This window comes from Leptodactylus fuscus, chromosome 6 (genome assembly GCF_031893055.1).
Source record: "Leptodactylus fuscus isolate aLepFus1 chromosome 6, aLepFus1.hap2, whole genome shotgun sequence".
In the NCBI taxonomy this organism is placed as follows: Eukaryota; Metazoa; Chordata; class Amphibia; order Anura; family Leptodactylidae; genus Leptodactylus; species Leptodactylus fuscus.
The window spans coordinates 137,420,480-137,563,167 of record NC_134270.1 but is presented as its reverse complement, the minus strand read 5'-3'; the positions used below and the strand labels follow the sequence as shown (position 1 = coordinate 137,563,167).

The 142,688-nt window shown below is 43.0% G+C and overlaps 2 protein-coding genes across 3 annotated transcripts; one reads left to right on the top strand and one right to left on the bottom strand.

The window, feature by feature from the left end:
* Positions 1 to 42,065: 42,065 nt before the first annotated feature.
* Positions 42,066 to 98,648, bottom strand: MTCL2 (microtubule crosslinking factor 2). The gene is made up of 15 exons (XM_075277333.1): positions 97,962 to 98,648; positions 89,603 to 89,827; positions 83,817 to 83,975; positions 76,965 to 77,018; positions 70,108 to 71,355; positions 64,690 to 64,821; positions 60,970 to 61,095; positions 59,976 to 60,206; positions 56,495 to 56,584; positions 53,497 to 53,649; positions 50,769 to 51,014; positions 47,390 to 47,449; positions 45,287 to 45,357; positions 43,407 to 44,850; positions 42,066 to 43,244 (listed from the first exon to the last, which is right to left on the bottom strand). The coding sequence occupies exons 1-15, from the start codon at positions 98,430 to 98,432 to the stop codon at positions 43,098 to 43,100; spliced, it is 4,857 nt and encodes a 1,618-aa protein (XP_075133434.1). The 5' UTR covers positions 98,433 to 98,648; the 3' UTR covers positions 42,066 to 43,097.
* A 23,656-nt stretch (positions 98,649 to 122,304) lies between these two features.
* Positions 122,305 to 136,217, top strand: LOC142208683 (TLD domain-containing protein 2-like). Of its 2 annotated transcripts, XM_075277330.1 has the most exons (6): positions 122,305 to 122,404; positions 132,745 to 132,915; positions 134,437 to 134,589; positions 135,233 to 135,328; positions 135,579 to 135,655; positions 135,763 to 136,217. In XM_075277330.1, exons 1-6 carry the CDS (start codon positions 122,372 to 122,374, stop codon positions 135,896 to 135,898), a joined length of 666 nt encoding a protein of 221 aa, XP_075133431.1. In that variant the 5' UTR covers positions 122,305 to 122,371; the 3' UTR covers positions 135,899 to 136,217. The 2 variants fall into 2 exon arrangements, with proteins under 2 accessions (XP_075133431.1, XP_075133432.1); XM_075277331.1 differs by lacking the exon at positions 135,233 to 135,328.
* The last annotated feature ends 6,471 nt before the right edge of the window (positions 136,218 to 142,688 follow it).

Sequence of the window (142,688 nt, the reverse complement as noted above, 5' to 3'; positions counted from 1 at the left end):
TATATCTAATAACTGATGGACACAGTAATATTTCAGGATTGAAATGAGGTTTATTGTACTAACAGAAAATGTGCAATATGCATTAAACCAAAATTTGACCGGTGCAAAAATATGGGCACCTCAACAGAAAAGTGACATTAATATTTAGTAGATCCTCCTTTTGAAAGATAACAGCCTCTAGTCGCTTCCTGTAGCTTTTAATCAGTTCCTGGATCCTGGATGAAGGTATTTTGGACCATTTCTTTCTACAAAACAATTCAAGTTCAGTTAAGTTTGATGGTCGCCGAACATGGACAGCCCGCTCTCAAATGATCTGAAAACAAAGATTGTTCAACATAGTTGTTCAGGGGAAGGATACAAAATGTTGTCTCAGAGATTTAACCTGTCAGTTTCCACTGTGAGGAACATAGTAAGGAAATGGAAGACCACAGGGACAGTTCTTGTTAAGCCCAGAAGTGGCAGGCCAAGAAAAATATCAGAAAGGCAGAGAAGAAGAATGGTGAGAACAGTCAAGGACAATCCACAGACCACCTCCAAAGAGCTGCAGCATCATCTTGCTGCAGATGGTGTCACTGTGCATCAGTCAGCAATACAGCACACTTTGCACAAATAGAAGCTGTATGGGAGAGTGATGTGAAAGAAGCCGTTTCTGCACGTACGCCACAAATAGAGTTGCCTGAGGTATGTAAAAGCACATTTGGACAAGGCAGCTTCATTTTGGAAACAAAAATTGAGTTGTTTGGTTATAAAAAAAAAAAAGGTGTTATGCATGGCATCCAAAAAGAAACAGCATTCCAAGAAAAACACATGCTACCCACTGTAAAATTTGGTGGAGGTTCCATCATGCTTTGGGGCTGTGTGCACAATGCCGGCATCGGGAATCTTGTTAAAGTTGAGAGTCGCATGGATTCCACTCAGTATCAGCAGATTCTTGAGAATAATGTTCAAGAATCAGTGACGAAGTTGAAGTTACGCCGGGGATGGATATTTCAGCAACACAATGATCCAAAACACCGCTCCAAATCCTCAGGCATTCATGCAGAGGAACAATTACAATGTTCTGGAATGGCCATCCCAGTCCCCAGACCTGAATATCATTGAACATCTGTGGGATGATTTGAAGCGGGCTGTCCATGCTCGGCGACCATCTAACTTAACTGAACTTGAATTGTTTGTCCAAAATACCTTCATCCAGGATCCAGGAACTGATTAAAAGCTACAGGAAGCGACTAGAGGCTGTTATCTTTGCAAAAGGAGGATCTACTAAATATTAATGTCACTTTTCTGTTGAGGTGCCCATACTTTTGCACCGGTCAAATTTTGGTTTAATGCATATTGCACATTTTCTGTTAGTACAATAAACCTCATTTCAATCCTGAAATATTACTGTGTCCATCAGTTATTAGATATATCAAACTGAAATGGCTGTTATAAACACCAAAATATTTAGAACTAAAAATGATTAAGATTAATAGGGGTGCCCAAACTTTTTCATAGGACTGTAACTATATAGGCCATTTGTAATACAGCTGCTATTGAATTATAAGTCTCAAGAGTTATAAGGTTTTAGTTAAACATTGTGGGGAAGGTCGCTCGATAGAAGCAGTGCCTCCATGTACTCAGATACTCCAGGAAAAAAACAAAACATCAAAATAAACAAACCTTCATATCAGGTACAAAAATGAACAAAATAAAATACATCCTTAGCTTCAAGCAAAACAGTATAAAATAAAATCCTGCTCGTCTGAGCACTAACTAAACAATAAATACTGACTGTACGTGGGGCTTACTACCAGCCACACGAATCAACCAAAAAAACACAATATTGTCTCGCAGTGTCAGACCCAGGCTTTTCCTCTCGCTCCCAGGATCTGCCCTGAAGTGCAGGCTCTGCAGCCTTTTATGGGCCAGTAATGAGCCTAGGACCCACACCTGGGGCTGGGCCTACTCAAGACCCGCCCTGGACCACTCATAAGTTAGAAATCTGGGAGAGATACACTGGGACTCCAGCACTCTGCCTGTCACCTTCTCACAACATATACACTGTCTACCAATAAGTATTTGGAGACCCATGCAAATGAAGACACAGTATCTGGGGTCGTGATGTACGTCACACCTTCCGCTGTTAAATAGGAAACCGCATTGGCATTAGTCGCATGCAAGATGCCACGTAGTGCAGAGTCGTCAGATTTTGAGAAAAGGGGTAATTGTGGGTAGCACAGAAATGGTTGATCCTTAAGGGACATAGCAAGTGAACTGAATTACCCAAAATCGACAGTGACCTATGTGATTATGAAGTGGAAGGTGAACGGTGATTGTCGGAATGTTCCCCGAGTCAGCAGACCCCCGAAACTGGGAGATAGAGACCGACGAGTGCTGGCCAGAGAAACCGCACCCAACCGATGGCTCACATACACCAGGAGTGTCACCAGGCATCCAGGAGTATTGTGTCGCTCAATACCATCTGTAAGGAAGCATCTGCTGGGGTCTGCCAACTATTGGATAGGAAGAAATGTTTTTCTATTCTACCACCATTAGGTGTCCTAATACTTATTGGTAGACAGTACAATGTTATACCTTATCAATATAAGCTTACACAAGGAGAGCCTAAAATTATTAACAGATAATTGGAAGGAAATGTGAAAACCCCCCGTCAAAATACTTCCAAAGCTTTACTTACAGCTGTGTGAAAACAAGTGTGAATAGATACAAATTCAGTTTTATTTCGGCTAGACTGGATGTGCTCTCATAGAACAGAAGATTAATATTTAATTTCTTATTGTTGTAATCAATAACTGCTTCAGAATCTGGTGGCACTTTGACACAGATGTGTCCTGGTACACAAGTACAATAACCCGAATGGTCATTTTGTGTCCAGATACATTCCAGACTAGATTGTCATGAATTGTTAAGTAAATAAACCTAGGGCCATTCACCATTAATGGGTAATAATAATAATAATAATATCAAATGTCTAATACTAGGTTGTTACTTCTTGCACCATGAGGTTTCAGATAAGGCATGGTTCACATCTGCATTCGGGTTTCTGTTTGGGGATTCCGCTTGTGGACCCCCCAAATGGAAACCTCTTTGCATAAAAAAGCGGTTACCTAAGGAAACCTGCAGACCCCATAGACTATCATGGAGTTCATGTGGCTTTTGCTCGGTTTCAGCAGGAAAAATATGGAGAGAAAAATGCATATTTTATGCGGATAGGGAAACAGAATGGCCCAAGCGCAGATGTGAACCAAACCTAAGGGCATAGCTGCAGACAACTTAAAGAAGCAGTTCAGTGAAAACCTTTATTTCTATCACTGCACTCCTGACCTGTTTGTATTTTACACCCTGCACTTATTTTATGTATGTTTCACTCATTTCCATGCTGTGCAGTCTCCTCTCTGCAAGGATCAGACAAGTTTTAATTTTTTTTTCTGTGTTTGCCGTCACAAGTTCCAAAATGACTTAAAGGGGTTGTCCAGGCTAAAATTTTAATTAGGCCAGGGAAACTAAAAAAAAAAAAAGCATACTCACTTGTCCCTGATGCTCTGGTGCCTCATGACTCGGTCCAGTCCTGAAGTTTTCTTCTGGCAGAAGTGTCCGTGGCACGTGACTATTGAGGTCAATAATCAACCTCAGCAAAAGGGAACCAGGACGCCACAGCCGGTGATGGATTCCACTGCAAGAATACAGTCGAGCAGTAGGATCGAACTGCTCTGGGAGAACACCCGGGGCCAATGAGTACGTTTAAAAAAAACAACATTTTTTGTACTTACTTCTGTCTCTTTACTGATTGCACTTGCTAAACTTCCTCCAGCCTGTCCCTGTGTCTCTGTAGGTCTCTGTGCCGCTCTATGCACCCTGTAATAAAACTGCTAGTATTTTAGAATGCATTGTATTAGTGATCAGAACACCTGGGGTTCAAAATAAAAGTAGAAAAAAAAAATTAAAAATTAAAATTTTCCCTAGAACACATAAAAATACACATACACATAAGGTATTCCTATGTCCGTAAACTCACATTCTACAAACCTATATTTCCATATGGTGAACGGCATAGCAGAAAAAAATAAATAATCAAAAGAATCGAACCGTTTAAACTTTGAATAAAAAGATATCAAAGCAATAGACATTCCCCAAAATACTATAAATAAAAAGTGCATCTGTCCCCGCAAAAAAAAAAAAAAAAGACGCTTTATGCATCCACATACACGGAAATATAAAAAAGTTAAAGGAGTCAAAATATGGCGACTCCATGTATTTTTTATTTTATTTTTTTAAGTGGTAAAAACCACTTAACGCTTGCACAGTATTGTAAGCGGCCATTTTCTCGTGGCCTGTGGGCATGCGCAGTCTGTTCTGCCGAAGGCCTGAGGCCTAAAAGTTACAAGTCATCGCCGGAAGAAGAGGCTGAAGAGGACGCTCCTGACAACAATGGAGGCAGCACTGGAGAGAGTTCTCTCGCAGCATTGGGGACGCCCCCAGTGCTGTTTGACCGTTGGGGCCCTCCCACAGTGCTGCGAGAGAGCTAATTTGCATACCGACAAGAACCGGGATTGTAGGCGAACGGCGTCACGGAGAAGACAATGAAAGGTAGGAGACGAATAGCCTTTCTTAAAGCTATTCCGACATGGTACCTAGAAAAAAATAGTGTGTGAATGATAAGATCCCTTTAATGTCACAAATCACTGTACCGTATATGACATCAGACTGTTTAGGCTCTGTATACAGTAAAACATTACCTATTGATTTGTATATAGAGAGCTCAGTATAATATGATTATTGTGCTACTAGGCTGCTTACACATCATGTCCCTCCCATTTGCTTAACATAGGTGCCAGAAAAGTTCCCGACACACAACAGATTCTTATTTTGGCATCAATGCTCTGGGTTCATCCCACAGTTATCTAATGTGTATGGCCACCTTTCTGGTTATAGCTGCTCTGCTCAGATTTATGGTCCCAGTTACAACTATACCTTCTGTGCCCAGGAATAACATTTCCTTGGGTTAAGGATGGTTCTATTCTGTTCCTTTGCATAGTATACATTAGTCATGCTGCTCTAGAAATCGAGAATTTTGGGATTTTGCATGCACTCTCTGAATACATTTGGAATAACCAGAGGCACAAAAACTTAAGACTTTCAAGAATGCACTATAGAAGTCCTCCTAATCTTATAAAGGGACATGATACAGGATGTGACTGGCTCGGTTCCCGCAGCCTTGTATTACTCATTCCTATCTGCATCGAAATGTTACTGTCATTTGAAGGCTATCCTTATATTTATTACTCCGAGCCATTACCAAAATGAAATGTTCCTGAAATAGAAACCTGTATTGATTTTATTTTAATCAGTCCGCGTTCTCTGGCGTGTATGTGCGCTTTCAATTACTGTAAGGGCTTTATATTCATTACATATCAGATTAATGTAGACTGTTCCCAGGGCCCGGCAGTCTTTGGCTGCTTTATAAGAGGACAAATGATGGGAGTGTAGGAGAACGGGGGGAAGGATGTACAAAGGTATGTTCATACGTAGCAGATTTGGTGCAGACATTTCTGCAGATAACGTTTGCAGAAATCTATGCTGCATAAAAAAACCCATTAATAAACCATTCATACGCTTGTAGCATTCGTTTTGCAGATCCATTTAATATATGCAAATTATATGGCCATCCCTTTGCTCTTGGAGGCAGTCATTCCTATGTTGCTGTGTCATTCTGTGTAAACAGGAGCGGCATTTGCTCTGGGCTTTCTAGAAATTAAGAGGAATTAGCTGGTAGAGAACTCCAGGGCCCTCAGGCAGTTTGGGCCTCTTAACTACAGTCAGTGTGTAGCTGCAGTGTAGGGTAGACCTGTGTAATCCAGGGATGTAGACATGCCGCCATCGGTGTTGGGGCAGGGTGACAAAATGATACTTATGTGGTTAGCACCACCAATCATTCCCCCATTGTTATGTCTGGCCCTTAAGGAGCTGCTGCCCAGAAACTGCACCCCCTGCAACTGGGATGTCTAGACCCATCAGTGGAATTGATTCTAGGGGTTAAACATCTCTGCCTGTTCGGGTCACTGCACCACCCTCTGCTCGCGTGCTGCAGCGCAGGAGTCCAGTGCAGTTTGGTTCTTGGCTTAAAGTTCTTGGTCGCACTGTGTGAACTCGGCTCTAGTTCTGTGATTGTATTTGCACCACACCCGTCTTCTGACCTTGTTGCCTCTGTCCATTTAGTGGTTAATTTTGTCTTGCCTGTGATTGACAGCCTTTCCTTCCTGTCAACTCCAGGGGCGGGTTCTTCCTCCCTATTTAGCCTTGGCTCTCATTCATACCAGTGCTTGCTATTGCCTTGTGCATACTTGCTCCTTGCTGTCACTATTTTTGCTTGCACTCTTATTCTTGACCTCTGGTTTTCCCTACTGACTATTCTTTGGACTCCGATATGGAACTGCATTGCTCAACTGTTTACTAACCCCCAGCTAGGTGACCTCCCTTTGTTGTTGTCCGTCTTGTCTGCGTTTTGTGTCTCACATATCCAGGAAGGGACTATCCTCGTGGTTGCCGCCTATTACGTAGGATAGGGCCTGGCAATAGGAAGGGACAGTGGGGGGCTTCAGCTTAGGGCTCACTGTCTCTTGTGTCCCATCCCAGGGTTCTAACAGTTACTGGGGGGATTGCTGTCCTAGCAATTCCCTTACAAGGGGCCCATTCTTCTATTATTGGTGTACAAGCCAAGTCACATCACTTTCCTGGCCCCATCAGATTTATAATCTCCAACGCCATGGTATAGGAGGGATTAATGTCTGCAGGAAAAATTGTTCTTCATATTGGTGCCATTTATTATTCTGTACAATGTACTGGGAAGCTGGAAACAATTCAGAATGGGGTAAATTGGAGAAAAACTGCATTTGTGTGACTTCATTTTTACAGTGTTCACTGTGTAGCCAACATGACATGTCACCTGTATTCTATTTTTCGGTACAATTCCAGGAATACCAAATTTTAAAATTTTATTTACCAAAAATCCCAAACTTTGCAAAACAATATTTTCTTAATGTCACCCAGCCATAATTTTTTTTTTTTTTTTTTGGGCGGGGGGGGGGGGGGGAAGGTATCCTTTTTAGTTATACCATCTTGGGGAATGTGTATTGCCCTGTTGCCTTTTTATTCAAATTTTTATCAGAGGCGAAACAGTAAAAAAAAAAAACAGTTCAGAGTTCACCATACGGAAATTTTTTTTTATATGTTTGAGCGTTTTCAGACAAGGGGATGCTTAATGTGTATGTGTTTCACAGTAATTTTTCTACGTATTCTAGGGTTGGCGGAGTGATTTGAATTTTTAATGGTTTTTCATTTTATTTATGTTAATATTGTATTTATTAGACCTCCTAGGGGTCTTAAACCTAAGGGGGTCTGATCACTAATGCAATGCATTACAATTCTGATGTATTATAATGCATTGCATAATACCAGCATTTGTATGACAGGCTGTATAAAACATAAAACTGCTGGAAAAATGGCACCTTAGATGGGTTTGACCAAGATGCTGGGGCCTTAAAGGGGAATTCCCATGACGCTTGTTCACTAACCTGCAGGCTGTTGTGCTCTCTTTACTTCCTGCTTTTCTCGGCACATAGGTGGGCGGGGTTTCACTTGTATGGGATTGGTTGCAAATGAATTACCACAGTGTGAAGCTGATGTAGCAGAGCTGGATTTGAGTCAGCTTGCATTACATACAGAGGTAATGGACTCCCTATCTCAGCCCTTATCAGCCAAATTCAATTAAACCGACTGATAAGAGCTCAGAAATCCCGGAGCTCTCACCTCCCCTATCTGAGACGCTCCGCTACTTAAAAGACACAAAACAGCCCCTCCCTCCCGCTCTGAGAGCAGGCAGCTACAATGCACTGGTAAACTTTATTATTCCCTTATTTTAGGCCCCTCGCTCACGAAGGAGTGTGCATCCAAGTTGGGACCGACTTTTCAGCGGAGAGCAAACAGCAAACACTGAGTGAGATCCAAGTGTCATCCGAGTGCATTCTGTTACGTATTCACGTCTATGGGGATTCTGGATCCATTCTGTTCCGATCACATGTATAATTATAGGGCAGGTCCTATTCTGCTCCATGTTATTGGAACGGAATGGATCTGGAAGCCCCATAGATGTGAATACATAACACAATACACTCGGATGTCACATCAAGTGTCGGCTGACTGCATTCGGCTGCAAACTCAGATGCACACTCAGTTGTGTGTATGGGGTCTAAATGTGCAGTGGACACATACACATACTGTACATACAGTATATGTAAGAGCAGGGCCGGCGTCAGCGCACGGCATAGTCGGGCAAGTGCCGGGGCCCACAGAGCCTCTGGGGGCCCCCCGGCACTTGTCCGTCCTAGCACTTGCCTGTCCCGATTTCAGCTCGTCGGACACCGATGAGCTGATTAGGCGATTAAAGCAGGAGCTGTGAGCTCAGCTCCTGCTTAGCTGCGGTCCAGCTTGCGTGTGTAGGCGCGATGACGTCATCACATCACGCTTACACACGCAAGCCGGGCCGCAGCTTTAAAGCAGGAGCTGAGCTGTCACAGCTCCTGCTTTAATCACCTATGTGAATGGAGTGAGAGCGGAGAGAGGAGCGATGGAAGGTGAGTGTAAGTGTTTGTTTTGTATTATATTAAGGTGGAACATAATGAAGGGGGCCCATGAAACTGGGGGGAAAATGAAGGGGAGGGAACGGCATGATACTGGGGAAGATGAAGGGGGTGGGGAGAGAACGGCATGAAACTGGGGACAGAGATGGAGGGGGCCCAATGAAACTGGGGGGCAAATGAAGGGGAGGGGGGGAACGGCATGACACTGGGGAAGATGGGGGGGTGGAACAGCATGACACTAGGACAGAGACGGGGGACATGAAACTGTGGGCAGATGAAGGGGGAGAAAGTGATGAAACTGGGGACAGAGATGGAGGGGGGGACATGAAACTGGGGGCAGAGGAAGGGTGTATAATAAACTGGGGGAGAGATGGAGGGGGGGCATATAATTTACGGGTGACTGTAGGAGGATTATACTGTGTGGGAGCACATGAAAAATGAATGAGAATGGGCGGAGTCAACATAAAAGTGGGTGGAGCTAAATTTGCTGCGGCGCGCAGAGCACATTTTGCCCCCTCTTTCTACTCTTTAAAAGTTGGGAGGTATGGCGTTGGTGACCCCACACTCCTGGCTTCATCTGCGACGCACAGTGTCTCGACTCCCCCGCCTCCTTTACAAGGGGGCCCACTGAGGCTCTGTCGCCCAAGGGCCCATAAAAACCTGGAGCCGGCCCTGTGTAAGAGGCAGTTATAATAAATATCTCAATGTACACTTAAAGAAACCGTACAGCCAAAACGTAACCACAGAGAATGGTGAAAAAAAGTCATAATATTTTCCTCACCACATTGTAATGTACAATTCTATAACATCTGAAATAGCTGGGACAAACGGCAGGTAGGATTGTGATCTGTTTTCTCAGTGTACACAGATCAGTTTTGGCTAAAAGCTTTTACTGGGTCAAGTTGCTCGAAGTCCCAATTAGATCTCAATGTCACAGATAGGACAACCAGCATTTACAAGTAGGTTGTTCCTCCCCATACAGCCGGGCTTCAGGCGCACATAGACATTGCTTAGCACTGGCAGAGACAGGGAAATGCAACGACAGACTGCCAACACCAAAGTCCTAGGCAGAAAGCTGTTGGACAGGTCTTTCTGGTGTTACATAACTTAGTATGGTTGAAAAAAACAACCATATGTCCATCAAATTCAACCAAAACAAGTGAAAGGACTAGCTAAAGGGAATAGTGAAAAATAATCATGCTAAACATTTCCATAAGCATCAGTGCTGCTTTGCTGTACAATGTGTGAGCCTACCCATACATGTACGGTACTGTGAGCCCTGGTTGGATGTATACACCAATACAATTACCTTACATAGAAAACATTCATTGTAGTCTTAATACACTTTTTAACAAACCTTTAACCAAAAAAGTACAACATGGCATGTGCAAAGCACGACAAGGTGTCAGTTTAATCTCATGGCAGACACCACCCTTACCCAATAGATCCTACAATGGGGTCCATAGACATTTATCATTTCATGCTGTTACACTGGACATTTGTTGGAATGATACCTGACACACCTTTACTAACAATACAGGTACTACAAGTCCTAGAGCAGAACAAATACACAGTGGACTGACTTAGAAACCTTAATAAATTAACATAATAAAAACGTTCCTGCTTATCTGCGGCCGCTCACATATCAGCTGGCACAGAAGTACTATATATTACTTGGAGTAGACAGCAGCTACAGATAGTTAATAAAACAGAGGATTTCAGTTCTCAGCTGAGCAGTGGGCCCCCTTGAGTCCAGTGGGCCCTGATATCTGCTCAGGTTTGTCAGGTACTGACCGCTGATATCCTGAGCATATTCTGAGTAGCCCAGTTTGTTGAAATCTTGAAGTGATTTTACCTAATGGTCTATTGCCACCTTGTGGCAACTCTGTAGATCTATCTATCCATCTATCATCTAATATCTATCTATCTATCTATCTACCTATCTATCATTCTTCAACAGTTGAGAATGTAAAATAGATGACACAATGGAGGGGTGGGGGGTGGCGGCAAGCACATCCTAGTAAAGTTGCCCCAGTAAAGTTTGCAGCACAGACATCTTTGTTTTTTTCTTTTCCAGCCCCCCCTTATGTACATAATGCCCCCTAATGACCCCTTATATAAGTAACTCCTCCTTGTATTCATAATGCCTCCTAATAGCTCTTATATAAATGACCCCCCCCCCCTTCCCCCATGGTCATAATGCCCCCTAACAACCCCTTATACCATTAAAAAAAAACTACAACTGCCCTAAAAAGGAATTAATAAAAGTTATACTTACCTGCTACGCACATGATGAACCTTATGTCATTCTCTATGCGCTCAAGAAGAATGTGGCTTGTTTCAACCAAAGAAGAAGACGTGGCATGGGTTGAGTGAGCCGTGATCTGAAGAGGGGATTGTTGGCCCGATAGTTGATGTTTTTGAATGGTTGATCTAACCCACCTGGCCAATGTGGCTCTGCTGGCATTTTTGCCTTTGTTGGGACCCAAAACCGAAGCAAACAGATTCTCTGCTAACCAGAACAATGATGTTCTTTGGATATAATGAAGTACAGTTCTTTTGACATCTAGAGTATGCCATTACTTTTTTTTTCCCCCACCCCTTGTGGATGGGGAAAGAAAACTCCTGAATAATATTCTTGAATGACTGAATTTTAGGCAGAAAAGGTCTGGTTCATAACAGCAGGCAATCCCCTAAGATCCCAAAAGTGAGGATCTTTACAGGGCAGGGCTTGCAGCTCACTCACACGCTATACAGAAATTGTTGCTACTAAGAAGAAAAGACTTATAGAGAGAGATTGGTATATCAAATGGTAGCAGCATTGAAGCAGAGTAGACCACAGAGAGCTCCAAAGAGGGAGATGGCTTCTGTGGAACTGGGTTCAGGTTCCTCAGAACCTTAAAGAAGGAATTAATTAAATGCTGATCAGATAATCTGTTCTGTAATTGTGCATTCAGCGCTGTGAACTGCACTTTCAGGGTATTTATCTGGCAACCCTCTTTAAGTAACTGATGAATAGAGTTTATTGAAACCAGCTGTGTGTCATGTTTGGAGCACCAGGAGTTAAAAACTGACCATATCTTGTTATAAACATTCACAGTGGATGGTTTTCTGGCACGCAGATTGTTGGCAACCTCCGATTAGAGACCCAGGTTGATCAGATCTCCCAGTCAGTCTCCATGGCACACTCCATTCTGGGAAAGAAGATTCTTCATCATTGGAAGTTTCAAGAGCTTGCCTCTAAATGACTCAATGTGATAGCGAATCAAGTCCTCCAGGACCTGAATGAAAGAATTTCCACCTACTCAATACGGCTCTTCTCCAGAACTCTGAGGATCAGAGGTTCAGAGCAGAGACAGATCAGTCTCCCTGACTAAGGAATTGATATGTCATCCAGGGCTTGGCCACAGCAATTCAGAGAATAGAATAGAGGCAGCTTGGCATTCTGGCGAGTTGCCATTACATCTATTGATGGAACCCCTGATGTTGTTGTTATACTATAGAACAGGGGTGCTCACACTTTTTCAGCATGCGAGCTACTTATAAAATGACCAAGTCAAAATGATCTACTACCCACTTCAAAAATGCAAAACAGAAATGTATTTAGAAAAAAAAACAAGGATTCTTTATACATGTACAATATACAATATGCTGGTGTACTTTACATAACTGAGTTAACCCATTTTGTTACCTCACTCTGATGACTTGCACTGAATGGAATCAGCCAAGGATGCATAGTCTGGACAGTAGCTGCTGATAGCCAGCCTCAAGCATACTTCCAAATGATTATCAGTCATGGTGGAACGGTATTTGGACTTAATAATCTGCATGTGGGAAAAGGCTGACTCACATAAATAAGTGGAGCCGCATAATGCAGTCAAGAAGGTAGCACATTTCCTCAAGTTGGGGTACTTTTCCTCAGTGAGTAAATTCCAGAACTGCCCACATGCCCTGGACTTAAGCTGAATGTCAGCTTGTAGTGTCAGAATCTCTTCCTCCACTCCAGAAGAGTTCAGGGGAAACAATGTTGCAATTTTTGATGCAAGTGAATCAACCTCAGCATCTTCCTGATAAGGGTAGCACATGAATGTAGTGACTGGCTCTAGTAAAACAAAGTCTTGAAAACGTTTGTGAAACTCAGACAGACAGTTCTCAATCTGCTGTGTGTAGCGTGCACTGTCCAGCTGCGCACACATCTTCCCTTGCACCTCCAGCTCCGACGCAAGGTTCTAGAAGTTTGCCAAATCATGGCGCTGCAGCTTTGAGGAGAGATGTTGCATTTTTCGTTTGAAAGCATTTACTGAGCTGATCATATTGATCACAGTTTTGTCTTTTCCTTGCAGCTCTACATTAAGGTCATTCAACATGTTGGTCAGAACGGTTAAAAATGCTAAGTCCAGCAGCGACTGATCGTCATTTATTTGGCTGTATTCTGCAGGTTTAGCTACATGGAAAAACTCCTTTATCTCCGGACAGAGCTCTCAAAGTCTCTGCAGGAATTTCCCTCGACTAAGCCATCTCACGTCAGTGTGTAGCAACAACTCAGAGTGGTCACAGTCAGCATTCTCCAGATGCGCATGGAAAAGCCGTCTTTGCAGAGATCTGGCGCGAATAGAACAGGCAATCTTCATGGCATTATCTCTTTCATGTTGAGCATTTTTGTGCATAAACCTTGTTGGTGTATTATGCAGTAGTAATTGAGGAAGTCTGGGAACGCTTCGTCCTCCCTGCATTTGGCAATAAATCCATTTCAGCGGTCAAGCATTGCGGGCGCTCCATCCGTGGTGATGGACACCAATTTGCACACCGGGAACTGGGTTTTCTCAATAAAGTTTTTAAAAGACTGCAATATGTCCTCTCCTCGCATGCGTTCTTTCATCGGCAGTAGTGTTAACAGCTCCTCTTTTGCTGTCATATCGGTAAACACCATCCAAATAAAAATGCACAGCTGGGTTGTGTCACTCACATCTGTAGACTCGTCCAGCTGCAGTGAGAAACACTCGCAATCCGTGATATCCTTCCAAAGTTGCTGGGTCACATCCTCGGCCATGGCTTCACTGCGCCGTGTAACTGTACTTCTTGATATCTGGAGAGCTTTGATGGAAGACAGTATTTCTGGTTTGTTTTTGAAGTCTCGGAATAATGAACCAGCTGCTTCAAGGAATGCCTCTTTTACCATCTCTCCGTCTTGGAAGAATTTTTTGTTTTTAACGATTGAGTGACTCACCCGGAATGATGCTTCGGTGCCTGCCTTCGCTTTTGAAGTTTTGAAAAAAGACTGCTGTCCGGACAACTGTGATTTTAGTTCATTCACTTTTCTCTTTCTCAGCTCGCTTTGTGGAGGGAAGTCCGTGTTGTAGTTTTTATGCACAGTCCGAAAATGCCGCTCCACATTTCCCTTCTTCAGAATAGCAATGGTAGACTGGCAGATGAGGCAAACACACTTCGAATATGACATTGTGAAAAAAATATGGAAGTGGTAGGTTTTTGTTTTTTTACTTGGTCCAGCTCCCCCACTCATTTTTATATCTGTTCTTAAGTGGAGAAGAAATATATTGGAGGCTAACCTGGCAACTCGGTAGCTTGCAAGAGTTTTGCAGCGGTTTTACACGCATGCGTGGTCACCCATGTGTCAGAAAAGGTCAGGTGTCAGACTGGCTGTCCTATACGTCAATCAAGTGACAAATCTAATAGTGAGGATGTCTGATAAGCCAGACAGAAAAAATTGATGTCAGCCTAAGAATGTGAAATCTATCACCAGCCTCCAACTGCCCCCTGGTTTGTGTAGCAGGAACACCCTGGAACAGACACGGTGCCCTCTTTATATAGATGGGACCCCTTCTATGGCCGCTTTGCTCTACAACTCTTAATATTAACTGAAGAATCACTCGATCTTTCTGTGAGTACAGCACAAAATGATTGGAGGGGGAAAATCTTCCAGAATTTGAGGAGTATTCATTTTTGATAGATGATGTGACCCAATGTATCTAAAGAGCTCTGTGACCAAAGAGAAGCAAAACTTCTAATCTTGTGCCTACAGTCATAGGCCTGGCATTAGCAGTTAGAAGTCTTGGGATATGAGGACTTCTTTTTGAAGGAAGATTCTGTTCCTGATGACTGAGTCTACCAGAGTACCTATTGGATGGTCTTCTATGATTTTTTTTTTTGATTTTTTTTGCCCCGTTACTCAAGGATTCCAGGATCTTACAAGAGTTGAGGACCCAATATGGACCCTGGCTGGAATAGTAAATTGCAAAAGTTGTTGTTAGACAGATTATCACCTGACCCCAACGTGAGACACACAACTCTTCTGGGCTGCATTTGAGAGAGCCAGAGACCTGGAAGAAAATTTTCTGACATCTAATTGTGAGTCACATAAAAACTCTGCAGCAGCTTTCAAGAGGGGAAAAGAATGGAATATTTCTTCCCTAGGAGCATCTTCTTCTAGCTCTCTAGTTAAGTGGTTGACCCAAACTCTGAGAGCCCTGGCCACTGGGACAGAGGGTAATGGGGGTATTACAAGGCCAGAGTCAGAGCCCTGGCCACTGGATACAGGTTAATGTTGTTTCACAAGCCCCCACTGCAGAAGTAGTATATATATATATTTATATGAGAATGAGCTTTATGGTGCATTGGCTCTTTCTGGAGCGCTCAGTCTCCAGATAGGAATACAACCTTTCTGGATAACATGGCCACTTGAGGACGGAGTCCCAGCTTTTTGTCACAGAATCATCCAGTTTGTAAATAGTTTTGATCTGGACTCTGGGTCAGTTTTCTTATCTGGTTTATCCCAGTCTCTCCTCATCCATTCCTCCACCACTGGGTGACTTGGGAATGGTCTGTACTTGGAAGCCAGAAAATAAAACAACCTTTGCCTCTTAGGCTTATACTGCAAAATTTTGTCTGGCTCCACCATAACTTTAACACTTGTAATTTATTAAGGCCGTCTATAGACATGAAATAATATTCTTCAGACTGATCTAATTTAGAGGCCACAGAAGAGGAATCTACTTCAGAGTCTAAAGGAGCAGCTGACTCCTGTATGCTCTCATCAGGAGAGGAGGACTCTCTGGCCCTTGTAGTTCCTTGTGCAGATTTAACCCCTGCACTACCTCTGATATTTGCTGTTTAACCATTTTAAGAAACCACCTGGACCATGGAGCTGCAGGACATACACAGGCTTCACATGTGTCAGAGTAAGTCATTAGGCAATGGCTGTCACACTTATTACAAACTCTGTGTGTTGCTTTATGGAACCTTTTCCTGGAGCTTTCTTGAGAAGATGACATCTAAGACACAGAAAACACATTCTTAGTAGCTGCACAGCAAGCAGAAAGCATTAGGTATACATATGCAAACATACATGAGGCAAAACAGCAAATATAGCATAATAAACAGAGGCTAGAGGACACAGGACAAAAACCTCCAAACTCTTCTGGTAGATATACAGGGATGGCTGCAGACATATGCCATACTTACAGTAGCAAGTAGAGGGCAGAGTAGTTGGCTGAGTGTGACATGGCTGAGGAAGCCGCCAGCATTATGGGGTGCAGGGAGCATGGTGATGTCACTTCTGCCCTTACTCAGCCTCGGCTGAAGGGAAAACATCACTTCCTGGAGAACCACAAGTTCCATGTGCAAAGCAACCACAGACTAGTGCCATAATATGTAAGATTATGAGCAACACTGCTATCAGCCACCTGCCTGAATATGTCCTGCCGGCATAAGGGGGATATAGCACCCCTACATATGAGCTCCTGCTCGTGTACCAAGATTGTTTGTGCGCCACCGTAATAGTACACCTTCACCACTGAGGGACAGAGATCAACCCTGTATACTGTGCGGAAAAGCCATCCCATCTGCCTCGATGGTAGCGGATACACCATTATTCTGGGGATACATCCTGTCTTCATGTCTGTTACCTATGAGAGAAAAGAAAAATATGCTGTGTCCTATTTATGCCTGGGGTCTGATTGGTTAATTGTTTAAAGGGGCTCTATCAGCAAAACTTTAAAACTTTAAAAAGGCTATTCAGGCACCGCTAATCTTATTTTAAACCCCCGTCCCGTTTTTAAAATAAAACTATAAAAACATATATGTAAATCATACTTGACTGTGCACCCTGGGCGGTGATGCACGATCCGACGTCATCTTCTGGCATGCCTACCTCTTCTTTCTTCTTCTTTCGGCGACGCCCTCCGGTCCTGGCTCTTCCCCGGCTTCATCTTCATCCTCTTCCGGTGGTTCAAAGCCGATTGGTTGAAATCTGGCCCGTGTGCAGTAGCGCTCCTTCCGGAGCTACTGCGCACACTCCGGCGCCATTTTTCTCAATGGCAGTGCCATCAGAATATGATGACTACAAGAAAAAAAATTTTTTGCATCCCAATACATGGAAATATTTAAAATATGTGTCAGAATATGGTGACTCTAAGAAATTTTTTTTTTGCAAAGTTGGATTTTTTTAAATTTTTTACAGCGTAAATAAAACTATATAAATTTGGTAACCCTGTGAGCATGCTGACCCATAGAATACAGGTGACATGTCATTTTGGCTGTATAGTGAACGCACCCCTTTCCACGGAGGACACTTTCCTCTGCTGCTCACCCAGAGTTAGTTTGTGGTCCCAGGGGGTTCAGTCATGTGATCAGCTGCTCAGGACCCCTGCAGTGAACCAGCTCTGACAGACTCATCTCATTGTCCAACCTCAGCTTCACCCTGCACTGGCTGCGATCTGATCTGATCTGACGAAACAACCCGTTTAATCTACAAGATGGATTGACAGGCTTTAAAGTCCCCAATGCAACTCCCTACCTATTTCATGTGCTGAAATTTTTTCAATACTTCTTAAATATCTTTATACATTATAAACACTAGATAGTATTAGCATTTTCTTCCTTTTTGTCTGTAATACTAGCAACCATCCAGTAAGGGGCGCACCTACATTACCGTATAACATTACACTGAGCACTCTTCAGTTTTCAGTGACGAAGGAATGAAAAAATAACTAACGCACATAATATCGAGAAAAAAAAACGTCTGCAGTTGTGAACAGAGTAACAGCAACTAGAAAGGGTGTATATAATGTACAATAGGATTAATATGGGGTGCTACACTGGAAAAGAAAAGAAAAGCGAGGAAATGGTAAAAAAAAAGTTCTATAATTTGACATCCATAGAAATTGCATAAAAGGGCGGCGGTTGAAGGAGAAGAAAATATATTTAAGGCTGAGGCCCCACGTTGTGGAAAGGCAGCTTTTTTGTTGTTGCAGATTTTGTTGCAGTTTTTTGAGCCAAAGCCACAAGTGGGTTGAGCAGAAGGGAGAAGTACTGTATAAGAACTTTCTAGATATTTCCCATTCCTTTTGTAGACATTCTTGGCTTTGGCTCAAAAAAACCGCAACAAAAACAAACAAAAAAAGCTGTCATTCCGCAACGTGTGTCTCACCCTAAGGCTAAGGCCCCATGTTGCGGAAATACAGCTTTTTTTGTTGCAGCTTTTTCTTTGAGCCAAAGCCAAGAATGGCTACAAAAGGATTTGGAAATCTATAGGAAGTTCTTATATTGCTACCTTCTGCTCAATCCACTCCTGGCTTTGGCTGAAAAAACCGCTGCAAAATCTGCAACAAAAAAAGCTGCGTGTCCACAATGTGTGTCTCAGCCTTAATGGGGTTTTTTAGGAATGTTTGTACCGTGGGGTCCGCTTTCATAAAGGGCACTTTACCTGGTACTGTGGCTTGTCTTATTTACATGGCTGATCAGATGTCCTCTCATCAAACATTATCCAGTAGAGTTCAGTGTTAAAGTACTCGAATTCCCCATCCAGTACCCAGAGCTACCATGGTTTAAAGTGACCATCTTTTCTTTTTTCTCCTTGTGATCAGGAGAATGAGGGACCTAAAGTACCCCCAATGCTACCTGGAGCACTAGTGTGCTTGCATGACTGGCTCTCCATAGAACTTGGTTCTCAGGCTATTGCTGGACACTTCCTGCTTGGCCTGAAGATGACACCCGCCCGGTGTCGAAACACGTAGCCGTTTTAAGCTGTTGTTCATGTCTTTGGAGCAATAAAACAGAACCAATTCATCTTAATCTTGCATATCGTCATTTTTATTTTTCAAGTCTATTACGGATTTTGCTGCCTTTAGCACTCTATCAGTTCCCGGTTTTTCTATATATCCTTTACGTAGGTATAAGTGACATACTGCGATTAATACCGCTTTTCGGCAGCAGATTTTTTACTGCAATGTTTGGATGGGATTAGCCAGAATCTCTTTCACTTTCCAGGTACAGCACATGGTGTTTCCGCAACCAGAGGCCTTTGCCTCAAGGTAATATGAAGTTACGCAAAAGTAGAGCTATAAAACAAATGCCATAAGGCCTGTTGTTACAAGGCTCATCCTACAAGAAATAAAAGCAGACATGTAAGGAGTATCACTATATCACATATTGGTGGTCATCCAGATTTAGTTTGTCAGTCATAAGAAGTCCTACAAAGGGCTGACAACTCTGGTATAGCTTTAATATCATTTAAAAAATGTGTTATGTACTTGCATCAGTAATGGGCAACTTCAGATGGTGGTCTCTGAAAAAAGCTGAAAATGCTTAAAGGGGTTGTCTGGGATAAAATGATATTTCTACTAAACACCCTACACCGCCTACCTTCTAACTTACTTAGTTAATAAAAAGTGTATATTTACCTAGATTGTTGCGGCAGGCACATTTTCAGATAACATTCTGTTTCCCCATTTCTGGAAGCAAAACATCATCTATACTAACTCCCTGCCCAGCCCATCATACTTACCTGTCTTCCTGTCCATATCTTCAGTGCGGCATATGCTGCAATCCAGCTCTACTGCGCAGGTGTAGGTGGCCGGCAGATGTCAAGAAGAGCTAGGAGCCGGCCCCTCTGAAGGAAGTGATGTCCTGTGCCCGGAAGATCCGGACAGGAAGACAGGTAAGTATAATTGGGTGCAGGGGTGGGTTAGTTAGTTGGTAAGGGCTAATAGTGGGTGGGCTAGCTAGGTAAACAGGGAGGGGGAGTGAGAGAGGGAAGGAGTGAGAGGGAGGCAGTGTGAGTCAGCTCATGCAATCTGTCATGGTAGTTGTAGCAATGGAAGTCAATGGTCACATGATGTCATTTCTCAGAATTGCATTGTTACGTGTTGTGTTCATATACCATCTTTTTTATACAACTGTTACGATCATTGCACTGACGTCCTCCCATTCGAGCAATGCTTATTACAACGCCAGGAACTTCAATCCCATAAAAAGAGCTGATCGGCGGGGGTCCAGACAATCCGACACCAACCATAGGGACAGGCCATCACTTCTAATCTAATTTCAGACAAACCTTATACGAGATCATGAGCGTTACATTAAACCCTCAATAAATGAATAAAGAAAAAAACTAATATATAAAAACCACGTTTATTTTTTTTTACAGTAAATTCGCCTTGTTCGTACTGCAGATACAGTCACACGTGTATATACAGATGTAGATTTTTCTTTGTCTCTGGTTGTGGCGGGAGATGTATGATAACTCTTACTGTCAGTGTGACCTGTATTAACCTGCAATTCGCGTATACGTAAACGGCTGAGCTCCTGGAGAGTTCCCTCTTTTCCCAGAACATCCTTTATCCTGCGCGCTTATTGGCCGCCCTTGTATCTAGTCGCCTCTACGGTTCCGTGATGTATGGTCGCTGTCTGCAGTCTCCATAGTAACTACTTCATCTGTTTCCATAGCAACTAGCGCTCTCTCTGGGTAGCAGTCTGAACTGGGTGTTAGCTTCTTCCTGTAGCGTTAACCTGGCGGCTCGTCTCACCTCATCCCTCCGAACAAAGGCTGAAAATAAGATTTCAGGGAACGTTCTGAATTATAGGTTCTGCCTTCCTGAAATCAAAGGCTACTGACGGGGGGTCCTCAGGGCGACGCGGGTATAAATAGGGCGCGTTAACTCTGTAATTACTGCTACACAAAAGAGAATGAACGTTAGTGAGTGCAGGTCATTCATGGCTTGCTATCCATTTCACATAATTGTCGCACCTCATTTTTTGTCCGTGTTTTTTGTTAAAAGGTTTTTCCAGCAATTTTTCAATTATAACCCAAGTAACAGAATAAATGGGATTAGTAATTTCCTGATATATTACGAAAATATTATGAGTGGCTGAGGCACGGTTTGCTAACTTGTCCATACAAGACGTACTTAGATTCCTATAGATCTAATCAAGAGCCTTTTTAAGGCTAGGTTCACACCTGTGCAAGGCTGACAGACCCAATAAAACAGAGGCTACCCGCAGACACCCACAAACCCCATAGAATATAATCAGGTATTTGAGCTGTAAAGTAATGTATGCAGCCATAGCTGAGAACAAAATGTAACAGAGAGAGAAACTGAGCTCTTTGATATATAGGATTATATGATAGAGAGAGAAGCTGAGCTCTGTGATATATAGGGATATATGATAGAGGAGAGAAGCTGAGCTCTGTGATATATAGGTTTATATGATAGAGGAGAGAAGCTGAGCTCTGTGATATATAGGATTATATGATAGAGGAGAGAAGCTGAGCTCTGTGATATATAGGGATATATGATAGAGGAGAGAAGCTGAGCTCTGTGATATATAGGTTTATATGATAGAGGAGAGAAGCTGAGCTCTGTGATATATAGGATTATATGATAGAGGAGAGAAGCTGAGCTCTGTGATATATAGGTTTATATGATAGAGGAGAGAAGCTGAGCTCTGTGATATATAGGGTTATATGATAGAGGAGAGAAGTTGAGCTCTGTGATATATAGGGTTATATGATAGATGGAGAGAGGCTGAGCTCTGTGATATATAGGATTATATGATAGAGGGAGAGAAGCTGAGCTCTTTGATATATAGGATTATATGATAGAGAGAGAAGCTGAGCTCTGTGATATATAGGGATATATGATAGAGGAGAGAAGCTGAGCTCTGTGATATATAGGTTTATATGATAGAGGAGAGAAGCTGAGCTCTGTGATATATAGGATTATATGATAGAGGAGAGAAGCTGAGCTCTGTGATATATAGGGATATATGATAGAGGAGAGAAGCTGAGCTCTGTGATATATAGGTTTATATGATAGAGGAGAGAAGCTGAGCTCTGTGATATATAGGATTATATGATAGAGGAGAGAAGCTGAGCTCTGTGATATATAGGTTTATATGATAGAGGAGAGAAGCTGAGCTCTGTGATATATAGGGTTATATGATAGAGGAGAGAAGTTGAGCTCTGTGATATATAGGGTTATATGATAGATGGAGAGAGGCTGAGCTCTGTGATATATAGGATTATATGATAGAGGGAGAGAAGCTGAGCTCTTTGATATATAGGATTATATGATAGAGAGAGAAGCTGAGCTCTGTGATATATAGGGATATATGATAGAGGAGAGAAGCTGAGCTCTGTGATATATAGGTTTATATGATAGAGGAGAGAAGCTGAGCTCTGTGATATATAGGATTATATGATAGAGGAGAGAAGCTGAGCTCTGTGATATATAGGGATATATGATAGAGGAGAGAAGCTGAGCTCTGTGATATATAGGTTTATATGATAGAGGAGAGAAGCTGAGCTCTGTGATATATAGGATTATATGATAGAGGAGAGAAGCTGAGCTCTGTGATATATAGGTTTATATGATAGAGGAGAGAAGCTGAGCTCTGTGATATATAGGGTTATATGATAGAGGAGAGAAGTTGAGCTCTGTGATATATAGGGTTATATGATAGATGGAGAGAGGCTGAGCTCTGTGATATATAGGATTATATGATAGAGGGAGAGAAGCTGAGCTCTGTGATATATAGGATTATATGATAGAGGGAGAGAAGCTGAGCTCTGTGATATATAGGATTATATGATAGAGGGAGAGAAGATGAGCTCTGTGATATATAGGATTATATGATAGAAGAGAGAAGCTGAGCTCTGTGCAGGGGCGGATCTAGGGCCGGGCGAGCCGGGCAACCGCCCGGGGCCCCGCGCTTGGCAGGGCCCCGCGGCGCGGCCGGGACCTAACAAAATGGTCCCGGTCGGCATGTCCCGACTCCAACTGAGCTGAGGGTTAAAGCAGGAGCTGAGCTCACAGCTCCTGCTTTAAACGCCTATGTATTAAATATTTATACCGCCGATGAGCCGAATGCATAGGCGTTTAAAGCCGGAGCTGTCACAGCTCAGCTCCTGCTTTAACGCTGAGCTCCGGCCTCCGGCATTTGTAGCCGCGATGTAATGACGTCATCACATCACGGCTACAATATGTGTATGAGGGAGAGAGCTGCGAGGGAAGGAGGAATGGTGAGTGTGTGTGTGTGAGTGTGTGTGAGTGAGAACGGCATGGCACTGGGGCAGATGAAGAGGGGGAGAGAACAGCATGACACTGGGGCAGATGAGGGGGAGAATGGCATGACACTGGGGCAGATGAAGGGGGGAAGAACAGAATGACACTAGGGCAGATGGAGGGGGGAGAATGGCATGACACTGGGGCAGATGAAGGGGGGAAGAACGGCATGACACTGGGGCAGATGGAGGGGGGAGAATGGCATGACACTGGGGCAGATGGAGGGGGGAGAATGGCATGACACTGGGGCAGATGGAGGGGGAGAGAACAGCATGACACTGGGGCAGATGGAGGGGGGAGAACGGCATGACACTGGGGCAGATGGAGGGGGGAGAACGGCATGACACTGGGGTAGATGGAGGGGGGGAGAACAGCATGACACTGGGGCAGATGAAGGGGGGGAGAACAGCATGACACTGGGGCAGATGGAGGGGGAGAACAGCATGACACTAGGGCAGATGAAGGGGGGGGGAATGGCATGACACTGGGGCAGATGAAGGGGGGAGAACGGCATGACACTGGGGCAGATGAAGGGGGGAGAACGACATGACACTGGGGCAGAGACGGGGGGGAAATGAAACTGTGGGCAGATAAAGGGGGAGAATGGCATGAAACTGGGGACAGAGATAGAGGGGGGGGGACATGAAACTAGGGGTAGATGAAGGGTGTATATGAAAATGGGGGGGAGATATAACGGGTGACTGTAGGAGGATTATACTGTGTGGAATCACATGAAAATTGAATGAGAATGGATGGAGTCAACATAAAAGTGTGCGGGGCCTAATTTGCTGCGCGCGCCGCACATTTTATTCCCTCTTTCTAGTCTTCAACAGTTGGGAAGTACAGGTTAGAAGTGCGAGACCCCCAGTAAGTAGGGCCCCGCCAAAGTCAATTGCCCAGGGCCCCGCAAACCCTGGATCCGCCACTAGCTCTGTGATATATAGGGTTATATGATAGAGGAGAGAAGCTGAGCTCTGTGATATATAGGGTTATATGATAGAGGAGAGAAGCTGAGCTCTGTGATATATAGGGTTATATGATAGAGGAGAGAAGCTGAGCTCTGTGATATATAGGGTTATATGATAGAGGGAGAGAAGCTGAGCTCTGTGATATATAGGATTATATGATAGAGGGAGAGAAGCTGAGCTCTATGATGTATAGTGTTATATGATAGAGGAGAGAAGCTGAGCTCTGTGATATATAGGGTTATATGATAGAGGAGAGAAGCTGAGCTCTATGATGTATAGGGTTATATGGTAGAGGAGAGAAGCTGAGCTCTGTGATATATAGGGTTACATGATCTTGAGAAGGATTTCTGAGTATTCCCCATAAACTAATAGGGACAACTGGGGCTCTGTTTTGTCTTGCATCATAACAGTTGGGAGAAAGGTTAAACTTGATGGATTATGTAGATTATGTATATTTTTGTAAAACATTTAAGAAAATCCCATCATAGAAAACTATAAAAAAAAACAAAAAAAAACCTTACCTTTAGATCTGCTCCTACATCTGGTAGAACATATACAGATCCTACACAGATGGGAAATGTGTCCCATGTCTGTGCAGTATAAAATCAATTTGCAGCGTGGCCTTAATGGTCACATGTTAGTGGAGGCCAAGACATCATCGGTGGTGCAGATTTGCATACAGAGACCAGTGATTGGTCACAGAAGCCTCCCCACTTCTAGTTTGTTTGGGACCAACAGAGGAGGAAAAGGTAGACTTTTATGCTAGAATGGAGCACCAAAGGTAGATAAGTATTGCACGACTTCTTTATTTTATTTTACATTTCCTGCATCCACCAGAGGGTTTTCCGATATGCCTAGAAAACCCCTTTAAGCCCGGGGCCCCACAGAGCTTTGAACGGAAAGTTCACAGTTTTCCTCCATGGACTTTCTGTCTATGGGAAACTGCTGGTGTTTCCATAGATATAATTGACATGCTGCGATTTTCAAAACTGCAACGGTTTTGGAAATCGCAGCTTGTCCACGTTGCGATTTTTTCCGCAAAGTGGGCATGGGATTCGCATGAATCCCATCAACTTTGCAAGTACTGTAAAACGCTGCAAATTTCCTGCGGCGTTTCCGCCGCAGCCAAATCGTGGTGTATTCAGCCAGTGGGGCCCCAACCTAAAGCATCGTAGATTCCTATAATTCTACTACTTTGGGGCATTTGGTCCGCAGCCAGGAAAAGATTTACAGCTGTCATAGGGTCCATAATATAATACCTGTTAAGTGTTGCAGAATATGATGGCGCTATATCAGTAAGCGAAATAAAATAAGTAACCTAAATATAATATGGACAAATGATCGCCACGTGAATGTATCTTATATAATATTTGTATTCACTGTATTACGCTGCAGAACTGAATCCCTCTATGCCTAGAACTACATGGGGAGTATTACTGTCTTACATAATGCAGGAAGTTTCCTCCTTTCCTATTGTCGGCGCCGGGATTGCTGTGTAAAGTGACACCAGCACTTGATAGACAAAAACAGAACCCTTCCTGCAGTGATGGCAGAGATACTGAACCAGAGGTATTTTAGGAAATTTTATTATAGGAGGAATAAATCTACTTCCTCCACTTGTTTTCCATTGGCTGATTTTTTGTTTAAACTGGCAAAGTAACATCAAAGGAAAAGTGAAGGTTAATACAGGGCCATATAGAAAGTGAAGGTTAATACAGAGCCATATAGAAAGTGAAGGTTAATACAGAGCCGTATAGAAAGTGAAGGTAGATCCATATAGAAAGTGAAGGTTAATACAGAGCCATATAGAAAGTGAAGGTTAATACAGAGCCGTATAGAAAGTGAAGGTTATTACAGAGCCGTATAGAAAGTGAAAGTTAATACAGGGCCATATAGAAAGTGAAGGTTAATACAGATCCGTATAGAAAGTGGAGGTTAATACAGAGCCGTATAGAAAGTGAAGGTAAATACAGAACCATATACTGTAGAAAGTGAAGGTAAATCCAGATCCGTATAGAAAGTGAAGGTTAATATAGAAACATGTAGAAAGTGAAGGTAAATCCAGAGCTGTATAGAAAGTGAAGGTTAATACAGGGCCATATAGAAAGTAAAGGTTAATACAGATCCGTATAGAAAGTGAAGGTTAATACAGAACCATATAGAAAGTGAAGGTAAATCCACAGCCGTATAGAAAGTAAAGGTTAATACAGAACCATATAGAAAGTGAAGGTCAATACAGAGATATATAGAAAGTGAAGGTTAATACAGAACCATATAGAAAGTGAAGGTCAATACAGAGATATATAGAAAGTGAAGGGTAATACAAAGTCATATAGAATGTGAAGGTTCGTCACGTTGTCCCATATATCTTTCGGCCCATTAGAGGTTCTTTTTAAGTGTCGGTTCTTCTCTAAAGTTTGTTACTAGTAATATCTACATGCCTATCCTGCCTAGTTATTATGCTAATCTTCCTACATCAGAATATTGCACCAGGTCTAGTATAAGAAGTACAGATACAGTACAGAAATGGAAACACACTAAACAAGCACAATGTAATGGGAGACTTTGGTCTTTATGTCCTGGGTATGCTGATGTGCCTTACCAGCTTGGTTACTCGTCTCCTTCTTACTGACAGGATGCTATTTGATCCTGGTGGCCTATTCATGTCCGTGTTTGTTGCAGAGGCACAACATGAAGCTCCAGGCTCCTAACTATAATGCATCGCATATATTACTGGTCTCCTCATATTGAGACATTTTAAGAGCCCCCTAAGGCTCTTGGTCCTGAGTGTAACTACCCTCTGCACCCCCAGTTTGTAGTTATGATTTACTCCTGTGTTGTTACATTGCCTTTACATATGACTACACAGCAAAGCAATGTATAATGTTCCCTAATGGGTTCACCTAGACCTGTTATACATACCGGGTAATTTCCTTCATTTATATGCCAGAAGGACAATGTACAAGAAGGGTCTATCTGGTACTTTGTTCCTGTGACTCCTGCCTCAAGCCACCTTGTTCTAGATCTGTCCCAGGCCATTGCTGGCATTTTTATTATTATATGCATATTGGTTATTCCAGGCTACACTTCAGACATGGTTAATACATTTGGTTGTTGAGCTGATGACAGTAAGTTCTAACCGTGGTCAAATACTGCTCCAATGGCCATACTCCTGGTTTCAGCTTCTGGCCTGTCCTGCTCCACAATCCCTAAGTGTACAATATAAGTATACAATGTTCAGTTATAGATATAATTTCAATAGCAAAGTGTGGACTGGATCTTAATGATCATCAGACATATGCACTCACAGAGGTCACCTTTCAACTGGATTACACATTTGCCTGCAAATTCTGATTGATTTCCATTTGTATGGATTAGTATTGGCATACTGTGATATAAAGACTGTTTCTATATATATATGTGAGTAGCATAAATAATTCTAACTGTATACAGCAGACACGATGCTGACTCTGCAGCCTTTCTCCAAGGAGTTGTTCAGCCTTTAGATATTGATGACCTATCTTCATGGTAGATCATCAGCATCAGATTGGTGGGGGTCAAGTGGATGAGAACTGAGCTACAGTAATCCACTGCAGCCAGGGCCGGCATCAGCACCTGGCTTACCTGGGCAAGCGCCCCAAGCTCCATTAGAGGGCCCACTCGTCAGTGTCGTAGGGTACGGGTCCCGTTGCCAGCTGGAAATGGCCGGGGCCCTGGACCGCCATGATAGTGTTCAGGGAAAGCTTGGTTCTCGGACCACTATACATACTGCTAATGGAAAGGGGTCTGGCGATTCAGGCACTTCATGGGAGGTCTTGTGTACCACTGAAATCTCTGCCAGAGACAAATTGCTACAGATTTCAGATATAAATCACGTTGATTATCTGGTGTGAGTTATAGTAAATTTGTTTGGCCCAGGCATCACCCACTGCGGCAGAATGAATAATGTGGCACAGCCATGTGCCTAGCATGTGCCATACATGCCCATTGACATAGATGGATTAGTAAAATCCCCCAATAGTGTTTTTCCTTGGAAAACTAAATCTGACTGTCACTTACAAATGAGCATTTAGCCAGTACTTACTTACTTTTCATATTATAGAGATGTATTTTAGCGGTCTATAACATGATACCAAAAACTGGTATGGGTGGGAAGGGTTCTCCATCTTGCACTCTTGGGTGCTCCCAATTTAAGATTTCCTTAAGCAGCTCCCAAACAACTGTACCTATAACTTGGGCCAGTTGGGACTTTGTCCATGCACACGGCTTTGTTGTATCAGCAGGGGCAGAGCCTTAGGGGGTGCAGAGGAAGCCGTCACTTACAGCTCCTTGTGGCTCAGTTGGCCACATTATAGGTGCGGGGCCTGGTTTCCGATTTTGCCTTGGGGTCCAGGAATTTCAGTTTACATCTTTGTGTATGAGCAGTAAATGATCTATGGGGGCGGTTTTGGAAAAATAAATGACAACCAATATGGTTGTCCTAACAACTCCCTCGCAAGTTGTCACTTAGTTGTCAGAGTTCTACATCACAAATCTTCTAAGTCATATAGCAATATGGAAGCTCGGGAGGAAATGTAGTATTTTTTTATTTTAAGGAAGGTGGATTTTTATTGTAATGTTGATAAATACAAACACAGAAGTAGGAATGAACATATGGCAGCAATGGCCAGCTGGGATAAGCATTCTGTCATCTGCATTCTACAAGGTGACACTATCCCATGGCTACATCCCAGCTTCTTCTTGTTGATATACAAATACCGCCTGGATATGTTTTATAAGCGACGCAGCAGGAGACTTGACTATAAAACACTATGCAGAGGATTTAGCGCATGGCTTGGGTAGCTCTGGCATCTTACTAGCTGAATGGGAGTCTTAGAGAGATCTGCACTGGTTTCAGAGGGTCACGGACAAGGCTATTCCATTAATTCTGAGGATAAACAGCAGCTGTTTGGATTACAGGCAAATCTCACACTCTGACACATGTGGGAATCGGATCCAGAGACCTGCACAGCGGGGTGCTTTCCAGCACCACAGAGCCCACGGGAATACAGACACTCAAGTCCAAATAAAGCAATGCCAAGTGATTCCATCAGGGATACAGGAGATATAGCAATACATTAAATCCACCATTTAATCCAGTACAGAAATATCTCAGCGTCAGCTAATTATTACTTATCCATAGTGAATCCAACTACATGTACAGGGGTCTCGCATAACAGACCTTTACCACCTATCCACAGGATGGTCGCTGAGGGTCCGACTGCTGGAACCCAATGTATCAGTGGCGTAACTACCGCAGAGGCAGCGGAGGTGGCTGCCACAGGGCCTGGGCCATTAGGGGGCCCGGTGACAGCCGCTACCGCTGCGGGTTTTTTTCAATAGGCTGTTACGGTCCCTATTCACTTGCCGATCCTGGCTGGGCCGGGATCGGCAAGTGACACCGCGGGCCCCACAAAGGCTATCATTATACTCGGGGGTCTTTGAAGACACCCGAGTATAATGATCGGCGGACCGGAGAGGTAAGGGTATACATAAAAAAAACTGTTACTTACCTCTCCGCGATCCTGCCAGGCTTCCGTCTTACTTTTCTGACGTCTCTGACGTCACATGAACCCGGCATGCTTCCCGGGTCATGTGACGTCCGACGTCATTAAAGAAGGACGTGAGCGCGGGCGACAGCCTAGGAGCCGGGGAACAGGTAAGCAACAGTGTTTTATTTTAATGTTAATGTTCCGATTATTATACTCTGGGGTCTGTGCAGGGGCCACTATTGGGGTTAATACTGTGTGCAGGGGCCACTATTGGGGTTAATACTGTGTGCAGGGGCCACTATTGGGGTTAATACTGTGTGCAGGGGCCACTATTGGGGTTAATACTGTGTGCAGGGACCACTATTGGGGTTAATACTGTGTGCAGGGGCCACTATTGGGGTTAATACTGTGTGCAGGGGCCAATATTGGGGTTAATACTGTGTGCAGGGGCCAATATTGGGGTTAATACTGTGTGCAGGGGACACTACTGGGGATAATACTGTGTGCAGGGGCCACTATGGGGGATAATACTGTGTGCAGGGGCCAGTAAGGGACATAATACTGTGTGCTGGGCTTACTAAGGGACATAATAGAGTGCGAAGGAGGGAGTCGTTCGAGGTCTTCGGCGTCAGTTGGGATGGGGGGGGGGGGGGGCCCCATATCAAAAGTTCGCCACCGGGCCCCACCATTCCTAATTACGCCACTGCAATGTATCATGACTATAGCAGTCCCTGAGTCACCTGTGTAGTGCGCATGTGTGACCACTCCTCCATTCACTTCTATGGGACTGGCAAGTAGACAAGTACAAAGCTCCCTCAGTCCCATAAATGTGAATTGAGTAACGGTCACACGTGCACTACTACTCACATAAAGGACTCAGTTACTCCTAATCGGTGGGGATCCCAGTGGTCAGATCTAGAGATGAGCGAGTACTGTTCGGATCAGCCGATCCGAACAGCACGCTCGCATAGAAATGAATGGACGTAGCCGGCACGTGGGGGGTTAAGCGGCCGGCCGCTGTCAAAGCGGAAGTACCAGGTGCATCCATTCATTTCTATGGAGCGTGCTGTTCGGATCGGCTGATCCGAACAGTACTCGCTCGTCTCTAGTCAGATCCAGAGGTAGCAGTCACTACCTGGGGCCCTGGATCGTGAGGGGAACCTCAGAGGTCCCATTGCCACATAAAATATACTACTATTCTAAATCATACATAGCATTACAGATTTTGCAATGGGGCCTAGCAACTCCAAGTTATGCTTAGGTCAGATCAAAAATCACACATTTATCACCGATCCTCTGGATATGTGATGATTGTTATGGAAAAACCCCTTTAAAGATGTCCAACAATCCATATTTATCATAGGATAGCGAGTACAGTAAAAGGCTTATTGCCGGGCACTCACTATTATTGTCACCCTGATGGGCACCACAAGCACCCTCACTCCCAGTGCATGAATGCAGAGAGGAAGACTAAACAGTGGGGGGCTACTGGGCCCATGGGGGGATTCACCTGCTCCCCTATGGGCTATCCCACAATATATAAGCTGCAGTTTTCAGGGGAGTTTCTGTAAAGTTAAGGGCTGACTATAGTCCAGCAGCTATTGCTAGTTGCCTAAGCTTGGATGTACTGGCCCCCTGAGGATACAGCATTGTGTACATTGCACGGCTTGGAGTTTAGTGAATAGAGGCCAATGTTACTATGGTTACTACATAAAGCATCATTCATTTTCTTAGGCCTGTATTCTCTTCTCCAATAGAACTGACCCAACTATCCTGCGACTCAGTGGATTGTTAATGAGGGCGCTGAAAGCCTGGTCTGCAGCTGAACTAAAACATGAAGGAACAGGTTAACCGAAATATTACAGATTTGGGGAGCTTGTCATCAATATCAGGGACGCTCATAGACTGAAGAACTATATGGACTCCTTGCATCAAGAATGAGTACCAGACCAGTATAAGCAATAATAAAAAAAAACTCTTAAAGGGAATCTGTTGGGAGATTCATGTTGTCCAAAAGACAGATAGCATGCAATTCCAACAACATTCATAGGGCGAGGCCTGCAAATAAAGCTAAACGGGATGGGTAATAGTCAGCAGAGGGCCAATGGACACATCTCCCTGCTCCTGGTACCCTAGCACAGAGTAAATAATCTGCTGGGATTACATGGCTCAGGCGGCATAAATCTCCTCCATAGGTTCCCTTTAAATAAGGTTTGCCAGTAGAAGGCGCGGACGGCAAACACACGTACTCAGCACCTATTTAATAAGAGCTGTATACATTGTATCTAATGAGCTCCCCCTAGTGGAGAATGTTTGATGTTTTTTTGTATTAACTTTATGGCAGTGTGCAAGGAGATGGGTACATCATATTAGAAAATAGGGACTGCAACCCTTATAATTCAACATATTATTTAATGAATCATTAGATAAATATGGAACAAGCTGATTACATTAAAGGGGTTGTTTGCTTTCAGACCTATATTGAGAGACCAATGTTATGGTTTGTATAATGGTGATCCAGGTAACCTGCAAGTCTTGGAGTGTCTGGATGGAGCAGTGTGTTGGGTGCAGTAGAAAGAAATGGTTGCGAGTCTCATAAGTGCCATATTGACACCCCATCCCAGTAACTGCCCATTGGTGACCCCAGATTACAACCTCATATTTTATTAACACATAAACGGTTTATTTCAGTGCTGCTCATATGCGGTCTAGGTGAAGGCTAGTATCAGGGCTGCTGAATATAAATACACGATGGAGAGTTTTCAGTGAATATCTGTCTTTTATTATTTTGCAGGTCTGTGTAAGAGCTCCAGGTTGTGATTTCTCCTTCAATAGTAAAAGACCACCAAGTCTGTCAATGATATTTCTCAGCTCTGGGATTTTTCTATTATGCAGGCAGATTAAGACTAATTCTTTTCTACAATACAAGGGAGTTTGGGGATATTTGAGGACAGATCCACTTACATAATATTCTAGCACAACTTTTCTCAATATCACATGTTTTTTTGTGTTCTTGACTGACGTCATACTATATAGAACAGAACAGACACGATTAAAGGGACTCAAGTAAAATCCACTATATCTACATGTAATGTGCAGGTCATACATAGTTACATAGTAGATGAGGTTGGATAAAGACATTAGTCCATCAAGTCCAACCTATAACCCTACAATCCCTACAGTGTTGATCCAGGGGAAGACAAAAAAAACCCCATGAGGCTCATGCCAATTGCCCTATTTCAGGGGAAAAAATTCCTTCCCGACTCCAAATCTGGCAGTCAGTATAAAAATGGATCATTAAAGTAGATCTGCAGACATTTTATTAATAACTGTTTAGGATTTGTGTTGATGATGTGCAACACAAGTGTTCCATGAGATGGTGTTGCAAATTGTCCCTCCTTGGTTTCATGCATTCATGTCTCAGGCTACCATCTATCTTAATAGATATTGAAAATAGGGTGAGAAGCTACTTCCTCCAGAATACCACCTCTCATCTTCTATTGAAAAGTATGATGAGAAGCTAGCTACTTCCTTTAAGACATCATCTATCATCAATCTTAACTTCTATTAAAAGACGAGAAGCTAGCTATTTCCTCCATGACATCATCTAACTTAAAGGGACATTCCTATTCATTTTCTTCACCCCGGAGGATGAAAATAGTGAACAATGCATACTTACCTGTACATTTGGAAGAGAATCCAGGACAGAACATCCATTCAGATCCCAATCTTTATTTACCTTGTACCCGTGCCTGGCATAACATCACTACTCACCAAATGCTGTTCAAGCCAAAGGTCAGGGAGACCAGAATGGAGACTCTCCATTGGATCCCAAACCAAATGGATGATAGGCGAGTATGCACACTTATTTTAAGCCTCCCCTGAGGTTAAAAAATTAACTGGAACACTCCTTTTATTTCTAGGAAGAAAGCTAGCTACTTCCTCCTGGCCATGATGTATCAACGCCTAGGACAAAAAGCTACCTACTTCTAGGCCACCAAATAATATTATATTCAATCAAGGTAAAGGACGGTTTTTATACTTGGAGTGACTACAAGAAATAGTTATAAAAAAAATGGGAGGGTTCTAAAATACAGATGTATCCATCATATTTCTCAGCTGGATACAATTGCAACAGACTATTTGTTCTATATGGGTTTTTGGTCTCTTGAGCTTATTTAGAGGAAATAATAATGTAGAAATATCATATATTAGAAATAAGCATGAAGTGCACTATATAGTGATGTATATAATACAGGAGATTCCTATAGTAAGGACACAGCACTATGCTCATAACAGAAGTATATAGTAACAGGAATGTATCACTGGTTATCATATGGATCATACTCCAGTTCTATGGTATAAAAACCTGAATTAAACATTCAATAAAACATTTAGGATGTCGTATAAAAGGAAAAGGCTAAAGAAATTGGCACCCACACCACAATAGCTCATAGGCTTAATAGCAGATTGGGACCACATCTATTAGTCTGAAACTTGTGATGTAGTGAGATCTTCATGGTCCGTCCACACCAATATTGCAGATCATGTCCTCAACCAAGGACCAAATTGTACTGACCTTGGAAACTGGAGCGGTAGATCAGTATCTTCCATCTTACGTATCACTGCAGCCAAGATAACTTCCCCTACAGTACTATTCATGTGGTTGCACATCCTAATAATACAGATACATATATGTGTTATACTCTAAATGGAGTGAACAATAGTGATGGACAGAAAGAAGAATAAAATCCAGTTTTGCCACCATTTCTCCCAATATAAAAGGGGGTTTTCCAGTACTTCAAAATTCTGTTTAATAGATCTTAGAGAATCTAAGACAGCAGAGTTTGTTTGTCAGCATCTCTATTTTTAGGACCCAGGATGTCCCAGGTCCTTTCCTTAGGCCGCAGATTGGCTCACATGTGGCGGAGAAAAAGCCCCGGGGCGCTGTGGTACCAGCCAGCAGCCTGGGACACTGAGGCATCAGGACAGGTATGTTTTAAAAAATTTGTCACCTTCCTAGGCCTGCAGAGAAAAAAACGGTTTTCCTTTGACTCTGATGGCGGGCATTAGCGCTGGGTCTCCGCTGTACATTACAGCGGCTATGGCGGCCACCATCTTTAAGACCATAACAGTACGGTGGATATTGGGAAGGGGTTAATAAAGGGAATCTGTCACAAGCAAACCTGATATTAAACCAGACCCAATGCATTGTTGGGGACATTACACTGAGCACCATCATACCTTTAGTCCAGTAGTAGATCCACAATTGTTTCCTGTCCTCAGAGATGTGCAGTATTACATACCACTAAGGGCGGGTTCACAACGGCGCCCAGTCTCTGCTTTGCAGGTTTCTGTCTTCTGCCTAAGAAACTGGACAGGAGACGGAAACCGGCAGCCAGTTTTGGAGCGTTTTGTGCCTGTCCGTGGTGAAACAGTTTACTTTAACTGGACACAAAGTCGGACATGCAAGAGTTTGTGTCTGGTTAAAAAAAAACGGTTTCGCCGCAGAGAGGCACAAGACGCTCACGGGTAGACACAGACTGCCGGGTTTCCTTCTCCTGTCCAGTTTCTCGGGCAGAAGACGGAAACCCGCAAAACAGACCGGACACAGGTGTGAACCCAGCCTTAGCAGTACGTAATACTGCACATCTCTGAGGACAGGGTGGGGCATTCAGTTTGTACAATGAGTGAGCTGCCTCTGTCCTGCCATGTAAATATTATTGGGAGCTGAACTGTTCTTCAAAAGCTGATCTGCTGGGGTCCCAACTGACCTAATATTAGAAAGTGAATAACCCCTTCAACACCCCCCAACCCCACTTGTAAGTGAAATTCCTATAGAGCCAAATAGGCAAAATCAAAACAATAGACAAAGTAGATTTCAATAGTTTAATTTATGGACATGTGACAGTTAGTTGACACAGTTACAAAGACACAACTGCAATGTAAAAGGCATGAAAGATAGCAAATCCAAAAAGGGTAGTTTTTTTAATTTTTTTTTTACATCATAAGACAATTCTATTAAACATAAAAAAGAACAAAAATCTTTGTAACCCCCTCAGCGCCAGTGGCGCACGGGGCGAACATTTATTTCTTACATATCTGGGTCTTCATTTTATCAAGGTGCAGCTCTCAAAAGGCAAACACGTTGTAAGAAACGCCAACTCTTATGTCAACAAACGGACGGAGCCTTTGAAATCTTCCAATTTTTAAAACGTCTTGAGCTTGATCTAAGCTTACTAAATACAACACGGAGTTAGAAACGTATTTACAAAAAACACTTGAGAAATTTTTACGTTAAAAACTTTAAAAGTCATTGGTATAAAGTAGGGATAAAATCTAAAAAATTGTAAAAAAAAAAAAAAAAAGAAAAAAAGAAACAAAAAGCTGAAAAATCGATGAGAAATGTTCTAAGAAAGCCATACAAATATTTACATCCTAAATAGTAGCCGTCTAATCTATTGGTGTCCGATTTCATGCATAAATAGTAGGCATGCGGATATATTATATTTACATATCACATATCCACATACGCTCTTTATTTACGTCACTAAACCGCCCCGAAACATTGCACTTTATGCGTCTTCTAGGTGAAATCTAATGAAATAGAATGTGCTTAATAAGAAAAAAAACACAACTAAATAAAATAAATAAATATTATATATATATACATACACATAGGGTGGGTCCAAAAACAACAAAAAAAGCTTCTAATGGTATACAAAAATGTGGGAGACGTTTATAGTCACATCAATACAGAAAGGTGGCCACTAGCCACCGCTCTGTACGGTACAGTCACCTCCTATGACCGCCCATATGGCTGAGTGCAATGTCTGCTGGCTAAAATCTTACTGGTCAAGGTTTGCTCCATCTGGATTCCTAAATATGCAAAAATAATCCAAAAAAAGTCCAGAAAATATCACTAAGGCCTTATTCACACAACCGTGTGTCGAATATGGATATTAAATGTGTATTGTTTTAGCAACTTTTTCATAGGGGGATCATCTCATGAAGTCAACCAGTCTTGGAAACAGAAGCCGGCCCAGTGATCTGACTCCGGCAATATTAGAATAAATGGCGGCCATGTAATACAGGCCATGTAATAGTGATATTTTGTCTGGCTGCGCCTTGTTGCACACTGACCCATTATATTGAAGTGGCCCCATGCACATGCCAATGTATTATCAGGGGCCCTTGTGGGACCGTGAGCTCAGAGGTCAAGGCAAGAAAGAGCGGGCTATATATTTAATATATTTGCAGCCATGTTTCTGGACATCATGGACTAAAGCTGGCCATACATTTCAGACACTTGTTTGTCCAACTGTCCCATACACATGCATGCCTGGTTGAACCGGCATTCGAAATGGGCGAGGGGGTACAAAACTGCCAGATGGTTTATTTACGCAAAAACATAAGGATCAGGCATGCCGAAAATCCAACTGCCTGATCTTTAACTCTTCCACCATCTGCCATCCAGGTAGGGCATGAAGGCTACCATACACATTAAGATGATAGATCTAAAAATAAAAAAGTCCTAAATTGTGTGACCAGCTTAAAACGGACTGTATTCAGGTCAAAATTAAGTTCAGTTGTGTGAACAAGGCCTATAGTAAAAGTACATGATGATATCAGCCTGTTCCTCTATATAATGTAAGACCAAACTATCTGCCCCTCTGTGTTTAGCATGGCTTCCCTATAGGAACGCATCGATAGAATCATTACAGGCCATACGCAAACATTAACAAAAGCCAAGAATGGTCTATTTTGGTTTTCTAGGTTTAGAAAAGGACACAAATATTCGGATACAAAATATGTGCTACGTGATGAGAACCATGACGTATAGACGACCAGTTCTATTCTACATATGACGTGGCAGTGTCAACGATAAAGATATACAAAAAATCTACAGTGTGGAATATAGTATTATATACGTGTCTACAATATAGGGTGCACTTTAATACAAGAGTGTGTGTGTGTGTGTGTGTGTGTGTGTGTTGCGAGCCTGTATGTATGAAATGGTGAAAAGTCAACGTGGATGTGAATTATTTACATGCCCATAAATGAGTGACGAGTAGTCATGTAGTCTTATCTGGCCGGATCTTATAGCACTGGCGGATATTCCAGGTCTACCCGCAGCCACCACTAGAGGGAGCCGACTAGATACTTACAGCATACAGTTTTATTATGGAGTAATATACAGCAATGAACTGTATGCAGTATGGACTCCCCCTGGTGGTGACTGCAGGCAGTCAGGAATTTAAGGCGTACCTCCAAATAGAAAACTACTGTTCACAAATGAATATAAGAAACTTTGCAATATATCTTTATTAAAGAAATACATTTCCTTCTCCACTTATTAGGCTGCTTCCCTCTTTCTTCACTCAGACTATTTGCATAAAGTCAGTCTCCATACTCCCCTTACACATAGAAGTCTATGGAGGGGGAAGGTATTAATTGATTTATTGTCCTATCTTGAAAGATAGCACTGCTCCCTTCACTTACAGTAAAGCGAGTCTTTTTCAGCAGTCTCCTCTCTCCATAGACTTCTATATATAAAGTCACTTAACCTGATAAATGGAGAAGGAATTTTCACGTTTCTCATATTCACCTGCACTATTCATTTATGACTGGAGTTATGATTTAAAGGGGTTATCCAGCTTTTCAAGTAAACAGATCAGAGCTGCAATACTTAGAACATGAACTACAAAAAGTATGGCGCACAGAGTAGTAACCAGTCTCCTACCACTGAGTAGGCTGCGGCGCTTGTACAAGTTCCAAAACTCTGTTACGCAGGTGACTGAGGGGTACAAGAGTCAGACCCCATCAATCTGATATGGATGACCTATCCTAAGAATTGGCTTTATAAGAGTGTACCAAGATTTAGAGCACTGCGGGGGTAAAACCGACGGTCTCGTCACTATAAGAGTATATCGAGATTTTAATATAGACAGAATTTTGGACTTAGGGTCAGTTCACACGTGAAAACCGCCTAGCTTATTTGTGCGAGGTAAAAAACCTCGAGGAGTTTTTTTGACGCTGTTTTTTGCATTCCACGCGGTTTTTGACGCGGTTTTCGCTAGCGGTTTTCGCTAGGTTTTTTTTTTCCTATATGTGCTATAGAAACTGCAGGCGAAAACCGCACGGTTTTTTGCAAAAAACCGCGCGGTTTTGTGTGCAAAAAACCGCGCGGTTTTTTACCGCGCGGTTTTCGCCTCCCATTCACTTCTATGCAATTCTTCAGGCGTTTTCCGCCTGAAGAAAGGTCATGTCGCTTCTTCAGGCGGAAAACGCTAGGAGGAAAAAAAAAGCTAGTGGTCTACATGGTCTACAAGCTAGTGGACCACCATGTTAAAGGAGAGGATTTTGAAGCGAATTCCGCTGTCAAAAACCTCCCCTTTGCCCACGTGTGAACTAGCCCTTAGAATCCACTGTGTGTTATAAGGCGACTTCTTGTAAACAAGCGGAGTGAATAAAGTTATCCAAGGGCATTAATGTAGGTGTATATATGGGTGTGTAAGTAAATTATAAAATTGTAGTTGGAACCCGGCCATAGGGTGAGGGTATATCCTGGGATATAAGGCCGCTACCCTCAGCAGTTTTTAACCAGACCCTTGCAAGATTGCGCAACTTTGCAGGAAAGCAGTAAAACGGTGTAACCAAGTGCATTGGTTTATATGGCCACCTAGTTAAAAACTGCACTGACGGCGGCTGCGACTGTCGCCAACCTCTGTCCCTACCCTCAGATCTCAGGATATGCTGTGTTGTAGTACATGGAAATAATATTGTAAAGGGGCACTCCAGACGTGTAATGTGAGCCTATATACATGGTCAGGGATAAGCCGGGCATTATACAAGACGGTTCAGCCTAGGCTTAGTAAACTAAAAAATATTTCATCTTTATTATTGTACTGGGTACATTTACATATTCCCATCTATAGGGGAATACTCTGCTTATTGCTGCATTGCTTATTAAAGCGCCATCATCATTCATTATGCTGTACAATCTACCTTTACATATCTCTAGCTGCAGACATTATACATACACTTTTATATTGCTATGGTCATGTAAATGAAGCAGAGGAGTAGCATTAAAGGGCCTGGACGAGAAGACACAAACATGGTCACAACAGCGCCACTCTAGTCCATGGACTGTGTCTGGTATTGCAGTTCAGTTTAAGAAAAATTAAAAGAGGGCAACCTTGTAACTAAATTTACGGTTCTCTACTAAAATTTGGGTGAGCGTGTTATGCTACGTACAAGGCCTGAGCGGGTCGAGAATTGGTAAAGTGAAAAGAGAATCGTTTTTTCCAGAAGTGTGCTGCTTTGTTCTGAAACAGCGCCACGCCTGTTCAAAGGTTATTTGTGGTATTACACATCTGCCACAATCTTTTCAATGGCACTGGCTGCAATATCAGACAACACGAAGAAATGTGTCATATTTTATAGGAAAAAGCAATGTGTTCTAGTCCTGTACAACCCCTTTAATGGTTTCAAAATAAACAGATGAAGAGTATAGAATATATGAGATACCAGATGATATGGGTTCAGGGGCAATATATCAATGTGCATACCAGAGGTAGGAGTGAACATGGTGGTATCTACACTTAAGCCATGTGCATCCCCAAGTGAAGTCATATTAGAGGTCTTCTCAAGATCCCCTCACCCCAAATGAAACAAAAAAAACCTCCCAAAACATGGCAGGCAACAAAATTACAGGAGCTACAGTGGCCAAGCGTACTGGTCATTTCCAAAATGGGTCTCAATGTGGGCAGGAAGAAGTGGTATAGTCAGACAATGTTATCAAAAGCACCCCACCAAAAAATGAGTCCAATGAGAGGTAGTGTAAACTTGTTTCAGAGTAGTGTGGCGCTAAGAAAGGGAAGCAACCGTGGCAGTGGCGTCCAGAGACGTATCTAGACTGGCATCATGGAAGGGTATATGTGGCAGTAACTAGCCAGAAATATCAGTATAAATGAGCAGAATGGGGAACGGCAGTGTAATATTACCCAGTAAAGGGGGAAACGCTAACACCGCGCAAGAGAGGCGCTCGCTAAAAGGCAGTTCTGCAAATTTTACCAAGAGGAATGTACAGAGTGGTGTTAGGGGAGCAATGGGCAAAGATCATTCCCTATACTTGTGCCATCTTCGTGATCTAAGATTGTATTGAGTGTATTGGTATACATAGTCCTAAGATTTCAGGTGTCTTCCCTCCAATATGGTTTCGAGCTAAGGGTATGATTTTAGCTAACAGTATATAAAGCAATAAAAATCCATTATGGCCTATACAAAATGCCATTTAGTGGTTGAACTAAAAAATAAAAATCCACAAGTGGTGACATAACCCACAAGTACCTCATAAACCATTCATAGTGATGGGGTAAGGCGAAGCCAATAAAATAACGGCATCTGCTTTAAATGTAGTGTTCCCAACTATGCCCAAAATGTAGAAGTCACAACTGAAGACCCCAACATAAGGTGAGGCAAAACAGCCGATGCAAATCAGAGGCGACCACAGCGGAACATAGCCTTAAGAGCGTATTCACACGGCTGACCATGAGCGGTCAACGATTCATGAAAAAAAATAGACACAGCTCTTGGTCCATTTTCACTGACCCAATTCGCCCACAGAGCTGATAAAAACTACAGCCAAAACTTGGCTCAGTCATGTGAAAAGGCTCTTAAGAAACGCTAGCTTAAGGACGACCACACTGACCTATTTTTTATTTATTATGGCACCAGCCCATGTATTATGGGGTTTTTCCTCTGGAGCTGTAGATCCACACGTCCATGTGCACGTACCCTTAGGGTGGATTCACAGGTCACGTACTTGGTACAGAATTTCTATGGAATCTACAAAATACAGTACAAGTTTAATAAACGGAATTTTAAGAAACCCGTTACCTTACAACTGAAGAGAAAATGTGGATTCTAGGCTTACTGTGGATCTACAGGCCTAGAGGAAATTCTGCTGGTTTTGGTGACTTCTATTGAGCCCTGTAGAGGAATGTACAATACCCAGAGCATTACTGAAGTTCCTGTGTTCAGGCCATCTATACCTTTATTATAGGATGGCGGAGAATGTGGATATAACAATCCTCTATGAATGCTTTCATTCAGGAAATACCAACGCTACATACGGAGGGAATAACATATATAAAGAAGCAGAAAAAAAACAGTATTAAAAAGCTAAAAAGACACAAAAAAATAAAAACAGTGCATTTCAGAATGACAAGGAGAATGGAGATGTATATACACGCTATATACACATGGCAAATATGTTCACGTCCTTAAATATTCCTATCTACAGAATATTCCTATTAACAGGGCAGGTTCTGTTATCTGATATTATGCAAGTATTTTGTTCCCCCAGTGAATGTGCCGACCACAATATCCATCTTTATCAAATTATACAGGTTTTCCAGCAGGTACATTGATCACCAAACTGTTCAGAATGGCATAAATTAGAAGATGTACTATTCATCTCATCAATACCTTCCACTGCGGTTTCATTGCTGCCTGGGTGTATGGTTGATGTGGATCCAGTAGGTGGCGCTGCCTCGACAACCCTCCACCTGGACATAAGGGGTGGTGCCTACTGTTCATAATGACAGGAGGTCACATGGACAAGGTACCTGAAGATCCTAGGCGACCCATCTCAGCCAGTGACAAGAGGGACAGGAAGTAGAAACCAGCAGAGACCCAGTAAGTGGAAGGATCGAGAGGAAAGTACCGCCTTTATTATTATGGCATTCTGAACCTCTTCTTTAATAAAACTTGTTTTATTTTGGCTGGACAACCCCTTTAAGAGGTTTCTCTACCTATATAACTTGAGCGCGATATTGGCCCAAAATCACTGGCGTACTGCTAATCCCGTAATACAGTTTGACAACAAAATACTTTTTGTTTCAAGAGCTACAGTCATTTTGTAGTCTTTTTTTATTATTATTTTACCATCTACATCACCTTTTTTATTTTTAATAAATTATTCTGATCACTTAAGAGCATTGTCCTATAGTTTGATTTGTGGAGACTGTAAAAAAAAAAAAAAAACATTTTTAAAAATTGTACAATTCTACTTTTGCAGCCAAACTGCGCTACAGATGGGTCACCGTGACCCATTGTCAAGTCTACATTATATTGCTGATGCTGCTAAGGTATGCCAAAACGTAAGGACTAGCTACCCAAATTGTGCAAGAAACGGAATGACTAAGAGTTTGGCGTAAACGATGGACATCAACGTAGCCATCTATGGTTAAGACCAAACATGGTGTATTACCAAAACATACGGGGTGGGTCCTTATGGCAGAAGAGTAGTTTTTTAGTAATCTTGGCATTTCTATATAAACTTTACAGTATCCAGAGTACAGTGTATGCATACATACCTAGTCATGGTACATATGTTACTAAGGATTTCAAGGGTTAAGTGCTATACTAGCATCCAGCAGGACAATAGAGTCAATCTCAATCTATCCTATGCACTAAATGTACAAAATTGAAGGCAAGAACAGGTTGTTTTATGTGATGCGGAGATCTTCAGCATACTCGAACTTTACAGTGGATCGCGGGCAGTGAACTGCATCATGGGAAACCGTGTCATCTTCAGTTGCAACCAGTTCCTGGTTTCTCCTCAGATGGAGCCGGTTCCTGGTGGAGCTGGCACCTGGGCTGAGTCTGGCGTGAGTGGATTCGGGACGGTCTGGAGAAGCAGGAGGTTACAGGATGTAAGTTGCAATTACAGGAGTAATCCTGCAGAAGAGCCAAGGTGATAAGGATTTTAAGGAGAACATGCTAAGTAAGGCGTGACTACATGTTATTACAGTGGAGCACACGTGTGTTCTATGGGTAACACAATGACTCGATACTACAAAGAGGACAGACTATAATTTAGGAGTCATATAGAGCACTTACTTCAGTTGCTGTCGTAGAAATGATGTCAGGGTCCTTGGAGCTTCCATCCTTCGCTCCTTGACTTGTGAGAGAAGACTTATGTTCATCAGCCACGTGTTGTCTTGAAGTCTTCTTGCTCAGCAGTTTGGACACATTGTAGGATGGATGACACACAGCAGACGAGCAATGCTCATGGTTATCCGGTCTCTTGTGATTTTCTTCCAGCTCTTTCTTTTCAGTAGCTGTACTAGAGCTTTGACCACTACGGCCACACACGTTCCTGAAGAACTCCTGCACGATGCCATATTTAGGGGCTTCAGGTTTACTTCTTTCACTAACACCTGTCTTGTACAGAGACTCTGTACTTCCGGCATGATCCACAACATTGAACAGGCTGGAAGACCCATCATAAATGTTGCTGAGAACTGGGCTGTCTCGAGTAGTTGTAGACCTTGCCCAAGCTGATCCGTTTTGTTTGTTCTGGTGGAGATTCCATAAGCTTCTGTCTTTAGAGGCATCTAGTTTAGAGGATGACCTCCTCTGCAACTTGGGAGAGCCAAACTTGGGTGAACAGCAAGGTCGTTCAATTCGGGAATGAACTTTGTCCAATGATGTGGAAATATGCTTGGTCCTAGTAGATAGCAGAGAAGAACTTCTTGGTGACCAGCTCTTAGCATGAAGGCTTGTTCTGGGTAGGTCTGTTTGAAGGCCAACGCTAACCATTTGGACAGTCTGGATACCCACTGTCGAGAGGCCAACAGTCTGGCTGGATGTGCTTTTACTTTTCCTCTCTAAAGAACTGGAACGGATTGCTTGCCTAACACAATTTGTTATCTCTTTCATGTCATCGCTCATGTTTCCGGAGATCTCCAAGTCACCCAATGAAGATGGAAACGCTGGAACGGAAGGCTGTGTTTCCTTAACAGCATCTTTGTCCAACAGGTCACGCTTTTTCTTGGAGAAATTGCACAACCATCGACTGTAGGAATTGCCAGAAAATCTTTCTGGCTTTTCCGAATCTTTAGGCTTTGCCATGGTGAATAGGAACCCTGGCTCAACCATAAGTCTGTCTTCTTTATTTTGGACCAAAGGAGCCTCTAGTCTTCGTACCACCGGCGGACTGTAATATATTCGAATGCCTGTTCGGTCTGGGGCAGTGTAACTTCTCTGGATCTGCTTGTGACCTTGTTCTCCACTCTTTCCAGACTTGTTCAATGTGTAATCCCAAGAAGAGATCCCCAAATTGTCCTTGGCCAGGTGGTCAGACAAGGTTTTGTCATTCATATACGGGCAGAGTTTTTGGCTGATATCAGAATCTATGGAACCATTAGCGAACAGGTGTGAAGCCAGAAAACCTTTCATCCCTTTTTTGTTCCCGGTGTTATCGAGGGGTGTTTGTCCAGGAAGAAAAGGAGAACAATCCAGTAAACTCTCAAATTCTGACATAGATGTCACAGACTTCGTTCTACAGGGGGAAAAAAGGAAGCTTAATATATAAAACCAATAACACATTTCCTACATTGTACACAGTGGCAAATTTAGTAGAACATAGGCTCTAGATACCTGATAAACCGCCTAAATAAGTATGGATCCCCCAGATCTAGATCAGATCCCCCAATAAAATCAGACCTTTCCCTTACACAAATACACAGTAAGTCACACTCTCCTCTTTTGCTTCCTTGCAACGTTCCTCTCTGGTTTTAGGACCTGCACAGAAATGGTCATGTGACCTAATCGGTGCAGGTTCTACAGACAAGTGCACAAAGCAGTTTTGTCGCAGTGATACATCCTAAATATATGAAGTCTTTGGGCAGCGACCCATATGATAACCCACTACTGACAATGATATCACATACATTGATGTATACAATACAACAAAAGGGGAATCAAACAATCTTTACCTTTTTAAATTGGTCCCACTGGCATCTATGTCACAGTCAATATCTTTATCTTGCATGTTATCGTTCAGTGCCTAGAACAAAGCAAGTGTTACCCATTAATACATATTCATATTACACAGCTTAGAAGATCAAAGGAGCCTGTCTACATGAGAAGACGGCAGCACCCAGCTAGATCTAGCAATGCACAGCGACACACAACATGACTTGGGAAAATCTTTTAGGCCTTCAGGAAGAAGCTGAATACATAGAGTAGAAGTGTTAAGTGGAGTTCACGTCCAGCAGCTGAAGGAATGTATTGAGTTACTGTATGGAGCAGCTGGTATCATACAGATCGTAACCTATTCCCCTGACAATCCTATGGTCGCTCACCACAAGCGAGGCATTTTTCCACATGCTTTATGCAGAATTGACAGCAATGACAGATTCAAGGTCACGGTCACTTTGTGGATGCACCAAGATCTATTGTGCATCATATAATATTGCATTATTCATCTACATCTGATGGAGACTTATATGTCCCTTTGATAACAATTGGTTTTGGGGAGGACTGGGTGTGGCATTTTTTTAAAATAATAAAATCCTCTGTCATCAGATGTTACATGTTAGCAAATAGAATTTTATAAAGGACTGAATAAGATTTACATGTTAAATATAGAATTCTATTATTACACGTATAATTATATTACTGCTTAAAATGATTGCTTAGGAATGTACATTGGACTAAAGGCCTTGCATAAAGGTATACTATTATTATTATTATTATTATAATACGTTACTATGCATTAATCTCCCCCGGTAGAGCCGGTAGTAGGTAGCCAAAATGTCAATGCATGGATCTGGAGCTCTCTATGAATGAAAGACACTTCCAATGGCTACAAATAGTGAATTGCACATAACAGTAATGATATTTTGTTTCACAGAGTTTTTCATGAGGCGCTATTCACACAAATCGTGAAAACCCATTGTCAGGAGAATACAATTAAATCAATACAAGACTATGGCCCTTTTCACACAACCGCTATTTTCGTAGGCCGCAGCCTGTTTTTGGCCATTTTCATGGATCACTCAATAGACTTACTGTATATACTCGAGTATAAGCCGAATTTTTCAGCACAGTTTGTGTGCTGAAAAAGACCACCTCGGCCTATACTTGAGTCAAGCAAAAAAAAAAAAAAAAAAATTATTTTTATTTTTATTTTTTTTTTGGTGGGGAAGGAAATTATATTTTTGTGGGTGTTTAGGGCCTTTCTATTGAATCCGAATGTCTATTTCATACAATATACATGGGCTTTAACAATGAGGGGCTGCGTTTCTAAGAAAATATGTCCTCGTCGCTGCTCCTCCTTTAGAAATTACCGCTATTTACTAGTCCTGGGCGATTACGACCTACATCAAAATTTGCAATTAAATCGGGAATTTTACCTAGATTGTGATTATTTAGGCCATAACTCTTTTACAGTACGAGTATGTGTTGGGCATATTCACGACATATAGAAATAGTAGGGCTGGGAGATTAGTTGAAAAATCTTCAGACCCCGGAGTACAATAAGCGGGGGTTCAGGGGAGGTGATCAAACATAAAAACAAAACAGTGTTACTTACTAGAGATGAGCAAACACTATTCGGAACAGCCGTTCCGAATAGCACACTCCCATAGAAATGAATAGAAGCTACATCCATTCATTTCTATAGGAGCGTGCTATTCGGAACGGCTGTTCCGAATAGTGTTCACTCATCTCTATTACTTACCTCTTCTGGGCTCCGGCACAACTCTCTGCTGTCTTCAGGTCTTCTGACTGACACCTCAGTGGTCCCTGATGTCAGTCAGAAGACCCAAAGATCACAGAGAGTTGTGCCAGAGCCAAGGAAAGGTGAGTAACACTGTATTTTTATGGGCCTCTGCTTATCATGAAGAGAGGCCAGAATATAATAATAGTAGTTCCAATTCAGACGTGTTGACTCCAAATGACACATTTCACCATTGTATTTGCACAGTGTGAAATGCCTGGATGGTTCTAAAGGAAATTTGAAGAGTTTATACAATGTTACCTATACAGTACAGGAGTATGGCAATCTCTCTATACAAGATGCAAAAGAGCCATACCTCCTTCCAGCATCCACTCTTCCTCTCCGGGCCTTTTCTCACCCAAGACTCCTCTTCCTTCTGAAAATGGACCACAAAGTACATGACTAAGGTCACCAACATGCTTATGATAGTCCAGGTCTTACACCTTATCATACCATGACACATGCTAAGTAGCTCTTCTTCATTTAAATGGAGGAAGATCTGTGTCTGATAACTTTAGTCACGTTTAAAAGCTCTTTATTGGGTTGGGCATTGTCTGAATTCTAGGATAGCGACCCATAGATGGCACTAGCGAGACTCTTTTCTTCCTCTCGGAGGAGAGGTATTTTGTATACGTTTTCTCCATAGGACATGGCCTGTATGAATCGCCTAACCAACTGGATCTCGGCAAGCAGAACCAGCACCCCTCCTCTCCATGCAAAATGGGTTAGAACTGTAAACCTAAACTTGTGCACAAAACAAAAGAAGAATGGTCTACATGCCTATACTGTATGTTATAGACGCTTTTTGTAAAAGGGATGTGGCTTAGTGAAAAAGTACATTTCTTTAAAACATACCAAAACCGAACCAATTTTTTTTTTTTTTTTTTTTTTTACTAAAATTTGGTTTGACATAGAGGTGAGCGAGTATTACTCGATTGACACTTCCCTTTGCATAGTTATTGGTGTACTTGGTCGAATACCATGCAGTAAACATTTGATTCCCCTTCCACCTTCCCTGGCGCTTTTTTTTTTTTTTTACACCAAAAACTATGCAGGGGAGGTATTCCATCGAATATACTCGCTCATCTCTAGTTTGACAAAAATGAATGGTCACATAAGGAAAAGAAAAGTGTCCAACTTACTATCATAATCTGCTGTAATAAATCTGGGGCTTCTTCTTTGGTCTGTTTTAATAATAAATCCACCCCAAAGATTCTAGTCCTAATACGTATGCAATATGACATCTAATGGAATTTTTAATACAGTTTTCTATAAATCTGGATATTTTTATTTCCGTTTCCAGTAATCTGCTCATATGATAAAGAATGTCTTGGTAGATTCTTTGCATACACTCTGCAGGTGTATCATGTTTTGCTGTAATATATACGTCTTCATAAATTTGCTCCTTTACATAAGCACTACAACACGTTCTGAGCAATGTGTCGTTCCAGAGATGGTGTTCCGCCACCCTTAATATAAATCTCTGGTGTGACATGCTACTGAAGCGTCGCCCCCCCTCCCCCATTACATTTATTTTCTCATTACGGCGCTCTCTGCTAATTAGGTGTAAAATGTCTTATTGAGCCCGGCCGCGGCAGCGATTACTAGCAAGGATAAGTATAACGGCACAGTAATGGGCTATCGCTAGCTCCACAATCCCAGGCACAATTTATTCCATTCGGCAGCCGTGGAGAATTCGACATCATGCAGCGCTGGGATTCGGCTCCGTTCCTGCCTCTGGCGATTGAGGGATTTAAATATATTTTGGCAACTGTAGGTTTCATAGATCTAATCCAGTCAAAATTAGGTTATTGCTGGGTAGAAAATGCCAACACATGGAAATGACAAGAGCCGTGGGGATTACTAAGTGGGGATTAGCCTCATTGCAGCGGGGGCTGTCCATGTATAAGACTGATTGATTTATTGTTTTAGTCAATACAGACCACTCCATCATTTATTAAGAATGTGTGTAACCCAAGATACCGGAGGTGTAAAGTGTATTCACAGGAAAAGGGGCTACTCCCTGACGGGTTGGGGCTCAACAGTACAAGAACCCCTTTAATGCTCTAATGCATGCAAAAAAAAAGTGAAAATAAAGTTTTAGGAATTTTTTTTTTTTTTTTTTTTATGTAGATTATGAGCCCCATATAGGGACCACAATGTACATTTCTTCCTATCAGTATGTCTTTGTAGAATGGGAGGAAACCCATGCAAACACAGGGAGAACATACAAATTCCTTGCAGATGTTGTTCCTGGCAGGATTCGAACCCAGGACTCCGGCGCTGCAAGGCTGCAGTGCTAACCACTGAGCCACCGTGTTGCCCCAGTTTTAGGAGATTTCTATGCAGATCTGTGTATCCATGGTTACAGACTACATTCAACTTCTGTGTAGTCTGATCCTATAGTCATATTTCCTATTTCTGGACTTCCACATATATTTTTGGTACATGGACGGAGTACAAGATCAGACCATACATCAATTCATAGGCGGTCTTACACATTAGGCATCAGTAGGTTGATAGTTAAACATTCGCCGAACGAATGATCACATTTTATTCCACACAAGCCCTACAGTCATTCCCTCTAGTCATATATGTCCTAAACTCTGAACAAGGGACAAACTTTCTGGGAAATTTCTTGCAAGGAATGATTATATGTGGTCAATAAACTTTTACAAGAACAAAAGGATCCGTTGTCCAAGAAAAAGTCATTATACTGAATCTTCCCCTAAAGAAACCATATATCAATCTTCTCAGCTCCTGCTGCTCTATAGCATGCTACCTGCAGACTAGACTACATTACCTTTAAGCATGGCTATAGTGGATATCGCCCAGAAACTACCCGAGGACAGCTGAAGAGTTTCAGTCTAATTGGAATTTTTTTTTTTCAATCAAAAAGAATAGCGAGCCTTTAATCATTCATGTCTCATCCCATATAATAGTGTGTGCAGGCAACAAGTGCTTGTTTAGGTTGAATGACCACATACATCATTGGAATGGACATGTATTATTCAGAACCGTATACCCATCCTGAACGTCACGTTTCTATAGCACATGGGACATCTGCTTAACACAGACATATGGAGCACAGTCACCACCCAGCTGCCCCAAGATAGATGCATTAACCGTGCTAGGGACACAAAGCAAATGGGATACTTTACACACATTTGCCTCAAATAAAATGGATCCTGAATTCTCCTCAAGACCACATTGGGAGCAATAAATGACACGACTTCACCACTATGGCTGCCTAGTGGTATAGCCATTTGACAATTTGGGAAAGTATGGTGACTATTGACAGAAATGGAATTACAGAATCTATTTGCTGAAACTAAATAACCCTTTAATAGATGCTGATCCATTTTTTTAGTATAATGTTAAAAAGCTGCCTCATCCCTTGTTGCCTTGCATTAGTGACACTGCAAATAGCTGGTGTGTTAGCTCACAAAGGAGCAGCCAACACAGGAAATTGGGAACAATCTCAGATTCAGATGAAAGCATGACTCTGTGTGACTAGGAGTCCACCCCATGATTATTTGCTCTGTTTTTATGGCCCTGCCACATGGCTTTCACTGCAGGGTTAATGTCCAGTCTTAAAGATATAGTAACACAATACTCCCTGATGAGCAGCCATGTGGCGTCGACTCCTTACACCCTGCCCAACCATAACCCTCTTATACTGAGAGTCCCCTCACCTGTGTTACTTTATTCTGCAATTCTTTTATCCGCTCTTCTGTCTGCTTGCGCTCTTCCTGGAAGCGGGCCAGCATCTCCTCTTTTTCCTGGGCCCAGTTTTTCTCGCTGACCTGCAGTTGTTTGGTGAGGTCCATGACGGCACTGTAAGATTCGGCCAGAAGGTGCTGATGATCCTCTCGCTCCCGCTTTAATGCGGCTTTGATATCTGGTGAAGTCCTCTCTGCTCCAAGTTTTCCAGATTCCAACTACGAAGAAGAAAAAAAAAATTCTGTTCAATTTACTCCAATTAAAACGACAACTCAAAAATGATAGGACCAAAACCAGGACATGTGACATAATGTGATTATTTTTGGTCCCCAGAGCCAAAGTCTTTTTTCCTTTAGAAATGAAGCTACAGAAGATTTCTCGGAGGACCGGGAGGATACGTAAATTCTTCTCATGTATTGTTATTTGGAGCGGCGTGCTACCATAGGAGACGCTGCATACAACGGACAAGCAAAAGGTGCTTAGAGGATAAAATACTCACAAGGCAGATTGTAATGCTCATGTACTACAGGCGAAATTCTGATCCCTAAAAAACTGTTTTGGTACCAAAATGTGAAAAGGTTTTTTTTTTTTTTTTTTTTTTAATAATGATAATACGCGCTGGAGACCATGCAGACATTATAACCCTTTTCGTGCCACTAGATTAAGCTTTATTATTAATATTTCCTATACTAGGAGTCGTGATACCCAACAAGGCGTGAAGCTATAGTGAGAGATAGGACAGTGCTGGAAGTTTACGCAGCTGTGGAGAATCGCTCGGCTCAGTCACTCCCATAAAATCCTTCATGTGCAGAGTCTATCCCACTCATGAATGGCTATCATTTTCCTAATTACTTCTCTTGTACGGCAGTGATCACGTTTCCGGCCTCTCCTTCCCCTGGAATGACTATCATGTTTCCAGGCCTTCACATATCTATAACAGATATCCCTGACTAACACAGTCACTATACAATCCAGTATCAGCGACTCTGTGGTCTATGCACACTACACATATCAGAACAGTGCGGTATAATAACCACCTCATATCTCCCCTCACTCAGTGGGTTTATGACTTACTATATGGCATGTATGTCACTGCCACAACCCGCAGTCATCCATGTATTATTAATATAGCAAGCTGCTGCTCACAAGCTGTTATCCTTGTAAAACATTCAGGCTGGTATACATTGCTGAATGTTAACAATGCACCGGGATATATATGACCAGGGGTACAGCATATAGTGGCAGAGAGGAGCAGTTAGAATGCATACAGATCTGGAGAAAGCACCTTGCAATAAATCGCTAAAATAGCAATAAAAATATAGTGGTGAAGAAGAGTAATTGGGATGCAAAAAGATATGACAAAGTCACTTTATATTTCAAGGAGTTTTGCTTCTTTAAATAAAATTTGCAATTCCAAAAACAGTGCCACGCTTGCTCATAGGCCAGGTATTGCATCTCTGAATAGTGCTGATCTGCAATACAAGACAAATCCTATGCTCAAGAATGCTACCATTTCTGCATGAAAAAAACCTTCTTCCTAATGTGTGATGGCACTTGGTGGAGGTTATAAATCAATGTTTTCCTATTGACCAGCAGTCACGCTACAAGTCTGTGCGCAGCCCCACTCCACCAGTATATACTAGCTTACCTATTGGAATGGAGGCGCTGCCTGTTGTAGGGGAGGCAGCAGAGAAGGAGCCACCCAGCGCTACCGACAGTTATAGTCAGATGGAGAGAGCTGAATATAGGATGTAATTGGTAGTTTTGCTTTCAGCCCATTTAGAGTAAACATCTATTTTGGAGTAAAATGCTATGGTTTAATGTGAATTTGCAAATCTGTGATTTTAGGATTGCTGGCAGAGGAACAGTGCACTGGTAATGTGGGCAGGAAGCAGTGGTAAAGGGTAATGCCACAGGGAGACACAGGCGGAGATGAACACAGACAGGAAAGGAGAGGAGTGTGTTGTGAAATCCAAATTAGAAGGGGACAGGTTAAGACGAAGACAAGGAAATGCTCCTCAACATCCCACGGTGTGAGGAGGAAGGAGGCAATGCAGGGAGGAAAGCAGCAACTTGTACAAGCACGCCGGGTACACTAACATTTCACATGTCTGCACCAATGGGATCGCCGCATCACTGCCAACAATTGCAGATCTTATCATATTAGATGTACCTAGAAGAGGGGTGGAAATGTAATATCCTGGAAAGAAATAGAAAGCACAGAAGTGTTTGGTTGTCCAGTTCTCATGGGGCCCTGATTGTCACAGTTTAACTGGATACAGCATATATAAGAAAATGCAAATTATTTCTTCAGTATTAACATTGACTTGGTTAGGATGTGCGGGGAAAGGACTTGATATCAGAAATCTGCTTTACATATATATAAACCCACATATACCAAGCCCAAGAAAGCTGAACAATCGCCATCTATACACACACCGTAAACTAGACCAGTGGTTCTTAACCAAGGTTTGATTGAACCCTAGGCCATACGCACGGTTCATTTTGTGTACCAGAAAAAAAACATATACCTATGTCTTGAATTTGGAAAAAAAAAAACATATTATTTGATTACTAAAGAAGGGTTCAGTGAATGTGCATATGGACCTGGTGGGTTCAGTACCTGAAACAAGGTTAAGAACCACAGGTCTGGACAAATAAATACAAGCCCCACGCCATTCTTATTATCAGAAAACCAACCTTGAGTTCAGTTCTCTCCATTTCCCAGGCTGCTTTCGCTCTAGCAAACTGCTGCTGAAGCTCATTCATTCCTCTCCGCTCTTCCTGCAACTCATTGCAAAGGTCTTTCAGGATCTTCTTAACATCAGAAAGGGTCTTCATAGACTCTATGGTCTGCAGAAGTAAAATTGAGTCCAATGATCAGATAGCTAAAAACTGAGATCAAAACTCTACATGCATATTTATGGTAAAGTTGACTTCAGGCCAAGCCAAGTGTGCATGTGCTCAATAGAATAGCTGTCAGCTATTTAAGGTGTATGCAGTCATTGCCATCCATAGTTCTCCCAGTTGTACAAGTGTGAATGTGCATGCACATATTATATATACATATATATATATCTCCCTATATTATAAAAATGAATTTCTGTCTGTCTGTCCTCTAATGCGAACCAAACGACTGGACCGATCTTCACCAAATTTGGTACAGAGATACTTCAGATATCCGGGAAGGTTTAAGACGAGACTCCAACTCGCTCGGACGTACCGTTGCTGAGATACAGCATTTCAAACACAGTGCCCCCCCCTTAGCCAATACAAATCTGCAAGACTTTCACTCATATTCCAACTGCAATACACACGGTCACTCCACATGCACAATACAACACTGATATCCAAACTGAGATACATGCATCAGAGGATTAGATACACAGATCAGCACACAGTATCACACACCAGAGGATTAGATACACGGGTCTGCACACAGTCCCACAAACCAGAGAATTAAATACGCACTTCTGCACACAGTTCCACACACTGAAGGATTTGATACACGCGTCTGCACACGGTTCCACATACCGAAGGATTAGATACAGGCGTCTACACACAGTTCCACACTCCAGAGGATTAGATACGCGCGACTGCACACAGTTGTACACGCCATAGGATTAGATACACGCGTCTTCACACAGTACCACATGCAGTAGGATTAGATACGTGCGTCTACACACAGTTCCACACGCCGAAGGATTAGATACGCACCTCTTCACACAATACCACACAGGGAAAGATTAGATACGTGTGTGTGCACACAGTACCACACTTTGGAGGATGAGATACATGCCTCTGTACACAGTACCACAAGCCAGAGAATTAGATACGCGTCTCAGTTCACAGTACCACATGGGGGAGGATTAGATACGCGCATCTACACACAGTACCACATGCCATAGGATTATATACGCGCGTCTGCACACAGTACTACATGCTGGGGTATTGGATACATGCGTCTACACACAGTTCCACACACTGTAGGATTAGATACGCACCTCTTCACACAATACCACACAGGGGAGGATTAGATACACGTGTCTTCACACAGTTGTACACGCCATAGGATTAGATACACGCGTCTTCACACAGTACCACATGCAGTAGGATTAGATACGCGCGTCTACACACAGTTCCACACGCCAAAGGATTAGCTACGCGCCTCTTCACACAATACCACACAGGGGAGGATTAGATATGTGTGTGTGCACACAGTACCACACTTTGGAGGATTAGATACATGCCTCTGCACACAGTACCACAAGCCAGAGAATTAGATACGCGTCTCAGCACACAGCATCACACGGGGGAGGATTAGATACGCTCATCTACACACAGTACCACATGCCATAGGATTATATACGCACGTCTGCACACAGTACCACATGCCGGGGGATTGGATACATGCTTCTACACACAGTTCCACACACTGTAGGAATAGATATGCACCTCTTCACATAATACCACACAGGGGAGGATTAGATACACGTGTCTTCACACAGTTGTACACGCCATAGGATTAGATACACGCGTCTGCACACAGTACCACACACCGTAGGATTAGATACGCGCGTCTACACACAGTACCACATGGGGGAGGATTAGATATGCGCGTCTGCACACAGTACCACATGCCGTAGAATTAGATATGCGCGTCTACACACAGTTCCACACTCCAGAGGATTAGATATGCGCGTCTGCACACAGTTGTACACGCCATAGGATTAGATACACACGTCTGCACAGAGTACCACATGCCGTAGGATTAGATACACACGTCTACACACAGTTCCACACTCCAGAGGATTAGATACGCGCGTCTGCACACAGTTGTACACGCCATAGAATTAGATACACGCGTCTGCACACAGTACCACATGCAATAGGATTAGATACGTGACTCTTCACACAGTACCACACAGGGGAGGATTAGATACGTGTGTGCACACAGTATCACACTTTGGAGGATTAGATACATGCCTCTGCATACAGTACCACAAGCCAGAGCATTAGATACGCATCTCAGCACACAGTATCACACGGGGGAGGATTAGATACGCGCCTCTTCACACAATACCACACAGGGGAGGATTAGATACAGGCCTCTGCATACAGTACCACATGCCAGAGAATTAGATACGCGTCTCAGCACACAGTTCCACATGGGGGAGGATTAGATACGCGCATCTGCACACAGTACCACACGCCAGAGTCATTAGATACGCGCGTCTGCACACAGTTTCACTTACTGGAGGATTAGATACACGCCTCTTCACACAATATCACATGGGGAGGATTAGATATGTGCATCTGCACAAAGTACCACACCAACAAGAATTAGACACTTGCATCTAAACACAGTACTACACGGGGAAGGATTAGATACAGCTTTACTCCAGGTATCCATAACAACTGATCACAGGTTTTTCACTGACATCCAAAATGAGATACACATAATCACATGACGCTTATGGACATACACACAAACCACATACAAAATACATCAGTGCAAAATTGGACAATTCTTATGGGGCCAGTACACAAACATAAAATGTAATATACCCGTGCGAAGCCGGGTCCTCCCTCTAGTATATATCTATATATATATATATATATATATATATATATATATATATATATATATGTATATTACACACACACGGTATATATATATATATATGGATATATTTACCATATTCTGCGGCCACGTTTCCCCGTCACAGGATGGGAGATTCATCTCTTCCTCCTCGATCAGCATGTACAGTTCTTTTACACTATTTACCTAAAAGAGGAGAAAGACAGAAAAAAAATTGAAAGACCTTAAAATATTGACATATTAAAGTCCCTTAATAACCAATTCATTCTCTCAGTATTGCCCATAAGTATATAGGCACATAGGGCACATGCTGGTATAGATAGCTTTCTGCCATGCCACTACTGCCCAATGGGACTACATCCCAACAGGGATGACAATGCTGCAGACATGATGGACAGTTACATTCACTAAAAAGCATTTTTCTGTACCAAAATGACCCAATAAGAGCAGAAATTCCTAAGGGGTGTCCTTTTGCAGATTGTTACAACTTCTATTCCACTGTTCCTCTGTGACAGTCGTCTCCTCCTTGTTTTACAACATTAAATGACCACCATTACAAGCCCCATAGGTATTGTGGGCTAGCACTCCTAGACAACTATATGGCAAGGAACCAAGTTTTGTTCACATCAAGTTCATGATAGGAGTTCACACTTTCTTACATATGTCCTTTGGCTTGTTTGCTTTAAAGGGGTTAAGGGATTTTTTTTATGGCCATACACTGTGTAGTACAAGGCCCTGCAACAGTCCTAAACAGCTGAACAGTGCAGGGGGGTTGGGTGTGAGCCTCCAACTGATCACATATAGAGTTTATCCTAACAATATGCCATCAAAAAAAATCTTCTAAAATACACAATTATACTTTTTAATACAAGGGGATCCCACAAAAATATGCATATGATAACCTTATATTGCCTTGCAAAGATTTGTTCAGATTATGGTTTGTACAAGGAGTACGGTACAGTTGCCTACCCTTGCTGAGTGACAAGACAACAGCGTGTTACGTAAAGAGGTTACAGTCTGTCTATCCATCCATCCATCCATCCATCCATCCAGAGAGCCAACAATGAGCAATTGCTGATTCAATTCAATAATGTTATATTCATATATTCACACAACATAGCCAAGGATCTGCATGGCACTTTTTTTTTATTTTTAACACACCCATACAACACAATTTATGAACCAGGTCTGTAAAAATGGTGCAATTTGTGATATAAAATATATAGAGCATGCTCCATTCTTTTTCAGGGATCATGGGCACCACATAGCAGACTGGCTCTTAATAGGATCTCTGATGCATTAAAAATCTGACAATGGGATTTTTCTATTAAATTCCTAATAGATGAAATGTAAATCTGATGAATGAATCCTCCAGCACATACTACCTAGCCATAGGGGCTAATGGAGATTTAAAGAAGCTGTGAATAGTGTTTTTGGCATCACAGAGAACGGTGGCGTTAACCTCTGAACCCCCTGAACAAGCCCCTATTATAAAGAATTCATTGCAGCTCAGTGAGATTGACCTTACAAACACTTAAGTATATCTCTTCACCCGGGGAAGATCCTTGAGCGGCGCTGACCCTTTAACCCATTCTCCATATCACTTGTCTGTGTGCCTGGTTAACTGGCATATGCCGCCTGCCTGTAATTCTGAGCATCAGATAATCAGATCTGTCCTGTACTGTCAATGTAATCCACATTAGTCTAATAAATGCCTGGCTATGCTGCCTGCTGGTGGAGCTCAGCTTGAAAATAGGTTTAGTCGCATGCAGGGATTCATCCACAACAGCTGCTGTCACAACGCCCAAGGCAGCATTGCCATCCTGAGCCGACGGCTCCCCACCGAGCGCTGTAAAAGCCTCACGTGAGGAATACAGTCTGGTTTATATATAGATCACAGTGACTGGGTAGAAGATGGTGCTTTGTGATGAATCACATGACTAGTATCTCCCTCCTGCTTGGATATTCTATTACAGCATCTTAATTATGGAGAGTGTACCCGCTGGCACCTTTCATTTGCACCTAATATTGGCTAAGTCTTTGTTCACCAAAGGTCTCGGCTGTTTTTGTAACCTCCACTCGCAGCTTTGTCGGCACTGTACATGCGCATCAACTGGTATCAGGCTGGCATGTTGTGATTACCCAGATACTTAGCATGACAATATCCATTTGCTGTACAATCCTTGAAAGCCAATTAACCAGCTCAAGAACAATTAGACATCACAGCCGGGGAAGGGGCGGCATTACACTGACAAAACATTAAGTGAATTACGACTACAATGTATCAAAGTGGAAATTAATGGGATTGTCCGGTGACCCATTTTCTAAAACAATTTTTAGAGATTTTTTTTTCTTTTAATTCTTCAGTTCTGACTCTAACCACAAAGTCAAAAAAATAGAGGAAACTTCTTGTTTTCTGTAGTAGCTTTCTTTGCAGCAGTCACCTCACTTATGATCACAGCGATGACGTATATGTAGAGAACACACAGAAACAACTACCTGTGTAGCCGCTCCATGAGATTGTGCAGCTGAAGAAGAGAAGGCAGCTGTACATCCCAGAGACAAGGCATGCATGGTTTACTGCTCTCATGGGAAGTGTTGGGGAATTGGTGAGGTGAGTATCACTATAACTTTAGGGTTGGGGGGGATATCGTCACTCCATAGGGAGAGAAAACCATTTAGGTGTGTAGAGTCCTATTAAGCCATTAGCACTCCACTGTGCAAGGGAACATGGGAAGAATATACAAATCTGACCCCAACCCTGTCCAAGCCTCTCACCTCTGCCAGGTCAGTCCTCTCTGCGCCAAGCTAACGAGATGCAAGAACATCGAAACAGCTGTCCTTGGCTGAGGGACTACCTGGTATAATCCCAACATCATTGCAAACAAAGGCCCCTGAGAAGGTCGGGCATGATGTTAAAGGGAGCGCCCTCTATTGGGCTGCATGACTGAGGCTCTGTCTTTCTAATTACATCAGGGAAGATAGACTTGCACATTCTCAGTGAGCGCCCTCTATTGGTGTGCATGCCTGAGGCACTGACCTCCTAATTACATCATGGAAGTCAGATTTGCATATTCTTCCCATGTATAATTTTAGGGGAAAATACAAATCAGGGCCCTAAACTGAAAAATTAAGCATTGGTATCTGTACTCTAAAATGGATATCATACATGTTCTGTATTTTTAGACGTGGTGGATTGGAGGAGAGAGATGTATTCTAGACATATAAAGCTGGTAAAACAAACTAGTACATTGGCTTAACCTGACAATTTCAGTGGGACTGGCCAACCATATAATGTGTACAGTGCCCTTCTGACTCTTGAAAAAGGTGGATATGGTGAATTAAAAAATATATAAAGCTTTTGTTCTCAGGCAGAATAGTCACAGCTACCTACTCCCCTCTCCCCATTCAGGACACATACATGTTCGGGAGACATCTGTTAATATGGCCAAAACTCAAGAGTTGCCCACCAGCTTTAAAGCTGCTGTGTGAGGCCGAGAAAGCTACAAGATTTGTCCTCAGGCACACAACTTCATAAATAGTTAGCACTATACAATGTATACGTTATCATACTTGCCTCCAGAAAATCTTCTCCGTCACTCTGGAGGGCCTTCCCTTTTCGCCAACACTGAAGAAACCACTTGAGCTTCATGAAGGTCAGGAAGAAACTCTGCTTGAACTGCTGCATCTCCTGCACTAGAACATTCTTCTCCTGGCTCCAGAACTTCTGCTCCAACCTTCTCTGGAGGCCCAAACTCTGGAGCTCAAACTCCCGTCTCAGAAGCAACTTCTGGTGATCCTCCTTCAGCTACACATACAAAGGATTCACAAAGACAGGAGGATTTATTACTAAAATAATGGAGGTCACCTCAGGGAAGTCTAGCTTTACACATCATGGAGAATAGTTTTTAATACTGTATATGGAGTATATTATATTTAAAAATAGAGCGAAAATTGGGGTTTCTTGACATTAGGAATGAAAGAGACCATTGTAGGTTCTGTTTACATTGCAACTTACAAGTCTTTGTTGAGATTGGGGGGGGGTGATTGTCTAACTTTTAACAGTAATGAAGCAGTATCCTTGTTGTCAAATGTACATATACTACAAACTGGGCAGGTATCTACTTGTGACATATCACGTTATAACCATTAATAAGAATCTGGTCCTTGCCACCTTTATTTTTCTACAATACCGATAGTAACATTTTCAATTGAAAGAAGGAAAAGGTCTGAAAAACCAATTTCTGCTGTGAAGTTAACTAAAGCAATGTCTTCAGCCCTCTCCTTGTCCTAATAGGCCTTGCTTTTCTATATCTGTAGGGTGAAATTCTGCAGGAAAACAGGGCATGTGGCTGGAACGCCTTGATAAAGGAAAGACCATCCAACATGACAAAGATTTAATAGAACTCTAAGAGTTGAAGCCTAGCGTGAACTTCAGTTGCGAGTTAAGCCATCAATGTTTTCCAAGTCTGCGGAGAGAATTGTGCCCTTAGCTGGCAGACCTATGAATACAAAGGGCAATATTAAGGTCAGGCTTTGTGGCCTGAAGACTGAGCGCAGTAGACAGTGACCTGTGCAATCTTTTGGTTGAAGACATCCTCATCTTCTTTGCGTAGCTGCCTCTCTTGTGATAGCTGTTCCTGCAGCCCCTGTATGGTCTCATTGGCGTCAGATAGTACCAGTTGCAGGTCTTTAATCTACGTGGAAGACACAAGATTATCACTATTCCATGTGCCCAACAGTACATCACTATAGGAGATCATCACTATACAGTAAATATGCTTTAGGAGACAATTCTGTCCCTTTTGTAGAACTGATATTGATCAGTCGTAACAAGCACTTGATAAATTCACCTACAGTGACCAATTCACTCTACAGAAGGCTTTATACCTGGTGTCTAGGCCTTGTAGGATCCATTACGTGATCCTGTGGTTGAACAGTCTCATACAAGCTGAGAATTAAGAATTCTGTAAACCATTTCTATTTATATCAATGCAAAAAACTATAATTTACACAGTCTTAACTATACACACTTACTGCCACCCAAAGAGGTTGGGCTATAAAACCTCTGCCTTGTAACATCATAGTTCTAGTCTCATCCATCTGTCCCCCATATCTTGCTAACCTACTAAATGTACGTTAGCAAGATGTAGCTCACGGATCAAAAAAAGAATCTGACTACACAAGGTTTGTTTGTAGTCTGTTACCATGGAAATACAAAGGTCTCCATAATAGCGGAAGACCCAAAACTATAGTCTCCATTTAAACTATCCTATTGTAAAGGTTGCTTCCTTTTCCATTATATATTCATATAAAAATGTTTTTTTTACCCTATTTCTTTAACTTAAAGATGTGAGCCCAATGAGGTTAAGAGCAAGGCCAGGTATGGAGTTAAACTGGGTCAGAATAGGTTTATAAACATGCCACAAACTCTGCATATCCTACTTCCTACTAATATTATAAGTGTGAAAGTTTGTGTGTTTGGATGTTTGTGAGTTTGGATGTTTGTTCCTCAATCACGCTAAAACGCCTGGACGGATTTGCATGCAATTTTCCACAAACATAGTTTTCCCTTAGGATTGAGTCACAGGCTACTTTTGGTGCCACTAAACAACATGGCTTCCTAGCAGGAGTCTCACAAAAGCAGGACTCCTAGCCCCAGCTATAGACTCACACACACTGCCTGGCATTTCCTGCCTCAACCTGCTGCACACTCCTTACTGTCACCTCAGGAGTAGCCCTCACTCTACTCACTCACATTTACATATAGCTTTCCACTATATAACACATCACATTGTCTGTATCACTACATACACAATACAACACATCACATTGTCTGTACCACAACATACACAATATAACATCACATTGTCTGTATCACGATACACAATATAACATCACATTGTCTGTATCACTACATACACAATATAACACATCACATTGTCTGTATCACTACATACACAATATAACACATCACATCACATCTGATAGCCCACCAAACTTTTTAAAGCACTTTTACAGTTTCACACGTCTGTGTCCACCCAATTCTCAAATCACCGCAGACAAAGTCGCGGGTAAAAGCTAGTATATTCGTATAAAAATGGTTTTTTTTACCCTATTTCTTTAACTTAAAGATGTGAGCCCAAAGAGATTTAGATCAAAGCCAGGTATGGAGTTAAACTGGGTCAGAAGAGGATTATAAACATGCCACAAACTCTGCATATAAGTATATATGTACACATGTATGAACCTGCGTAATATTGTATACTGTATGATCATGGAAGAGTTATGGGGGCAGCGGCACTATTCCAGTCCTGAGTGACATTGCCTATGCCGATCTACGTCACTACTAGTCTCACCCTTCGGAGTCCTTGCCTTGCACCCCCTGGGCATTAGTAGGATTTGGAGGGGCATAGGGACAACCAGTGACAGGTTCTCTTTACTACATACTGTATGCATATACTGAATTATAAGTATCCCTGTCGCCGGGATGAAGAATTGATCAGATTTATCGATGCAGACACTTCCCGGGTTCGGTTACTGCAACATTTAGCAGGCCAAGTTTCAGGAGACTCCTGAATGAAACCTACTAGACGTGCCCCGATCTGCACTGATATCACAGAAGACAAAAAAAAAAAATGCATAAAACATTGCAGCGAGAACTACGACCAAAAATGGCAAGCGTAAACGGCGCCTAAACGCTCTGCTTTAACCACATAGTATAATACAGCCATCCGGGATGTTACTAGAATACTCAGCCCCATACAAATAGCTCAGATGGAATAAACACTGAGCGTGAAATGGTTAAGCAGATTGGCGGGTTTTTTTCCATCCGGAGACTGTGATAGTAACGTGGTTGCTAGGTAACCAGGAGGAGTTGCTAGGCAGTGTGGGAGCCTTGTACTATTCTGATGGGGGACGGCGTGCAGCACTGTTGCTGTGCAGATAAGGGCGTGCATGTTGTGAAGGATCAGCGCTTATTTACATCGGCGGAAATCATCCAGAATTCATCTTGCTAAATGTAGGCAAAAGTCAGAAATTTCCCAATTTGGCCCCAGGTTAGTCTGCACACTGCATTTAAAGAGGACCTTTCACCACCTCCGCCAACTCACACACTTTACAGCCTTCAATAAACCCCACTCCACTGATTCCGGTTTAGTTAGGATTTTTTCTCTAGCCCCCTCACCATTCCTGAGCAATGTTTTCTGTTATTTCAGCACACAATAGGTTAATTAGGTTCGTTAGTGTTAGGTGGGTGGTCTTTAACTGGTGCAGATTGTTTGTTACCCCCACTTGGAGCTAGAGAGACTAATTAACATACTGGGTGTTGAAATTAACACAGAACATTGCTCAGGAACGGTGGGGGCTAGAGAAAAAATTCTAACTGTACTGGAATCAGTGGAACGGGGCTTATTAAAGCATGTAGAGTTCTTGAAGGAGGGAAAGGTCCTTTGCAAAGGTGCACAAATACTAAGTCCACAGAATACAGATGGCAGAAGAGGTGTGAACAAGCCACTTATTTAGGGTGAGAGGATGAGCTGCTGACAATTGAGCAGCTTTTATGCTGCATAAAACATGAGAGAGCAGCCGACAAAGCCATTTCCACACTGTGCCCATTACTGCATAAACAGTCACACTCACACATGGCGGCCAGTGTCTACACTGCGGGCACCACTGTGTGTGATCATTGGCCACCATGAGTGAAAGGGAATCGGGTGTCCTCACCCTTACAGATGATAATTAACAGGAACAAATATTTCTAAAAACTGCAATTTCTGATAATCGGCCTGTGTAATAGGGCATGTACTATGACTGTCTCTATGTCACACCACTGCCAATAGACAACGGACTATACTGCATGTATGAATCTAGAAGGAAAAACTATAACTATAAAACATGACATCAACCTATGATGCAGAATACAAATTCTGTCCTCTACCATATGAAATAAGATCAAGAAGAAAAGCCAGCTATAACTCAAGGCAACCTTTGTCCCACTATAGTCATATTATGCTAAGTGTCTGATCTTTGGGGTTGGAGAAGGGTTGGAGAGGAGGAAAGGAGCCTGATAAGTGGAATATATCATATCACAAAAAATGCTTCTTTCTCCAAAGTTTCTTCTACTCACTTGTACTACTAAAGTTACACCAAATTTGTTGAAAAGTTAGTGACCATTTCAGAACTGTGGCATGACTTTACCATGGCTAGAACAATTTTGGTCCATTGTCTAGTTTTACATACTCATTCCTCATGCAATCTTATTATTAATAACGTATACACCACAGACTTACCTCTGCAGCATAGGACTCATTGTCTTCCGGCTGATAGCCTTTGTGGCCCCTGGTCTGGTCAAGATTATGATCGTTTTCAGTCTTCTCCCAACGAGTCACGTCCTTCTCTCGACAGTTCCTACACTCAGGCTGCTGCATGCATGGGCAAGTTAATGAAGAACAGAACGAGAAAGGCCAAGGGAAGGAGTAAAAAGGAACACAATAAAAAAGAAATAAAAGACAAAATATGAAATAAAAAGGGTATACAACAAGAAAATCAACAAAAGCAATGGAACAAGGAACGCAAAATTACATAATAAAAAAAAGGAGGAACAGAAAGAAGAGTTTGGCGACAGAGGAGAAAGACAAGGTGGAGAGGAAAAGAAAACACGCAATGAGTAGACACGTGGGCTGGGGGGTTGTTAGGGAAAAAGACAGGAAGAGAAAAAGAAGGGAAGAAGATGTGCAAACACCGGTTATGGTGCCCATGCAGTGAACAAGGGAGCGAGGTTTAGGGGGCAGGAGGTAGAGGAAGATTAGCTCTGAAGTCTAGCATCATGCAGGAAAGTAGAGCATGCACCCAACATCCCCACAAATCCCAAATAGTAGCATGGCTACTTTTGGAAGTTTGATTCCTTTACAGCACTCATACACATTTTGACCCAGTAGGAATATTTCAATGCCATGGATTCTAATGATTAAATGAGAAACTTCTAAAAAGCTAATTTACATTACTATATGAACTATGGGCATTGTAATGGTCCAAACTACAGCCCTTAAAAGAGAAGACTACACTTTGGTTAGTTTATAGATAGTTCACAGAGAAACAGTAGAAGAACATGGCCGAAAACCGATTCACCATAGCAAAATATCTCCGCTCTTGTGCTCCATGCCACTTCAAATTGGTCAAAGACTCTAATGGGGAAGGTAGCTCGGTAGCAGCAATGGTGCGGACCCAAACAGTCAGAGACAGCAACACAATATCTGGTGCAAATAAGTTTATTTTTTAAAAAAATTGCAAAATAAAATTAAACTTTCACTTCTGATACAAAAAATGTCAAACAAAATCCTGCTCTTCCGAGCACTAACTAAACTGATCAAGGTTAACTATACATGTGGCTTACAACCAACCACACCAACAAACAGATAATGCAGTTAGGTCTCACCAGTTTCCCAGTATTGCAGGACAGACCCAGGCGCCTCCTCTCGCTGAAGTGCAGCCTTTTATGGGCCTGTAGCGAGCCTAGGGCTGGGCTGAGGCCTACTCAAGACCCGCACTGGACCACACATATGTCAGAAACCTGGGGGAGATATACCAGCACTCTCCCTGTCACCTTCTCACACTCTTTGAAAACATATACCAAATATAGAAACACTACAAACCGGATAAGTCAATATTGCAGAGAACCCTAAAAGCCCTCAGTGGTCTACCCTAGTGACAGATTTGCTGCATACACAACGTATTGGTGCACGGTATGCCTTGTTGCCCTTTACAATTTTTTACTAGTCCACCGTTTACAACAATGACCATCCTGTTCCAGATCAGCACACAAAACATGAAGACTGCTGAATTGAAATATATAAGAATAGGACCTGAATTATCTCGGGCTGTTTTCTCAAAAGAGATCAGTAAGGGACTCTGAAATAAGGAGACATCTGTCACTACACATAGAGGAATACGCTCCTTCCAAAGCAGCCAATATGGCAAGTGAAGTTTTCAATATGTCTTATTAAAATTACATGTACAAACAACCAGACGAGTGTGAAGCTACATATGAGCCGGAGAGATTTGCACAATATGGTGTCAAAATACAGGCCAAGGTTTGCAGACAGTCTCTTGAGTAAAATGAAGCCATTGTGTGGTATGTTCAATGAGGAGCAAAAGTGGCAGACAAATATTGCCAATGTCGTATATAATGAGCGAACGCTATAAAAGCAAATCTGCGATCATTACACTACAGCGGCTCTGCCATCCACGTGGCTTATGGCCATATTGTGGGCGCGAAAAGAATAAAGGGCCTGCAGAGACTATGCCCATTTTTCTAAGCAGTTTTTTGAGCTGGAAAGTGGGACATGATGGATTTAATATTCAAAGCCCGGGTCAACATTAGGTGATTTTTTTTTTATGACAGGCCAGCCCAGCATAATGCTCAGTACCAAAAAAAACATCAGATTAGATTCCAGGACATCTTACACGTATGGTGACCTTACCCACTCACCTTTAACTACAGATTGTTGCATTTTGACATGCCTGACCATTTGTTCCCCACCAAAGATGTCTACATTTAGGATACCCTCTACTAGTGACAAACCACACCAGCCCTCACTAGCTGAGGCACAAGCTCTCCCCCACTGCAAAGATTAACAGTCAGAACTGTTGTCTGTTGCACAAAAGATTCCCCCCTATTTACTTTAACTATCAATGACTGAGTTTACAGATCCTTTAAGAGGTCAGGAAAATGGATATATAACCTTCAGGTATGGTACGGCACCATCATAACCCCGATGACTGCCCACCTGAATATCTATGCCACTATTATTAATATGGCGATACCCGTTATCCATCATTATTGCAGTATTTACAGGCAGCACGAGTCTAACGTAGGGTTTAATTCCCAGGTTGGGGTTGTACGGATACCAGCCCACCTCCCTCCTGGTTAACAAATCCATAGCGGCAGCACATTTGTCCAGCTAATCTTTCACGCCTTGAAGAACAAAGCGCTGCGGCGTGTAATGCTGTAATGCCTGCCATAATTATCCGAGGCTCCAGCCCGAGGGCACAAAGGGTCCCGAGCGAATGGGCTGAGACACTATTACGGCACTACAAGGATTTTATTGCTCTAAACCAATTACACCTCAATCTGCTGATCATAAAACGCCAAGCACAGGCTCAAAACATCACAAAAGGGACATTTACTCAAGAGTACCAAGTTATATCCTTATAGTGTACCTTGAGATAATGGACGCAACGCTGCTGTCCGTGACTTACAATTCATCTCAATAATGGGATATTAATTGGTGATATGCTGATACCAAGGAGGGAGACTGAGAAGGAGATACAATGAATGCTAGATGCACCCAGAAGGAAGGATTGAGGGAGTTTAGGAGGGTTCAGATTCCTTCATCTGTGTATTGTGGTCTCGGATACTGAATAATGCTTTACTGCTAGCTGAAAATTAGGTCAAATTCTTGTTACTAAAAGTGAAAATTGTAAAGTGGATAAAGATAACATTTTAAACCAAACCTATTTGTCGTCAGGTCAAAGTTCAAGTGTTTTTCTAGGACTTCCATACTGACGACCTATCCGTAGGATGGGTCATCAATATGTGATCGGTGGGGATCAGACATCAACTGTTTGGAGAAAACGCACCCCACATAAGCGCCGCAGCCTCTTCCCTGTGCCAATGACGTCACGTCCAAGTAATCGGGGCTGAGCGGCAATACAAAGGCCAGACCCTACACAGTGTACAGCGCGGAGCTTAGTATTCGGTAAAGAGGACGCACCGCTCACCTGAATGCTGCAACCTCTTCAGCCAGCTGATGTGTTTGAGTCCCGGATGTTGGACCTCTACCAATCACATATCGATGACCTATTCCCAAGCCATCAAAATATCATTCACAGGATGATATTAAAGAAAACGATCATAAAAGACCGTTTGTCTGTCACCTGGTCTGAGTGTGAAGAGATTTAATGATCCAATATGGATGGACGTATGTATGGCTGCATTGGCCACCCAATCATTTTCCAGACAGTCTAACATTCAATGGTCATTAAACCTGAACCAGCTTCTTCCTAATGGATATGGCTGCCTTAAATGTTCAGGCCAAGGCCAGAATCATAAAAACATTTGGTGACGGACAGCAAAGATATATAGTAATCTGGCACGTCAACTAAAAAGCCTGTTGGATCGTATTTACCGCAGTCTGACAAGTCCCAAGAGCCACGTGGCTCATAAACCTAGAAACGTGCTAATGGCGATCAATAATATAGGGCTATGGGCTATTATGTGGCCACTAAAAAAAATACTAAAACTGGAAAGGTCGAAATGGCTACTAAGGCCTACACTTTATGCACACACTGAATGGGGTCTGTGATTCATGAGAAAATAGGATAGGCTTTATTTTTCATGGATTGATCCCATGGGTCTGTTTTCACGTAACCTTTTTGCTCATTGATGTAAATGGGTCCATGAAGGAAAAAAATAGAAAAGGATGGACGGGATGCAAAATGACCATGGAAAACACGTCCAAGAATTGGCACGGTCATGTGACTATAGACTGAATGGTCATAAATAGAGATGAGTGAACACTGTTCGGATCAGCCGTTCCGAACAGCACGCTCCCATAGAAATGAATGGAGGCACCTGGCACGTACACTTTGCCGGCGGCCGGTCGCCGTGCCAGGTGCTTCCATTCATTTCTATGGGAGTGTGCTGTTCGGAACGGCTGATCTGAACAGTGTTCGCTCATCTCTAGTCATAAATACATACTATTCTACATATTGAAATACATACTGATACTTTATAGATTCCATAGAATCAAACTAAGTAAATAAGGTCTGGTTTTACTCCACTATGTAAAAGATTAGACACTAACCATCTTTTCTTCGTTATGTATATCATAATTTAAAAAAATAAATATAAAAAATACACACGCACATCCCACCTAAAACGATAGCCGTAAGACACAAAGAAACACTTTTGCGCTATTCCATTCAGACAATTCAATGGCCTGCACAGTTGGTCGCCCATTTTTCATTATTCAATATACGCCTGGCCTAAATTGGTGGGCCCGACCATCATGCACTTAAAATCCCTAACTTGTATTCTCCCTATTGTCTCAGCTAAGGTCTCCGCACCATCGCGGCTTTGCAGTAATCCATATGACAATTGAGATCTCTCAAGCCTCTCTAACGCAGTCTATGCTGCTGTGATCACAAAATGCCCTCAATTTACTGCCTCCCTTCAATGTAATTTAGGCCAACGAAATACCTCAGGCAACAATATTGATATTCTGCCAAAAGGGAAAGAGCGGGGAAGGGAGAATAAAATAGCTGCTCATCGACCGCCAGCGCTGGACTCGCGTGACTCCTCTTTACATTTGCTTCACCCAGGCTCTTAATGTGGTCTAGGATTTAGAATGGCTAGTGGGGGCTACATGGTCCATCGCCGCATCACGGCTAATACGTCTGAAAAAGGGCTTTCAATCCCCCCCCAAAAAAAAAAAAAAAAAAAATCCACTAACACAGAACTAGCAAGTGTCCCATAGAGGTCATGCACACCCAGAGTCCTCTCTCTAGTGTCCCCACCATGCAGCAGCTTCATTAGTAATAAGTATATAGGTAAAGGTTAGGTATATTAATTAAAGCGGGTAAGACAAGAAGTTACTGCTATGGAGGAAGAGGGAAAGGGTCTGCATGGTAATGTATGTAGCACTCACCTGTAAACTAGCGCAGTTTTCTTTTCTGGAAGAGTCTTTTGAGGTACCTGGACAGGTCGTGTCTGGCAGTAATGACAAAGAATCCACCTGTCCTTTACAGGACTCTCCGAAAGCATCGACCTTCTTACTAAAGCAGTTTAGTTCCTGTTGTAGCACCACTAGTCTAGAAAGGACTGCAGTAACTAGTTTGGAGTCACTTGTGACTTCGCTGTTGTCAAAGGCCTCGGTTAACAAGAGGTCTCCACAATCATTGTCTGTACAGAGCTTAATGCCCGAAGGAAACCCGTTTGCGTCAGATGTTAAGACCTCAATGGCTTTACTGATTATTTCTACTTGTGCTTTAATGCCAAAGAGACTTTCTAAGTCCTTAATCTTTGGTAACCTGGATGGAGAATTGTTACAGACATCTGGAGACTTTAAGATGCCCTTCCCAGCACGTTCTTTTGAATCTGTAGAGTCCGTTTCTCCACCTATGGGTCCCTCACGCCAAAGAGATGTGGGAACACATTGGGCAGAGTCTCCGGCCTCTGCATCAGTTTCCATCAAGGGTTTTGTAGTTTGACAAGATGCCAGGTCATAGCGTTGAAGATTTGAGAGAAGCACCCGGTTTTCGTACTGAAGTTTTTTGACCTTTCCGCTAAGTTCGCTGATTTGCATTTTGGCAGTGGCGAGTTCTTCTTGTGAAGGTTCACTGATGACGGAGCAGCTGTCCTCTGACAACGTAATGTCCAGGTCATGGTCAGATTTATACTTATTTAATTCATTCATAAGCAGTTTATTTTGGTCCTCCAACTCCATCATCGATCTTCTAAGCAGATCAGCTTCCTCTTCCACAAACTGAAGATGTCTTCTCAGCTCTACAAAGTTGTCTCCAGATTCTCCGGCTGGAAAAGCAAATCTGGACTCTTGGCCAAGATGTTCTCTTTCAGCGTGAACTTTCATCTCATCCATCTCTGCTCTCAAACCTCGATTCTCAACTTCGAGCTCTACTATCCTTCGGCTCAAGATGTTGGCTTCTTCTTCAACTAGTTTAAGATGAGACTTCAATTCTGCTTCTCTGGAATGTGGAGAGTTTGCCAGCTCTTCAACAGATAATGAGCTGTCCAGGTCGCCATACATAGACCTGTATTGTACAAGTTCCTCTTTCATGGTGTCATTTTCCTTTACCAATTTTGTTAGCTTTTTACACATTAGAGAAGATTCTTCTTTCGCAAAATGTAGCTGGCATTTCAGATCTGCGTTGTCCTCCTAAAAGTAATAAAAAATTATTTTTAGATTTTGTACGGCAACTGTAGCACATATAGTCCATTATGTAAAGGATCATGGCTTCTATTCTTTAAAGGTGTTTTCCAAAGATCAACACCTACCACACTATACATGATCAACATGGGATCATTGGAGGTCCCACCACTGGGACCCTCATTGATCACAAGGATGGAAGTACCATGTCCGGCCATCATGTTGCTGCTGTATTCAATGGTCTACCAAGGATATAGTAGAGTACAACCAAACATGGCATCATAGTGGATAGGTGTCCATTTTTAGACATTTCCTTTAAAAAAGAGATCCAACAGCTTTAATGGATCCTAATTTTTCACAGTGAACTAGAATGGGTCCATCAGGTTGCAGGAAAGCAAACAAAAAGCTAAATTTGCCAGAATGACGCATACCAAGGACTGGTGTACTCTACAGATATTTTAATACTAAGACATTATGTTAATAAATTTTACATATTTTACCAATCCTCTTTGCCATTCCCCATTTTCTCTACCATTATTTTTACAGCTTTTAAAAGGAAGGTGCAAAAAGTGTCTAAAACACATAATAAAGTTAACTCACATTTTGCTCAGTAATTTCCTCCTAAATCCTACCAAAGCTACGTGTAGACTCGAGATTAGGAATGTGCGTTTCCTAATTAACTTTTCCATCCCAGTACAGATCTAATCTCTCTTACAGATCACATAAATGGATTTTCTTGTGCGGTGCCATCCACGTAAACTCGCTTATACCATGAGAAAGACTAGACTTCAAATAAAAAAGGGTAAAAAAATATTTTGGCTTTTGGAAAGCATGGCTTCTCTTTAATGTATGCTATTTAAGGTCTTGAAAACATGGGACATGGCATGGCAGGATGTGTCGCTAGCTATATACTTGCTGTGTGTTTGTCTTACGCTTGTCACCAAAGTTTGTGATGTCTGAACGACAACAGGATATTCGGAGAAAGATAAGCTGTGTCTTCTAGACATTGGAATAAATAGCTATGAGGCTGTATGTTTTGTCGGAGATGGCAATGTAAACTAGTTACCCCTAGAAATTTTTCTTGAGACATTATATCGATCTAGATAGAGTTCTAGAGGATTGTCATTGTCAAGGACAGCTGATCGTCATAGGTCGTGCTCCTAGACCCTGACTCAATCAGCCGGTATTACCAATGATTTGTCTAGAATTACATAGAAGGAAAGTGACAAATGGTGATCTAATGCATGAATGAGTCAGGTCCGCAAAAGAGCTTCTGAATATAAGAGGGTCCTGCCAAAAAAATGACACTCTCCACAAAAACATCAATCAGGGGATTTACAAAGTTAAATAGTGCAGACCAGAATTCTGATATATTTTGTGCAAAAAAAAAATAAAAAAATTTTCATGGACGCTGTGCACCACAATTTTTGTGTGTTTTAGGGACTTTATGCACCCTGCTTACTAAGGAGGCATGGCTCAAAATACTTATGACTCAGGGTTCACCAACAGGTGCTGTAAGTGTGCAAAAGCTGGGCACAAGGTAAACCAATAAATAGTGTACTTATTATCATCTACCCTGAGCCACTGTGATAAATTTGGTACATATGCATATAGACTGTTCAGTTTACAATTAGAGATGAGCGAGTAGTATTCGATCACATACCTCCCCTGCATGGTTATTGGTGTACTCGGTCGACTACCACGTGGTAAACGCAGTAAAAATTTGATGCCCCTCCCAGCTTCCCTGGCGCTTTTTTACACCAATATGCAGGGGAGGTATTCGATCGAATACTACTCGCTCATTTCTATTTACAACGTCTTAGTGAGGTTTAACAATGAAACACTAGGTTCACACTGGCATTCAAGTCTCTGTAGAGTCTCTGTCCCATATTCCGCCTAAAATCGGCAGAGAGTACAGTCCTGCAAGGAGGACTTCTCTCCACCGGTTTCAGGCTAATATACTCTGGGGTCTCTTCAGACCCCAAGTTAGAATTAGCAGAGGCCCAGATGTCTGTTATCACTTGATGTTGTGACGTATAGACCCTGTGATTGAGCCTCAGCGGTCCCAGACATCAGTCAGAAGACCTGAACACAGTAGGGAGTTGTGCAGAGCCCAGGTTAATTGAGTAACACTGTTTTTTCATGTTTGCTCACCTTCCCTGAGCCTCTGTTATTATACGCTGGGGTCTTAAGAGACCCCACAGTATAATAGTTTCGGACCAGAATATTCAGTCCAAAAGAGACCACTGGGCAAACCTTGAAGACAAATCTCACGAAGTTTGGCCAACGCATACTGTTAAAGTGGCATGGTTTAAAAGGGACATGATCTAAATAATTGCCATTAATTGTAATTGAGGTAAAATACCAGATTAATCATAATTTTGATTTAGGTTATAAATTGTCCAGCACTAGGTACAAACCACTTCAGTTCTTGAGATGGGTTCAGTTCTTAGTTGGGCAGCCACCAGTCAGCAAGTAAACCCCTATCAAGTTGATACTAGGTAACTTGTTTTGGCTGGACAAAGCTTTTGAGGCTGGATTCACACAGGATTTTTTTGGGCCGGATTTTGATGCGGAAAAAAGGGAGTCGGTCATTTCTGCTCGCGGAAAAAAAGAAGAGACATATCCTTTCTTCAGGCGAATCAGCCGCGGACGTCCGCGACACTCCGTTCCGACTAGGCCCATTCCGTAATGCCGTGTCTGGATGCCGTAGCACTGTATTGGCATGCAGTCACAGTTAGCCGTTTTTTGGACTGGATTCTGAGGCGGCCACCGCGTCAAAATCCGGTCCAAAAAACTCCTGTGGGAAACTGGCCTAAGTGAACGTGTTTCACCTGTAAAATCAAGAAACTGCAGCAAAAACCACACCCAAGTGCCCAGTGTTAATGTAACCTTAGGGTCCATTCACTCTGAATTTTTTTGGTGAGGAAAAAAATCTGCTTCAGGAATTAGGAAATGTTTTTTTCCTCTAGCACAGTGTATGGACCTTGAAAAAACTGCTAGCGGTTTTTCCACGTGGTTTTTGCCAATTCCACGTGGATTTTCCGCCCCCCATTGACTGCGTTGGTTTTTGCAGGCGGAATCTGTTTCTGCTAACGGAACCCATAGAACTCTATGGGGAGGCGTTTTTTCTACATGGATTCTGAGACTGCTTCAGCGCCAAAAACTCCATGTGAATGGACCCTTAGATAATATGAGTAAATCTGCCCTGATGTATGTCTTCCCCCACTCATGGCAGGTATATGTAAATGTATAGGCTCACATTGGGTACCGTACGTCCGGGTCATTTATTCTGCAGCACTCCTTAAACATGCAGGCTGAACGTTGTACCCAAATGCAGTGTGAGCAGAGACAAAGATAAGGCAACTGCTCAGTTCCCCATATTTTGTGACGCCCCGCAGCCATGATAATTTAGTCTGTTAATGAGATCTGGATTCAGACTCGGATAATAAGCTCCAGGTGGTCGGGAAAATCATGCAAACTGAAAGCCAAGATAACATGGCATTGTGGCATTAGTGCGTTTGCCACTATAACACAGATGTAGTGGCCTTTTGTACTGACTTGTACAAATATTATGACCATGGCTGGATATCGGAGAGTGCAGCTCTGTGTGCGGCACACAGCTTCCTCTCTGTCATTAATCTGCCATACTAGAGCATAGAACAGAATAGCATTTGTCTGCTGTTCCCCAGCCCCCTGAGATCCCCTCTCGGATGCCTTTACACTGTAATCAGGAGACGCCGCTGAAAGTCCCCCTTTATTTTCTTAATGAAGGCAGAAGCCTTAATCAAAGCGCCATTGAGATGGAGATCCCACCGCCGCCACAGAATACTAATGATCTGGCATACATGAATATATTCAGACATGGAAGGAGGAAAGGAAGACAGCTAGTCTAGCAGCACATTACCCCAAACTACACTAAGAAGCGTTCATGGCGCTTTCTGTACTGGTGACTCAGCTGTCCATCTAACCTGGTACTAACAACAAGTCACCCAACTGTTTGGGTACGTACAGGCATGGCTGGCAAGACTCCAGGAATAGACAGCATGCAATCTATCATGGTACTCAAGCGGGCAGCAGTGCACACAAAAAGCCAGCTTCATCATACAGATCCAGTGGGGTGTCCCATCTGGACTAGTTAGCCCCTATCCTGTGGGGATTTGCAGACTGGTGTGGGTTCAACTGCTCGGGCCCCCACCAATCTGTATTTCTGTCAATGGGAGATAGCAATAGGGAATGATGGGTTTGTGCAAGACAATAAAATTCAATGCACTCCTTGATTTGGCTCAAAAAAATGCAGCAAAATCTACAACATGAGGCTGCAGCCTAATTGTCAAATTCACACTAGTGGAAGGGTGGAGGAAACAACCCAAAAAACAGCTTTTTTCACTCAATTTCTTTTTTTTTTATTTTGTAGATTGTGAGCCCCACATAAAGCTCACAATGTACATTTTTCCCTATCAGTATGTCTTTTTGGAATATGGGATGGAAATCCATGCAAACACAGGGAGAACATACAAACTCCTTGCAGATGGTTTTTTGCCCTTGGTGCGATTTGAACCCCAGGACCCAGCGCTGCAAGGCTGCAGTGCTAACCACTGAGCCACCGTGTGGCCCCTTTTTTCACTCAATTTATGTGCACTGAAAAGGTTGAATACCTTAACATGCAGCAATAACTGACATACTGCTTATTCAAAGCCTGTACAAGACACTTTGCACTGCCTGTAGGATTTTTTTCTGCAATGTCTGGATGGGATTTGTTGAAATCTCATCTCCTACACTGTTACCGTAGAGCAAATTAGCCACCAGTGTTTTTGCAGAGACCAACTCATTGCAAACTCGCCATATGTGCTCCCAGCCTTAGAGAGGAGCTGTTGGCACTAAGCCATATCTGTTTAAGTAAATACCCAATGAAATATCATTTCAGGAGAATATTTTTGTATCCCTTGTGCAGTTCCTTCTAACTGAAGTGAATAAATGGACAACCTGGCATTACCATTCCCGTATAGAAGGAGTGTGTCTCTTTACAGTCTGTCCAAGCCATGTGGACAGTGCCAGACTGAGCAGGAACAAACTACACGCTGATAACACCCAGTTCATTTATTCCTACATTTCCAGGATGAGCAACAGCACAACATAAAGTTCTAAGAAAAGATTTCCCAGAATTGTTATTTCGTAAGGAATCCCAGTATTTGCTAAATAGACATGAACTGAGATGACAGCTCCTCTTTAAGCCACATACAAGAGCCCTGCCTTAATGTGGTCTTCAGAATCCACTAAAAATACTCTGACGCTCTGCACAGTTCTAATGGATTTTCTGGGCTCTCAAGTGGCTTTTCAAAGCCCCATAGACAAGCCCTAACTCTGGAGACAGATGTCGACTATATGTAGCATCAGTCTAGGAATGAATGGCGCTATGTATATGAGGTGGCCATGAAATGCTTGGATCACAGACATGGTAGACTGCAACTTGGATGTGACAGATCCTTGTCTGCTGTATTGTACATATGTTCCTGTAGTACATCTACTAACAACCGCAACATACTCGACAACTGGGACTGACCATTACACAGTCACAGATGTTAGATATGATATAGTTATCTACTGCTATGTCTTACCTGAGGAGATGGTTTCTTGTCCAATTTGCCAGATCTTCTCCTTTTTAAAGAATTCTGCAAAGATAAATGAAGGAAATTAAAGCCTTTTGTGTTGGACAAGAGATACAGTTCTAGAAAGGATAAAAAAAACCAAAATGTAGCAAACACATGGCTGGAAACTAGTCTGGTTCAGTTTAGGTTGCAAGCCTGCAGGAAATCCACACAAAAGCAGAGGCCCCATGTTGCAGAAATGCAACTTTGTTTTGTTGCAGATTTTGCACGTATACACGACAGTTTCCATTATAGAATCCATGTATGTCAATGGGTCTGTTCACATGGCACTATACGGCTGGTGGTGCATGCAAGTTATTTTGTTATTGGACCATCAAAATAATGGACGTGAATAGACAATGTATTCAATGTGTCCTCAAAACGGCCATGTGATAAAACATTGTAAAAACGAACGTCACTTTTCACCATCATGTGAATAAGTCTCAAGTGTTGTGAATCTCACAGTGGATTGCCAAACATATACATGCAGATTTTGGAGAGCTTAATCTGCATACACTTATGGCCTTATACAGGTACTAGTATTTCTGCACTGATCAGGACTATAGCGGACATACTACCTGTGGGATTATACCTTTGATTGCTTTGGCTTTGCTTGCATAGAATCTGCTCATCGGCTCCTTTAAGACGTACAAGCTGAAATCTGAGAAACTAACACCAACTGATGGAGACACTTGAAGGTGTTAAAAAATAAATGAATTTGTATCTTCGTGTTAATTAAGACGCTGTTTTTCTGGGCCAATATTAAGTAAAAAGAGCCACAGGACAGTCTGATGTACAAACTTCAGCATTCATGATATATTAAAGAGACGCTATCATTTCATTTACATGCCATTAATGTATTATGAATACTTGGATATATTTTAATTGCGACTGAGATTTTTACTAGCGGCATTTACCAGGAACCAAAGCCGTGGTGAATACATTACTTCAGATCTACCCAATATTTCTGCATAAACAAATGCTAAAAGATCTTAAAAGAAAATTTGTCACCAGAAAATGACCTCTAAATACATATGCACGTACAGAACAAGTAGGACCATAAGTGCCACGACAAGATTTATGACTACTAGGGCAACCATTGTGAAGATATGGATGTCTCCTAGGCATGGCAGCCTACTGATTCGTACTGGTGTCCAAGAATAAAATGTCACAGAATCCGTCTTATGTGTAAATTACACCCAAGTGATGCACTAGTTGTGCTGTAAAGTAGACAGGCCTGACACGGCTCACTATGCCAGACAGCTATAGTGTTAGATAACGGTCCGCTAGCTTCACGTAACACCAAGATCAAGTGTCACTTAGTGACCCAGAACAGATGACTTACATCCCATAGAGCTGCACGTGAAGAGCCCTATTTATTGCCGAATCACCCTCCTGCACGCCCTTTACTGCCAGTACATTGCCCAGCTGTCCCCTGAAAAATGTGGCTTTCTGCTCAATGGAGGCAAAGATTTAGTATATATGCTGGTTTTGTGAGGAAATAATAGCCTATGCGTCTGAACGTAAGTGTGCACAAAACCGGATATAGGTTGCCATATACCATGACGGAAAATAGCCAGGTAAGTGTGGCCACTTAAAAGAGGGCGTCTTATTTTTTGATGGCAGGGCCAATAACATAAGAAAAACCAAAAACGCACTTCTCTCCTCTCCCCAGTCCTCTGTGTATAGGTCCCTGAACAACTTTTCATAAATTACTAGAACGAATGAATATAAGAAACTTTGTAATATAGCTTATTAAAAAAAAACAAAAAACTTTTTTCTCCATTTATCACACTGCTTTCCTCTCCTTCCCTTTACTCGGTTTCTTACTTCTCTTTCCTTTATCCTCTTGATAGACTGCCATATTGGAAGTGACTTGGCTATATCCACTCTCTGGATACACGCCATATTAATGACATCAGACTGAATAAAGGAAGCAAGCAGTTTGAGAAATGGAGAAAAAAGCATTTTTCTGTAACAATGTATATTACAGAGTAAGAATTAGTTAGTGGTTTGTGATGTAGTAGTGCAGATACTTGCAGATTAGAACTCTTGTACAAATGGAGTACTGTACTTTTCCAGAGACAATGTCTTTTCTATTATATGATGAAACTCATATCTTTGCTTATGCCAAGCTAAGATATTTCATAATCTATACCGTCTTACTACTGTAGCTGTTCTCTAACTAAAAGGATATGCCATAAAAGATATACATGGGTCCCACCTACCCAGAGAACGTAGCACCCCCTTCCCAATGCCAACAAATACTTGACTTGAAAGGAAGTGGCGTATGCCTACGCTCACACCATTAACTTCTATGGGAGTTGTGAAAATATCAGAGTACGCTTGCTTGAAGCAGTCAGTGTAAACAGTGGCCTTGTGCCAGATGTATACTCTGGATATAGACCTGCTGGAATATGACAGTACCCAGGCACCTACATTGCTTGCAGTATACAGGATTAATGGCATATAAACACTGATTCTCTGCATGGTTTCTGAGCCAAGAATTCACACAAACATCGATAGTTATTGCTATATACCTTCTTGAGGGCTCACAAATACCCTTGTACAAAGGCCCGACCATCGACGGTTATTACTGTATACCTTGATGAGGACTCACATATACCCCTGCACAATGGCCAAGACGTTGATAATTATGGCTATATTCATTCATGTGGGCTCATATATAACCCTGCACATTGGACAGGACATAGATGGTTATGGTTATATACCTTCATGAGCGCAAAATGGCCAAGGCATTGATGGTTATGGCTATATACCTTCATGTGGGCTCATATATAACCCTGCACATTGGCCAAAACGTTGATGGTTATGGCTATATACTGTATAGCCCTGCACATTGGCCAGGACATTGATGGTTATTGTTATACACTTTCATGAGGGCTCACATTTACCCCTGCACATTTGCCTGAGGCAGTATGTCATTCAGTTGACCTCAACAAGTTAGAACAACAGTTGTTCGCACCCTGGGAGCCATCCATAGAAACTAGATTTACACCACTGAAGCGAGGAAGCCACATGTGAATATGGAAAACCTTCTTAGCTCAGTATCCTGATATACCAGGCATTGAGCAGGCAATTATTTATCTTTGTAAATCTCACAAAGCAACCATCTGCTCGCCGCAGCTTACACCCGGGGACATCTCTGAAGGCCACCAGGCCTCTCGCCTCCTGATCTGCGCACCTCCTGCTGTCTTCAACGTATCGACCCCGACACGTCCGGATAGCAGAAAGGAAAACAGCAAGTGTCAGACACGTTACTGCGAGGCGCAGAACAATGCCATGGCCGATGTGTAGTCCTGGATATTGCCAATTCAGCAAATATGCTAAATGTGAATAGTGGGTTACATTTCTGGAAGTCGATTATCCTTTTGCTGGAGGCAAAGGAGGGGGAAGGGAGATTTCTGTTCTGCTGACAGTGCCAGGCCACTAACCGAGACAGAAAACCATTGCTACACCATGATAAAGGAGTCAGACACTTTATATCAGATCAGATAGGAATATATTAGGAGTGTATGTGCTGCTAAAAACAAAGCCCTTGTCTATGTATATACACAAGGACAAACACGCCATCTATATACACCTACATATGCATGTACACACTTATATACACACAAACAAATATTCTGGTCAGATTACTTCTCTTTCACCTCATGGTCTTGCAGAATAATCAATCTATACATTAACTCAGGGAAACTATGCACCGCTATCACTAAGGATCTGCTTACTATATACCATAAGTACAATGTGATACCAGAATTACAAGCGGAGAAATAATCACTTTCTACTGCAGGGCCTTTTTTTCCCCCATCAGATCATTTTTAATATTTTAAAGGGTAACACGGTGACTCAGCGCTGGAGTCCTCGGTTCAAATCCCGCCAGGAACAACATCTGCAAGGAGTTTGTATGTTCTCCCCGTGTTGGCATGGATTTCCTCCCATTCTACAAAGCCATACTACTTAAATGATAAAAAAGCGTATATATGGGGCTCACAATCTACATAAAAAAAATAATATTTTATTCCAGTGCTGCTGAGAAAAATCCAAATCTTTGGAGCAACAAGGGTGTTGCCGTCGCTCTAAATAGGTAAGTGGCCATGCTGTTCAAATAGCTCATTTGCATATTGACAAAACCAGCGACCTCTTGTGAACTGAAGCCGTGATTCACAAGAGGAAAACGTTATTTGATTTATGTGACCCTAACCTAAATCATTCTATCTGCGAGACTTGGTGACAAGCTCCCTTTAAGATGCCCAATTGGCGTTTCCACCAGCAGGTAAGTGTCCTGTGATCTTGGAGAAAACTCTTCTATCCAGGCTTGGTGGTCAGGAGGTGTGAAACGTCAATCAAGTCTAGATGATAGGAGGTGCCACAGAGATGACAGACACTTGCCTGCCGGAGGAACTCCCAGAGGACACTTGAGGAATAATATACATTCAGCACCAGTGCGATTTCTAAAGTAAGCTGTATTACGGAGTATACACAAGGATAAATACAGAAAGGTTCTCTAGTCCAGTTGCCCCCAACCTGTAGCTCAGGAGCCACATGTGGCTCGCAATCCCCATCTGTGTGGCCCGCCTTGAAAGCAGTTATGGCCATAAGCACTGGTACTCATGTATATGCAATCTAACCCCTGAAGCAATGCCAATTTAGATAGTATAGTATTAGTATAGTATAGTATTAGTACAGTATAACATAATACCACTAGTGAAATATCTGTTACACTAGGTTCCCTCCTGCATTGGGGTTTCTGTTCTTCAGGCCCCTTTGGGGAAAAACAGAAACCTAATCCTCTTAAAAAGCGGTTACCCATGGACCCCATACAGTATAATGGGGTTAGCGGTTTCTGCAGAAAACTTCTGTTGGCAGGACTCTTGCCTTAAGGCAGGACTTTCCTCTCTGCATTTTCAAGCAGAATCCCCGAACAGACACTGAACACAGGTGTGACCATAGCCTGAAATGTCACAGTTTATTTTAATTCTAATTTAATGCGTCTCCCGACAACTACTGAAAGCAGCTCATAGTAAAAAAGGTTGGTAGCCTGTGCCCTAGTCCCTACATAACAATGATAGCAGGTCGGTGTCAAAGCCACTAATACGCTTAGACAGAAATATTGGCTTGGTCCTAAAGGGGTTAATAAGGGTGATTTTTTTTTTTTTATTATTCATCCCTTTGAGCATATAACATGTTAGAAAAAAATAAAAAAATAAATCTTACTACTATAAAACATACCAGGCAATTTACTCTACCCACCCTAGCTTCCTAAAATGGCAACGTTATAACGGCTAAGTGTGTCTTGCAGATCTCTGGCGGGCCTCGCTACACTTGGCGTTCTGCCACATTACGAACATGGTGCATTTTTTGAAAGTGTTCTTTGTGTATCTCTAAACTCGGGGCAGTTCTGCATATTTAGCAGAGAACCGCTGGAGAGAAGTTCCAGCTGCTTATGATCTAATCCTTCGCTCCCCCTCCCCCTTTTTTTTTTTGTTCAAACCAATACATCCAGCCAAAAAGAACAACCCTTTCACATCCAAGTTACTAGCAATCGCTGCAAGCAAAACCCTGGAAGCAGAGCCATGTGATTGTATACTAGAAAATGTCACACTTATACTCTAGGATAGTTCTGGGCATGTGATGTGATCTGATAGGGGTCCATTGTATATTCTCCAAGTTGTTTAGAGCAGACACAGAATAATGTAGTAGTCAGAACGGAATGGAAGCCCCCATAGGAGTGAATGTATCATGGAAAGCTCTCGGGTGACACTCCGAGTGTCATCTTAGTGCCATCCACTGCAAAATTAGTTGTGTGCATGGGGCCATACAGCTGCCATCAGGTTGTAGGCAAGCCACAGCCATACATGACTCACCTGGAGGTCCAAGATAGCAAAGTGGAGGGCGACTCGCAACCAAAATCTAACACATTGCCTCTCTTTACATTGTGTCATGGCCACACTAGGTCTGGGGTCGCAACCCAACTCTGTTGCAATCTGACACTGCAATATTCATGTCAAGCGACAGCATGTCCTAGCCTAAAGTCAAGCTCATGTTGACCAGAGGGCAAAGATAAAGTCTCACATGACACACACACACCACACTTTTCCCTTCATCAGTCTGTTTGGGTGTTTCTGCCAAGGTTTCAATAGGATTCTTGCAAGTCCAGTCAGATCTAAAGCCCCAGGGCCACTTGCCAATAATGATATACCTGGTAATTACCATTATGAAATTGCTTAAGGTAGGCCTGTTATGTCTCCTAGCGGGTTTACGCTTACCAAATACTCCAGCACGGTTATTTCTTGGGCAATACAAGTACAGGCAGTATGGTGGCTCAGTGGTTAGCACCATTGCTTTGCAGCAATGGAGTCCTAGGCTCGAAACTAACCAAGGACAACATCTGCAAGGAGTTTGTATATTCTCCCTGTGTATGTGTATGTAACAAATAAAGAAATACATTATAAATCGGCATCTTTACCCTGTGTTACGCTATACCTATTTTAGTCTTCTTGGAAATGTATGTATAAACTAGTGTGTTCTATCATGGCTGACTGTGTCCGTGTTTTGGGATGCTCCACACTGAAGAATGGAAAAACCCCATTGCCAACCGAATAACTAAGGAACACCACTGCACAGTAATACAAATACATGCTCTAGAATTGTTTTATGAGATTCCAGACATTTACTAAAACATACATGTCAGGGTTGTGGACAGGACACCTTTTAGGTTTTAAGACCTGTATATATCAAATGCATGACATATTCTGATGAATTTCTGGTCTCCACTCTTATCTAGGATGAGATCTTTACCTCCTTCAGCTTGTCCATCTCGTTCTGCAAAACCTGTTTGGCCAGGTCTGTTTCTATCAGTCGCTGACGTAGCTCCTCATTCTCCTCCTCCAGCTTTATCCTTTTCTTCTCCACAGCTTCCAGCTCATTATGAAGACGCACAGAGACATCTTTGGCTACCTGATGAAGAGATTCAGGATCAGTAAACCAGGAAAAACAATGTGTTACACTCCACGCTGTAATGGCATGAAAAGTGGCTCTTGTAGGTCTGTGGCATCTTTATTTTAGGTTATTTTTGACCCCCTCACACCCTACTGATTAGCCATCAATCATATGGTGGAGAAAAAGAAACCGCAAAGCACAATACATATAAGGGCGGGTTCATACCTGCACCCGTGTCCGCTTTAGGCAATCCTGCTGGGTCTTCTGTACGAGGAACTGGACAGGGGATGGAAACTCAGCAGTCAGGTTTCAAATCCATTTACTTCAATGGGTTTGCAAAGTGACCGCCCGTGGTTCACGGCAAAACCGTTTCTTTTTTAACCGGATACAAAGCCCTGCACGTCCGACTTTGTGTCCAGTTAAAAAAAAACGGTTTCGATGCGGACAGGCACAAGACGCGCACGGGCAGTCACTTTGCAAACCCACTCACTTGAATGGGTTTGAAAACTGACTGTCGGGTTTCCATCTCCTGTCCAGTTTCTCAGACAGAAGACGGAAACCCGCAAAGCGGAGATTGGGCGCAGGTGTGAACCGGCCCTAAGGCATTTGGGTTTGTGACATTTTGTTGTTTTATTTATTTTTTCAAAACGCAGAATGGTACAGTGTTTTTTTTCCTGACATTCTTTCCATAGGCTTCCCTAATGGACATATAATAACACCAGAAAAAAGTGCACAAATGTGACACGATAAAAAAAACACCAAACAACCTTGTAAAGTAAAGAGTTTAAAAAAACCTTGAAATTTACAGCTTTTTTTTTTTTTTTTTTAAAATAAGTGTTTAAAAACGTTAAATAAAAAAAAAAAAGTTGTTGCAGAGGAGGTCTTACAGATCAACACCCTATCTCCCTGTATGAAGGGGGCCATGAGTGAGAATTGCCGTGCAGTGGCGAACTAACAGTGATATGCAAAGCGCATCCCATGTAATCACTTCCCACGGCGTTGCCGCTTGTCATTTTCCATGAGTCATGTCCTCATTTCCATCTTTACTTGATAGCATGTATTCTTTGTTCATTGTCCTCTGGGGGTGTAAAACAAGGCAGTATGCAAATGTACAAACCTCGCATTGTAACTTCAATAAAGAAAAAATTATTATAATTATTAATTCATAATTGTGAACCTTTATAATACTATATATACTTTTAATATAGGTTAAAAGGCCAGAAACAGCATGGACGTCATCATCTCCAGCCCACTCCTCAGGAATCCTACCAACACTAAGACACAGAGCGGAGTGTGCTCAGAGTACACAGTGGGTCTGGACATTGTAAGGAATGCCATCACATAGCGGGGGAGCGTTGGGCTTTCCTGCTGGCGCTCAGCTCATGGATGATGAAATCGCCTGCAATCCCAGTTCTACAGCTGTACGGCAATTGTCAAGAGATATTCTTCGTGCACACAGCTGGATCCCGGGCCTACACATGTTTCAATTCACTTTTACTCCCTTACCCATTTTTTGGTGAAGTTCTCAGTTTCTGGAAAGCTGGGTGACAACCAACATGGCTCCCATAGGGGAGGTCCAACTTTCCCATACTCCTGAAGTGCAAACAACTTTGTTATTCTGGGTTACGTCCCTATGGCAGGCATTTTCAAAGGGGTGGGGGTAAGGTCTACTTTCTTTGTTTTTGAGAATATATAAGAATTTGTTAAAAGGCCATTCCTATGTTTGGTAACAAGCCAAGTAAGCATTCGTATATATCCAGCCTTCTATGCTACTATTGGACCAGAATCAATTTTAGTGCCCATATAATGGGCTGAACGTTCGTTTACTGACCCAAAGCCAGAATAAAACTTTGGTCGGAGAAGGTTACTTGGTTAAAATATGGATACAAAATGTGTTATATGTATATGCATGGTTGTGTGCATGGCGCCTAAATATTCATGCCACAACTGTAGGTGTTCTATTAATGTATCAGTTTTTGGTTTAATAATTCTGTCTAAAGTGGCTCAGTGGTTAGCACAGCAGCCCTGCAGTGCTGGAGTCCTGGGTTCGAATCCTGCCAAGGATAACATCTGCAAGGAGTTTGTATGTTCTTCATGTGTTTGCGTGTATTTCCTCCCATACTCCAAAGACCTACTGATGGGGAAAAATGTAGACTGTGAGCCCTATATGTACATTTAAAATGGCCGACAAAGACGTAGTGAACAAGCTTTACCAGAAAAGCTCGGCGACAACCCCTAAGGCGGCCATTGCAGTTCTCACTTCTGGTAAACAGTGGGAAGGCACAGAATGACATCTAATATTATTATTTATTAACGCCATTTTTACGTGCCATGGTTTTATGAAACTAGAAGCATTTTAGGGCATTTGATACTAAAGATACCACACACCAGAACTGCCCGAGTGCCACCTGACAGGACACAACACCAGGGAACTCCTTCCCCAAGTCGTCCCCTCCTCCCCTCCACCATAATACTTCACACAGCCGCCGGCCTCTGAAATACTGAGCACCTTTGTTTGAAAGAAGCAGAAACTGGCAGCAGAAGTGCAATAATGGAAAATGGAGCCATGTGAAATAGGAAGGTTAGAGTCAGCAATGTAAACACAGGCCGGGGCCTGCTCAGAGTTCCTAGGCAACCAGGGTAGAGCCCCCGCTTCCTGCAATACACTGGAGACTCATGTACAGTAGCTGTTCATCAGCGGCAGAACAAGGGAACGCCACAACAGAGGCCTCGTGTATCGCTGTGTCGTGGCGGCAGAAAATCTAATAGTCGCCATTGTCAGGGACGTGTCGCATCTACGTCTAATATACACCATCTCTGATACTTCTACCTTCTAATGATTCTCTACTGGAAGTAACCTAAACATATCTGACCAAATATTTCCACATGTAGGCCCAGTCTATAGAGCGGCGTTCAGACCCAGCAGAAACATTTTTGCCTCAATACCACAGTGGTTTGCAATGGGTGAAATCCATGCACAACCCCCGCCCCCCTCCTCACCCCCGAAAAGGCTATTCATCTCCTACCTTTAGATGTCTTCTCCGCACCGCCGTTCCGTAGAAATACTGGTTTTCGCCTGTATGCAAATGAGTTCTCTTGCAGAACTGAGGGTGGGCCCCAGCGCTCAAACAGTACTGGGGCGTCCCCAATGCTGCGGGAGAACTCTCCAGTGCCGCTTCCATCTTCTTCAGGAACATCCTCTTCTTGTGTAAGTAAGTAAGCGGCCATTTTCTTGTGGTCTTTGGTCATGCTCAGTCGGCTCTGTCCAGGCCAGAGGCCTATAAGTTTCACCGCCCACGCCGGAAGAAAACACAAGAAGAGGATGTTCCTGGAGAAGATGGAGGCAGCGCTGGAGAGTTCTCTGGCAGCATTGGAGACGCCCCCAGTGCTGTTTGAGAGCTGGGGCCCGCCCCCAGTGCTGCGAGAGAACTCATTTGCATACCGGCAAAAAAAAACCACAACGGTATTTCTACAGAACGGCGGCGCGGAGAAGACATCTAAAGGTAGGAGACAAATAGCCTTTCTTAAGGCTATTCTGACATGTTAGGGAAAAATAAATACCTTCTGAATGATAGGATCCCTTTAATACAGATGTCAGTATGAAAACTCCATCACTTGTATAGTACTGTAAATTTGCCCACATCTGAATATGGTCTTATGTCATGCATGAAAGTGTCCTAAAGATGATGGCAAATTCCGAACAAGCACAAGCCTGTCCCCGAGACAGGAATAGGATTGAATAAAGTAGATGAAAGGGGTAAATGTAATAATGGTAATGTACAAAGAGTGCGAGACCTAAACTATTATTGTCTTGAGAACCAGTACATCAACTAACTTTGCATAGATCAATAGTACAAACTTTGCATAAGTCAATGGTAAATGAACAGTAAAACTAAGACCATATAATACACTTTGTAATATACTGTATCTAGAGAAAAATCCCTCTGTCTCCACTCACCAGGTTCTTTTCCTACCCCCTCCCTTATTATTATTTATTATGTTTAATTATAAGGCGCCATAATATGCCGCAGCGCTTTACAGATATTGTCAGACACTGTGCCATATAGGGCTCACAATTTACATTCCCTATCAGTTTGTTTTTGGAGTGTGGGAGGAAACCCTTCACAACTGACATTCACTCTGAAATCTCTACTGCAGTCCATCTTGCTGCAAAATGGACTGAAGCACTCAGACGTCATAACCGCTCACAATACACGTCTATTGGGAGTAGAAGGGAGGGGGATGAGGGGTAGTGAGTTGGAGCACCTGAGAGAGAAGAGCTGCAGATGCCAATAAGGCTAAGGCCCAGTTCACATCTACATTCGGGCCATTCCGTTCCCCTCTCTGCATGAAAAATGTAGAGTAAAGGTCTGCAAGCAGCACTTTATCCTATGCATTTTTGGTGCGGAAACCACACAGACCCCATTATAGTCTATGGAGTCCGTGGGTTTCCCGAGATAACCACTTTTTTATGTGGATTAGGTTTCCGAATGGGGGTCCCCGAAGTTCACATCTTTGCCGGAATCTCCATTGGCTATTTCATCGCAGTAACTGCCTGAAATCAGCAGATGAAAAAGTCCTCCACGGTGTAGTTATTCCTCCGCCAGTTTTAAAATGACAGCCACCTGATGGAGCTCATTATAGTCAATGGCGGCCAATGGGCTCAATATGTAACCGCTCTTTTAGCGGTCCATGTTTCCATTTTTAGCTTTGTATCTCACTCTAAGACCTCGATCACACGGGGCACGGGACCGCGTATTTTGGTCCTGATTCTCATGCAGGAAGCCGCACCAGAATTGGACCAAAATGCGCCATGACTGTCGCGGCTTCCCCCTCCGGAGTAGGCTCAGATGAATGGGCCTAGACTGGAGGGTGCTGCCGCGAGGTGGACTGACTCAGCCGCGGAATCTGCCTGAAGAAACGGCAGCTCGCTTCTTTTTACTGTGGAACCGGAACATACCGCTCACGGTAAAAAGGAAGCTAGCGGTCTACATAGACGTCCATTGTGAGGGGGCGGATTCTGAGCTGGATTTGGCATCAGAATCGGCCCCCTCTTGCCCCATGTGAACAGGGCCTAAGTGCCTTATTCACATCAATACAGGTCAGTGCCGCTTGCTGGATGCCCATAGGCTACACCAGGCAGTCAGTATTTAACTCTGCAGGGTTGTACTGGTACGTGTTTGCAGAGTTTGCAGCAGAACAATATCATACAGAGAAGACAGAGGCAGTTTATTACAATCCTTGAATTACATATACATCTGCCACTATTAAGGTCATGCTGCAAAACCAGGGTGAAATCCATATGATGTCACCTGAAGTCTGTTGCCCACCATCATGATTCTATAGTGAACTACCTCCAAGAAAACAAGCATCAAGCCTGTTGGTGTCTAACATGCCCAATCCTTTGTCTGCCCAGACATAAGTGCCGTCAGGTGTCTGCTAGTGACTTATCCCCTCTCCCTGTGACTGTAAACATGCAGACGTGAGTGTGCAGGTATATGAAGTCAGGTATTATTACCCATAATAATAATCACTAGAATAAAAAAAAAAAAAAAATGAAAAATTACAGAACATTATTCCAGTGCTCAGAGAGTTTGGAGCGGATCCATGCAGCCAGCTAACATACAATTACTTCTAATTATTACCTTGACGTCTTGCTCGAGGGTACTGATGAGTTCGCTATCCACCTGTCCGGTCTGGGCCACCCGTAGTCCTCTGCGCTCGGCTTTCTTCAGCCTGTACTGCAGGATTCGGCAGGTTTTGTGTACTTGTTCTAGCTGTTGTCTGAGTTCCTGGAGCTGATACACATCTTCCTCCATGTAGACATCTCTCATTTCCAGCATCTCAGATCGCAGCTCCTCAATCTCATCCTGAAAGAACAACAGGTAAACATTACATATAAATATTGATAGAATATTAATAGAATTATTAAACCAAAACTGATGAAAACAATATAAAATAAGAACAAATGAGGACAGAAAACCCAACATCAACCCAAAATCCAGCCAAAAATAAATAAAACTTGATCAACAGGTGGTATTTTAAATACCATGCAAAACTTTTAAGCAGGGGAGCTGCAAAGTTACACTAGAGTAGTGCTCTCCGTCATTTGGGTCCGCCAGGAGGCACGAAAAACAAAGAGCTGAACCGATGTTTCAGTGGTTAGACACAGGGACAACAAATACCAACGGCTTCCAAGGCTCCCACTGGCCATTAGGGTCTCATAGGTTCTGCTACATGATTTTTTTTTCCCCAACAAACATCACAAAATTTTTTCCAACGCATATTAAAGACTTCATGAACATGACCATAGTTTTTGCAAATGTGCCAACCATTCTTTTCTACGGCCCCATGCACATGTCCATGATTTTCATGGCCCAAGGCAGGTCCTATTCCTGTCCATTTTTCAGTCCAGGCACATTCATGAAAAGCACAGATGGCGCACGGCTGCCAAACTTCTGCTGTCCATTCTGCTTTTCACAGATCCCTACAAGCACAGGACCATATACATGACAGCCTTATAAGGGTCCATTCACAAAGTTTTTTTGGCGCTGACGCTGAATCCGCATCAGAATCTACGTCGAAAAAAAGCCTACCATCGACTTCAATGGGTCCCTTTTTCTGCTAGCGTCAAAACCAGCACCAAAAAACGCTGTGTGATTGGACGCTAAATGGGTAGAAGTCATTGACCACATCACCACTTGTTGAGGCGCCCATCTAGAAGGAATTATACAGAGGCTCGCCATCAATATATTTGTGGCTGTCAATATTTAGTCTCTTCAATGAGTAAATGAATGATCCAACTTTTGCATTTGATCTTGAGAAGCAAAGTAAAAAAAACAGAAGGGGCTGATGAAGACAGAAGTGAGATATTTATTTCCAGGTTTGGTCAAATATAATATTATAAATATATTCTGTAAGCGAGTTCTAGACAAGGCTGCACATGTGATATCCCTGTTGCTATACAGGACGATAATAACATGAAGACATTATTTGCGCCATTACCATGTCCGCTGGCGAGCCGGTTCCCCAAGCACCTGAACTCTGTATAGCACTATGATCAAACACAAAGAGATTACCGGCTGGGGTCAGGAAGGGGCTCTTCACGCCTGGCAGGGTAGGAGCAAGAAAAGGAGAAGTGACAGCTTGAGAGGAGGCCCAGGCAGCTGTCCTACGCAGACCGACAGCTCCTCACCTCCCGGACAGGGGAACTCTCTTTATTGTGGATTTGGCAGCAAACTAATACCAAGCTGAATACACTATTAATAATTCAGAGGAAAGTAACATGTGCAGTCTGCCTGACAGCTCCACATCCCATCCGCCATGTACGGATCTCATCTCCATGACATAAAGCACTGGGAGGAGATCGCCATGATCCCATCACTGCATGGACACTTATTTCCTACAAGTCACTGGCAGCAAACATGGTTACACCCAATGGTTAGAACTGAAGGGCGGAAAGACAAAAAGTCACTGCAGCGCTACATGGAGAGATCACCGACCTTTTCTAACGTACCAAAGATCTCTGTGTACCTTTCCCAGATACCAACCTAAGGCCATGAATCCTCTTCTTGGTACCATGTCTGAAACCGTTGGATAACGGATATGTTATTTAGATGCAGACTCTATGACGGACATGGGGGGGGGGTCCTGGATCTGATCTTAAAAACATAGGAGTTTTTATCTCCTGTAGGACACATGACAAGGTTGCGGTAGAAACATTATTTAGGTTGAGCTGCCAAGACGTAAGAGTATAACCTATGCTGGCTAGAAATACCGAGGCTGTGTAAGGAATGTAGAGAAGATGTGACTACTCCTAAGTGAGGCCTTCAGCCTGCATAAACACCGCCGGTCGCACGCGCCCCACCATCCTGCCTCCTCACGGCCTCCCAGCAGCCCTTACATAAACACATATTATCCGGCACAGCTTCTCCACAAACCTGATCATAGATGCCGCTTATCATAAGAAAATACAGCCAAGGCCAAGACATGTCAAAACTTGAGGAAGAACTGCAATGATACATGTTTGGTCACCGGGCAGACGTTCAACAAGGCAGATGGGGCAATCTTCCAATCCAGACATAATAATACTGGAGAAACCCAGATTTCAGATGTACTGCAACAACGATTTACTCAATGGCCTCCATGTTATTACTTGTACATGTGGGTATATTCATTTCCCTGTAATTTGGGATACCTCACTGCCAATAGTCTATACATGACTGTACATGGTGCAAGATGCTTACTAGCAACCCTACCAAGTCTAGGACTACGTGGCGTCATAGTCACGCCACATAACATTTCAACCGTACTGGACACAAAAATAGTAACAGTGGTTGTGTTGTGATCTGCAAGTTTTTGGCAGAAATTCAACCCCGATAGAAGTTGCAACGGACAGCATTCTTTACACTCTGTGGTCACGAGTCGCCATGTAGTGCTGTCCTAAAGTAGGGCACAATTGCAGCCTTATCTACAAGACAGTGACAGTGAAAAATGGATGGACCAGGTCCAGCTGGGTGGTGGGCAGGGTCCAGCAGAGATTTCCCACCTCCTCTATAGGCCACAAGCAAACATGTCATCAGGCGTCAACCTGTATTTGAATTGCATGAAACAGGATCTTGGGGAGGGGGACTGTTGCATTGCAAGACCACCATTATACATTAATCTCTGTATCCCCTACAATGTATAGGACATACAATCCAACATCAGAAATCTCCATAGGCCAAATAAAGATCACTACAAAGCCTATTGCTCCAGCTTTCCAAAAAAGGAGACGGCAAGGAACGATCACCTCCCCAAACACCGCAGAAGACAAAAACAAGACCTCATGCCTCGGATCTAAGAAATAAATAGCACAGTTCAAAGAATGACAGAAAATTCTGTAAAGTGTAATCCAGAAATACAGGAAAAATGCACCCCCCAACCCCCCTCAAGGGAGGAAAGAGGGGGGCACAAAGCTTTCAAGTATATGAAGTCATTATACAAAGTTCAGGAAGGAAGCGTGATTGCTAGAAGGAGCAGCAGAACAAGGGGTCATGTGCAGAGACCAAGAGGTGGACGACTCCACTATTTATTTACATGCACAATACATGGAGCAGAGACGCCATGGCAGGAACATGACAGATCCCATTATAGTCAATGGGGCACAAGGGGTGAGGCTGTTGTCCATCAGGAGATGGATGATGCACTGTTCTCAATGTCACTAGATCAATGTGTGGACCAGCTGCACACTAATCCTATGTTCCAACATCAGAAAAACGCAACGCAGACGTGAATACAGTCTAAACCAGTAATTTTCTTTTATGGATATGGTTTAAAGGGAATCTTTAGATTTTAGACCCCTAAAAATGCTGGCTCAGTGGTTAGCCATTGGTGCCTTGAAGCGCTGGGGACCTGTGTTTGAATCCAGCCAAGGACAACATCTGCAAGGAGTTTGTATGTTTTCTTCGTGTTTGTTGGGGAACAGATTTATAGAGATGCCCCTGTAGGAACTTCTAAAATAGCACTTGCTGCCTATGAAGAGTCTCAGGGCAGTGCTGCAATCCTATAGAGTCGCACAGTATGAATTCCAAGCCTGTTCTTATGGGATAGATCATCAACTTAGTGTTAGGGTCTCACAATATCATGGATGCAATGAAGCTGGGCACAGATCACCTTGCTGGACTACAAAAGTCCAGGCAGTACTAGGCAACAGGACATCCATGATATAAGGAGAAGACTGGATCAAATGTAGAAGGGCTAAGAGGATATCGGGCGGGTATGGAAACTGGGCTGCAGCACTGCCCACGGGAATCTTATATAGAATTTATATGTAATGCCACAATAGACACATCTATATAATCCCAGTCCGGTATAAGTGCACATTGACTATCTGGCTCCTTGGCATTTGCAAATCCCTGATCACATCTTTCCAAAGACGTAACAACTCCAGGGAACATCGGATATAGCATTATCACCATGCACTACTTTCCTGGGGCTCCATGACGTCCATGTCACTGAATTGTCAGTAGACTTATTAAGTAGTATGAGCAGGAATAAGGTTGCCCAGGATGTTACACCAGTGCCCACCTGCCCAGGGTATTCGCTATAAATACAGGCAAGCAGGCACAAGTCCGCCACACAGTGCTTACACAAACCTCTGGAGATAAGACGCCTTAGAACTAGAAGCTGCTATGTACTAAGCTTACACAACCCAACATGTCGCTCTCTAGACAAAGCCCCATCCAGCCCATCTGCTAGTAAAACGCAGGAACAGATATTTATATATACAGTCAGCGTTACAGTAGTTTCCGGGTGACTTAATGGAACTATGAACAAGACAGAGAGTGACTGTGAGAGAATTTTGGGTCACACGCTGTCCCAAGCTCCAGAAGTCATCTGGAAGCAATTATGGTAGAAAGCACCAAGTGGGGGGAGAACATCCTGTGTTTCATGTCTCTGTATAGAAACGTTTGCACATTGAGCCAATGGGAGCGCACGTTACTGACAGATGGCCGGTTTTAAAAATAAGCAGTGGAAAGTGAAGTCAGAAAGAATGGGCAGGTAACCTGTGGTGGAAACATCATCCAGGACGTTGTACGGGGCGTCCCACTTACTGGAGACCTAGAAAAGTCAGCTCTATCTGCAAGATTGATGAGCATGTACTAAGGAAAATTGGTCAAAACATATACAGTATTATTCAATGGGGACTCTCCTATAACATGTGCTGGAAGCACCCCCCTTCCCTTGGGGTTGAAGGGTTTTCCCAGGTTCTCTGTATGTATTTACCTCCTGACCCGGTTCTATTTTCCCCGAACCTTCTGTTTCCAGACACCTGATCTTCAGCCAGTACCCAACACTTGTTCAGTGTGTTTTACCTGTACTATGGGGGTTGGCAGACTACATGCTGTAGTAAAGTCAGCCCCCATGGTACAGGTAATACCAGTGAACATGGAGAGAAGGAGTGACTTGGGTGTCAGGTGCTGGTTCATCAGGTGGCCTCGAGTCAGAGGAAGACCAGAAACCCAAGGTTTGAGCTATGTAGAACCCGGCCAGGAAAATAAGTGAAAACAAAGCACCCGGATAACCCCTTTAAGTAAGCATGAACCTGGCACTCCATATTGCTGTAAGCATGTCCGGTGTCACTGCGGCAATTTCTTGCACAGTGTTCTTTTCAACTCATGGCCACATAGAATAATTTCAAAGGGACTGCGGTCACCTGGTTTGAGGGCCGCCATTTTCTTGAGATGCCTTCTGAAGGGAAGAGTTTACTATAATAAGCCACAAACTGTCTAGGAGCTGAAAAGGATCATGGAGCAAGAATTTGCCGCAGAGACACTGGACTTGTTTACCAGAACATCCATCAATATGGAGCGTTGGGTTCATGCGTGTTTAGCCACCCAAGGTGGATGATATTTCCAGGCCTCCAGCAAGTGGGATAAAGCTCCAAGACTTCTCTCTCTCTCTCAGAATCATCTACAGATATAAATACTTATCACTTATATGGTCTACAAGGGTGCAGACCATAAAATGAGATAATAGTGAACCTACAAAGAGGACGGCATCTGGTTAGGCACTGTGCAGACCACATCTGGGCCCTACGCTGTGGGTATATGTTGGGAAAAGTTCCTGAAGGCTACTGTGCAGGATATGTTCTTTCTATAGGGTTATTGGGATAAGTTATCCTCTCTTCACTGGACTGGAGATAACCACTAGATCAGCGGAGTCCCCCTACGATTACTCCCCGTCTGACTGGAGCTGTGGTTATACATGTATGATAGGGCTTCATTCAATTACATAGTAGGAATTGACCATGACTGCTAGGGGTGTCCTATTGCTGTCATTTGGACGGCACATGCACAGGTTGGGTCCCCCGTCCACCGATCTAATAGTTATCCCTTATCCAGTGCATAAGAGATAACTTACTAGTGGAATACCCCTTTAACACTGCACCCAATGTACATCACTGTAAAGTGCAGAATGTCACATCAGAAGTATACATCAGGGAATGCTTCTGTATACCTCCAATGAAAGCCTCAGACACCGTCTGCACAGAGCTTACAGGAAAGTGTTTATTGGGCACACTTTCCTGCAATAGTGCAGCCATGATATGCAATAGATAGTCGTACACACAGACAGAGCCCTGCTTCTAAGGCTAGTGATACAGGTGACTGACTACAAGGGTGCAACCTCAGGGTCACAATGCAGCCTCATTCACTTACACTAGTGAAGGAGTTGCAGGGCAATACAGAGATGTTTGGAGTCACTGTGTAGTCCCAGCCTATGTGACATCACCATCATAATACAACACACAATCATGAGAAAACTCCCTCACTGATCCAGTGTGAACAACAACATAGATCTATAATCCAGTGGTGTGCATGAGGCCTTAGAAATAACAGTGGTGGAGTTGGGCAGGAGTACACAGGGGAAATACAACTCTGCAAAGGGAAGCATGGAAACAATTGGTCATTACAGCCATGCTGCTGAAAGGAAGACAATACGTCTGGGCTGAGCCACAGGTTATTAAATAGATGTAATGAAGTATACCAATCCAGCAGCGACACAGAACCTGTATACATAGTGTAGATGACTACAACATACTGATCCAGCAGTGACACACAAGTAACCTGTATACATAGTGTAGACAGCTACAACACACCGATCCAGCAGCGACACACAAGTAACCTGTATACAGTGTAGACAGCTACAACACACCGATCCAGCAGCGACACAGAACCTGTATACATAGAGTAGATGACTACAACACACCAATCCAGCAGTGACACACAAGTAACCTGTATACACAGTGTAAACACAATGATCTGGCATTGAAGGGTGTGCAAGACAAGCGGAGCTCCTTACAGCCCTGAAGATCCATTAGCATTATATTAGGGGACTGGCATCTGACGCAGCTCCCTTACACAGAGGCACTTAAGCTGTTGCAGCAGTGTTATAGCACTACAAGTCCCAAGTACCTAACACTGCCTGGCCAACGTTTGCTGCTTCTCCATATATCGACACCAATGCAACATCTCCAGCTAATATGGGACACTGGTGGAGTAGGCCAAGCAAAGTGGTACGATACCACAACTCCCAGCATGCACACTGGCTCACTGAAGTGAATGGACCACGCTGGGAGTTGTAGTTCCACATCAGTTGGCGTGCTGAAGGTTGCTGACCCTTGCCCTAAATCTTACAGTTCCCTAAACATCAGAATAGCCACAGGCTTCACAAGCTCTGCCGCAGACATGGCATAGCAACTCTGTGCTGCCAGCCACTTGGTGCTTGACTTCTTTCTGGGCAGGGCGCCCATTAAATTTCCAACATTAAAACATTTTTACGCTAACTCCAAACATGGTATAAGCGTTCACACTTGTCCTCAGAAAACACCACCGGGGGACACCTGGTGCAGAGACATGGACAGCTGATACAACAAGTCTGAGGAATCCAAACAACTTCCTGCAGCCCTGTACACCCGGCCTGCCAATGCTAAACTCCATATACCCTGCGCAGTGTTCTGATAGAGAGCAGGGCATCATACAGAGACGGGCACCAACTGGGATCAGACCACATCCATGGCAGCAAATAAACTCATAATGACTCATGAAGCCAATCCGGGCACATGTATACTAGTGACTAAGGATTGTGTATACCACTAGTGACTAAAGGATTCTGCACTTCTCAATGACGTCCGGCCTTGCATTTTTCCAGTATGATCTCCCTTAGGGGGCGTTCACACTAGTTCCGTGGTCCGCCCTGGGGGATCCGTCCTAAACCCCGGCAAAACTGGACAGGGGACAGCTTGCCGGCGGTCAGCTTTAAAACTCATTCATTTGAATGGGTTTTTAGGTGTCTGCTGGTGTCTGTATGCGACATCTCCACCTGGCCATAGACAAAGTCCTGCATGCACTGTGGGCCTGACACTTTGCACCAGTCTACTACATGCCCAGGGGTGGTCTTGTGCACACTAGGTGCCCTGAGCCTTGTTTACATGCAGCTAGCCCCGCCCATGCGGGTCCTCACCTTCAGGTAGTCGTTCTCAGAGCGCAGCTCCTCCATCTCCCGCACCAGGCTCTCGGTGCCCCCATCTAACAGGTCCTCGGTGAGGTCAGAGAAGGCCAGGGAGGTGCTGAGGGGCAGGCGGCTGGAGGCAGCGGACACCCCACCCTCCTCGCTGCTCCCCCGGCTGCTGCTGTTCTCCTCCGAGGCACAGGACCCCTCCGAGCTGCTGTCCGTCCCCCGCCTGGTCGCCGGCCCCTTACTCTTTCCTCCTGTTCGGGCAGTAGGGGGCGCCGGCTTCTTGGTGCCCGGAGAAGGGAGCGGACGGCGAGGTCCTGGGGGGATAACATTAAGGGCTACCGGGGACGCTCTCCGCGCCTTAGACAGGGACCATCCGGTCAGGTCCTTGGGTCGGGCAGGAGATGGAGCCCTGTTTAGCTTCTTCTTTTCGGGTACCGGGGGAGGAGCACCCCCTCCGGGCCCTGCCGGCTCCATCTCTGCCCCGGTCAGCTCCGGGATCGCTAAAGCACGGGTCTCTGTGTGTATACCGCTCCCGCTGATAGTGCTAGGGTCCCGGGCGTACGATGTAAATCCTCTGGCCGATGTGTCCTCCCTCCCCGGGACTGTCAATGGTACTAGCCGGCGTCTGCTCCCATATAACGGACGCTGATGTGTCTGCTGTGCGCATCGGATTCATCCAGTGCTGGGAGGAGGGGGAGGCGCTGGAGCGGAGGGAGGACCGGCCCAGACCAGGGAGGGGGCACATCCTGCAGCAGCCGGGGGCTGGAGACTGCTGCCTATTGTGGCTGTGGCTGCTGCTGTATGTGTAGGCTGAGCTCAGACATGTGGATGATGGGAGTTGTAGTGCAGTCGTGGGAAGCAGCGGGGTCATTGCCGTGTGAAAGGATTGTTGTGTATTAGGGGAGGGCTCAGGTCCAAGCATGCACAGGAACCCCTAAAGTAAAGGGCTATTATAAGCACATACAGCGCCATGATAGCGGTGTGCCGCAGCACACGCCATACACGTAGAATGCAAGATTCTGGGGCAAATATCTAGAGGTCATGGGGCAAAAGTTATGTAGGGCAGAAGGGCATCAAGTTATGTAGAGACGCCATCAGAGAAACCGCCATACGTGGGAAGTTGTGATGATGGCTGCAAAGATTCCTCCACACCTTAGAGCAAATCTTCGATGTGAAGTCACCGCCACTCCTATTTTCCATTCTACAATATTTGCTACATATTCAGTCTATATCTGGAGGATATTTGGCGAATCGTCACAGTCTTGCCTAAGGGGTCACCACGTCACCACGTTACATTCATAGCTGCTATGCAGGCCAAACAATTCTGCAATCTGTGACCGTGCAACGTGTCAAGGCCAAAGTTGTCATGTAGTCTTGGTTCGACTGAACATCTTCCTTGGGGTTTATTCACATCACAATTATTTTTTTTTGCATCCATTTAGTGGATCTGTATGGAGGCAAATACATGATAACGTAAGGGCCACTACTTGTATAGGGTTCAGTGTTAAAGGGGTCGATTACATTTTTGTGCAGTGTACTCACACTTAATAATATACATATTGGGCGCCCGTCATGTCAATTCATAGATGTGCAGAGCTCTATGAGCTGGAGGTCTCTACACTGCTGCTGCTGAGCTCTGGTTCATATGACCAACCCAGCTCTACCCCTGCGGCATAGACTTAGAGTAAAGCTGGGTCAATCACGTGACCCAGACTCAGCTCATCGGCCGCAGAGCGCAGCCACTTCCAGCCCCTACAGCACTCTGCAAATCTATGAATTGGCCCCATAGGGGCCGGTATGTATTTAGTAAGTGTGCTCATATTGGGCAGTGACTACACCACACAAAAATGTAATCAGTGACCTAACCAAAATATAGCTGTTTCTCCTGAACCTTATGTAAGTGGACAACCTTTCATTTGCATCCAATTAGCAGATCAATGACACAGACCTGCTAAATGCATGCAGAAAAAGCAATGTGAATGCGCCCTTACTCCTAGTGTAGATAGCACACTGCATGTGAGACTGTGCTGTGATCTTGCACGAAACTGAACATGTCACTTACAATGAATCTCTGTGCAACCTCAGCCTGCTATTAGACTTGGTTCACATAGTATGGACGCACAAAGGCCGAGCATACCCAAGATGTAGGTAAAAACTGCATCTAGATGGTGATTGGTGTGATTTTTATCTGACTCCAACTAAAAAACACTTTCACTTTTAATAACCACGCGGTTATGCTGAATAATGGCGTAGTCATTTGTCTTATTTTTCGACCTTACCTCAGCATACCTTGTGCAAAAGATATAATGCCTATATGGCCACCTCTGTCTATACAATCAAGCCATACTACTACAAAAAGTCCCAGTGTAGTCCAGAACTTAGGCCTGGTTCACATCTGCGCATGGGTTTACGTTCAGGGAGTCCACTTGGGACCCCCCTGAACGGAAACCTAATCCGCAGCGGACCCCCATAGACTATAATGAGATCCCTGTGGTTTCCGCGCAAAAAAATGCGGAGAGAAAAGTGCTGCTTGGGGAACAGAATTGCCTGAACGCAGAGGTGAAGCTGGCCTTATACACACGACAACGGGTCTGTTCATATGTCCGTTTTATGAGGGACTGTTTCTCATGTAAAAAAAACCTGACATTCTCTATCTTTATCCATTTTGACAGACATAAAAATAGACATTTGAGATAATCATGGGCTTTAAAACAGATGTTGTGTGAATAATGTCTTAAACGGCCTGACATACGTGTTTTTCAAAAATGACACGTTGTTGTGGACCCTGGCTTAGGCTATGAAGATATTACAGTCCTTATTTAAAGGGAGTCTATCATTGGCTATAGTGATTTTTAACTAAGCATATATTTGCATAGCCTTTAAGGCTATTCCAGTCATACCTTTTATTCATTAATCCTGTAAGCCGTTTCTGAATTAGCTCGCTTTTATTGATATCCTAATTAGCCAGGACGGAGCACCAGAAGTCTCTGTGATGTTCCCTGAGCACTGGGGGAGGTGAGAGCAGGGAAGGCTGATGCTCGGGGAACATCACAAGGACTTCCGATGCTCCATGTTGGATAATTAGTATATCAATAAAAGCGGGCTAATTCAAAAACAGCTGGGAGGATTAATGAATAAAAGGTATGTCTTGAATCGCCTTTCTAAGGGCTATGCAAATATATGCTTAGTTAAAATCACTAGAGCCAATGATAGAATCCCCTTAAGCTCTTTTATGGGCAAGGTTTTGTCTGTGCACGTCCATTGCTTAGGTGTGTTAGATTGCAAGCTCTACTGAGCAAGCTTTATTCTATGGATCATAAGGTTCTTATACGTATGTTATGCAATAGATAGGATTAGGAATAGTAATGCCACCACCATACAGCTGTCACATATTACATGCCTAGCATCACCCTGGTAATATAACCATATCTGGATAACATTATCGGTTTGTCTTTTCAGCGGATCTGTCCTGTAAGATCGATACGTCCAGCTGTCTGCACTCCGGTGACATGCACAGTGGCTTGTTTTGCTGACACACAGTCTAGGGAACAAAAGGGAAGCTCCAGACTCCTCCGCCACATGTGTTGGTACAAGAGCTCCCTCTGCCTTTCTCCTCCTAGTAGAGGTCAGGCCATTCATTGCTAGCACTAGATGTCTCACGTTCATCTCTAACTGAGAAAACTTTGTTTTTTTCATTCACTTGCATTGTTATTATTAGAAGTGATTCCCTAATATGATGATATTATAAGAATTGGTCCTTGCCATTGTCCTGCTGGTGCCATCGGAGCAGTACAGGCAGTGTAGTCAGAGAGTAAACTACCAGGAGAAGCTGGAAAACACCATTCATATAGACTGAGTCTCCATAAAGGGATCTTCATCCCATCACTTCCTTCTGACTACTCTATCTGTCTGATGTCAGGAAGCAGAATTTTGAATTCAGCTCTGGGATTTTAGATCTGACACTTGCATACTAGTGTACATGGGGCAATAGAAACTAATCGGTCTATAATTACAGATATCATACAGAAAAAAATACTGTTGTGCGCATGAAGTCTAACACCTTCCCAAAGACTAAGGCCCTTGCACACGACCGAGTCCCATCCATGAGAATGATCCATATGTGGGTAATAGGACCCGGACTGAACTTGGCCATGTGCATAGGAGTCACCGCATCATAGTCAGTTATCATACATTGAGCAGTCCCATCACTACAGTAACAAACTGACTATAATGCAGTGACTTCTATGCACATGGCCCAGTTCAGTCCGGGTCCTACCGCCCACACACAGAGCGATTCCCATGGATGGTATTCGGTACTCGGTCATATACAGTACAAGGGCCCTTAGTAATTTGTATGACTTTTCCTACCTCTCCACACTTTTACGATATATGTGTAAACTCTCCTGCCACCGCAGTCATGACAATTACAGAATTATACACAAGTACTTACTGCACGAACAAAGCAGATCTGCCCCCAAGTGACACCGTAAAATGAAGCTTAAAAACCGGAAGGTCCAACTGGCGTCTAATCCCAAAATGGGGTTATTGTAATTAAAGTCTTAAGTAGGTTTTGTTTCATCTGTCACATCCATTTTATCATTACACTGTCTGACGCCACCCAAGTAATTCTGTCTGTTTTTACATCGCAATAAACACCCACCAATCTCTGATAATTCCAAGTGCTGTACACGTGATAATATACATCCTGTATTATGCTGTCATCACTTCATCACAAGGTCCATTTCTTATTTTTAGTACTGTGCCACGTTTTCCATATAACTATCAGGAACATATTGGGGTGATCAGAGGGGTATTATACTGTGGCACATATTTGAGGCAAAACCCTTACAATCCACATTCTGCACCTCAATTGGCACATTGTGCGGTTATGGGCAGAGCGGGCCCACAGGCCTATGCAATGAGCACCACAACATTGCTTTTTGGGAAGCAAAACTGAAGCCCTTGGAGTGCTGCCTATTTTTTGTTTATTGTACATTTGGCTTACATCCAAACCTATAAAGGGTTACTACATAGTGCTGCTCTGATAGCTTGTCTATCTATCTATCTATCCATTCACATCTATCTATCTACAATATCTATCTCATATCTATCTATCTACTATCTATCTATCTACTATCTATCTATCTCCTATCTATCTATCTATCTATCTATCTATCTATCTATCTACTATCTATCTATCTCCTATCTATCTATCTATCTATCTATCTATCTATCTATCTATCTATCTATCCATTCACATCTATCTACAATATCTATCTCATATCTATCTATCTATCTATCTATCTATCTATCTATCCATTCACATCTATCTACTATCTATCTATCTATCTATCTATCTATCTATCTCCTATCTATCTATCTATCTATCTATCTATCTATCTATCTATCTATCTATTCACATCTATCTACAATATCTATCTCATATCTATCTATCTATCTATCTATCCATTCACATCTATCTATCTATCTATCTATCTATCTATCTATCTATCTATCCACCTGTCTATTATCTATCTATTTTCCTATCCATCCATCCACCCACCTGTCTATGAGCAGTCTATCTATCTATCTATCTATCTATCTATCTATGATATATCTACTTATCTATCTATCCACCTATCAGATATCTATCTATCTATCTATCTATCCATTCACATCTATCTATCTATCTATCTATCTACCTACAGTATCTATCTCCTATCTATCTATCTATCTATCTATCTATCTATCTATCTATCTATCTATCTATCTATCTATCTATCTCCAGTATCTATCTCCAGTATCTATCTCCTATCTATCTATCTATCTATCTATCTATCTATCTATCTATCTATCTATCTATCTCCAGTATCTATCTCCAGTATCTATCTCCTATCTATCTATCTATCTATCTATCTATCTATCTATCTATCTATCTATCTATCTATCTATCTCCAGTATCTATCTCCAGTATCTATCTCCTATCTATCTATCTATCTATCTATCTATCTATCTATCTATCTATCTATCTATCTATCTATCTATCTATCTACAGTATCTATCTCCTATCTATCTATCTATCTATCTATCTATCTATCTATCTATCTATCTCCAGTATCTATCTCCTATCTATCTATCTATCTATCTATCTATCTATCTATCTATCTATCTATTATATATCTACTTATCTATCTATCCACCTATCAGATATCTATCTATCTATCTATCTATCTATCTATCTATCTATCTATCTATCTATCCATTCACATCTATCTATCTATCTATCTATCTATCTATCTATCTATCTATCTATCTACAATATATATCTCATATCTATCTATCTATCTATCTATCTATCTATCTATCTATCTATCTATCTATCTATCTATCTATCTATCTATCCAATCACATCTATCTACTATCTATCTATCTATCTATCTATCTATCTATCTATCTATCTATCTATCTATCTATCCATCCATCTATCTATGTACGAGCCTTTCCTCCGCCAGTGAATCACATTCTTTGTATGAATTTTCCCATGTCTCAGCATTACACATGTAAACAGGTTATTGTAAACCCCATCAATCTGCAATGGCTGGCTGCTGATAAGACGATGGCATGAAGTGCTTTGTTTGCTTGCTTTGATCCAGTCACCTGCACTAGGAGGGCGCTCTACATAATATTCTAAAGACTCTTTTGTGCTTAGTAAATTCCTGAAGATTTTATAGTGTAAAACAATGTGAACTCTTTCATCAGCTTTGTGACTACATAGACCTTGTGGAAAGCAGCAGCAAGTAGGAGGCCGTGCTTGTTGTTACACGACCTGAACATCTGCACTTGCTGAACGTTTGCTTACATAGCATTTCTTCCTGTATTTCTAGGTCCCAGATTAACCCATTTATCTACATAATAACAGGCAGACTGGTAGTAAAATGGCTAAAGGGGGTCATGGTGGTTACTAAGCTGGGGGCGCACAGGCCGCTGCCGTGATGTACAGTGTTAGTAATGGATGCAAATAGAAGGGGAAAGGCCAAGACACACAAAGTAATATTTGGAATGTGCCAAGGCTTCTTTTAGAGGAAGGGCCAGGACGAAAACCTTGTGTTACTGACTAGGGTGGTTTCACACATAGATGAAGTAGTTATGCTAGTTATTATGTGATTAAAAAAAAAAAAATTCTACTTTTTAGCTGGATAATATAGCCGGCATATCCTTAGACTGTCTAGTCAAGCTTTACCTTTTATTCGGCTTCATTTCCAACAGAAAACTTTGGCACATTTTCTTTGGTTCATGCTGGCTCATCTCAAAGAGGTTTCCAAAACTTATTACTTGGCCTATCCCTAGGATAGGTCATCAATTGAAGATCAATCGAGTCTGACATCTGGGATCCCTTTGATCAGCTGCTTACCTTTCACAGGTCTTATGCAAATGTTGGGCAGTCTGTCTCCGTTGTTAGGTGGCACTGCTCACTTAAACACTGCTGCCTCTCAAACAGCTGATCAGCTGGGGTCCAGGTACTGGATCTTCAATTGTTGACCCGTTGAAAAACATTTGAGGCTGAGGCCCCATGTGGCAGAAAACATAGTATTTTATAGTCACTGCAAAGTGGATGGGATCCTAGGGTATCCCATCCACACATTGCAGAAAAATACATGTAGCAGAAATGCTGCGATTTCCAAAATCTTGCAGTATTTTTCTCTCCGCATAATTTGTGCAGGCACCACTGGAAACACTAGGCCCTAGCCATTAGATGCTGTGTGCGGCCCTCGCAACAACCTCTTGTTACTCATGTGGCCCTCAGGGTACCCTGAGTTTGACATGCCTGATGAAGAGTATACTTGCCAACTCTCCCAGAAGGTCCATGAGGCTCATGGAAAACAGAGGAGACCTTCTGAATGAGTGCAAGTGGTTGGGAAAAATGCTTTAATACATGTTATATAAGATATGTGCACCATTTATTGGGCACAAATTACGACAGAATTTTGGCACATTTTCATTAGCGAGTCCTGGTCCTAGTCATCTAGTACCATGACATTTTTTTTTCAATACAACCTGCAGTGTTTTATTCTTTTTCTCCATAGGCTTCCCAATAGGAATTTATTTTATTTAATAGCAACTAAAAATTCCATACAGCTATGTGATCCTGCATAACTACTAAACTAAGGATAACCTCTAAAGAAACGTTTATACCCTCAAGCATATACTACATAAATACAAGAACAGCTCATGGTGGAGCACACGGTTATAACAGGTGCAGCCCAATATCACATAAACATGGCAGATCACCAAGAGTCATGTATCGCTCCTGGGTCTTTATTCATGTTATTATTTATTATTATTATTGTTTATTTATATAGCACCATTAATTCCATGGTGCTTTACATTTGGGGTTTACATACAATTCACAAAATATACAGGTACATATCATACTAACAGTGATCGGCTGGCACAGTGGGGTAGAGGGCCCTGCCCGCGAGGGCTTACAATCTATGAGGGAAGGGGGTAGAGACAGAAGGAGAGGGGGAGACTGTACAGATGGCGGTGCGGTGATAGTGTTATATATGTTGTCTGTGTCTCTGCATACTATGTGACAACAGCATATATTATCTGCTATGTCTTGTTACAGTATACACCTTAGGCTAAGATCATCTGGATCTAGAGATACCAGAAGCACTACACTGCACACTCCATTGATGTCTATGAAGATAGAGTCTAACGTTATATTCACACACTACAACTGCTGCATTAAAGGGATCCTATCATTTAGATCACATTTTTTGTCCCTAACACATAAAAATAGCCTTAAGAAAGGCTATTTGTCTCCTAACTTTAGATGTCTTCTCCACGCTACCGTTCCGTAGAAATCCTGGTTTTCGCTGGTATGCAAATGAGTTCTCTTGCAGCACTGGGGGCGGACCCCAGCGCTCAAACAGCACTGGGGGCGTCCCCAATGCTGTGAGAAAACTCTCCAGCACCTCCAACTCTCCTTCTTCTTCAGCAATGGGTCTTCTTTGCATCTTCTTCCGGGGGTTGGCTTCAAAATTCTAGGCCTAGGGCAAAGCCGACTGCGCATGCCCTAGGCCACAAGAAAATGGCCATTTACAATACTGTGCAAGCGGCAATTTTCTTGTGGCCGGTGGGCATACGCAGTTGCAAAAATGTCCAATTTTTACGGCCGTTTTGCACCTTGGGCGTGTGACTATAGCATGAGGCCTTATTCACAATGGCCATTTTAAAAACTATAACTGTGACTGTGTTCACATTTCCGGGTTTTTTTGATGGGCAGAAAAACTGTTAAGTTAAAAAAACGGACATGTTGTATGTTTGACGCACAGACCCAATATAAGTCAATGGATCTGTTTTTTACACATGTAAAGCGGGTTAACATCCATGTAACATCTGTTAAAAACAGATCTGTTTATTTTTTTAGTTGGCCATTAAAATAGATGACACTTGGCTGTTATTCAGTTGGAGGTGTCAAAAACAGCACTGTTGTGTGAATAAGGCCTAAGGCTAGAAAGGGCTCTAATAATAGGAGGAAAAATATCACTTTGTGTACAGACACCTCCAACCTTAGCACAGGAAATGTTGGCATATTGTGATGTATACTACAAGCTCATACACTATATAAAGACGGATTTCACCCCGTGTCTCCATAGACAATGCAGCACTTAGGTCTAATAGATGCCAGGTCTTATTTCCTTAGCCTGGGTTCATATAAGATTTCTTTAGTCCATTCTTCTGTTCCATCATGAAGATCTGCCCAGTGACAGACAACGGATCCCAAGGGACCTCCATTGATAATAATGGGATCCGTCAGGTATCCAATATTTTTCCGTTGTAAATGCAGCCTTAGGTACATACTGTACATGTGTATAGGGGTGGCCGGGCTGAGACAAGGATCTCCTCTGCACACAGCAGAAAAAAATGAGAGCGATGTAAAAAAGTCAAAGTCTGAACGTTGCTGTAAGTTTTCTTCAGTAAATACAGTACACACTGTCCACAATGTAAAATAGCAGTTATTTGCTATGTTGTGTCAGCATGTATAGAGTTATGTTCACTTTTCACAGCACTTTATTTCCAATGCCTCTTTTTGGCAGATTGATGCAGTAACAGTAACCCCAGGGCCATGCACACCCAGCTGCTATCTCTCCAGGCTTGGCACTACCCTGGCTCTCTGGGTTATGCACATGGCACATCTTCAGCTCCAATACACATACATCTTAAGGCCGCCTGCTCCCTGACAGGTCACTGTTCATACAGGCTCCACTGGCTGGTCATTTCTTGTCTCTACTCACTTGGACTCTCTCTGCCGGGCTCACTTCTCCAGTAAGTTCTGTCTCCTTGGGACATACGGTAGCTGCTATGCTGTCACGGCCTATATGCAGTCCCCAGCTATATTTATTCTTTGCGGCTGCAGGACTGCGTCAATCTCCCCTGCCATCACTCCAGTACATGCTTGGGTTGCTCTCTTCAGAACCATACTCTCCTGATAGAGAAAATTAAAGGGGTTGTCCAGGAATTGCACAAATGCCTATGGAGGTTGGGGGAGTCTAACATATAAAAAAAAAAGCATACTCACCTGTCGTCCCCACCAGTGTCCATTTGGTCTCTTGCCGTGTCTTTGTCACTATAAGGCCTGCACCACACATGACTGCTGTGACTAGTCAGTGGTCAATGGAGAATGACCGGTGATGTCACTCACATATGTCATCTGTTCCTTACCAACGACTGCTGAGGCCACTGATTGATCTAAGCAATCCGAATGGATACCGGTGGCAGACAATGGAGCTCAAGGGGGTATGTATGACTTTTTTTTTTGTTACACCTCCCTTTGCATCTCTCTCCTACACAAGCTTTACTCAATGAGGAAGGAATAGCTTTCTTCTCATGTTTTTCCTGAACTCTAGGATCCATCAGTATAAGTGACTGCTCCGGCTGCAACAACCCCATGTGCTCAGGGTCCATCTAATGTGCATGATGAGCCGAAGTTGCTCCCAGATACTTCTCAAGGTGATTTGTCTCCCCAGGAACGAAAACATAATGCATAGTGTAATCCCGCTACTCGAGCCTTCTCTTCTCTGACATCTGTTGGCCATACACATAAGCTGGTCAGCTTGTTTTTGCAAAATGTAATGTTTCTGGCCAGCTTATGTCCATGGCTCATTGCCAACTTTAGGCCAGGCGCTCCTGGGAGAACGACATATTTGGGGTGAACATACCTTTTTCAACAAGGCCATGCTCATTTTTTGTGTGTATTGTCCAATGTGTGGGCCGTATCTTCTGTTTGTGCCACATAAACTGTTCACACCACATACAAAATGGCAGAGCCCAGCGAACATTATGGGAATATTGTATGGAAATTTTGCAATGCGATCCTGCACCATAAAATCATATGTATATCACAAATATATGCTGAAACCCTATGGAGACAAATGGCATGTGAGTTGTAGTTATATTATTCCACTGGGGTCAAAGTACCCCACCCCATAGTTATAGCAGGTCTACTGTGCGTTCTATGGGGAGATGGCATGAGCAAAGCTATCAGCACTTGTGGCTACTGTGTTTTCTATAGACCAGCGGCTGTATCTCTAGAACACACACCACACTATCTGGCCAAAGTGTCAAGCTAATCTGTATACTGTCCACAGCCCAGGATACCGCATGTATTATTTATATCCTACAAGGGTGCATAAAAATAACTTCACTGATAATAAAATGTCAGTTCTGTCTCTCAGTGTATCCACGGAGCAATGAACTTGTCATTGGAGACAGCAGAAGACGTTCATGAAGACCTCAAGTACTGCTGTCTGTATATGTAAGTCACCATGATGGGACTACAGGAATAACAACGTCCAATGTAAAATGATAACTAGTACAAGTATGTTCTTGTATAGAATACGCCACATGTAATGGGGGAATTTAGTAAAACCAGCACTTTGTGCATTGGTCTCGATATAGTGGGTGCTGACAGTAGATGCACCGGAATTGTAATAATATAATAATTCTGCCGCACCGCAGGAGATCCCATGCACCAGAACAGCCTGGGACGCTCATATATTTCAGCTATAACTCACAGCAGTTTTTTGGCATGCGTTACCTTGGTCCATGTCTTGGCCGGATTTACTGGCCTGAACAATATGCCGGAGAAGGGACTCCTAACAGTAAAGTTATAAATGACTCTAGGTGTCCCTGCCTTCCAGCGATATACTGCCCATACCAATTACTGTACAGGACAGTGTGTCACTGGGAGGCAGGGACTCCTATAATCATAGATAACTATACTGCTAGGATTCCCATCTCCGGCATATTGTTCAGGTTGGCCAACACACAGACCAAACTTGGTCACACAAATGCAGGGTTAGGCTTTTTTCACAGTCATGTGACAGCTGCTTTTGCAATGTTTGTCACACGGCTCTTTTGACAATACATTGAATAGTGCATGTCAGTTTGTTTGATGACTATGAAAAACAGGCCGTCCAAAAAACTCACATGCACTATCTTTGTCTGTCTATACAGACTTAGTTATAGCATACCCCCCAACCATCCTGAATTCAGTGGAACAGTCCCGGATTCCGGGTCCTATCCCACTGGCCCGGTCGGCGGAAGGTATGTCCTGGTTAAATACAATGGTGAAACAGGAGCCATTCTCAGACAGCTCCTGCTTCACTGCTCATGTTTTAAGCACCTCCCTCTGGGTTCTGGTCCCAGTCCATGGTCATGTGATATACAGTCCATGGTCATGTGATATACAGTCCATGGTCATGTGATATACAGTCCATGGTCATGTGATGTACACACAGCTGCATAGCTCGTTACCAAGCAGATGTCTGATTACTGAGCAGTGACTATAACAAGCTGTGCACCTGTGTGTTCATCACATGACCATGGACTGTATATCACATGATGATGGACTGTACATCTCATGACCATGTGTTCTGCCAGCCCCAGACCTCATCCTGTACCTAATGTTTCTCAGGCCTGACTCTTTGGTGTTTCACACTGGTGTCTCTCTGGTCAATGGCCAACTTCCACCTATATCGGGACTACCAAGTCACTCCTAGAGGTAGTGACTTGGTAGTCTCCCTTCAGCAAAGTCCAGATCTCAACAAGGAGGATAAAGCGTGACTATTGGGAAAACTGCTTTGACAACGTTCTTGGGAGTGAGCAAATCAACCCAGTTAGGGGACATGATGGGTCCATAATCCGCTGTCCATAACATTCAGGCCAAGACCCCACGTTGTGGAAAGGGCAGCGTTTTTTTGTTGTAGATTTTACTACTGTTTTTTGAGCCGAAATCAGAAGTGGATTTAACAGAATATTTTCCATTCCTTTTCATGCCACTCCTGACTTTGGCTCGAAAAACCGCAGCAAAATCTGCAACACAAAACACTGAGTTTCTGCAACATGGGGCCTCATAATGACTTCTAGAAATGATTTGCTCAGAAAATGGCCTATTGGTCAATGCATTCAATTAGTAAGTAGAAATAAATATTTTTATGCCTTTACTTATTCTGTAACATTTTATATTTAGGTGAGTGTTGTAAGAAAACATCCAACGGATCTTATTTTATTAGATTTGATACTATAATACTATGTAATTATAGGTTATACTTACCACACCAGAACATTTCCATTCACACTGTGGCTGGTTTTCTGCACCAGTAGATACAGTCCTATGAAAAAGTTTGGGCACCCCTATTAATCTTAATCATTTTTTGTTCTAAATATTTTGGTATTTGCAACAGCCATTTCAGTTTGATATATCTAATAACTGATGGACACAGTAATATTTCAAGATTGAAATGAGGTTTATTGTACTAACAGAAAATGTGCAATATGCATTAAACCAAAATTTGACTGGTGCAAAAGTATGGGCACCTCAACAGAAAAGTGACATTAATATTTAGTACATCCTCCTTTTGCAAAGATAACAGCCTCTAGTTGCCTCCTGTAGCTTTTAATCAGTTCCTGGATCCTGGATGAAGGTATTTTGGACCATTCCTCTTTACAAAACAATTCAAGTTCAGTTAAGTTAGATGGTCGCCGAGCATGGACAGCCCACTTCAAATCATCCCACAGATGTTCAATGATATTCAGGTCTGGGGACTGGGATGGCCATTCCAGAACATTGTAATTGTTCCTCTGCATGAATTCCTGAGTCGATTTGGAGCGGTGTTTTGGATCATTGTCTTGCTGAAATATCCATCCCCGGCGTAACTTCAACTTCGTCACTGATTCTTGAACATTATTCTGAAGAATCTGATGATACTGAGTGGAATCCATGCGACCCTCAACTTTAACAAGATTCCCGATGCCGGCATTGGCCACACAGCCCCAAAGCATGATGGAACCTCCACCAAATTTTACAGTGGGTAGCATGTGTTTTTCTTGTAATGCTGTTTTTTTTGGATGCCATGCATAACGCCTTTTTGTATGACCAAACAACTCAATCTTTGTTTCATCAGTCCACAGGAACTTCTTCCAAAATGAAGCTGGCTTGTCCAAATGTGCTTCTGCATACCTCAGGCGACTCTGTTTGTGGTGTGCTTGCAGAAACGGCTTCTTTCTCATCACTCTCCCATACAGCTTCTCCTTGTGCAAAGTGCGCTGTATTTTTGACCGATGCACAGTGACACCATCTGCAGCAAGATGATGCTGCAGCTCTTTGGAGGTGGTCTGTGGATTGTCCTTGACTGTTCTCACCATTCTTCTTCTCTGCCTTTCTGATATTTTTCTTGGCCTGCCACTTCTGGACTTAACAAGAACTGTCCCTGTGATCTTCCATTTCCTTACTATGTTCCTGACAGTGGAAACTGACAAGTTAAATCTCCGAGACAACTTTTTGTATCCTTCCCCTGAACAACTATGTTGGACAATCTTTGTTTTCAGATCATTTGAGAGTTGTTTTGAGTAGCCCATGATGCCACTCTTCAGAGGAGATTCAAATAGGAGATCAACTTGCAATTGGCCACCTTAAATACCTTTTCTCATGATTGGATACACCTGGCTATGAAATTCAAAGCTCAGTGAGGTTACAAAACCAATTTTGTGCTTCAGTAAGTCAGTAAAAAGTAGTTAGGAGTATTCAAATCAATAAAATGATAAGGGTGACCATACTTTTGCACCAGTCAAATTTTGGTTTAATGCATATTGCACATTTTCTGTTAGTACAATAAACCTCATTTCAATCCTGAAATATTACTGTGTCCATCAGTTATTAGATATATCAAACTGAAATGGCTGCTGCAAACACCAAAATATTTAGAACTAAAAATGATTAAGATTAATAGGGGTGCCCAAACTTTTTCATAGGACTGTACAGTCAGGATGTTCACATTTTGGCGGACATGAGTCAAACACAACAAACTTTGGTTTCAGGAACAGAATTATTTTTAGCAGCTCTTGTATCTTGAGATCTTAAACCTAGGCACTGAATAGAAAACCTTATCCAGCTGGGCACCTCTAAAGCTCTTCACTACAGGATATTGATAGAATAATTTACAACCAGGTAAGTACATTTTCACATCCTGATAGATACAATTAGGTTAAGCCTGACGCCCCATGTTGGGGAAAAGCTGCATTTTTGTTGTTTCAGATTTTGCTTATGCAGCATCCCGGAGTGAGCTGCTATTTCTATTTTTGTCCTTTGTACCTGCAGGTTGTCTTGGCTTGTCCCGTCCTATGTGTTTTATGTTAAATATAGTTTGTGTGTTGTTTTCCCTGTTATTTTTCACCCCTCTGCAGATCAAATTACTGCCTTGGTTCAGCCCTGGCCAATCACAGGTCACTGGGTCTCCTGGTGGAAGTTGGGGTCCTCAGTCTAGTGTGAGCAGCCATCCTGCACAAGTCATGCTGTGCTGTGCAGAGAGAGAACCCAGACAGGATTCCATTGGTCACCAGTACAGCCTCTAGGAGCATTTCTTCTTGTCCCAGTGTTAGGGAATTGCTAGAACAGCAATTCCCCAGTAGCCGCTGGAAACCCTGGGAAGGGGCACAAGAGACAGCCCTAAGCTGAAACCCCCTCACTGTCCCTTCCTCTTGCCAGGCCCTATCCTATGTAATAGGTGGCAACTTGGAGACGATCCCTTCCTATATACGTGACACACAAAACACAGACAAGACAAACAACAACAAAGGGAGGTCAGCTAGACAGGGTTCGGTAACAGGAGAGCAATACAGTGCCAAATCGAAGTCCAAAAGAATAGTCAATAGGAAAAGCCAAGGTCAGGATTAAGAATATAAGTAACGAAACAACAAGAGAAACACCAGCAAGCACGAGGCAATAGCAGGCACCAATGTGAATGTAAGCCAAGCATAAATAGGAAGGATGAACCTGCCCTGGACCTGATAGGAAGGCCAGCTGTCAATCAGAGGGCAAGACTAAATTTAACCATTGGAGGAGCAGAGGGAAATGAAGGTGAAAGCAGACGGGTGTGGTGGAAAATCAATTACCAAACTAGATTGCCGTGTTCACACAGTGCAACCAAAAACTCTAAGCAAGGAATCAAACTGCACATGCCTCCTGCACCGCAGCATGCGAGCAGAGGGCGGCGCAGTGACCCGAGTAGGCAGAGACGTTACACCCGGCCTAGCAGGTGGCACAGCCAGTGTCATTACTACTCCAATCCTCCGGTCTCCTCCACTGGGTTGTGGCACTTAGTTTTGCCAAAGCCAGGGTGGATTTAATAGACAGGAAATGTCTAAAAGCTTCCTTTATATTTCCCATCACTTTTCAAGCCACTCTTGACATTTTCTAAAAAAAAAAAAAAAAGCAGCAAATCTGCAACAAAAAAGCAGGTAAATTGCCACAGTGGTTTCTGCTTGGTGGATCGGAAGGCAAAATCTGCCATGTGAACCTAGCCCTAGTAATAGCTGAACATGGCATTCAAGTAAACAGGATGAAGCTGTTTTGTCACACTGGCATTACTAAGGAGACTCGTAGCGGGATATCATGGGCCCAAGTAAATATTACAGATGGTGCAAGAGCTACAGCCCTACAAACAAGTGATGGGTAGAGATGCCAATAGATCATCAATATCAGAGACGGACCCCGACCAATCTAACATTGATAACCTATTCTAAGAAGAGATCATGAGTTTCTATATCAGGGGTGCTCACACTTTTTCAGCATGTGAGCTACTTATAAAATAGCAGCAATGGGATCGCGGCCTGGCCCGGGCCTATTTACTACCGCCCACCGTGGCCTATAGTACAAGGGGAAGCGGGGGCGGCAGTGAACAGGTCCGGGGAGGTCGGTAAATAGGCCACTACCTGCTGGGAATACTCCAGCAGGTAGCGGCCTATTATAAAACAAACAAACATAAAGTTCTCATACTTACCGACCTCGCTGCTGCTGCTGCTCCCACTGCCGCCGCCACATCCTTTTCTCCTGGCAGATGTCTGCGTATCAGCGTAGGCGGCGTGATGACACCGCCTACGCTGAAACCTAGACGTCTGAACCAGCGCAAGGAGAGCAGTAGCTCTCCTGCGCTGGTTCAAACAAAAAAAAAGTTAAAAAAATAAAAAATGGCACACAATCGACCCATACGTCCTTTGCGATCGACCAGTAGACGTTTTGGGCACCCCTGTTCTATATCCTGGAAAATTCCTTTAATACAGAAAGATCCTGGAAAGCCCCTTTACATTCTGTATGACTCAAACAGAAAAATTCTGCTTACTCCATAGGATTCTCCCCAGAGCCACTGCTTCAGTATAACCCGTAAATAGGGAGGATTTTCTGTGCTGAAATTCATATGAGAGTTGGCTTACTTAGATAGATGTCATAGTGGATAAGTTACCAAAGCATCTGTCTGTATGACTCATGCGGAGACCGTGCAGAAAGCACACGGACCCCATTATAGTCTATGGGGTCCATGTGCTTTCATAATCTCACCTCTTGCCAATGCATTCGGTAGTCCATTCGGGGGGTCACCAACGCAGATGTGAACGAGGCCTTATACTGTCTGTAACCCATTACTCAATAAGTATTTACATAGGGATTCTGTTCCTTACGTAGGTTACTTCTATGTGTAACCTGCAAATCCATGTGGAGTAAATGCCATAGGTCTGAAATGTTGTTTAACCGGAATACAATTCTGAAATTTTTCAGTTTTTCATCACATGTGAATATTGTTTGTGGCTAGACAAAAAAGTAACATTAGCTTTGTTGTTGAAAATCAGGTTTGTGTCAGTCCCTCTGGATTCTGTGCAGTAAGGAGTTAGGGGCATTCACATGATGTAACGCAGCACTGATTCTTGGATGATAACTCGCGTAAGAATCAGCGCTGCGAAACAGAATCCCTTTGACTTCAATGGGTTCTGTTTAGTGTGCGTAACACATTGAAATCAATGGGTTAAAAAGCCTCCATTGATTTCAATGTGTTACGCACGCTAAATGGAAACCATTGAAGTCAAAGGGATTTTGTTTTGCAAGTTATTGTGCAAGAATCAGTGCCGCGTTACATTGTGTGAATGCCCCCTTAGGCAGCGTTTACAGCAGTGACGTCCCGGGTTCTTTCCTATGGTCACTGGACTTCCACCGTAACAAGACCCCAAGCACCACTGGACCAGACAACAGTGGAGTGCCAGGACATATGCGCAGCCGACAGGCTCATATTTCTTTTCAGACCCCTGAGTATAATGATCGGAGGGCTAGGAGAGGTGAAATAACATAAAACACACCGTTACTTACCTATCCTGCGCAAGGTAAAAGGCTTCAGGCCTACTTGGGGATGTCCCAGACTTCACGTGGGCCGGCTTAAGTTACGTCTCTTCCATCATTGAAGATGGCTGACATCAGGGGAGTGCACCGGTGCCCAGGAGAGGTAAGTAACAGTGGTTTTTTATGTTTATATCCTCCCCTGGATTTCCGATCATTATACTCTGGGGTCTGAAAAGACCCCACAGTATAATAATTGTTCATAGGTGGTCCACAATGGGGCATAAAACTGTGTGCAGGGGCCACTATGGGGCATAATAGCGTGTGCAGGGGCCAATATGGTGCATAATAGCGTGTGCAGGGGCCAATATGGTGCATAATAGTGTGTGCAGGGGCCACTATGGGGCATAATAGCATGTGCAGGGGCCACTATGGGGCATAATAGCGTGTGCAGGGGCCACTATGGGGCATAATAGCGTGTGCAGGGGCCACTATGGTGCATAATAGCGTGTGCAGGGGCCACTATGGTGCATAATAGCGTGTGCAGGGGCCACTATGGGGCATGATAGCGTGTGCAGGAGCCACTATGGGGCACAATACTGTGTGCAGGGGCCACTATGGTGCATAATAGTGTGTGCAGGGGCCACTATGAGGCCTAATACTGTGTGCAGGAGCCACTATGGGGCATAATAGCGTGTGCAGGAGCCACTATGGTGCATAATAGTGTGTGCAGGGGCCACTATGGGGCATAATAGAATGCTGTTTGAATAGAATGCCGTTTGAAGAATGCAGTTTGTGTGTGTACGTCCGCATGTGCACGGGAAGGGGGATTGGATAGATCTGGGGGCCCCATGTCAAATGTTCGACTTGGGACCCCACCATTCCTAGATACGCCACTGTCATTCACATGACTGAGGTGCAGAAAAGATGTGAAAAGCACATTTTTTTATGGCTTTCTTGACCTGAGTAGTACCCATTTTCACATACCTCCCATAAATTTGAGTATATGGAGGGTTCCATAATAAATGGACAAAAATAGAACATGACGTACATTTTGACAGTCGGTTACCACGGTCATGTGAATAGCCCCCATTCACTCACATTGAATTTAATGCTGCTGTGTGATGCCTGTTAAAAGAAATGGACTTGTTCACATTATCTACAGTATTTAGCATTGTTAAATAGATCTATTTAGCAGATTAACAAATGCAAAAACCAGATGAGTGTTTACGTCCTTTTCTTGCATCTGTTAAATGGATCTGTTAAAATGGAGGTAAAAAACGTGATTTGAATAGATCCTAAAAAAAAACACTGTATAAACCCAGACCCAACACCCAGTAACGCAACAGTGGCCTGGAACCTCAACTAGATACTTGTACTGCACTGCCACCTAGTGGCCTTATTAGCCATGCTCACTTTTTCTGAGAATCCACTAAATTTTAGTCCAAGCTAGATGCACCTCTTTTACAACAGCAACAAGTCATTGCCACAATAGGAAATCTGGGCTACACTTTTGGGGGTAAAGTTTGTCACCCACCGGTTTTGATTTGTAGAACACTCACCAAAACACTGATGTGTGAATAGGGCCTAAGAACAGCATTGTGGCACATAACCTTGTGAAAGGCACTACAGGTGAAATCTACTATGGTCGGCCCCATATGATGTGTGTTTTGTCAGTATTTATTAGGGAGTCTCTCCATGGACACCATAGACCAGTATATGTTAGGCCTCTAGCACACTGCTGGGTGGTAGGCCGAGACTCCTTCGATGTGGGGTTCGATGTTCTGTTCCTGTTATTATAGAGCATGGCTTGTCCTGGTCTGTGACATTGGAACTGAACCCACATTGAAATCGAAGGGGGCAGAAGGCACTAAAAAGACACTTGTCATCGCAGTGTCACTAGGGAGCATATAAATCTGAACTAAGTCAGCCTGCGCACGCCGTCGAGTGCATGAGGACTTCTACAATTGTATTGTGAAGTGACCAAATAATACAACTATACCGTCCACAAATAAAGTTCTGATCAGGTAGCTTTTGCAATGGAAGAGGACCTTTCATCACCGCTACAAACTCCAGTTCTTTGCATTCTTTAATATGCTTCATTCCACTTATTTCAGCACAGTAAGAGTTTTTTTCTCTAGTCCCCACCATTCCTGAGCAGTCAGTGTAGTTAGTTTTGCTGCCTGAGGTGATAATTAGACTCTGTATTGTTAATGAGTGGTCTTGGGCCACACAAGGGGGGCGTTGTTATAACATTGTCCACCTCCCATTGGACCCTGTCTGAAAACTCAGAGTCACGCCCCCTTGTCTTCTCTAGTCCAAGACTCCCAATTCACACTAAAGACCCTAATTAGCATATCAAGCACCAAGAGGTGAAATTCCAGTTACACCAGAGGTAGTGAGAGGGTGTCTATAATTTTGTTTGTTCACCAAAGACAGGTCCTCATACATATGCTGAATGTAACTGTAGGGCCCGTATACCCAATATATGCAAAAAGTGTCCTTTTAACATCCACTGTATGGAATACAGAGGTAGGGTGCATTCACACTGAGTAAACGCTAGCTTATTTTGTAGAGTAAAATTACACTTGTAAATTTTGCTATCCCATTGACTTCAATGATATTTTTTTACAAGTGTAAAAATACGCCTGTAAAAAATACGCCTGTAAAAATACGCCTGTAAAATGTCATTGAAGTCAATGGGATAGCAAAATTTACAAGTGTAATTTTACTCTACAAAATAAGCTAGCGTTTACTCAGTGTGAATGCACCCGTATACAGCAAAAACATATACAACTTAATATAAGTGGTGGTGGAGGTGTGTGCTGGAAATACTGAGCACCCCTGAATTAATACAGTATATCTTTGGAGAGTGTGGGATCAGGGTGCCCGTTCAGTAAATGCACCCTATGCAACTGCACAGCTATTTATATAGCTTTACAATAAAAAGTACTAAGTGGCTCAAAGATTTTTCTTAATTGGAACGTAATTGGAACGTAGAATCAATCATCCCTAGTGTTTTACGCTGGGTCTGCAAGGGGTGGACATGCTCCTAAATCAGTGATATTCTGCAGCGTCTGAAATCTGGGGGAAAAAAAACACCTGAAATTGGGTGATTTTTGGTGTAACTCATCTTCCTACTCCCCAGAGCCCCCCCCCCCCACACACACACACACAGTATAATGTTCCATAGTAGCCCCACACCATATAATATGCTCCACAATGAGCTCCCAAGAGCCTCGACCTCGTTCAGGTGAACTCCTCGAAATTTGTTTCGACAAAGATTCACCAGGTTCAGCCCTTCAGTTAATTTCAGCGTTATTACTGTACTCTAGGATCGCTTCAGACCCTGGAGTATAATAAGTAGAGGCCCGGAGGAGATGAGTAATCATAACAAACAGTGTTACTCTCCTTGACTCACCTTTCCTGGGCATCCTTGTGTCATTCGGCTGTCTTTGGCTTCCTCCTCAGTTCTGTGGCTTGATGTCATGTGTCCCCCATTATGATGTCAGTGAGCCCCATGTGACTTCAGTGGCCCAATCACAGGCTTTCAGAGGTGACCCCCGGGATGTGTGACGTCATCCACAGGCCAGAAATTGCCACAAGATTATGTCAGGAACTGCCGGATGCCCAGGAGAGGTTAGTATAAATGTTTGATATTTTTTCTTAACTCCCCTGGACAGACTTCTATTGGAAAGAGACCTAGCAGCACATGACAATATACTAATGGGGCTTGTGTGGGCCATTGAATAAAAAAAAAAAAGCCAGAAGATAAAAGTATATTCTTCTTCTTCTTCTTCTTTGCAGACCCCCGAGTATAATGATTGGAGGCCAGGGAGAGGTAAGGGAACATAACAAACACTGTTACTTACCTCTCCACGATCCTGCCAGGTCACATGAACCCGGCCTGCTTCCCGGGTCATGTGACGTCCGACGTCATAGAAGAGGGCCGACAGTGGACAAGACAGCGTAGGAGCTGCGGACAGGTAAGAAACAGTAATTTTTTATGTTTTTATTCCCCCGGGTCTCCAATTATTATACTCTGGGGTCTGAAAAGACCCCAGAGTATAATAATTGTTTATGGGTGTCCACAGTGGGACATAATACTGTGTGCAGGAGCCACTATGGAGGATAATACTGTGTCCAGGGGCCACTATTGGGGATAATACTGTGTGCAGGGGCCACTATGGAGGATAATACTGTGTGTAGGGGCCACTGTGGGGCATACTAGTATGTGCAGGGGACACTATGGGCTATAATACTGTGTGCAGGGGCCACTATGGGCTATAATACTGTGTGCAGGGGCCACTATGAGGGATAATACTGTGTGCAGGGGCCACTAATGGACATAATACTATGTGCAGGGGCCACTAAGGGACATAATACTGTGTGCAGAGCTTACTAAGGGACATAATAGAGTGCAGAGGAGGGGGTCAGTCGAGGTCTTCGGTGTCGGTTGGGGGGGGGGCCATGTCAAAAGTTTGCCACAGGGCCCCACCATTCCTAGTTACGCCACTGGGTATAACTACTAGGGTAGCAGCAGCTATGAGGCCCAACAACTAAGGGGGCATTCACACGGAGTACCGCCGGGCGTGTATCACAGCCGTACACGCCGGCGTTACGGCAGACTGCCGAACACTTCCCATTCACTTCAATGGGAGCGCTCGTAAACGCCGTAACGCCGGCGTGTACGGCTGTGATACACGCCCGGCGGTACTCTGTGTGAATGCCCCTTAAGGGGGTATTTCCTAGGACAATTAGTGATGACTATGGATAATAGAATGTTATGTGACATCACTGTGTGAATTATTATAATTGTTTTCCTCAATCATCTTTGGGATGAAATCACACATGCAGTTTTTTCGACTCATATGAAAATGAATGAAAAGTCTAAAAAAAAATTAAAAATTTGCGTGGTGAGCTTAGTCACGCAACAAGTTGCACACATATTTCGCCATCACAAATCGTTGGAGAGTTGCAGTCGTGTGACCAAAGTTACCGAATGACTCTAGGCTAAGGCTGGCCATACATATTAGATTTCAGATGGCTGTCACGCGGCAATACGATTGATGATGGGATCGGTCATGCGAGCAATCCCCCTATCAATGATAACAACTAACCTGCCCCCTGATCAGTTGTTAAAAAACAGAAGCACGGGGGGTCTGCACAAGATGGCTGATGATCCCCCCTAAAGTGGACAATCGTGCCAAACACTGGCCAAAAATATCCAACATGTCTGAACTGTTTTCAGCAGACTAAAGTCTGACATGTCCAGTTGCAAATATATTTGCGAAATATTTGATAATCAGCCGTTCTCTGGGTGACGACAATCTAATGTCTATGGCTCGCTTAAGGGAGCATAGCAATTAACCCCTTCATGAGCATTGCTCATTGCTGTGACCTGTTATTTTTTTTTTCTCTCCCTTTATTCCCTTTGTAATCCGCTGAGTAGCGGGGGCTTGCCTCAAACACAAAGGAATTGTCTGAACAGACTCTTATGGCAGGTGCACTTTAAACCATTGACATAAATTATTTCTCAGGCTTGCAAGTCTGTGCTAGCTGATATGGTTAACATATCATATGCTCATAATTCCGAGGGTTTGGGCAAAGGTCTGGGTGTGCATAGGTGCCCTTGCTTATGATAGGTGTAGAATGTGCATGGAGTGCGGTGGGTGTGTACGTGTTCACACTGCTCCAGTCTGACAGCCCGCTCTACTGGTTGCACAGCACTGAAGACAGCCCAGGGAGGATGAGAACCATTCGCTGCTCCTATACCCCTCTGGTGAGTGACACAGCCTGAGCAAGGACTACAAATACCAGCATTTACTCTAATAACCGCCTGCTATGGCTATAGGTGTGACTAGGCGCCTATTACTGTCTATTATGTAGATGAGCTGCAGTTACTATGTCAACAATGGAGTATGAATGAATCTGAGCTCTGTACGCTGCAATGGGTTACATATGGCTGACAAAGCAGAGCACGTAAGAAATTTAGTCACAGGTCACTGCTGTATGGGGGCGCATAATATATATATAGAATATATCTGTATTTCCGAAAATACCTATTCAATGGAGTAATTTCACGTCTTTTTGTCTTCTTCTATATACAGAGGTATATAACTTATGGCATGATATATAGTATAAATGAGAAGTAATATAGCCCTGGTGGTGTTGGTGTGGGTGGCACCTTGTCCGCATACACATCGCATCGACTCCCCAATGTACTGCCTGTAACAGAATTTCTAAATATGGTGGTTTCTAGAGGAACGGGTACGACTACAACTTCTGTCTATCCTTAGTTAAGATGAGTATAAACTCGTGACCCTGTCTATAGCTGTATAACATTTGGGCAACTTCCTCTCGTAAACAAACTCTTCATGCCCACAAGTGATGGCGGCATCATGGTAAATACCCTATATCAGGGGTCGGGAACCTATGTCTCTTTTGATGGCTGCATCTGGCTCGCACAGGGCAGGCCCCACAAGCACTTGGGGGTAGTAGTATTATGGCTCTCATGGAATTACATTGTAAAATATGGCTCTCTCAGCCAAAAAGGTTCCCGACCCCTGCCCTATATGGAAAAACTTGCTACAAAATGTACCAAAATATCCTTATTCTCATGCACAATAGGTACCCCAGCAGTCAGACGATTCCTATCCTATAATAGGGAATAATTTGCTAAGGCTAGGTTCACACTTGTGCTCGTTCTATGTATGGGGTTTCCGTCCCCGAATTCACTAGAAAAATGTGGAGAAAAAAGTCCTGCAAGAAGGGCGGAAACCCGGCGAACCCCATCATAGCGGATTAGGTTTCTGTTCTTCAAATTCCCAAGTGGACCCGAAGAACGGAAACCTGAATGCAGGTGTGGACCCAGCGTAAGATGGGGAACCCCTATAAAATCCTAGGAAACTCCTAAAATGTGTAATGTGAGTGAGAATTGTTGAGTAAGTGGTTGTCTACAATCTCGTGCTCCATGTCTGATATTAGTGGTCGTCCACTTTTGAGAATCTTTTGTTATATGGTTCCCCAGTGTTAGGTTGATCAAAGAGTATCTTGGTGCAGGGTCAGAGAACCAATTCTGTTGTAGCCCCAGGGGTAATGGAGTGTAACACTGCCTCATTAAAAGCAATGGGCTGTCCATGCAATCCTCGAAACTGATGTATACTTCAGAGATAAGAAGAGATGTAGTGCTCTTCACTGTATTAATATATGAATACATGTGATGTGGCTGTCTCCAACTATTAATACAGAATTCTGTGATAAGGAATTTGACAATGAGTTGACTAGATCATACAACTTCTTTATTGTAGAGTTATAAGCTCTAGTTTTAAACCATAGCCATGATTGTGTCTGATTCTCGCGACATCCGGCACCTGCACCAATCTCAAGAACAGACGTTCCAAAAATAGCTGAGGCATGATGGTTATGATGTTCCAAAAATGTGTGAGATGGGATTTCCCCTTTAAGGCCTTTTTACATGGGGTAATAATGGCTCAAATAGTCATTAGACTGAGCAAATGTTCCCAACAATTGTAGTGTAGCGAGAGAACAATCGGCAAAAATTCACTCACCTGTCATTGATCTCATCTTTTGTGCTGAGCTAAAACATATAATTTGTTGTCAGTGGGTTCATTCGTGCAGACCAGCATCTGCGGGATATCGGATACAGCATGAGAAGAAGAAAGACAAGACGTTGCACAAAACATGTCGGTTTAGAAGAAAATATTTGCTTATTGTAACATATAAATGCAAGTCTTGGGAACATTAAATGAATTCCATCATTAGAATCCCGTTTTGAACTAAGACCACATCGGAATAGCCTTAAGGCCTCGTTCACATCTGCATTGGTATTTGGTCCGGGGAAGTCCGCATGAGGAACCCCCCGAACGGACTACCGAACGCAACTGCAAGCGGTGTGCCAGTGAAAGCACAGGGATCCCCATAGACTATAATGAGGTCCGTGTGCTTGCCTCCAGATCTCTGCAGGGATCATGCGGACAGGAAAGTACTTCACAATCTACTTTCCTGTCCGCATGATTCATGTGGGCAGCGCACGGCAAGCACACGGGCCCCATTATAGTCTATGGGGTCCGTGTGCTTTCACTGCACACCGCTTGCAGTTGCATTCGGTATTCCGTGCCACTGTTTGGTAGATACCCCGGTTTTCGTTGTTAAGCTAATCAGTCTCCAGATAGCACAGGGGGCATTTCCTCATGCTAAAATAGAACTGAGGGCGTCTGGAGACTCAATAGCATAAAACCGGGATATCTGGCATGGAGAAGAATTCTCAAGGTAGGGGAAGAATAGACTTTCTTAAGGCCTTTCTTAAGGCTATTCCAACGTAGGCTTAGTTAAAAATTTGATTCTAATGAAATACTCCCTTTAAGGGCTTGCTTGTATCAGGGATCACAGCTCATTTTTGCAATTTCTCCCACTTTGTAAATGGACCCTTATACTTTGAACCTACAAGGAAACAAACAGCAAGATAATAGTGTTTACATACATAGATCTCAGCACAGGAGTGAAGTCACTACACATAAAGTCAGCAGGAACATTCATTTTATTTTACACAAAGACATGGAGTATATAGCCAAAGTATGGCATTGTGACGCTTCATGTTTATGGTTACAGATACAAATCCTAAATGATACATGCAAAACTTACCCCTTGTTCACATCTGCATTTGGTAATCTGATAGGGGAGTCTGCATGGGGACCCCCTGAACGGACTACCGAACGCACTGGCAAGCAGTGTGCAGTGAAAGCACACGAACCCCATAGACTCTAATGGGGTCCATGTGCTTTCCATGCGGTGTCCGCACGAATCATGTGGACATGAAAGTAGATCACAAAGTGCTTTTCTGTCCTCATGTTCCGTGCGGACACCGCGTGGAGAGCACACAGACCCATTATAGTCTATGGGGTCCATGTGGTTTCACTGCACACCGCTTGCCAGTGTGTTTGGTAGTCTGTTCGGGGGATCCCCATGCAGACTCGCTGAACAGATTACCAAACGCAGATGTGAACGAGGCATTATCTTCTCCGGGGCTCTGCACTGATCTTTGCCACTCTATCCAAGCTTTCTTGGTGTCTGAAGTGTTAGGGTAAGTTCGGCCTGAAGAATGAGCATCTTGCTTCTGAGCAGCTCCCATTGATTTCAATGGAAGCCGTCTTTTTGGTCAGGGTTTTGAGGTGGATACGGCCTCAAAACCCTGAGCAAAAAACTACGTGTGAACTTACCCTTAGAGGCTAAGGACCCATATAGCGAAACACAATGATAAAACATTGCAGAAAAATAGCAACTTTTTCACTGAAAGTCTGCAGCATTTTCCTCTATGTACTTTCTACCCCTATTATAACTATACGGAAAATGCCAGCATTTCCACAGGTATAATTACCGGTAACAATTTTGATCCATGTGGGGCTGACAGCTAACTCCCACACTGATCAGCTGTATTGGCTGCTTAACCCATTAATTGCCATTATCCCCAATTGGAAATAGGGTACTTAATCCCGCCTATGAACACCTATGAACATCACCTGTCATTGAGGAATAGAAACAGGACATTCACATGATCCAGCAGGATGTCGCCCGTGATAGGAAACCTAAACTGATCACTTGCATGCATTGTCTTGTGCGCACAAGGTCATTTTCACGGTGCAGTTCACATATATGCTATGCTATGTGCTATACACAACAAAGGGGTAAAAGCAAAAACTCCTGTCCATGTACTGTATAGTGGCCAGGTGCCGTCACTACAGCTCAGCTCCCATTCACTTCAATGGGAGCTGAGCTGCACTACCAGCGCCTGGCTGGATGTTGGTCCCCCGATCTCCATTTCTGCCCAAATGGATGTTAAAATTCATTTGCCATCTGTCATCCATTATTTATTGTCTGTTACAAAAACAGATGAACTTCATTGGTCTTTTTTTTTTTTGACCCAATCCACTGATCCATTTTTAATGGCCCTCACTGACTTGTATTGGGTACTTCCGTCTGTAAAACAGATGTTAATTCACTAGTAGTTAGAAAACCAGATGTGTGAATGCACCCATTGACTTCCATTGCTCTGAAAATGTCTGGCACATGTCTGTTTTTGTTACTGGTGTGTGCATGAGGCCTTATAGCCTATCCTAAAGATAGATTATAAAATCTGATATCCGCATCAAAATCCGGCTCAAAAAAACGCCTCCCTTTGAATTTAATGGGTTCCTTTTTCTGCGAGCGGGAACAAACAACTTGCGGAAAAAGGAACCCATTGAATTCAAAAGAAGCGACATGTCCTTTCTTGAGGCGGAATCCGCCGCAGAGTCCGTGGCGCGACTCTTCCCTCCCGACTAGACCCATTCATATGGGCCTAATCCGTTGCTGAATGCCGCAACTGGATGCCAGTGCACTATATGCACTGCATCGTCATCCAGTCGCAGCTAGCCGTTTTTTGGACCGGATTCTGAGGTGGCCACCATGTCAAAATCCCGTCCAAAAAAACCGTGTGAACCTGGCTTTAAGGTGGCAATTCACTTATTAGCAAAATAATGGAAAAAGCTGATAAGCTGTGTTGTGAGATAGTAAAACATGTAATATCCTGCAGAAAGCCATATAGTGAGAGTGTCTATCATTATACATGTGGACTATCTAGAGATGATAACATTTGCTCTGCTTATATATTAACCACATGTTATGTAGCATTGTCTGACGCGGCTAATGCATCTGTGCACACATTTACTCCATAGTTCCCAGTGGTCCAATTCCCAGCTGCTTCTCCTAACAATAGCCGCATTACTGACATGCACCTGCAGCTACTCAATGACTCGTACCCCAAGAGCCTCGGCAGGTGAAACGCTATTTTTACATACTTGAGAATCTCATCTCTAATCTTTCATCACATATGTGGCTTTAGTTGTTTTGTAGTTTATAATCATTCTAGCATTGCTGTACTAGAAATCATTTCAGTTCCTGGTGGTCTTACACACAACTGCAGTGTAAAGCATGGGGGAAGTAATGCACGGAAGTCTGATATCAAACAGGAGATGGCTCAAACTCCCTGAAGACCATGCAGCTCAGCTTGACTCACTACTGTACTTGTCTTTGCTCTCCTATGATGATGGGAGAGTACTAAATGGTCAGGCAGAGCGCTCTATGAATGTTCTGCTCAATCACTAAATGGGTTGCCCTAGATCAGGAATTGCCAGGACTGCTACAGCCAACTGTGGCTCCCAAGCTACATACTGCTGTGAGTGGGGTTTGGGTGCAGTGGTCTTGTCTATGTGATGTCACTGCTGCAGCCACTCTGTATGCAAACAAAGTAGTGGCGGTGACTAGAGATGAGCGAACACTGTTCGGATCAGCCGTTCCGAACAGCACGCTCCCATAGAAATGAATGGAAGCACCTGGCACGTACACTTTGCCGGCGGCCCGTCGCTGTGCCAGGTGCTTCCAATCATTTCTATGGGAGCATGCTGTTCGGAACGGCTGATCCAAACAGTGTTCGCTCATCTCTAGTGGTGACGTGCGGCCCAACGCAAGAACACAGGGAAGAAGGCCATTACGTGTGAGTGCATTTTTATTTTTTACAGCTCTTCTACATTCAAATTCCTGATCTGGAACGACCCCTTTAAGGAAGCAATCAGGGGGTCCAGTAGAATTTGGAAAGGAATTCGAGGTTGTCATCTGCTCTGGATTCCTCTCCAAATTCAGTCCCTGTGGAAAGCCAAAACAGTGCTCCAGTTTTCTGCCATGAGCTTGCTCACTGGTTAGCTAGAAACACGAGTGGCCTCTCTCCATGAATCAGCTACAGAATACATCAGAAGATCGAGCGGGGCGCTACTTTTTCAACATCAGGACGTGATATTTGGCGCCTCCCTGGTGGCCTAAGCATGGGATAGAATAGGTACCGTAAATGAAAATCAGCCATTACCTGATGAAGTACTTTGGGGGCATGTAACAGAGGCCCTTACTGTATGGGCACTGTAACGTGGGCCCTTACTGTATGGGGGCCTATAAAAGAGTATACTGTATGAGGGCCTGCAACAGGAACAGTATACTGTTTGGGGGCCTGCAGTGTGGACAGTATACTGTTATGGGGACAGCATACTGTATCGGAGCCTGTAAAGGGACAGAATACTGTATGGTGTCCAATAAAGAAGGCAATATACCATGTAAAGGGGGCATTATACCATGTGGAGTCCAGTAAGGGGGACATTATGCCATGTGGAGGATAAGGGGGCTTCGTCTTTCCTAGTTATGCCCCTGATAAAAGTAATTTCTGAAGGATGCATATTTATATACAAAAAGGGCACATAGGGATAGAATTCCAGGAGGAAGGGGGGTAGAGGGTTATTAGTAATTGGTACAAACAATGTAAACAATTCCAGGTTTTTATCAGTTCTCAGGGTCTCAGGTCAGTGATTTCTGTACAATGCCATAAAACCATGTGAAAGATTTAGCCCATGTGCCCCTTTGTACATAAATATGCATCCTTCAGAAATGGTTTTAAATTTACTTGAGAAAGGAGCCGAGAGTTCCGAAATGTTGTAATCTGTCATCATTATTAGTTAGCCATTAAAAAGGTATCAACTACTGAAGACTATCAAGTTTTTTTTTTTTTTTTTTATATTCCCTATAGGCACTATAGCTAAAGTGTAGTCACAGATCACAACTCTGCCTGAATGCACTGCAGTGGGGATAGTAAATAGTGAGTGACTAGATATTGGCTTTAGGCCTTTGTCAGTAATTGGTTCCCTCTGTTCTTGATCATGGATTACTAACCAATCCTCCTGCCTGACACCGGGTGGTCTGATCTATATATACTGGTACATAGCTCCTATTCAGGTTAGCAGGAAATAACTGGAGGTACAATATTATATTGTGTGATCGTCAGTGATTGTCACCTAACAAAATAATAAGCAGCATCGCTTTAATGAACCTTTATAAGTCCCTTGGATCCAATGAGCCAAAACATTTACTAGTAATTTTCCCGTTTAACGCATAATGATACCGCTGTCATTGAAGTAATGGCGGAGGCGTCAGGGATGTAATTGGAGCTCAGCTTAGCATGACATGTAGCAATTGTGTACAGGATCAGTAGGTGCACTGTTTATACTATAATAGTGGATGTGTTTAGCCAACACAGCACCATTACAAGATGTGTCTATATCAAAAATATGACAGGTCACTGTGTCAGAGAAGAACACGGCGATATTACATATTGTTGCCAATATTTCCAGATCTTTTGCTGCGAGGCGAGGGAGCGGTGCGGTGCGGTGCGGACCTGTTTAATCCTGCATAGAGACAGCATCACAACTAGACTGTAAATCATTCACAACTTCTGCTGTCAAGAATATATTCTAATAGTCTCAGGATGTTGCAAGATGTAAGGCATTTCCATATTTACAGAGTCTGGTTTGGGCAACTTCTCCCAACAGGGTTATTCGTGAATTGCATTTGGGGTGTAACCTAAACAATGGCGCCATTTATTGAAATTATATTGGTGGGAAGAATGGCCTGTAGGAATAACATGATGGAATGAAAAATCTATCAAAGGAAACCTAGTCTTGATAAGGAGCGATCTTTTGGAGAAATGTCACTGTACAACTAGATTCTCCCATCACCCATTTTAATGGTCAAGACGATTTCTAAAACATGATCATGTGAAATAATTTATTGTTACATAAGATGATGGTTGGTTTGACTGATATTCTCATCTTTCACGTAAGAGCATCCTCCATGAGTCTATAACATCATATTACTTACTATATGCTATTTCTCATACTGGTGTCTTTTTATATTGCAGAGAGACCTTTGGCACCCCTGGACCCCTTATAGTTACACCCCTGATTATGACTTCTTACAGATAGTTTCTATAAGTATAGGGCCAATATTGCTGCTGCTCCATGGGCCCCTGCCTTAGGCCAGCGATTGCCTGATCGGGCTGATAGTGGAGCACAGAGGGGACCTGTATGCAATAGGAATAGCAGTAGTGGGGGATCTGTGCATATAAGTTTCTTTTTTCTTTTAAAGCCCCAGTCTTTCTAGTATAGCTGGAAAATCCCTTCTATACCTCCCTTTTACCCAGGAATTCAGCTACCAGACCAGTGTGATCAGTAACCCTCCTTAAAGAGTCACCCTTAATGTTAGTGAATGGAGTTGCATTGCAACCCCCTATACCAGCTCCATTCCTTCTATTCACAAAAAGATGAAACACTGCTCAATCTTTGTAGTACTAGAAGTTCTTGTTTTGGCAAACTAGGGGGTCACAATGTAACTCCATTCACCAACATTAGAGTAGGAGCCACAGGGCAATCCACTACATTTGGTATCTGGTATCTCAGATCTGGCCCTCTCCTGGATCTCCTCATACCTCACCAACCGCACATTCAGCGTCTCCCACTCACACACCACCTCCTCACGTCGCCCTCTCTCTGTAGGTGTCCTAGGACCCCTCCTGTTCTCCATCTACTTCCTTGGCCTGGGCCAACTCATAGAATCTCATGGTTTTCAATACCATTGCTATGCTGATGACACCCAAATCTACATCTCTGGACCAGACATTACCTCCCTGCTGGCCAGAGTTCCAGAATGTTTAGCAGCCGTAGCCTCCTTCCTCTCCTCCCGCTTTCTCAAACTCAATATGGAGAAAATGGAGTTCATCATCTTCGCCCCACCCCACATGGCCCCTCCACCTGCCCAATCTATCAAAGTCAACGGAACCACAATTACCCCTGTCCCCCAGGCCCGATGTCTTGGGATAACACTGGATCCCGACCTATCCTTCAAAGCCTCACGTTCAAACCCTCAACACTTCCCCTCCAACTTAACACCCACCAAATCCGCTCCTTCCTCACCCCTGAAACTACCTTAATTCACCTCTCCCCCCTGTTCTTCATCAGCGGCTCCCCTCTGCCAATCCCTTCACTGGCTACCCATAACCCAGCGAATTGAGTTCAAGCTACTAATGTTAACATACAAAGCCATCCACAACCTGTCCCCTCATCCGCTCCTCACACAACCGTCTATTCTCCCATGCATCCCCCATACTTTGGAACTCCTTACCAAGACACATAAGACTGATCCCCACAATCACAGGCTTCAAGAAGGCCCTGAAGACTCACCTATTCAGGAAGACCTCCAACCTCCAATAACACTATCACCTCACCGCCAACTGTACGGTCTCTCCCCTCTCCTTCTGTCTCTACCCCCTTCCCCCATAGATTGTAAGCCCTCGCGGGCAGGGCCCTCTACCCCACTGTGCCAGTCGGTCATTGTTAGTATTATATCTACCTGTATATTTTGTGTATTGTATGTAACCCCCAAATGTAAAGCACCATGGAACTAATGGTGCTATATAAATAACCAATAATAACAATAATGGTTACACAATGGGTATCGTAGCCTTAGGCTCTAAAGTTGGTCATGTGCATGCGATCTCTGTTGGATACTTCTTCATTTGTTCTACTTGACTTCTCCATTTATTATGGATATAGGATAAGGGATAAAAGATCCATTTTAGGATCCGATCCATCCTTTCTCACTAGGTAGACACCATCTCATGTCTGTTTCACACCTAAATTTCACAAGCCTTCAGGCCAACAGGTTGTCATGTCCTCAGTTTATACATTTCACAGTAAGTAGTTTATTAACCACAATTACAGGCGGAGAGGACAGCGGTGACGAAGAGTTACAGTCGAACAAAAAGGACAAGGAGATAATAATCTTTGCCCCACCCTGTGTCATAATGTTCTCGTGAACTGCCAACAACCTCTGAATGCAGACCTAGAAGTCTGGCAATTTATCCCAATACAAAGTCTGGCTGAACCAGCAATGGAATATCCTCAAGGCCAAGAGGAGGAGGATTACCATAACCTATTTGTTGTGACTCCCAAAATCTTGTTGGATGTTATATTAGATAATCTGGCCCTTGGTAACCTTGCCTGCATTTTAGCAACTCTTGACTTGGACCTTGTAACCCAAACGAACAACATTATAGATCATGGGATTTGTGGCCATAATAACAAAAACACGTCTGCATATACCCTGACTAGTATGCCATGAGCCAGAAAAACGTGTTTGATATGCAGAAAATGTGAAATAATTTATAATGTCATGGCCTGTTCTCCCTAACAGGAAAATAATCTGCAAGAAGCAATCTCCAGCGATGATGAATCCGAATATGAGATTATTGATGATGCAGAAGTGAAGAAAGGGAAAAGAGTGGGTGGGAAACCCAAAGAAGAAGTGGACGAGCCGGTTTTAATTGGAAGTAGCCAAATTCTAGAGAGCGATCATGTTAAACAGGTGAGCGTCCATTTTTTTTTAATATCAGAAATTGTTGGAGAGTAGGGGCAACACCGTGGCTCATTGGTTAGCACTGCAGCCTTGCAGCGCTGGAATCCTGGCTTCGAATCCTGCCAAGGACAACATCTGCAAAGAGTTTGTATGTTCTCCCTGTGTTTGCGTGGATTTCCTCTGACACTCCAAAGACATACTGATAGGGAAAAATGTACATTGTGATCCCTATATAGGGCTCACAATCTACAAAAAAAGAAAAAAAAAATTTGGGGAGCATAGAGGAGTTGTCCATGGCAAGGAACTGAATTGGGGCTTTTATTTTCCAAGAGTTTCTGAAAAATAAGCTGTAATTCAGTTTATAGCTAGGCGCATCTCTTTTACTCTTCACTAACAGGGGCCCATCCTCCCAAAATAATCTGTAAATATATCCATAGCAGTACTAAACCCTCACTGTTCCCCTGTGCCCCCTTTGCTTGGCTTTATTTTACTTGCTGCTCCTTGTATTACTGTTACATGTAGTAAATCTATGATCAAACTACATTTCCCATGATTCGTCTGTCTGATCATAGCTAATAATTCACGGCAATATCCGCAGTCACATGTTGCTGTGAAGTAGCATTTGCTTCTAAACTACTTATAGAGAGGGGTAGCGAGCTTGTAAATGAAACATCACAGTTGAGGTCAATGACCTGAAAATAAATGAGATAAACGGTGCTGAATTTAAATATGATGTATATTAGGAAGTGTTTTGTACCGTTGTATCCAGTTATTTGGCCCATATTTTTTAAATAATAGATAAGGCTAGATTCACATTTGCATCAGAGTCTAAGACTATGACGCAAAATCCACTGAAAATGGGCAGAGAGAAAAGTCTGAATGGAGGACTTTTCTCTCTGTTGGTTTCAGTATAAAAAAGGAAACCCGCTGGACCCCATTATCGTCTATGGGGTCCGCAGGTAACCGTGGTTTTAGAGGATGGGCTCACCGTCGTTCAGGTCCCCCGGTGGACCCAAACGACTGAGAGCCAAGTGCAAGTGTGCGCCTAATCCAACCCCATTAAGTAAAGAGTGCCTTCATTTTGATATATCTCCCTCCGTGGGGCATATTTTATAATACTGCTACACTATATGGAATTGTTTCTGCAGGTTGCACAGCTTTTGTGCTGCGATAGGTTGACTGTTCTTGTAAATAGGTTACCATATTAACTATAAAGTGTCACCCTGTCTGACAACTTGCCAGTACTGTAAAGGAAAGATTTGAGGATCAGTAAATATTGTATTCATGATATATATCATTTTTTTCAGTTGCAGTTCTAGAAATGTATCTGAATCCCCAAATTCTGGATGAATAATGTGCTCAGTTCATCATATGAGTTGCTACAGATACTATATATGTGTGTGTATATATAAAGTTTTGTGTCATCTTAGACCTAGTTGCCACAACAAGGATGTTTCGAGGACATCATGATAAAACAGAATGATTGATGTCTTCTGATCTGTATAAGTGAAAGTGATTTCTATCTTGTAGATTGCTCAAGAATTACCACCAAAGGTCATTGGTAATAACTGGAGACTGCAATACAGTACAGAAAAACACGGCTTTAGCCTGAGGACCATGTATCGTACTATGAATACTATCAGCTCACCGGTATTACTGGTCGTCAAGGACAATGAAGGAAAGGTAAGATGGATCCCAAAGAACACTGCCGTAAAGGTTTCGCCATAAACTGATTAATCATCGCATCTATGGGGAGTCCGCACCACAGGAAAAGCTTGGTCTGCAAACTTCTAAAACAAAAATGTTTCCCATATTGTGAACTGATCGCAGGCATTACAGCCCCTGGCAGTGGTTAGGGTAATCTGTGGGTCTCCTCGACTTATGGGCCAGATGGAAGCTGCAATCTCAATACTGATGCCAGGGCTTATAAGCCCCTAAGGCTCCTGCACCCTCTGCAGCCCTCAAGTTACGCCCCTGGTAGTGAGGATGAATGGGAAACTTTGGACTCTTGTTTTAGTTAATGCGAGGATCCCAGCACTGTTCCCCAATGATCAGACGTTTATAGGTAATAAATATTATTTGTAGGATATTCCTTTAATAATGGAGAAGAATATGAATTATAAAAAGTTGAGGATTTGCAGATTTTTGAGTATTATAGTATTAAAATTGTCACTGTTCAGAGTATAGAATATAATATTGTCAAGGTGGATGTTGTATTGTATCTAATGCATATGGCCATAACTGAGGACCACTATGGGAAGCCATGAATTGGGGTGAGGAGCCACTAGTTAGGGACCACCGCTCTAATACATGAATTCTCTTTCAGGTGTTCGGAGGCTTCTGTTCCAATGAACTCAAGGTTAGCCCTACGTTTTATGGCACAGGAGAGACTTTCTTATTTAGCTTCTCACCACAGCTAAAGGTATGAAGACTCATAGCTCATCTTTCTATTAGATTTTGTGATGTCATCAGAGAACATTAAAACGCGATTTCATAAAAATAATCTGAAATTCAGTTCAGCTTTTATGTAATATCCCCATTGATGGACCATGTCCCTTCCGGAGTCTGAAAAGCATAATATGAAATAGTGCTATAAGGATGAATTGATGCTTTGATGTCCTTAGACTTCACACCCCGGGAATATTTTGTTAAAAAATTTCTTTTTTTTTCAGGTTTTTCGATGGACAGGGGACAATAACTTTTTTGTTAGAGGGGACATCCAGTCATTGACATTTGGCGGAAGCAAATGGTATGTAATATACAAAGTACTTCTAATTCTATATAAATGGCTTCATTTTATTAGGTCATTTATTAACCAAAGTGTCTATGCGGTTTTCCTTTATTTTTTGTTCACAGCGGTAACTTTGGTCTTTGGTTGGACGGAGATCTGTACAATGGGAGAAGTCAGTGGTGTGCAACGTTTAATAATAACATACTGTCCAGCAATGAGCAATTCCACATTCACAGCCTTGAAGTGTGGGCATTCACTTGAGCTGCTTCTTATCCATCTTCTTAAGAGACTGGTAACGTCTTTTGCCACCAAGAGACGGACTGGAAGCTCACAGATGACTCCATTGAAAGACTTGACTTCTAGATGGTTGCACTGGTTGACCACAAAGGTTGGCAGCACACAAATGTGAACTTTTACATACGGCCGATGAACAAGGGATGCCCACTAAATCTGTGTATAAGGAGAAGTGTTTGACCGCCGTGTTATGTTTCAAAAATGTATCAAACTGACCATGAACAATGTAACTGTTAACTTATTGCATATTGTATTTTAGCTGGATTACGAATAAAGAATACAGCTTTGTTACCACAATACAGAACAATCCAGTTCCTGGTGGGCTTGGGGGTGTAGGAATTAACATTAGCGATGGTTTAGGGAAGTGCAGCGGTTAATTTACCTGGAAGTCTACATCAGCTTAAAGGGGTTGTCTGGGGTAACTAGAAATCTCTACACTAGTCTAAGCACCCTCCCCCTCCTACTTTCTAAATAACATAATTTATCAAAAATGGATAGTTTCCCGTATGACCATATGACAACGTCCCCAACCACTCCAGGGACGTTTTCTGATTATCCGGTGACGATCCGTTTCCCCATTTCCGGAAATGGATTCTCACTACTACTCCCGTCCCCTATCCACCCCATTATACTTACCATCCAGGCTTCTTACAGTGAGACGGCTCCTCTCCTGTAATGATACTGTCTGTACACGCTCTTCTCCACTGTGCACGCCGCTGCCGGTAATCTGGGCATCCATGCATGTGAAGTAGAGGTGGATCATTGCTGGAGGAGAAGACTGAATCAGTACAGGAGGAGGAGTGGCCGTATCACAGGAAGACGCATGGAAGGTAAGTATATAATATGGGTCAGGGGGTTGGGCAGAGTAGGTAGGGAAGGGCAAGATAGCTAGAGAGACAGGGAGGGGGTGTATGGGAGGGAGGAGTGAGGAAAGAGGGGGGAGTAAGGTGAGATGAGTTAGTAAGGAAGTTACATAGTAGGAAACTGAACCATGCAAACAAAAGCAGAAGACACCAGGAGCTCCCAGAGACACCCAGAAATCACTCAAAACACGGGTGAAGGTATATGGGTGCATTTATTAACCCATTAGTAGTGCTAACAGACATTTAAAAAATTAAATTTTTTTTGCCACAAAAACCCCTTTAAGGATGAGGCCCCACGTTACAGCAACGCAGCTTTTTTTGTTGTAGATTTTTCTGCAGATTTTTTTGAGCCAAAGCCAAGAGTGGATTGAGCAGAAGGGAGAAGTATAAGAACTTCCTATATATTTCCCATTCCTTCTGTAGCCATTCTTGGCTTTGGCTCAAAAAAAACTGCAACAAAATCTCCAACAAAAAAAGCTGCGTTTCTGCAACGTGCGGCCTCAGCCTAAGGGTCCGTGCACACGCCGTTTACGCAAGCGCATTTTAGCATAATACACGTGTATAGAATACACGAGTTAAAATAACACTCCCAAGATTTCATTGAAGTCAATGGGAGTGTTATTTTAACACGTGTGTTCTATACACGTTGTAAGCCGATGGCTGGTCAGGTAATAGAGGGGGTGTACATCAGACTACTCAGGTGGGTGAGATGAGAAAACTCCAGGAATGTTTGTTCTCAGCAGACAGCTTTCGTCTGCTGAGCATTTTGTTAAATGCTCAGTACTGGGCTGGATTTGTAGGAATGACAGGTAGGATTGGTAGTGGGACCTGTCATTCCACCCCCCTCCAGTCCCCACTTTGGGGATGTTCCGGCAGCGACTCAGCTACAGAGTCTTCTCATCAAGGAGGTTTAAGAAGCCAGCTCCAGCAGCAACACTTTGGCAGAGCTTGGCTGGAGAGAAAACAGAGAGGTCATATATTTGGAGCTGTGTCCTGAATGATTCAACTGGCTTTTGATTTCTGTTATTCTAGGTGAGGTAACCTATTCTATGTTTAGTTAGAGCCTAGCCGGGCAGGGATTTATTTTTGTATTGTTTCCTTTTGTTGCTGCACTGCCTTTTTGAGTGAAAATAAACTCCACCTTTGTTTTGGACTAAAATAAACTGGATTTGTATGTCTATGCCACCCCACCTAGCAACCCCAGACCCTGACAACGTGTATTATGCTAAAATGCGTTCGTGTAAACTGCGTATGCATGGGCCCTAAGGGTTCATTTTATGATCCTTGGTAGTCTAGGTTAGATATTAATATCTCTGATAGTCTATGGTGGGTTCATGTGTATCTCCAATTATGAAAAAAATTATTCTAGTGCCGGACTATATTAACTAGTTTTCTATAACATTGTGCTCTAGGCTACCGTATTCAGTGCTGGAGCCAACACCATATGATCAGGTGCCATTGACTCCTGCTGTCTAGTATATGAGTTGCAGCACGTAGGTTTCCTTTCTAACTGGAGGTACAGACAGTACATGAATGATATCCATGTGCTGTTCGTGCCCTCCATTAATTTCATTATTAAATTAATAATTAAAAATATGGCTAGCACAATATTCCTGGTCAAGATAGTTTAAGTATAGGTGTCATAGGGGTACATAGATATATACGTATCTAGTGGCAGATTGTAATTCAGCTGGTAATATTATTGGGGTCTAGGGTACTTTAGGGCTCATATTCATCTCTAAGGTGGTTTAGTGAATAATATTAATATCACTAGTGCTCTAAGGTGGTTTGAGACTGATATTAATATATCTGGTCATGTATGAAGATTTACTCTCAAGCTTCACAGGCTTCAAAGGGCACCTTGAATGGGATATCGGAGGGCTTTGGGAATGACATGGAAGCTCAGGTAAGTCACAGTAAGTGACCTTGTATTCATCTGCATGTGGTATGTTATTTTGTTCCACATCATTTCACACCATAGAAGACATATTTGTTCTTGTACAAACATGGGTGGGTAGGAAATATAAAAAAAAAAAACCCAAAAAACCAAACTTGATAGTCTTCAGTAGTTGATACCTTTTTAATGGCTAACTAATAATGAATGATGACAAATTACAACGTTTTGGAACTCTGGGCTCCTTTCTCAAGTAAATTTAAAAACCATTGACCACTGACAGGATAGAGATACCAAACTCTAACAGGGAATATCAAATCCGAGGTATGTTCACCTGTAACACACCTAATGTAGTGTATTTAATAATGTGCACCAAATGTCCCACTGAAAATCTGTATGTTGGAGAGACCAGACAGCACATTAGAATCATATCACCATACAATTAGAGAACGAAGAATGGACCTCCCCGTATCAAAACATTTCTGTAATGAGGATCATAATATCACCGATCACATGAAAATTTTGGTTTTAAGAGGGAATTTTAAATCAAAGAAAGAACGACGGATTTATGAGCATAAACTTATGACCCTGCTTCAAACACTAGAGAAGGGGTTAAATCTGTCACATGGGTTTATGGCATCTTACAGAAATCACTGACCTGAGACCCTGAGAACTGAAAAGAGCCTGGAATTGATTACATTGTTTGTACCAATTGTTAAATGCTCAGTACTGGGCTGGATTTTTAGGAATGACAGGTAGGATTGGTAGTGGGACCTGTCATTCCACCCCCCACCCCCCTCCCTCCTAGAATTCTATCCCTATGTGCCCTTTTGTACATAAATATGCATCCTTTAGAAATGGTTTTTAAATTTACTTGAGAAAGGAGCAGAGGTTCCAAAACGTCGTAAATCTGTCATCATTATTAGTTAGCCATTAAAAAGGTATCAACTACTGAAGACTATCAAGGTTTTTTTTTTATATTACCATAGAAGACATCACAGTTGAAATATACCCAGGAAAGCAAATGTATCTTATTCAAGCAAGTTTTGGGTTAGACCCATCAACAGACATAAACACAAGGACAAAATTGTTGGTACCCCTCTTTTAATAAAAGAAAAACCCACAATGGTAACAGAGATAACTTGAATCAGATAAACTGGAATCTGCCAAACTACATGTTGACAAGCCACAAAGCTTCTGGGAGAATGTCCGTTGGACAGATGAGACAAAAATCAAACATTTTAGCAAGGCACATCAGCTCTATGTTCACAGTTGGAAAAATGAAGCCTATCTTGAAAAGTACACTGTCCCTACTGTGAAACATGGAGGAGGCTCTGTTATGTTCTGGGGCTGCTTTGCTGCATCTGGTACAGGGTGTCTTGAATCTGTGCAGGGTACAATGAAATCTCAAGACTATCAAGAGATTCTAGAGAGAAATATGCTGCCCGGTGTCAGAAAGCTTGGTCTCAGTCACAGGTCATGGGTCTTGTAACAGGATAATGACCCAAAACACACAGCTAAAAACACCCAAGAATGGCTGAGAGGAAAATATTTGACTATTCTGGAGTGACCTTCTATGAGCCCTGACCTAAATCCTATTGAGCATCTTTGGAAGGAGCTGAAACCGTCTGGAAAAGGCAACCTTCAAACCCGAGACAACTGGAGCAGTTTGCTCATGAGGACTGGCCAAAATACCTTCTGGGAGGTGCAGACGTCTCATTGACAGTTACAGGAATCGTCTGATCGCAGCGATTGCCTCAAAAGGTTGTGCAACAAAATATTAAGTTACGGGAACCATCATTTCTGTCCAGGCCTGTTTCATGAGTTTTAGTTTTTTTCTAATTCTGTTTCAGTGAAAAGCAATGTCTGACTTTCATTTGTTCATTTTCATAGAATTTTTATTTGTCATTACTTTTGTCAGATTCAAGTTATTTCTGTGACCATTGTGGGTTTTTCTTTCATTAAACAAGGGGGACCAACAATTTTGTCCACGTGTGTATATGTTGAGGAGAAAGCATGGTCAAGTGTCTTCATACTCAACTCACTAGGGAAATCAGAAGTGTGGGAAGACTGAGAGCAAAGCCTTTCCCTTGCTTCATGTTGTACATACACATATCTCGCTGCCACTTAGCAGTTCGTCGCAACAAACTTACTTATAATAATCCACAAGTCTAACCCCAGCCACAACCTCTTTGACTCCACCCATGTCCCTATGTGACCCCACTCAGAATCATACCAATATAATGCCACTTTGTGGGCTCACATAGTATAATGTCTCCCTTTTGAGCCTCACAGGCCTTCCCACAATACAATGATCTATTCTGATGGTCCCCCCACAATTAAATGGCAGTCGAGTACATTTAGGCTCCAATCACATCATGCTTTTTTCATATTTGTGTAGCAGATTTTTTAACAAATGTCAAAAATGGATGCAAACATTTACCCAATACATAATCTGTCATGGAGCTCCTACCTTGTGCCTTTATGAATAGTGGTATATTTTGTGGGTCAGAGAAACCTTTGGGGCCATCTCAGGGTCCAGGGCCCTGTAACAACTGCACCTCTGCACCCTCTATAGCTACACCTCTGAATGTACAGTACACAGATGAAAAGCAGTTTACAAATAGATCAATATAGATATCCCAGCTATCTTAGGCTACCTTCACACTCCCGTTATTATAGTTCATCGCAGTGGCGTAACTACCGGGGTAGCAGCTGCCACGGGGCCTGGGACATTAGGGGCCCGGCGACAGCCGCTACCACTGCATTTTTTTTTAAATAGGCCGTTACTGGCCGTTACTGGGGCCGGGATCGGTAAGTGACGGCCCGGGAGAGGTAAGATAACATAAAAAACTGTGTTACCTCTCCAGGCAGGCTTCGGCCTACTTGCGTGAGGTCATATGACCCGTGACGCAGGGCCCCGGTCACATGATGCCCCGGTAGATTGCCGACTGCGACGGAGAATGCAGGGGAGTCAGGAGATAGGTAAGTAACAATAGTTTGTTATGTTTGTATCCCTCTGGGTCTCCGATAATTATACTCTGAGGTCTGAAAAGACCCCAGAGTATAATAATTGTTCATGTGTGTCCCCAATGGGACATAATACTGTGTACTGGGGCCAGTATGGGGACATAATACTGTGTACCGGGGCCACTATGGGGACATAATACTGTGTACTGGGGCCAGTATGGGGACATAATACTGTGTACTGGGGCCAGTATGGGGACATAATACTGTGTACTGGGGCCAGTATGGGGACATAATACTGTGTACTGGGGCCAGTATAGGGGCATAATACTGTGTACCGGGGCCACTATGGGGACATAATACTGTGTACCGGGGCCACTATGGGGACATAATACAGTGTACTGGGGCCAGTATGGGGACATAATACTGTGTACTGGGGCCACTATGGGGACATAATACTGTGTACCGGGGCCACTATGGGGACATAATACTGTGTGCAGGGACCACTATGGGGCATAATACTGTGTACTGGGGCCACTATGGGGCATAACACTGTGTGCAGAGGCCACTATGGAGCACAATACTGTGTGCAGGGACCATTATGGGGCATAATACTGTGTGCAGGGGCCACTATGGGGACATAATACTGTGTACCGGGGCCACTATGGGGACATAATACTGTGTACCGGGGCCACTATGGGGACATAATACTGTGTACCGGGGCCACTATGGGGACATAATACTGTGTACTGGGGCCAGTATGGGACATAATACTGTGTGCAGTGGCCACTATGGGGACATAATACTGTGTGCAGGGGCCACTATGGGGCATAATACTGTGTGCAGGGGCCACTATGGGGACATAATACTGTGTGCAGGGGCCACTATGGGGACATAATACTGTGTACCGGGGCCACTATGGGGACATAATACTGTGTACCGGGGACATAATACTGTGTACTGGGGCCACTAAGGGGACATAATACTGTGTACCGGGGCCACTATGGGGACATAATACTGTGTACCGGGGCCA

Excerpts from the sequence above, each read along its gene's own strand:
- LOC142208683 (XM_075277330.1), top strand. The coding sequence starts at position 122,372 with ATGAGAACCATTCGCTGCTCCTATACCCCTCTG. Across the intron at positions 134,590-135,232 it reads TCAAGGACAATGAAGGAAAG|GTGTTCGGAGGCTTCTGTTC; the intron begins GTAAGATGGATC and ends ATTCTCTTTCAG. Across the intron at positions 135,329-135,578 it reads GCTTCTCACCACAGCTAAAG|GTTTTTCGATGGACAGGGGA; the intron begins GTATGAAGACTC and ends TTTTTTTTTCAG.
- MTCL2 (XM_075277333.1), bottom strand. The coding sequence starts at position 98,432 with ATGGAGCCGGCAGGGCCCGGAGGGGGTGCTCCTCCCCCGGTACCCGAA. Across the intron at positions 47,450-50,768 it reads TGCAGAATAAAGTAACACAG|AAGGAAGAGGAGTCTTGGGT; the intron begins GTGAGGGGACTC and ends GTCCATTTTCAG. Across the intron at positions 45,358-47,389 it reads AGAGTGGATGCTGGAAGGAG|GCACTGAACGATAACATGCA; the intron begins GTATGGCTCTTT and ends GCTTTGTTCTAG.